Source organism: Myxocyprinus asiaticus, chromosome 6 (genome assembly GCF_019703515.2).
Source record: "Myxocyprinus asiaticus isolate MX2 ecotype Aquarium Trade chromosome 6, UBuf_Myxa_2, whole genome shotgun sequence".
Taxonomy (NCBI): Eukaryota; Metazoa; Chordata; class Actinopteri; order Cypriniformes; family Catostomidae; genus Myxocyprinus; species Myxocyprinus asiaticus.
The window spans coordinates 19,499,503-19,623,930 of NC_059349.1; the positions used below are offsets into that span (position 1 = coordinate 19,499,503).

A 124,428-nucleotide genomic window follows, 5' to 3' on the forward strand; every position below is an offset into this window, starting at 1 on the left:
AGAAATGGTGATGTTTATTATGCAATTTCCCTGTATAGCAATGAATAGGTCTTTCATTCAAGCTGTCAATCAACAAAAGACATACTGTACTTGTAACTGAAAATACATTGTGTAGGCTCTATGAAAGATACTTAAACAATATATCATCCAGTAATGACTAGGGTAATAATCTATGTCCTTTGATAAGGATTTGGTTTGAAATTAATGGGAAACTATGTGAATTGTGCTCTGTTTTATTTAATTTTTAACAGCCTCCTGAGATGGTGAGCCTGCAGTGTGTGCCTACGTATCATCATAGAAAATAATTGTTTTGAATTTTAGAACATTCCATTTCATTCGCCAGATGCGTCCGTTGCGTGACCCACTTTAATTAACCCTGCCGCTCACTCCTTAGTTGTGTTGAGAAATATGTTTGAAAAGACAAAGACTATTGTGCAACTAGCAGCCATATTTATATCTGAAAAAAATCCGATATATATCAATAATCATCTGTAAAATCTTCCGATAATCGATACGTGAAATTCAACCATTTAGGTTGAAATGTCATAAGAAAAGGCTGTCAATCAATTAGGAATATTTAGTATTTTTGTTGTCGTTTTTATGACTTTACATGACAATCGAAAGGGTGAAATATTAAAGTGCACTTATTCAGCTCCTCCACAATATTTTAAGTTACATTCATTATGAGCATTGTACATGAAAACAATCCCTAAAAATTATCCAAACCAGTGATCCAAGAGAAGCTGAACTGGTCTGCCTACATCCACCATTACACAAAAAACATACTGGGAGTGCATGAGCATCTCCTCCATGCGGACATGGTCACCCTGTGTGGCAGGTTGTCTGGGCACTGTGACGAGCCAGTAAATATGAGCTTAGAGAAAGTGTGATATGACACTAATCAGCTTGTGTGCTGCATTTCTCCAGCAAACGCTTCCAACTGAGGCCACGCTTTCCCAGGAGCGGCAGTAAACGGGGCCATGACAAACTTTATTTAGCTGAGCAGGTACCATGACCAATGGAGCGACGCAACTGACAGAAGGTGGCCATAATGCAACAAGTGCACACAGAGAAACAGGAATGCAAGATTTCTGTGACCTAAAGCCACATGGGAGGCCAGTCTCTTGGTCACAATAATGGTCACAATAATGGCAAACATCTTTGGAACTAGGGATCTGTCATTGCCGACGGAGAACATTTTTAATCACGGTTTCATTGTGGCTTGTTACATAGGGGTTTGTTTTTGTTGGAATGATTGACCTTTTGACCAAAGTGAACACTGAGGCTGAAATATCTTCTGTACTCAAGGAACATAAGGAGGAACTCTAAATAGTGGTATACAAAAGTGTCCACTGGTTGCACAATTCAGAATCTTAGCAGTTGCAGTATGACATCCAGGTAATGTCGACTACTCTGTAATACATACTGATTTTTCAGACATCGTACTCATTTGACATGCTGCTTTTTGCATACTGTATGGCAGGGATGTAAACCTACTGTATTCGTAGGTTTGGTGTAGCTCAGAAAACCAACCGTCTGTTTGGTTTTAGTTGTCCAGTGGCTGAAGTCTTGCTCTTTCTATTAATGCTTATCTGTCATGCCTTTAGCAGTTTCTACCTGTCTACATTTTTTTCCGCTGCTATAAGCTCAAAATCACTCAGCATCGATCGCAGGAGTCCCTCCTGTCTAACTCACTAATTCTCCCTTTTGCCCCTTTCATCCGGATTGAGCATGATGAGGTGGTGGAAAAAAAAAAAGAAATCAATAGCAGGTCCAAGTGGGAGAGGTCAGAGTTCAACTGGGTTCCTGGCTGATGTGTCAAGAAGGGCTGGACTTTGAAACAAGAAGCAGGGGGAGAGGCCACGGCTCATGCCCAGCAGCAGGTTAGATGGAGATCAAATTTACAGGATTCGATCGGACCGATGTGTGTTGGTGGAGGGATATCAGAGGAGGGTTTAGAAGTTATCAGATCAGCCCTATTAGAGTGCGTTAGGGAGGGCTTTACCTGGCTCAGGGCCAACGTGTCAGAGACAGGGGCAAATGACAGTATTGGAAAAAACACCTAACATGCACTGATGACCAAGTCACCGTAACACCCTCTGGAAAACGAACATTAGGTAATGACTCTACTAATGAGGCCTCCGTCTACAATATTGTTAACAGTGATGGGCTGGAAGACTATAGATGTATAGGTCAGAAAGGACAAATCCCTTGCTAGATTTTGATGGTTGCTATTAACATGTTTCTTTAACCCCAATGTTTTATTTCAACATTCGCACTGGTTTATGGATCATTAACAAATAAGGTTGCTTAGTGTAATAAAATGAGAAATCTAATTTAAAACACATATGTAAAGTTTGTAGAAATGTAATCTTTGTGTCCATGTTGTTTTTCATACATTTGTGAACATTTATAGCATTTTCTACAAACAAATTAATTTAGAGAAAAAAATGTCATGTGGTGTAAGCATTAAAACAAAGGTGTTAAAATACTTTCCTTGCACCTTGAATAGAAGTGAGTGTACACAACTTAATCCTTAATTTCAAAAAGGTTTTCAAACATTTTTTCAAGGTAATAACATTTTTTAATCATTTTCGAGTCACAAATATCAAGACAATTTCTTTTGGTTACTCTATTTGACCTGAACAAATAAAAATTGAAATGTATTTATGAATAAAAATTCTCTCTGTTTTCTGTTATTTTATTTTATTTTTTTATTTTTTGTCACATGACAACAAAATGGTTACCTGCTTGTTGGTTATACCACCTGACTTTGATCTGGTGGACAAAAAGATTTTCAAATATAATTGTGATTAATTGCATCATTTTTCATACTTAACTGCAGGTTTTGAACGTCTGAAATTTGACTCTATATATACTTCTTTTCCTGTCAAAATGCATTTATTTCCTTTTTATGTAATAATATGTAATAATATAATGCTTTATTAACATTTTACAAACAAAGCCTCACACAGTATAAAGATAGAAATGCACTAAAATAGCACCAATTCAAGTAACATCAAACGTTTCCCAAAGTGGGAGTTTGACTGATTGAAAGAACTAGTCTCCCCATAGGTTGCATATTCATTGCAATGGGCATTAAATCTCTTAAACTCTCATCCTCTACAATATTAATCTGCCGGTAGACTGTGGCTATCCGCTTTGTTACAGCAATCGTGAAGCCGCGTTCATGATTCGCGTCAGGGTGTCAGCGTCAAGCGGCGCTTTAAACTCCACATGAAAAGCGCTTGCAGACAAAAACGTCTCATTCTGCATTTTTGTGATAGTCAAGACTTGACCTACTTCTGTGGTAATTAAACTGCACCCTACAAAGGGTGCAGAGTACTTGCTTTCTGTCACAAGTCTTGCTTTGTACATACAAATAGCATTAAGAGGTCTTATCCCGTCACTGTTGTGTGTGTGTGTTTGTGGTGTGACCATCAGTGTAATGACTCCAGGTGGACACATCGCAAAGGTTCCTCCCTTGTCCCACAAGTGTTTATGCTGGGTTTATGCTTTATTAAATGTAAATGCGTTAATTGTGATTATGAAAAATGTATGCGTTAAATGTTTTAAATTAATCACGTGTTAACGCGTTAATTTTGACAGCTCTAATATTAATATTTTACAACAAAATTGTTTCAATGCTTTTTTTCAAGAATTTCAGCTTTTAATGAGACCATTTTTTTTTTTTTTTTTTTTTTTTTTTTTACTGTATCTGAGCAGTTACACCACTTGTTTGACTTTATACCCCAGAACAAATATCACAATGACTTTGAACTCAGAAATTGAAAACATGTGCATTACTGTATTCTTGGCAAAAAATACCCAATAAATATTTTGGATAGGCTAAAATGGACAGCATATGTCATTTAGAATATTTTTATCCCTGTATGTAAAACATACTGTAAGAAACATAGATTGTTATATGGATTCTTACAAAACAAAATGGAATTAATTATAATAAAAAAAAGATGTAAATAATTGTACTTAACCTTGCCCCCACTTAAAAAAATAAAATAAAATCAGACACTCAAATTCACCATCCATTCTGCTCAAATTAGAGATTAATTTTATTCAGCCCATGCCCCCGTTGGAAAAGGGGGCTCTTCAGTGCTCAAATATAAAGCTGTAATCATTCATTGTAATCTCTGTAGTGCTGTTTAATCGCAGGGCTTTTAAATAGAGGAATTAACAAATTTTCCTCTCAACGCATAGAGGAGTGAGGGTGCATGTGTGTGTGTGTATGTGTGAGGGTGTCACCATGAAAGGCAAATTAACTGCTGGTTAAATGACTGACATCTTCATGATACGGGTAATTATCACCGCTGATGTTTTCAAATGAGTTGAACAGATCTATTCACTGCCCCTATTCCTGAGGGATGTTTTGTTAAATGAAGACAAAGAGATGACAATACATTCCGCCGATGCAATCACACACACACACACACACACACACACACACACACACACACACACACACACACACACACTTGTTTTATCTATCATGATGGGGACTTTCCATTGGCTTCTTTGGTTTTAACACATAACTAATTATATTGTTTGTCTCCTAACCTTATCCCTAAACCTAACTTTTACAGAAAGCTTTATGCATTTGTACATTTTCATCAATCAAGACATTGTTAAACATGTTTATTAAGCTGTTTAGCCTACATTGGCTGATCCCCACAATGTAGGTGATTTTTGGTTTACTATCCTTGTCTGGGTATTTGGTCCTCACACCATATGCAAACTTGATTCACACACACACACAAACTAGGTGTCTGTAACATCAGAGGTTTGTTCTGTCTGATATGACATCGTTCTCAGCATTGTGGAGAACACCCTTCATCCTCTCTATTTACTGTCATGTATCAGAAGCAGCAAACGCAAATCAGACAGCCCAATAATTTGACCACATTCTGTAAGCTATCATGAAGCGGCATTTAACGGCAACAGAGGCAGTAACAGAAGTGTGTGTATATGAGTACATAAATAGAGGTGGTGGTCTAGTGAGGTTGGGGAGAAATCCATTTGCAATTTAAATGGAAATTTAATGATCCCATGGAGGCAGTGAATTAGCCTCCTGATCAATTGATCATGTCAAGGACAAATAGGTAAACAAACATGTCCATTAATTCTGGCCCTCCCTCTGTCCTTACGTCTCCTCCCTGCTGGGGAGGAGTGTTGTAGGATTACCAGGGAAGGGGGGGCCTTAGAGGAGCTAACAAGGCCCTGACAAGCTCCCAGCAACTGAAGGGGACTGCAACTTCATTCCTATCCCACTGGGATGGACCGGCCCACCTCTTTACATGGGCAGTTGGGCCCAGCAAGACTGTGTTCACTATCATGGGGAGATGAATAAAAAGTGGGCCACAGGGATGGAGATGGAGAGAGGGTGAGAGACAGGTTCCTTGGACATGGTGGGCGATGTGGAATGTGAGCCACTGCAATGTCTCCACCAATCAGGCTTTGGATCAGTGCCGAATGTGGACAGGGCTGGAGGCACAGCTGTCTCTGTGCCAACTCTCCAATGACTGATCACCAGCGTTCAATGACTATTGGTTACAGTGACACAAGCACATGCCACTCAGCATCTGTTCGAGACTGAATGACTGCCAGATTTCCTTCATGAGACTATAAGGGCCCGTTCAGGCCAAATGCGCTATTGCACTAAAGTGAGTTAGACACAGTGCAACAAACAGAACAGCACGTGGGTGACTTGAGATGAGTTTTAAAAGTTGACATTCTTTTTAACCTGCTACAACATCTAAGAAATGCGGTGCTCCTGTACGAGACTCTGAAAACACAACGAGATGCGGCACAGCGGTCAAAAACACCTGTCTAGTGCATGTTTCTGCCGGATCTCATTTAAATGAACATTTTTACAAATATGATATTCTGCGTTTCCTTACACGTATAAAGGCGGTTTCGAGGTGAAACGTCCACTGTGTGGCACTAAAAGTGAGTAACATTTTCTCCCAAAATGATGTGGTTTTTAAGGTTAATGCTCTATTGCGTTATAAATGAACAAAACCTACATCCCTACCCTAAACCTTAAACCTAAACCGATAGTGTCATAAAAAGCAAATGTGAGATGAAAAACGCAATTGCTGAAGCAACCACGTCATTTTGTCGTGTTTCTATGACACATTCGGCTCACGTTGACTTGCGTGTTCTTCAGGACCACAGCCCTTTGCATCGCAAGTGCAATGCTCTGTCAGTTGAGGTACTGCGCAGTTTGATCATACTTGAATAAGCTTATAAATGGAGTTGATAATGTAATGTAAGGTGACACATTTTAACGTTTGCAAGTCATGCACTATAGTAAGTGTTTAGATGTAATAAAATAGAATTATATAGTAAAGCCCAAAGTATACTTTTGTTTTGATGAGTGTGTCTGTGCACAGTCAAATGCTAGCCTTTCAAAGTATACTTCATTTGACTGTACTCATACACAGGCGGTTGGTGCATGCGAGCAACGACTGCAATAAGAGACTAGACTATTTCTCTATAAGAGTTTAGACCCATAAAGATGTCTTTATATTCCTTCAGACTCGAGTTATACAAATGGACACGCACATCCACTGTTGTTGGTTCTACATTTGTCTCCTGTTGTTTAGAGATGATTACATCTTCTTCTAGCGCTTCTTCATGAAAGCAAAAGCTCCCACCTTGTGGACCCACTAATTAGCGCAAATAACTCCAGGCGCATGGCGTTCAGTGTACGCGCGGTTAGAAAAATTGGGCCGCACGTGTTCAGTGCTCGAGCATTCTGTTGATGACAAAACATGTCCCTCCTTTTCTTAAAAAAAAAAAAAAGCAAAAATCTGGGTTACAGTGAGACACTTATAATGGAAGTGAATGGGGCCAATCTATAAACGTTCCAATCTGTCAAAAGTATAGCCATAAGACATAAACAATATGTGTGTTAACATGATTTTAGTGTGATAAAATCGCTTAACCTTTTCTGTGTAAAGTTATAGACAATTTTACAACTTTGTTGCTATGATGATTTAATGTCAACAAACCCTAAAACGACTGAAAAATGACAATTTAAACAACTTTACAGCTCAAATAAAACACAGGTTTTAACAGAAGAATGAATGTAAATGTTTTATAAAATTCTAAGAATCATATTTCTGCCTTTAAACCCTCCAAAAATTGGCCCCATTCACTTCCATTGTAAGTACCTCACTATAACCCAGATTTCAGCTTTTTTTAAAGAAAAGGAGGGATGAGTTGAAATAAATTTTTGCGGTAATCAACATATGCCACAAATGCTGTCAGTTGAGCATAACTTGTAATGAACCCGGAATATTCCTTTAAAGGCTAGAAAAATAGATATCTAGACTAATCAAACTCACCAGAACCAATTTCCCGCTCACAAAAACAGCAATCAACTTTTAAATTACAGAAGGTCAGGGTTGAAATCAACAATTAGCATAGAAATAAATGCTTTAATTCCCTTAAATTGATCGTTCCTCTTTAGGCTGTTTAACCCCTCTAATGTGGAGTCTTTCAGCCAAACATTATCTTTTCAATTTGTGTCTGATAATTCGCTTAAAAAGAGGTTTCTATAGCATGGCTCTTTTTGAAAGTCTATTTAAACATCTTGATTACTACTAAATAGCTCTGGTCCGAGTCAATGGGTCTCAAAGGAAAAGATGCTTACTATTTTATTAGTTCTTTGGGGAAAAGGCCAATACAATTTCACTTTAAAATGAGCTAATGATTTGTTCTCAGTGATCTCACACAGTGCTGGAGATCAGTTATTGTAGAGATTGCACTGATTACCAGCATGCCATTATCAATAAGGGGATATTGTCTACTGAAAGAATGATGTAAGCATATTTGTACCACAGTGCATGATTGCAGATTTCAGCCATGAAGGTTCATGTCCCCACACTACTAGAGGACTCTTAAACATTTATTGTTTGTAAGACAGTGGTTAAAAAAGAACCTCCACCAAAGAATTTTACAACCAGATCTATTCCTTTAACACTTGTCCATAGTTTACAGTGTCACTCAGTACGTTTATATGCACTTTAGAATTTTACATTTCAGTCAGACTAAAACAATAATTAGTCTTTTTAAAATGCTTTAGAAAAATCAAAATCAAATATTTGATTACACTTTGTGTCATATATATTTGGACAAACAGATGAAGACTATAGCTCTATTATAAGTGCACATGTAAACTAACTTACTGCGGTATGTTTATTATTGGTGAATAGTGCTGCATCCTATGAGACCTCTTAGAACGTTGCATTCTATGAATATTTCACATTTTAATTAATACACAAAAGCACTCTCCTTGAACTTCTCAGGGTAATATAGCAAAGTGCAGGAATCCAGGTTTAAAACAGCAGGCATTTATAATATGTCACATAATGCTCTGAAGCAAGATGTAAAGAAAATGCAGACCAGGAGCTTTAACAATGCCAAAAGCAGTGGAAAAGCTTTTTAAAAGGGCCATTTGTAAAACAAGGAGTTAAAACCAGATTATGGGTCAACAATAACACAATCCCTTATGCTCATTCCCGTAATACCCACAGAAGAAGAGGATTTATACTTATTGTGGGAGGCTAAGCATCAGGCAGCCATATTGCAAAAAAACATGTTACAGTGGGGCCAGGTAATCCTGTATGGAGGTGATTCAGACTGTGCATTGAGAGTGAATGGAGAAGAGGAAGTATTACTGTTATCAGCAAGCTCAAATCTGGGCTTTCCAGGTGCTGTTAATGCTGGATACACCCTCTCCAGCATTCTCAATAGATTGCGACGGATTTGCCTAGTTGGCTCACTAATGAGTCAATTGTTCTCTCTGTTTACGCTATTAAAAAGAGTATTAGCTCCGTTAAGGTGTGGGTGCCAAAGGAAGATGCTGCAATGAGGCCTAAATGGGGACCCCTGTGAAGAGCTCATCAAACAGGACTGCATTGTTAAAGCATTTAGTTGAGGTCCAACAGTTAGCTAGCAATTTTATTGAGGGTTAAATTGGTGCACCATGTAATGTAATGTGTTGTTGACTTAAACTCCTCCTAGTCACTGTCTACTCACTCGACCGGAGGCATGTTAAAGGCGATCGTGAGGACTGGAAGTATCTGAGATAGTCATCAACCCCCCTGCCAGCCAAGATAACTGTTCATCTTCCATCTACAACAGCACAAATACGCTCATGAAACAGGTTATGAGGCTATTTCATTTTTTACAGTACAAGCAGCAATGTAATATGGGCACTTATGGCTGAGGTGCCAACAGTTCTATCTTCTCAGGTATCCTCTTAAAGCTACTCAGTGAGAGGATGATGAAAATTTCAGGAGCAGGGAGCCCGCTTATTCGAATCCTGGGTCATGTTTTAAACCTCTTCGCCAAAGTGCCTCAATATGCAAAGAATGGTGAGAGCCAGATTACTGACTGATAGTACAAAGCCCAGAGCTGATACAGAAGGATTTGCCAAAGTAAAGACAGATGTTGTAGTAGTGCAACAGAGAGCAATCCATACTCAGGGGCAAGGAGTTAATGGGGAAGCGTATTGTTTTCAAGGGCAGATTTGCAACTTCTGAACCCATCTTTTTATCAGAAAGAGGACTTTGGATGTATTACAGCGTGCATCAATCCCTTTTAGCAGTAGGGGCCGATCAACTAATCTTGCATATCTAAGGTGATCTGTGAATGCAGCTGATCTAAGACACACACACAAACCACATCTGTGTTTCGCTGAAATATCTGAATATCAGGTCATCTATATAATCAAACTGACTGAGTTTATATTCAACTGCAACCGAAAAGTGCTCATATGCCTCTATTTGGATAATGCTCTCATTTCAGTAACAGGCTCTTCATATTCCAAATCCTCTGTGGTATACATAGAAGGTAAACATTATAAATGAGCTGCCAATAATCCATGCAGTGCCGGTGTTCATTGTGTTTTATTAGAGGCTGCTTCTATCACTCAATAGTCTTCAAAGCACTAAGGAGGAAGAGCAGCCACTTTATCCCTTAATTACCCAATTACAGGCAACAGCAACTATACGGATGGTAATTATCTTCGTGCAGTCTATTGAAATAATAATAGTACCTTATTAATTATGAAAGACACTATTAATATTATCATTACAATTTATGAAAAATAAAATAAAAATCTGATTACAAGTGAAAAAATCTAGTTAATAAAAATCATCTATTTTACTGTATTTACAGTTGTTTGTTGTGAAGAATAAAAGTAGATACTGTTAAACATTTATTGATTAATTTACACTGACTGGGCACTTTATTAGGAACACTATGGTACTAATAAAATGCCCAACATGGTCTTCTGCTGTTGTTGCCCATCCGCCTCAAGGTTTGATGTGTGATACTATTCTGCTCACTAAAATTGTACAGATTTGTTATCCGAGTTACCGTAGCCTTTCTGTCAGCTCGAACCAGTCACAAACCAGGTCATTCTCCGTTGACCTCTCTCATCAACAAGGCATTTCTGTCCGCAGAACTGCTGCTCACTGAATGTTTTTTGTTTTTGGCACATTTCTGAGTAAACTCCAGACACTGTTGTGTGTGAAAATCCCAAGAGATCAGCAGTTACAGAAATACTCAAACCAGCCCATCTGGCACCAATCAACAATCATGCCACGGTCAAAATCACAGAGATTATATTTTTCCCCATTCTGATGGCTGATGTGAACATTAGCTGAAGCTCCTGACCAGTATATGCATGATTTTATGCATTGCACTGCTGCCACATGATTGGCTGATTAGATAATCACATGAATAAGTAGGTGCACAGGTGTTCCTAATAAAGTGCACAGTGAGTGTATATCATAGCCATAATATAAAATAGCCTCTTTAACTTGAGTTATTCATCTGTCTATCTGATCATGTCCATGGGCTTCATTTTTACTTATATCAGTAGCAAAAGCTTGTCAGATGCAGTTAGTTTCTTGTTTTTTTCCTTTTCTTTTTCTTTTTGCAGTGAAGGTGGATTAGGGGAGAGGGGCTTTTGTTTAGATAAAGCGAGGGATTAGGTGGAGATTTGCCCCCATAAAGTTGTGGGCTTGATGGGCCTTTTATCCCTCCATGTCGCTAAAGCTGTGTTGCTTCTGGATTAGGACTGTACAATGGGGCCCCTTGTGCTGGGGATCCGGGCCAAAGTGAGTGAGTAAGATGGAGAGAGAGAGAGAGAGAGAGAGAGAGAGAGAGAGAGAGAGAGAGAGAGAGTAGAGGGGCTTTTGGCAGAACTGACAGGTCAAAAACTTTCAGCATGTAGATTTGTTAAGAAGATCCTGGGATCTTGTCATGAATGATGCGATTTCCAAAAGGTATCAGAGGCGCTATGTGGAGAAATTAAAATAAATTAAAAAGTAGCACTGCCCCTTTAATACAGGTATCTGAATTTAGCGAAGGAAAAAAAAAATTAAGATGAGAGTGCTGCTAATAACGTGTCTTGGAGATGACTCTTGGCAAATTGCTTTGTTATTCTTGTCAAAAAAGGTCTCCTGGAAGCAGTCGATTTTAAACCATACATCAAAATGATTAATTGCTCTGGGAAGAACAGATGCTGAAATACCCTTGGATTGAGCCTGAGAGGCAACAGCTTTGTGGATTGCAAACTTAATGTATTCATGAAGTTGCGGAAACATCATTAGGTCTATTAATTAGCTGATAACAACCATATCTCGCTGTGACAACGTATACTTTTATTTCATTATTTCCTGCGAAAGCAATACGACAGAACTGTGAAATTAAGTGTAAATAAAACACAGGATTATAGAGTGGAGGTATGATATAACTGACTCAACTGTATATTTCACTCCTACTTAATAAATAAATGGATTTTGAGAGAAATCCTCGCCAATTTATCCTTCCTTGATTGATTCTCTATGAACAAAGTGGCATCGAGGTGACAGTGTAATTGTTATACACAGACTAATTTCTTGCTATTGTAAGTGTCATATCTGGCGACATAAACATGAGAGGGCAGCAACTACAATCCCAATGACTTCAGCTCTAAAGGTGGGTTACTCTCTGTGCCACTTTAAATTTAAGGCATTTAAAGCCCTCAGATGTGCTGGACATAGTCGTCGTTTAAGCAGATTTAAGGAAGAGGCGCTGAGAGGAATTCTTTCTCACTTTAATTGCTTTAGAAACGCTTCTCACAAAGAGACATTGCCCAGATTTACCTCCCGTTAAAGTTCTTCTTTCCATCGGTTCACAAGTTAATCCTATTTCTTTCTTAGACCATAAAACCCAAGTGGGGAGAAAGGATGGGAAAGGACACAGGATCGGTTCCAAAAGGTAAAAGTTAAAACGAAAATAATAAGATTAATAGCCTAATAATAATTAGCCAATGTAAAGCGTCTTTGACCACTACAAAAAAAAAAAAAAAAGACGTTTTGAACAGAATTAAACTAATAAACTATAGGCTACTTATATACCTATATATATATATATATATATATAATAGTGATGATTTTCGCCTTCAATCGTCCAAAATTATTCCATCAAATTTTGCTTTAAAATAATAATAATAATAATAATAATAATAATTTTTATTACATTATTACAATTTGTGACTATTAAATTTGTTTATTTTCTTGTGGTCACAATAGTTAGCTGTATCTATTGTTGTGTGCTTGAAATACTTTGGAATTCAAATATTAAGTAGAACAGAACGGAAAAAACAGTGTTTCATGTTTTATACATGCCTGAACGAAGAACAGACTCATGTGAATGCTGTAATATCGAGTGAACGTCAAATAATTTATTGAGCTTATTATTTAAAAAAACTAATGAAATTAAACTGTAACACAAAGTTTACGATGATAAACCATGTAGCGTACTTTGCGTGAAACAAGACCAGCCCATCATCAAACCCAAGCACACATAAACACTCACAGACACCTCTATTACATTGTAAAAGGGCTTTGGACAACACCCATTATTTTAAAAATGCGACCGCATTTTAATGAAAATAAATAAATAAATAAATAAATACAAAAATACAAAAAAAAGGCCAACATCCATAGTTTCATTCAATTTCCACTCGTTTGAAATTCCTCTAGATGATATGTCTGGTCAGAGATAAAATTCAGTTCTGGAGTTTCACTCTGGCCCGCTTTCTGCGAGCATCTTTAACAAATTATGCAAGCTTTACATTAAAAAGGCTACTTTGCGCTGCCCTTAATTCCAACCTAAACGGTTTTGCTCTGGGAGAAGAAATCTTTTCTAAAAACCCTTCAAGAATAGAAGGGCATTATTGTTTTAATCCTCTTACCGGCAGTCATTTCAAGACAGGTTTTTTGGAGGCTGAAATAGCGTCTTGTCTCCACTTATCCTCACCCAAATCCTTCAAGGCCGGGAGAGATTGTGAAGGCAGTAGCCTGGCATCTATTAGAGATCTCTAAAGTCCCTTCAGACTCTCCTGCAGTGGCATGACAAAGACCAAAAGCAAACAAAACCAACACATGAGATTTTCGATTGTCTAAAAAAACTAAACAAAAAAGTCCTCTATAGCAATATCGCTGTTCAAGTATACCCAAAAGAAGTCATTGCGTGAGAACAGTACGAGGATGCAAAAATATTATCATACTTGCCATTTAAAACGGTCACTAACTTTTGCAAAATGTAGTTAAATGCATTCACTTGCTTTCTGGGATTAAAATCGATCCTTGCATGATTTGATGAAATGAGTGCAGTGGGAAGAACAAACTACCATATTCATAAAAACAAGAAAAAAGACTACAACTGGTCTACTCCATTGTGCTATTAAATGCAATAGCTTTGTTTGCTATTTTCCCCCAAATTCTTCATCTAAAAGCGTGGGAATCTGAAATAAATAGAAAGGCTAATATGTCAGAACTCTACTGAGAATTTTACTGGAATATAAAGATAACTGTTATTAATGTACGCTAATGGAATATGTCAAACTCTGAGAAAACGTGATTCTCTTCTGTTGGTGCTATAAAGCGTTAATCCCATCGATGTCAATATTTTCTGTTTATTCTTACATTACTACACATGGATGTTGTTTGTAAGCAGTAGTGTTTAATGGGTTGGCATTAGTGCTCTCCAGTGCGTGATTTAGGACTTTAAAGAACAGGGTCAATTGGCTACCACAAGCAGACAGAAAAATACCATTGAGCTTTGATTGACAGCTTCATGGACCAGTAGCAAGCCTCCTTGACGTTACGCGGAGCTCTTTAAAATCCCTCCTCAAAGCGCGTGTCAATAGATGGAAGCACTGTGCTGAGAAGAGCGCGCGGGGAACTTAGAGGATATAATGGACTCGTAGACTTTGAGAAACGCGTTCAGGACATCTGGGAAATAAAGTATCAAGTAAGACGCTGGATAAATTCTGGTAAGAAACTATAATTCTTTGTACTCATCTGAATATGGAAAAAGTTACGCCATAAACGAAACAAACAGCAAGATTTCAGTTTGGCATTTTAGCAATAGGCTATCTGAAATATTACATAGACAGTTTGCTGACAGTGTTTGAAACAGAACTCTTCATACTCTTCATATATTCAGACTATTAAACTGCGCGTGATATCAACATTAACTAAATTGACGGAACAACATTCATTTCGGTTCAGTTGACTGTTTTAGATCATGTAAAAGACAATAGGAAATTCTTAGCTAATCGAGAGGCCATTAAATATGTATATAAAGTTATCTTAGATGTAGCCTATAATAGTAGTCTACACATTTTATTTAAAAAAAAAAAAAAAAAAAAACACTTCAATATCTGTCTAGACTTCTTTCAGTTTAAAACTTACTAAAGTTCACATTAGCGTTAACGTTTCATAGCACCATAAATTGGATTAGGCTATATCTTAATACAGGGTAGCCTACTGTGTAATTCCTCTATTCAGAATTATTTATAAAAGTTAAAAAAAAAATTTAAAAAAAATAAATAAAAAACATTTCAAGTGGAGACACATCTTCGTAAAACATGCACTTGTCATAAAAAAAGAAGAAGATTAAATCATATGAGTATAAACCCCTCTGTTCTGACCACATGTGGGGGCCTTTGACACCGAGGGATCCAAAAATATGACTGACATTATAAATGTATGTCACATGCGAGACACGATAAATAGTACCCCCGGTCAAATGGGTTTTTAACGCTAACATTTTTCCTAATTTAGTCGGATCAAAAAGTTGCAATGTACATGGCAATTTGCATAATGAGGTTTTAATAATCGAAGCATGGAGTGTCACACTGCCCGCAGCAGTAACAGGCGGATGAACAGACTACAATAGCTGCGACACACAGTATTAAAATAATCTGCCCTTTATGCTAAATATCAGTTGGCCTGTGGCAAAATTTTGACGTTTAGCAAGTTTAGTCAGAAATAAACGAATACTCCCAAAACGAAAAACTATCTTAAACAACAATCGTGGTGCCTGAACATTAAATGACATCTTGATCTCACTATCATTTTTATTTTTACGATTATTGCATGCGATCTCATTGCCCTAAATCACAAGAGCACAGTTTGTCAAGTGTTTTTTGTCACTTACCATGTTTTCTGTAGGCCTGTTTATGTATGTTTTACAGTGTATTGTATCCTATATATAGACCTGGAGAATAAGTATTCGCTCCGTTGTATAGCCTACTTGTATTTGTATATGGCTGGAATGACAAATGTAACTAAAATAAAAGTAAACTTAACATGTATAAAATGAATACAGAACGCATCTCTTCAGAGCTCTTTCTTGGTAAGTACACGCGAGCATTTCTTGAACCCGCGCGCGCGCGCACACACACACACACATATCTAACACACACATAAGCTCACTGTACGTCCGTCCGTGTCAGCGGTGATGATAAATGGAGGCCTCCATAGTCGAAACCTATTTGCACTTCCATTAGACGAGGACCCAAATGGGGATCAACATGCATATTTTACCCGCAGAGAAGCCATACATCTCAGCCAAAACGTGGCCCGGGGGCGATGGGATAAGGGGCCGCGAGAGAAGGGAGGGAGAGAAACGGACCCCATTCAATTCAAATACTTGGGGGAGAAAAGTAAATGTTTAGCAAAGCACCTTCTGTCCAAGCGAATTAAACTATTCCCTCTTGTCCTCTGACCACATTCATCAGACGTTGCACTGACTTAATAGCCTGGGAATGGGCACTGCGGGTGTCATCCAGAGGATGCAAGCGTTTCAGTGGCCTAAAAATGAAAAAAGATTGTAAGAAAAACTCCAGCAAATGAACTTACAGTAAATTCTATATTTGAAAGCACATAGTCGGTTATAAAGCCTGTCGGAACACTGCAGTGGATGATATTCATGAATGCAAAACAATCGTCAAGGAATACAAATAAAAGGGCATGAAACTATTAATTTATACAGCAACAAAACAATGTCACAAATGCTGAAATAATAATCACTACAATAATAATAGTAATAAAAAGTGCCGATTAACAACCGGGGCATAGGTAAAGTTAACTTTTTCATATAAAACCTAAATCTTTTCTTGAAATGCCTAAAATTAACTGAGCATCAAACTATGGAAATTAGTTTTGCTTTATTTTTCCTATGAGTTCTCTGTCTATTGATGTTGATGAATAGTAGCCTATATTAAATTATAGTGTCGCAAAAGTACACAATTGGCTATTATTATCATCTTTCGTTTGCCCATGGGAGCCAGTAAATCTATTGTAATGCACAGTTATCGAAAGATCACATAACACAAACTAATTTGTGATAACAAATGTCTAGATCGCTTTATGTGATTTATTAGTCTTCCACTTCATCGTTTTCAGTTTACTTGCGAAAGCATTGATCACTTCAGATCTCGGTTTAAATTTATAGTCTAACTTAATTCAGGTAATTTATTTATTTAGTTGCATGAATTTCATGTACAAAATAGGCTTTAATCGACCCAAATAACAAGCAATTTTAGTGCTGGTGGATAAAAAATAAAATACAACTATTCTAGTTTAAAACTCGAGGCTGTTGTAAGTCCCTCGACACCTGCCATGTGTGTGAAGATTTACTTGCTCTCTTAATAATGCGCACTGCATGGGCCTCGGAGATATTCATGCCTGTCAACCACCTCCATACTAATACATATCTAATCATGTCCTCGAGCCTTTTATTTTATCTAGAAATTCTTAAACCGGTTGTGAAAAATGACAGGAGAAACGCATGTAACGAACATGAAGCTTTTTAAATGAATCGCGACCCGTGCAAAATCACCGGTAAAATAAAATGCACTTTCCCCAAATATGTTGTCAGTTAAATTTCGATCACAGAGCAGTTACAGTGAAGTCTATAAACGTATTGGTCATTGTGCTTAGATCGCGCCAAAATCAATGATTCATCACAAAAACTGTTTTTAGAGGATTTGGTGCGGTAATTTGGCAGGGAAGTGATTAGTCTAATATAGTAGCCTAAGCATAACTCGCACCCCATTAGGTAAACAATTGATAATTACACCAATTAATTCCTTTTGCATGACCAATGAATTGGACGACACAATAATTAGATATTAATGATCAGAGTTCCGCTCCTAAAAGCGTTGACTGACATATAGGCCTCCATATCCTAGACCGATATAGGTGATTGATTGATTATGAATCGTTAGATATGTAGTAGGCCTACATTAAAAAAAAAAAAAAAAAAAAATCACATATGAATGCATTGCATATAATTTAAACATTTACTAAAAATTGTCTTTTTGATTTGCTTGAGACAAATGTCTAACTAAAATGATGTAAAGTTTACAGTAAACTGTAATTATCTCATAATCTCAAATAAAAATGAGAAGAGAAAAATCATACAAACACACTGTTATAATATACTCACACTCTATGTCTTTTACAGATATTTTTGAATCATGCAACACTACGGAGTGAACGGATACTCTCTGCACGCTATGAACTCACTGAGCGCCATGTACAACCTGCATCAACAGGCGGCGCAACAAGCTCAGCACGCGCCTGATTATCGTCCGTCGGTTCACGCGCTCACCCTCGCCGAGAGACTGGCTGGTAAGTGCGTTCTCTCTCGCTCTTTAACACAAATATTAATTGTGATTGTACAATTAATTAAATATGCCGTGTCTTTTCTCTTCCAACGGCTGCACATTTCAAGATATCATACTCGAGGCTCGCTACGGTTCTCAACATCGCAAACAGCGTCGCAGTCGCACCGCTTTCACGGCCCAGCAACTGGAGGCTTTAGAGAAGACTTTTCAGAAAACTCACTATCCTGACGTCGTGATGCGGGAGCGCCTGGCCATGTGCACCAACTTACCTGAGGCACGCGTGCAGGTAAGAAATGATCAGTTTCACATTCTCAAAGTCAAAACAATCAGATACATTACTTATCATGTTTCTCTGGTTTACGAAACTGGAGAGCCCTATACATACAATGATCTTAATTGGCGTTTTGGTCATTTAACATAAGGTGTGGTTCAAGAACCGCCGTGCAAAGTTTCGCAAGAAGCAGCGAAGCCTCCAAAAAGAACAACTGCAGAAGCAGAAAGATCCATCAACCGATGGAGCCGTGGCAGCAAGCGATAAGGACAAACCCCCTTCCGCCATTAATCTCGAGAACCAGCCACCGTCGTCCTCATCCTCTTCCTCCTCCATGGAAGCCGAGGCGGCTCCCCACGCACTGGGATCTGAACTTTCTGTTGAGCTAAATGTGACATCGGCAGAGCAGTCAGGCAGCGAGTCTGCCACAGAAGACAACGCAACGGACAAGGAAGAAGAGATAAAGCAGCACAGGGAGGATCTGAAGGTTGAGAAAGAACCAACACCTGGAAACCTCTCACCTCTTTGCAAACGTCTCAGCCCTAAACCAGGTACAATTTTTCTGTACGACCAGGTTAAAAGAAAACTATCCTGTTGTACATTTTATTCTTGACTCAGTCTAAATGTTTTTAATCTGCAACCCTCTTTATGTCTTTAGACTCTCCTCTTGGTTCCCCAGCCATCACTTCCTCCTCTGGTGGCGTCACCGGCGGGATCTCACAGAGTCATTCCTACTCCTCGTCTCCGCTCAGCCTCTTCCGGTTACAGGAGCAGTTCCGCCAGCATATGGCCGCCACCAACAACATGGTTCACTATCCCTCTTTTGACATGGCGACTCCCTCGTCTATACCATACCTGGGCATGAATGTCAACATGCCAGCACCCCTGGGTTCCCTGCCCTGCCAGTCCTATTATCAGTCTCTTTCTCACCACGCGCAACAGGTTTGGAACAGCCCCCTCCTGCAGGCCTCTGGAGGCCTCCCCAGTCACAACAGCAAGACCACAAGCATTGAGAATCTACGCCTGCGGGCAAAGCAGCATGCAGCATCGCTGGGCCTGGACACAATGCCCAACTGAGCAGAAGACTAAAAACTACCTGAGCAAGGGAACATCACTCGACCACTTCTAACACGCCATCTGGACTTGTCAATTTAGGGGCAATCGTCTAAAATGTACAGGAAACTTTGTTTTAAAAAAAAAAAGTAAAAAGGTGAGGTGCCCAAAGCATTGTCTTGAGGTTCTCCAGTCTACTAAATTTGTCTTGTTGTAGGACAAACTAATCAAATCTTTTGACTTGGAATCTTGGTTTTGAGGCTAATGGCTTAAAAGGGCAGTGAAATTATGAAAACCTCCCAGTCTCTCAAAACTGTTGCTGCGGTATTAAGTCCTCACGACAATATCACATGTATCCGCTTTGCTTAAAAACAAACAGGCCCTGATTTAGATGTTGTGTTATTTATATATTTTGGATGGGCATAGATGTTTGATATAAGCACTTTTTGGAGAGGATCTCAGCCCACTGCGTGCACTGAGACAGGCTGTACACCAGAATCTGTTAAGAAATGTCTTAATTTAATTACTGTGGTTCGCAAATTACACATTACACAATTTACCTTGTACATGTAAATCTTGCTCAGCTAAATAGATTAATTAAACCTAACCTGTTTAATGGTCAGGATTAAACCAAGGTAAATTGAGAATGGTTGGGTAATGAGATTTCATTGGCTACATATGCAAAGCTTTTAATTACATGTAGCCTTGGGCAGAGGAAGAAATGCAATTATAGATCATGCATATCATTTGAGATTGCCATATTAATGCTCTGAGGGAAAATACTTTCAACCGACAGAAAACTACCTGCTTAAGTGCATCTGAATGTTGCAACAAGAAAATGTCTTTGTTGCTACCAATACAAACAGGAAGTTCTCCTGTGGAAATCAAAGCACTTTTATATACAGCAGCTTTTTTCCTCTCTGCTCATTCTTTCCTTCTCATTGTGTTTGTAAACTATTTTAATATGTAAAATACACAAAGTCTTTATCTATAAATGTTTACTGGTAAGGCAAATGTAAAAGTTCTGTTTTAGAGTGAGAAGAATTTAACCCTGTGATGATTCTGGTAGCTGTCCTTTGTAAGATCGTACTGGGTGGGCCGTAGCCTGCCGGCGTCCTCCCCAGATTATTTAACCTATACAGTCTGGTTGTCTATGTAACTCTTTCATTGTCACTGTGGACATAAATTTACAGTCACGACATCAAACAAAATGGTGAATTTGTAGCCTATATCGGTGGAGAGTGTTCCAGAAGTATGCACATCTTTCCCTTTGTCAACTGTAAATTTAAAAGCTTGTAAAATAAAACTTAAATAAAACATTGCTTGAACATCTTTATTATTATTCACTCAATGAGCACTTTATTAGGAACATTATGGTCCTAATAAAGTGCCTGATGTGGTCTTCTGCTGTTGTAGCCCATCTGCCTCAAGGTTCGATGTGTTGTGCATTCTGAGATACTATTCTACTATTCCACTACAATTGTACAGAGTGGTTATCTGAGTTACCATAGCCTTGCTGTCAGCTCGAACCAGTCTGGCCATTCTCTGTTGACCTCTCTCATCAACAAGGCGTTTCTGTCCGCAGAACTGATGCTCACTGGATGTTTTTTTGTTTTGTTTTTGGCACCATTCTGAGTAAACTCTAGAGACTGTTGTGCATGAAAATCCCAGCAGATCAGCAGTTTCAGAAATACTCAAACCAGCCCATCTGGCACCAACAATCATGCCACGATCGAAATCACAGGACTTTTTCCCGCATTCTGATGGTTGATGTGAACATTAACTGAAGCTCCTGACCTGTATATGCATGATTTTATGCACTGCACTGCTGCCACATGATTGGCTGATTAGATAATTGCATGAATAAGTAGTTTTACAGGTTTTCCTAATAAAGTTCAAAGTGAGTGTATACTGTACATTTAGTATTTTCTAATTTATCCCCTAAATATCACATAAATCTCAATTTGAAAGCGAACATTCTAAATTGCTAAAATTGTTTCAGAACAACTTTAAGATACAAATTGAAATTATGATTATTTTTTTTGTTTTTTTTTTTTTGCTTTTTTACCTCCATGGACAGAAAATAGAAAAGTTAAGTAATTTAGCATAAGGGTCTAAGGAAGAAGCGGATTAAGACAGTTGATATAAAAATCAGGGCAAAATCATGAAATGAGTGTGAAAAGGAGCGATAGTGTGTGTGGAGAATGCCAAAAAAAAAAAAAAATCCAAGGTAATCTTGGGAAATAAAATCATTGTGGGGACATAAGCCATCCCAGATGAATAAGCAGGCCATTATGCTGAAGAATGACAGCCTGGGGCCGTGATTATGCCTCTATTATATCTTAAACAGTGTAGTTTGTCAAAATGCATAACCTCTTTGCTCACATAAAGAGAGTCTCCCCTCTGTATACATTTTACTAGAGGCTTGATGCCACTACCACCATGTTCTCAGTGCTCTTGACAGGGCTGGTAACTGCATTTTAAAATTGCTTTATGCCATATTTAAATACAGCTGATTTGTAATGCTTTCAACCTTTTTGTCTTGATCAAAACACACATGGGAAGAATGTTTCACAGCATGATAAATAAAATGCTAAAATAAAAGAACTTATGTTAAAAGCAACTGCAAAGAGCAAATGACATTTCACATACAATATCCAAGCAACCCAATAACAATGCTATTACACAGCAATCCCCAACCAGAATCACTTGCAAACACACACACTGCCTCTAGGGCATTGTTACAGATTATATGACAAGGTCAAGTTCGACGCAGTCTCTTTACTAACTCTGGATCCCAGTAATGAGACATGCAAGGTAAGAGCATTTTCTGTTAATCAAGTATGATTTAGGTTATGACTTAACTGCCTTCACTGGCATTAAATAGTTCTGAAAAAAGCCACAAAATAAATAGCTATAATTATTGCTAAGTAGGCCTACATTATATAATCCTTGGCAGCATCCATTGAGAGGAGGTAAATTCAGTTAATAAGCAGTTTCGAAATTCACCTTAGTGTTTAATAAGGTCACAGTCATGTAGTTGATCAGGCAGCTCCTTACAGACACACACACAAATACAAAATAGACCTTGAGCATGCCTAGCACAAAAATCACAGTGTACCATTCAATTGGAACTTTTTTCCTTTTGCTCTCCTTTCTGGTTCAGCAAAAGGTTTTAGCTGCATGGAGAATGAAAGCTGCCACCATAAGGAGCCCCAGCCCATTGAGGAAGTGACAGGCACTGCCAGAATATGATCCTAATCCTGTTCCCAGCATTCTTTTAGCCCGCTGGCACTGCAATTTTGCCACATACTCTCCAAGCTGTCAGCTGGGGTAAATCTCTCTAATAGCACATTGCTCAGATACACATCAAAGAACTCTTGGAAACCAACACAGGCTTCATTTCAACAACTCACTCAGACATTATAATAACCCCCCCCTCCCCCCCCCCCCCCCCCACACACACACACACATAAAAAAACTGTTTATGTGTTACAAATCAGAGGTTTGCAATGAATGAAAATGTGTTCTGTTATATTCAATTAAAGTATATAAGGAAGAGTGAAAGACTGAAATGATGGAACAGGGCTGAGAAAGTGCTGCGATGGGATGATGACAACAGGTGTTTGAACTCCATTGCAAGAGGTCCCAGCTCTCTTTTCTGATTCAATTCTCTCCTTTTTATCCCTCTGTTATCACAACCCCACTTAATCCTCTTAAGGGCAAAGAAAACCCCTCTTTTCTGTGGAGAGCTAACCCAAGCCAACTGCAGCACTCCAGAGCCTGTCACCAAGGCGCTGTTTCAGTCACACGTAATTACACATCAATGCCATACTACACATACATTTCAGAAGAGGAAAGTGGCATTGTTGGCATGTGGAGGGAAGCTCAACTCTCTTTGAATGCAGGACACAGTCTTATGGATTAGGTCTCCACCGGACACTTGAGAGTAAGGCGAGACACTTCGCTTCTGTGCAAGTCTTCAGGAAAGCAGACAATCCTGGGCCAAAATGTATTGAAGCAACCGTGTGAGGATTTATTTTCTTAAATGGTAGATTAAAGGAATATTCCAGGTTCAATACAAGTTAAGCTTAATCAACAGAATTTGTTGCATAATGTTAAGTACCACAAAATTAAGTTTGATGTGTCCCATCTTTTCTTTAAAAAAAGTACAAATCTGGGTTCCAGTGAGGCACTTACTGTACAATGGAAGCGAATGGGGGCCAATTCATAAAAGTTAAAATACTCACTGTTTTAAAAGTATAGCCACAAGATGTAAACAGTATGTGTGTTAACATGATTTCAGTGTGATAAAATCGCTTGCTTACCTTTTCTGTGTAAAGTTATATACAATTTTAAAACTTCGTTGCCATGACAACGTAACATCGTAAAACCTCAAACAACCATTTGAAAAACAGGGACTAAAATAGAAATGTTTTGGATTTCGATTCATTCTGAGCAGAAAATGTATTTTTCGTTCTGGTTCCGGCATTCCGCAGCCTGCTTTCCAATTGGTAACCAGTTAAAACGAAATAAACAATCGGTTAATAACGTACTATTTAAAATGACAGTATTCTGTGCTAAGGGTGGGTGATATACCAGTTGCAGTTACCAGATCTGGCAAGAGAAAAAAGCTCAAAATAAGGGACTTGCCCCACTCAAGCAATTTTTTTTCCCATTGTGGGGAATGTATCAGCATAGAAATCATAACAAGCAAAGTATACAATAGCCTATTAAAATAATGTTTTTTCAATTAATGTATTCTTATTATTAACAATATAAAAATATTTTTAAATATACTGTACATCTGGCCATTTAAAATCAATTCATAGCCAAAATCTCTATTTCCTGCAAACACTGCGTGGACATGTTTGGACTAAACATCCTCTTATGCATCCAAAAGTATTTAATAATTATTATTTACTAATTGTTGTATTATTTTATTTTAATTATAGATCTGCTTCTTAGTCAAAACACGGCAGCAACAAATCTGTATCTATCTGTTTGCATCGTATCTATGAATAATTCAGTGAAGACTTGGAACAACTGGGAATTGTACTATTTACCTCAATATTTTTCCTTGTATCTGGATTAATCATGCATATACACTATATTGCCAAAAGTATTCGCTCATCTGCCTTTAGACGCATATGAACTTAAGTGACATCCCATTCTTAATCCATAGGGTTTAACATGACGTCGGCCCACCCTTTGCAGCTATAACAGCTTCAACTCTTCTGGGAAGGCTTTCCACAAGGTTTAGGAGTGTGTTTATGGGAATTTTTGACCATTCTTCCAGAAGCGCATTTGTGAGGTCAGACACTGATGTTGGACGAGAAGGCCTGGCTCGCAGTCTTCGCTCTAATTTATCCCAAAGGTGCTCTATCGGGTTGAGGTCAGGACTCTGTGCAGGCCAGTCAAGTTCTTCCACACCAAACTCGCTCATCCATGTCTTTATGGACCTTGCTTTGTGCACTGGTGCGCAGTCATGTTGGAACAGGAAGGGGCCATCCCCAAACTGTTCCCACAAAGTTGGGAGCATGGAATTGTCCAAAATCTCTTGGTATGCTGAAGCATTCAGAGTTCCTTTCACTGGAACTAAGGGGCCAAGCCCAGCTCCTGAAAAACAACCCCACACCATAATTCCCCCTCCACCAAACATCACAGTTGGCACAATGCAGTCAGACAAGTACCGTTCTCCTGGCAACCGCCAAACCCAGACTCGTCCATCAGATTGCCAGATGGAGAAGCCTGATTCGTCACTCCAGAGAACGCATCTCCACTGCACTAGAGAACAGTCATGGAAGGCTACATCCACAACATGCAAATAGGCACAGAAATGTGTGATGCAGCTTCCTTCAGAATCAAAGCACATGCTAATCATGTTCTACTTAAAAGAGTGAAGCCTAATTTTTTGGGCAACAGGAAGTGATGTAATTCCAAAAACACGGACGGATTAAGCCATTGCACGCCGTCTCCTGGACGCGAGCGGGTTTCGAGTTGGGGTGGCAAGTTGGGTGGCAAAGCTAATTTTTAGGGTGACAGCTGCCACCCCATGCCACCCTTTTGGCCCTGCCCCTGATACCATTGACATCTGAGCAGTAGGATATGCCCTAGGTTACACTGTAAAACATTTCTGTAATTTTAACAGTAAAAGACTGTAAAAATGCTATAGAAATAAAACGTTAATTGAATAACGAATATTAACTTTTTTAATTTTTAGATGTAAAAAGTATGATTTTCCTGTATAATTAATGGTGAAAATTTACATTATGTTTAACAAGAGAGTACATGTACTTTTTACGGTAAATTATTGTTAAAATTACAGTAAAAAAACAATAATCGCGCGTTCCCAGAATTCCCTGCATGACCCATCATATTTCATTATATTTTTATGGGAATAGTTATGTTTCTTCTTATTTGTAGTATCACTTATCTACATTGGGGTGTTCTGTTTTATATTTGATATAGTTCAGTTAATGTTTATTGCATTATTTAAATTTCACATGTGTTACCCTGATGGTGTTTAGTGTTTGTGTGAGTGACACTGAGTGCTGTCTCTAGGTTTATTCATCACTGCTCTTGGAAGGGCCACTATTGATGAACTTCATGTCATCATGTGCTCTTCTGAAATTTCTACAGTGATTAACAATACCTTATAAAGTAAAAAGAAGATTTTTACAGTTTCTGAAGGTTAAAATCAAGTTTGACCTTTTTTTTTTTTTTTTTTTTACAGTGCCATCATGGTCATGTAAATTACAACAGTTTTAAACTGTAAAAATTGACAGATTGTATTGTAAAGTTTACATTTGTACTGTATTTTTTACATAATTATTCTGGCAACCACAGAAGCCAGTTTATTTTTTGTAAAAACAACTGGACTTTTTTTTTTTTTTTTTTACAGTGTAGATCCTAAGACAATCAAATATCTTATCACTGAAGTGCCTGAGGTTTAGACTTAACTCTATGTACACAGTGTTAAGGGTATTGTGGCTCATGGACAATAGATAGAACAAGCATGAAGTCTAGTACTGATATCCTGGCCTAGAGGCAGTTGAAATGTACACATTACATCACCCATTTACCAACTGCAAATGTACATCATGAGCACAGAGATCAAATAGCGAGCAAAACGTGATATCTATGGATTTGTTTGTTTTGCTATTGTTGGTGGACACTTTTTGACCAAGAGACGATACAGTGTGGCTACTAACTAGGTGGTTAAGTGAAAAACAAAGTTCATTTAACTGTTGTCCATCAGTGATAAATCAACACCTAAATCTCACATACAAGCACATTTGAGGCGAAGTTGGCTGTGGAATCAAGGGGGTATGCATAACCATTCTGCAGTTTTGAAGCAAACTTTGCAAAAGTTCTAGCAAGAACATTAAACTGGCTACTCATGTTTGCCTTTTCCAGGAGAAGCCGTTATAACATTCACCCACCTACGGACATCTGAGATTCTGTCATTATAAGGCCTATGTGTCCAGATGATATTCTCCATGTTTCTGTCATTACAAAGATCTACATCAGATTTACATCATTGGCGAGGTGCTCTCCAAATGATCGGATGCCAGCATCCTCAGCAGTGTCAAAGTCAATAATGAATACAACGTATAGATGAAAATAACTTGTCCCTAATGGCCCCTCTTTGTCCTGAGTGTTAAAAAATGTAAATTTATGTAAAAGCCCATAGGAAACACATATTTACAATACGTTTAGGTAATCACAAGATGCAGGCATGGAGAAATATCCTGGCCGAGAGAAGCAGTCAATGCAAAAATAGTTTTTATGTGTCATTAATTCTCTTTGCATTCCCAAATAACCCTATATTACCGCGGTAATACAGTAATCACTCACAATCGCACAGAAAATTATCTGCACTCATCTGTGGAATAAAAGGCGAAGGGGAAAACGAGGGGAAAGCATCCCATTTGAGTATCCTCTTGCGTCCTTAATGTTCACCGAGAAGCCGGCAACTAAACGAGCGCTCGGCCAATCTCGACTCCGGCACCGATGGAACACTTTCCGAGCAGCTTAATGATAGCGGGGAGTCGATGACTCTTCCGAAAATGCGCACACCTTTTCATGCTACATTGCCCGGAATAGACGCAAGGTTCATGGACAACCGGCTGACAATTGAACCTTTTAGACGTTACCAGAAAACAAAACAATCCACTGATGCCAAGTCTAAACGACCCACTGAAAGGCGACGCGCTGACATTAGGTGTGGAAGTGTCGCAGACAGACACCTCATCCCGTGCAGCACTATTCAGAGCAATGCTTGCCTCTTTTGTTGTTTAGTTGCTCATTAGACACCTCTTTATCGTCATAATTAATGCACTAAATATACTAGGCTACTAAATCCATCAAAATCCCTACGATATCGGTCGCCTATATTAGAACTTTAGTCTTGGGTTGTTTGTGCATAGGGCACATACATAAATATCATGTCATTAATGAACCTTAAGCCCTTCTGAAGACTAGGCTATATTAAAAGTTTTAATGAAGCAAAAACAGATTGAAAAGAGAAATCAAGAAAAATGTGTGGCGTTAAATGCAAATCATTTTATTGCAAATGCAACTCAGTTAATAGCCTTTAAATAAATAATATGGAATATTTACAATATCTAAAAGATGAATACCAGCATATTCAAGTAAAAACAACACTGTTTTCGCTGTTGATTAGCGTCAACTGTGTCCAGAGTCCAGCTGTATAACAGTCCGTTGTCGCCCTCTACTGAAAAACACGTGAGTCACAAACTCTTTGATTTACATTCAATGATCAATGAACGATTTCCTCACAAGCAAAAGTTATGGTTTAACAAGGACACACCTTTTTCAAAATTCATTGCAACTTTAAATTAAACACAGCAAGAAATAATGTTCTGAGCTTTTCAGTATTCTGTGCTATTAGGGATGCTTCTTTAACTTAGACTATTTTGCTGTTATTAAAAAAACAATTATATTGAATTTGATAAACATTACACTTTCTCTACATCTTGACCCTAAAAGATTTCATAATGTAAAAAGGGGAATACAAAACTAAATCACATTACAGGAGAGACATTTGTCTCCTATGTCCTTTAATCCTTCAGTCTATTGTATAGTCAAAGGACTATAGCATAAATACTACAGTTCACTACATGTATAAGAATGTGTATTTGACAGACTTTAAACATTTAGACCTTTTCATCTCAGCACTCGTCAGATTTAATTATTAAAGGATTAGTTCACCCAAGAATGAAAATTCTCTCATCATTCACTCACCCTCATGCCATCTAAGATAAATGTAAATTTCTTTCTTAAATCTACATTTCTTTTCTCTCAAACAAAGATTTTTAGAAAGCTATCTCAGCTCTGTAGGTCCATACAATGCAAGGGAATTTGAACCAGAATTTAAATTTGTGACCAGAACTTTGAAGCTCCAAAAAGAGGATAAAGTCAGCATAAAAGTAATCCATATGACTCTTGACGGTTTAATCAATGTCTTCTGAAGCGATCCAGTTGGTTTTGGGTGAGAACAAACCAAAATGTAATGCTTAGTCTCTAGGTGCACTTGAAATCATGATCTTCAAGGAGACTTCTGTCAAGATGGACAGTGGAAAAGCAGTTGTATTTTGGTCTGTTCTCACCCAAAACCAAATGGATCACTTTAGAATAGGGCTGAAACAATTAGTCGACGTTATCGACAACGTAGACAATACAAAATTTTCGACAAAAATTTCCGTTGTCGAATAGTGTTTTGATCTAATTTAACGTAACATGAGATCAGATATGAAACTAATGATGGTGCGAGAGGAGCACTGCATCTCATGCCTGATTGAGGACAGAAAACACAGCTTACAGTCCAGGCGCACTCCAGACTTTCCAAACAGCTTCAGGTGATGTAGATCGCAAAAGTGCTAATGATTAATCGTTGCAATAATCGTCCGAATAGTCGAATAATCTTTCTAATAATCATTAGATTAGTCGATTATCAAAATAATCGTTAGTTGCAGCCCTACTTTAGAAGACATTGATTAAACCACCAGAGTCGTATGGATTACTTTTATGCTGACTTATCTGCTTTTTGGACCTTCAAAGTTCTGGTCACCATTCACTTGCATTGTATGGACCTATAGTGCTGAGATTTTCTACCAGAAATCTTCTTTGTGCAGATGAAAAGTATTTTCATTTTTGGGTGAACTAACCCTTTAACAGCTATTTTCTGAGAAACTTCTGAGCAGCCCTGATTATACTGAGAAAGTTAAACTCACATTATTGAAGACAACAGAGCAAAACAGACAGATTTTTAAGTTCCATGTTTGGTCGCTAGGGGGCATTCTTGCCGTAACTTTTGTGAAATTCAAGATGTGATAACTGGTGTAAACAGTGTTTGAAAGTCCAGCTAGTTCATTCGTTGTAACTTACACAAATAAAGTGGTCCAAAATTGGCACGTAAATGTGGTAAAACCAGTTTCCTGACATTTAATTTTGGAGCAAAGTGGAAAGTATCAGAAAAGCGTTGAGTGAACCATCTGAGGTCCTGAACCTGCACTGTGATTCCCAACTCCTCTTGAGCGAGACTTATGGCCTGCTGCACCACACACTCATTCTGCAGCTGGGACATGGAACATGTCAAGTACAATATCTCTCCCCACTTCTGCAAAGCCTGGATCCCAGCCCTGGACAGAGTAAAAAAGCCTCAGATTAAGACATGCCAATTATCAATAAGTCTTTATGGATGTAATCTCCACAAAATGTTTCTCATAAATAAAAAAAATTATGATACTTTCAGACTTGCTGTCTGTTTTGACTTGTAAAATGTAACACACAAGAAGCTGTGTTTGCAGGAGGGGAAGCTGCTGTCTCTCTTTGGTCCTGGGTCTCTTAAATAAATTGTTGTCCTCCACCATTACAGAGTGCCTGTCTGTAGTACAGGGAACATCTACAAGGACCTGTGGAAAGATGGAAGGGTTGAGTTGAAAGGTAATGGCACAATGCCCAGATATGTGTAAAACAGAGTTGATATGAGTAGCATTTGCGCCTGTTGACATGTGCATGCACATATTACATCATGCACAAGGATAAGGAAGCAGATGTTAGATCTTCTTGGAATACTGGTTTCATAAAATCACATCATTCTAAATTAAAGCGTTATGGCATAAGAGTATTATAATGCAGCAACCAAAAGCACTGCACCACATGGTGTGACAGATGTTAGTCACAGTCAAATTAAAATACTGCAGGTAAAGAACAGCTGTGTTCATTGTTATCGAAAAGCATACCACTAGCTACATCAATACTGCATGCTATTTTTAAGATTTGCGATAAATTAAGCTATGCCTTGCATTTTTGGTAATTACTGTGTTATGAAGGTTATAGGCCTGCTGCAAACTGTTACTTTTTTTTTTTTTTTTTTTGTCAAATAGTATTTCATTCAGTTATCAAACACAGAGAAAATGTTATTTTCTCAATGCTTCATGTATTTTAAAGGGACAGTTGAAAATTCTCTCATTTACTCATCCTCATGCCATACCAGATTTGTATGACTTACTTTCTTCTGAAGAACAAAGATTTGAAGAAAAATACTTCAGCTCTGTTGATCAATACAGTGCAAGTGAATGGTGATCAGACCTTTGAAGCTCCAAAAAGCACATAAAGGCAACATAAAAGTAATCCATAGGACTCCAGTGATTAAATCCATTTTTTCAGAAGTGATATGTTAAGTGTGGGTGAGAAACAGATCAAAATGTAAGTACATTTCTACTATAAATCTCCAAATTAACTTTCACATTCAGCCACCAATTGGTTGGGGCTGGTCAAAGGTTGATATTTATAGTAAAAAAGGACTTAAATATTGATCTGTTTCCTCACTCACACTTATCATATCACTTCTGAAGACAGATTTAACCACTGGAGTCATACGTGTTACTTTCAAGCTGCCTTTATGTGCTTTTTGGACCTTCAAAGTTCTGGCCACCATTCACGTGCATTGTATGGACCTACAGAGATTACAAATTCTTCTAAAAATATTTGATTGTGTTCTGCAGAAGAATGTTGTACACATCTGGGATGGCATGAGGGTGAGTAAATGATGAGAGCATTTAAATTATTTGGTCAATTATCCCTTTAACGTGCCTTGCTTGCACAACATACTCTTTTACTTCAAATGAGCAGGTCTTACATTTCCAGACTACCAATACTAACTCTGTCAAAACTTTTTTCCTCTGTCCGGCCTATTTTCCAACCGTCAATGGAAGTCATGTGGATTTTGTCTTCCTCCAGAAATTCTTTGGGCAGGTAGCTCTGCAGAGTCCTGCGTAGCCGTGCAGTGCGAGAACCTGATAAATTGTTTGCCCACAAAAAACTTGAAAAAAAGAAAATGCTCACAGTTTGAAAACATTGCACAGGACCCACACATGACAAAATCATACCCAGATATGCATTTCTTCCATTAGAAAGCCATGAGTGGAATTGCCATGGAACACACTGAACATTAAGAGCCTAATATCTTCCCTCTAGGTGCAGCACACAGGTCCAGCATTGTACGTCCTGGCTGGACATCCAAAACTAGTACAGGTAGCACTGAGGAAGCATCCAGAAGATAATACCCCAGTAAGCCACTGCTGTCTGGTCTGAGTGAATAGGACAGATATATTAATTATAAACAGTTTGAGATAGCAGATGAAATTCTCAAGAGTAATTCTCACCTTGCAGGTTTTATTCTAGATATGTCACCTTGAGGAAAAACAAGACATATGATATCGGGCTTATACTAGGTTGAAGAGCAGCAGGTTTCAACATGTTCAGCTCTGTAGAATCTCTTTGCAGGGGTTTGAAATCCTGTGAATGTTGATGTGCCTCTTTTCTGGAACATTCAACATTGATGAAGTCTCTGCGTCCTTAGGCTTCCAAGTCTGAGATTACATTAGACATGAAGAGAAGTTGTTAATAAGTGCTCCATACTTTTGTTCCCCTAACTGCATGCTGTAGGTTGTATCAAAGTTTTGCAGTGCAAGATCAGTGGCAGGAAACTTGGGCCTTGTTGCTGCCTAGTGGAATATATAGAAAATATTAAGTTATCAATTTCTGACACTTGATGTCTTACTTTTGAAAGTGCTAACAGAGTACTTACCCATTTTGTTTTAACTCGGTACCTTCGCTGAATAAGTCTAATAGTCTCTGAATTTATTTATACAAAATCTCGTGCTTATGTGAGACGCCATGTTTGTGTACTAGCGAAACGTGTCCGTCGTTTCTGTAGACATCGGTTCCATTATAGCAGAGGTGCCCAAACTTTTTCCTATGAAGGGCCAAAAGTAAACATTGCATAAATCAAACTATATTATTTTAAAATTAAATATTAATACTGCAAAACACACAGAACTCTGAAATTAAAATCATCAAGTATCCTATACTTGCACAGTGCACATAATTGATTTCAATATAATCTGTACGCATGTTGTGTCTCTTTCTCATTTGTGAGTCACTTTGGATAAAATGTCTGCTAAACTAAATGTGACAATGTAAGTGTCTTTTAAAACATGGTTACTGTCTCTTTAAGAACAGTGTCCTCACATTGAACACAAGGTAGTTCTGTGCAGCTTTGCAGAGTTTTGCAGAGATGAAGATACAATGGCTTGACGTAATACTATCAAGTAGGACATTGTTTTGTTTTGTGACAAAGAAGATATTAAAGATATTTCTTGTCATAGACTTAGGCTACATGTTGTCCTGGATTTCACTCTGTATTACCATTTATTGGGACTGCCAAATGTAATAGGATTACTGAATTAAACAATGCTGTAAAATGTTTTTGCATAGATAATGCATTAACTACTTACTTTTATTTGACATAAGAAAAGTTTTCCTGTTGTAATATCAAAAAGTTGAATTGTACTTTTGCTTCTTTTCTGAAGAGGCGTTGGATTAAGGCTGAATGCATTACATTATGAAAGGAAATAAAAGCTACAAAGCACATTTCTGCAAATGAAAAAATTGAGAGGCCTATTAATTTAGTTGACTCCAAAATATGATTAAGAACCTGCCGAAATATGGCATTGTATCTTATGGTTCTTAAAAATTTGCAGCTATCTGTTTTTAGGCAGATAGTTGCAAGTAAACGAGATATCCTCATGTTTGACAAACGAATTACATTATGATGCACACAGATGTTATAAACACCCCAAAACGGGTTTTAGTCAGAATAAAATATGAAGAATTAGTTTACTGCTTTACCGTTTTTGTTAGGACAGAAAAGAGATTTTTGGGAGTGCTGGTCTGTTCACTTATAGTGCTTGTCGTGATGTTGTGTGTTGTTTGGAGTGATTGGAACTGTGTTTATATTGAAATGTTCCCTCACCTGACTTTATCAAGCCCGCTTCACAGGTGTGCTTCAGTGGTCACACTCACGTGGATATGAAATACGTTCAAGCCATATTTCATTTCGGATGACTGTACGCACTGTTCAGCGAGTCCACCTAATTACTTGTCATTTCTTGACGCTTGCTTCAGTTCAGTTCAGTTTTTTTTTTCAAACTAACTAGGTTGTCTGGCTGTATTGAAGGCCCACCTCCGACTTTGGAGCTGGCCAATCATAGTGAAAAGTTTGGGGTGGCACCTGGGATGGCCAGTGGAGCAAACTTTCAGGCAGCACTTATTTAAAGGTCATTGAAGTACGCATATACATTTTTTAAAATACACTTATACTCTCTACTTTTCAAATAAGCTGCAGTTTTTGTAATGCAAAAATAAAACAAAAAATGTTAAAACAAAAAGATTAATTAAAAACGAAGAGCTACATCAATGCCATATTTTTTCTTCTATTTTTTCCCCTTGTCATCTATGGCAAGTCGGGCCAAATCAAAGGTCATCACGGGCCAATTTTGTCCCGCGGGCCCTACATGGGCACCTCTGCACTATAGCATTCGCACAGCGGTAGCTTCGTTTAGTAGTGTAAACAACTTCCGCTGAAGGCTGTTTCATTGAGTAGCATGTTGCTGCAATACTGGAGGCTGCATTTTCAGGGCCGCAGTCCTAGGACCGCATTTCTAGGATCCTAGGTTTTAAGTGACAACGCCACCTACCGAAGTAGATGACCAGCGACCGAATTTTTTTCTGGCAACAAAGAAGATGGACAACAGAGTGTATGAAAGCTTGTTTAATACTGATTGTTTTACCATTTTAATTAAGTTAAAATAATCGTAATATTTAAACTGTGCTGACTGCCTGTCTACCCCACAATACATGTTATCAGCACGTCTCTTCATTTTGACATTTGAGGTTGTCTTTTTACAATCTGTTAATTTCTGCCTTTTTTCCATCTCAGGCAGTTGGACTGTGATTATGTGCCCGTGCGGCATTGTATACAGTATAAAGTGTACCATTAGAGCAGAAAGCCTATGTGACTTCACAGACATACTGCTTTCTTGGAAACACATGCCAAATATTGTTATATATGACAGAGAACCAGAAAGGTTGCCCTTCAAACCATTTGAAGGACGGTTAAAGGCCACAACTCCAGACAACATAGCACAAGCCAAAGATGGAAAACTAAAGGTGTCACTTCCTTGGTTGAACTGCAAGAAACTGGTCCCAGACTGTGCTGGCCATCCAATAACTGGATTCACAGAGCATTACGCTCTGTATGACTGATTCCATGAGGATAATACAAAGGATGCCCGTGATGCCCTGCGGAAGCTTGGCCTGGTCCCGCAACTTACCAGAAAAGTCAACAGTCAAGTAGTCAAGTTTAAGGGTCAGGAAAAATCATGTCAATAACATGATATTTCTATTCGGATTTCTTGCATCTCTCTCTATTCAATTTTTTTCTCAATTCAGAGGGGCTTTATTGACATGAAAGTTTCAAGAAACAGTGTTCCCAAAGCATCAAAATACAATTTTTCCAAATCTTTGAACAGTACACAATAACAGTAATAAGAACATTAATTGGCATGAAGATTGATATATATTAATTATATATGTATAGTATATAATGTGTGTGTGTATGTATACGTGTGCTCTGTGGTCACTAAGCTCTTAAATATGAAATGTAAAATTACAGAGTTGAACATGTTCAAGTAAATGTTCCTTATTTCATTCACTTCTCTCTCACACTCGTCTTTCTCTCTCTCAGGAGTCTCTCAGGAGTCAGTGAAGACAGAAGTTTTGTCCATGTGGCAGATGATGAACAAATGGGTTTTTGTGTGTGTGTGTTCAATTGTTATAAAATAAACACAATCTTGAATCTGCCCCCAGAATCATCCTTGTGTTTTGCCTCTGTACTTTAAAATATGTGGTTGAGATCTAGTGACTGAAAAGGCCATAGCATATGATTCCTTCTTTATTTTACTACTAAAGAAAGTAGTATTTGGGTGTAATAAACCTTTAAAACTACAAATAGTTAGTATTTGGCCTTGGTTGCACTTTTTTGGTCCTCCAAAACTTGGGTCCTAGAAATGCGGATCTATGATTGCGGTTCTCCAATTCGGTAGGTGGCGCTGTCACAAAGAACTACGGTCCTAGAAATGCGGTCCTGAAAATGCAGCCTCCGGTATTGCAGGAACATACTGTTGGGCAGTGCCCATAGTGAATAATTATTGTCTATTTTATGTACAGTTAACTCAAATTCTTCATCTAAACAGACCTACCTCATCTTTCAATCATTACTCATGGATGGTGATGCAAAGAAAATGGTGTCATGTTGTTTTATGATTTTAAACAAGAGCTATGTAAGTTGGCAGCACTTCACAAGTAATGCAAGAATATAGTACTAGCAAGAGTACATTTACACATTAAAGAGCATTAGAACAAGACAGGGGTATACAATATGCCAAAAAAAATAAATAAAATAAAATTATATTCCCAGTAAAGATTGCACATAGTATGAGCAATGATAATTGATAAATGCACGTTGCTTTCTAGTACTTACTTTTTATAATCTCCATATATGTTATAAGATCCATTTTAACATCCCAGAGTCAAGTAATGTTTACCACAGACCTTATTTTACTTTTGTGCATTACCCTAATGCCATCAGTATAGAGCTGTTCAGCTTGTAGTCCACAAACCCGGAAGAGAATTCAGCCTGGGTTCCCTCTGGATTTTCCTATGGGATCTTATAATGGGGTTTTTGAACTTATGAGTTAATAAGGTCTGTGGTAAAAATTACTTGATGATATGTAAATGATGAGAGAATTATTTTTTGTGGGTGAACCATCCCTTTAATGCTTGTCGCATCATTGTGTGAACTACAGACTTGTCCTTACGAACATGTTAGCAATTCCTGACCAGACCTGACTTTCTAAACATCAGTGAAATCTCATTGCTGCCCTGTTATTTAGAGGATTTGTTTTGCAAATTTGTTTTACACGCCATGCAGTTTGATGGGAAAGCGATGTTTAAATTTATGTAGTGAATCACTGACGTGACAAGAACAGGGGATACAGGGGCCTGCCCCTTTCCTTCACAAATTTAAAGGTGCCCTTTTAAGCGGAGGTGTCTTTACTACAGCTCAGCAACTATTGATGGCAGATTTCTCTTCACACTCTGTCCATGTCCTTTCACTCCTGCCCCTGCTAAGGTCTGTGCACGTCACTGTGGTGAATTAACCTAGTTTAACCTTGTAAAGTTGCTTGAGATTTTGTTAGAGAGTATTGATAACTATCGAGATTTTACCACCTTATTTTTTACGTCCATATAGGCAGGGTTGGGAGGGTTACTTCTGAAATGTATTCCACTACAGATTACATGCTGTAAAATATAATTTGTAATGTATTCCGTTAGATTACTCAAGGTCAGTAAAGTATTCTAAATACTTTGGATTACTTCTTCAGCACTGGTAGATTTTTTCACTTGTTTTGACTATAAAAACTCTGCCAGTACAGTAAGACAAAATACACGTGTTAAAAATACATTCTCTGAAAAACCTAAAATGTTGTTTCTAAAACAAGACAAATCAAATTTAAGGATTTTTAGATATTTTTACAGGAAAACAATACAAAAAATATTATCAAGAATAAAATGTTTGCCCTAATATCAAAGGTCTTATTAGAAAAAAGAAATTATGATCCAACGTGAATTTTCTTGATAAAAAATCGTGATATGATCGTGCCTGGTAACATGTGCTTGTAAAATGGCTAGAAATAACATTTTAGCTTAGCGTAAAGCTGACAATTTACACAAGGTTTATGTCTATTTCTTCTGCTCCAAATGTACTTCTCTATCTGCTCCTATGAATGTAACACATCATAAGAAAGTGTTTCACCGCTGTTCAAATGCACTTTGGATCGCATCATTTATATGGATAAATGTTTTCCATCTGAAAGGACTAAATATGAAATGAAACAAATGATAATAAAATGCAAATCGTAACACTCATTCAGTAATCAAAATAATTTTTGAATGTAACTGTAATCTAATTACTAATGATTTCAATTGTATCTGTAGTGGAATACAGTTACTTATAGTTTGTATTTTAAATACGTAATCCCGTTACATGTATTCCGTTACTCCCCAACCCTGCATATAGGCTACTTAAAATGTATGACTGCAATGGAAGTAATTCTCTATCAAATCACTTTGTCACATCACCATGCACACAGGTTTGCATGCTTCACTGGAATGCACTGACAGATATCAGACTACAGTACACAACTGCATAAGTACTTCCAATATCAGCCTAAATAAACAGATACATTTAAAAACACTAATAGCCTATATATTGTTGTATTAATATCGGCCAATTTCAGTTTGGTTACTAACATATTGTGCATCATTAAAAAGTTATGTAGTATCATGGTAATAAAATTGTATATCTTTTGTCCCTCATTTATTTGTAAAGAAGCAGGCACCAGCAGAGGAAAATGCTGATGAGAAGGAAGAAATGGTGGTATGTTACTACTGTTTTAATAAAATCTATTTAAGTAAATCAAATCCCTCTCCACACTTCACACTTGAATATACTTGGTCATCTTTATTTTTTAACTTTCAAGGAACATAAAAAGAGAGATAAAAATGCAAGCTGTATTGTTGAAATAAAGGTGATTATGATATATATTGAACACTATTTGTCCCCTGCTGGACGCCCATGAAACAATAAGAAATGTGAGCAGACAGCACATTGTGTGCATGCACGAGAAAGACTAGAAACTTGTGAAGCTCATGGTCGCACACTGATCAGGACTGCACAGAGGAGCTGTTAGACTTTCTACATGCATGGGACCACTGTGTATGTCGTTTTTTGTTTGAAAATATTGCTAAAAATTATTAATTTCGTTAAATTATTGCTGAAATATTTTCACTCTTTTTAGGTTGCACATACGGTCTTCAGTTCAATTAAATGAAGCCCCCTCTATGACACCATTCATTCAGTTCCAGTGGAATACCTTAGCTGCAGATTTTTTATTTAATAGTAAATCCTATACATTCAATGTGAATAAATGTGCGTACACTTTCTGTGCACGCTTTTGTTGTGTCATTTCATTTGGCAGTTTTTTCAGCAAATATTACACATCACATATTGTAATATGTAAATTCTTCCCAAGAGTCAAGTACAGAACAGTGATTTAGAATTAAATGCACATCATCTTTACAGCAGAGCTCAGGCAGCTTCGTCAGGCCAAAGAGGATGCTTACAGGGGTGGGGATAAAGTCTTGTACAATCAGGCCAGGAACACACTGAACAGGGAAATCAGAGTGGCTAAAAGGAGACACTCTGAGAAGCTGAAAAACAATTTTTTAGCTAACGACCCTGCATCAGTGTGGAGTGGCATGAAACAACTCACAAATTACAGGACTCCTACCCCCAACACTGTAGGGAACCAACAACTGGCTGATGACCTGAATGTGTTCTTCTACAGATTTGAAAGGCCCAATCTCACACCCCACACACACTCTGACCTTCACTTCACACAAACACCTCCTGCAACCCCCCCTCCCCCCTCCTGCTACTCAACCTGCACTTAAGATCTGTGAAGATGATGTGAGCCACGTCTTTCGGAAACAAAAGACGAGGAAGGCTTCAGGCCCAGATGGCATCTCACCAGCGTGTCTTCGATCTTGTGCTAACCAGCTGGCCCCCATCTTCACACAGATCTTCAATAGATTACTGGAGCAGTGTGAAGTCCCATGCTGCTTCAAACGCTCAATCATTATTCCTGTCCCAAAGAAACCAAAAATCACAGGACTTAATGACTACAGACCTGTCTCCCTGACATCTGTGGTCATGAAATCATTTGAGAGACTGGTGTTGGCCCACCTGAAGGACATCACTGGACCCTTTCTAGATCCCCTTCAATTTGCTTATCGAGCAAACAGGTCTGTGGATGATGCAGTCAACATAGGATTGCATCATATCCTGCAACATCTGGACAGACCAGGGACATATGCAAGGATCCTTTTTGTGGACTTCAGTTCGGCTTTCAACACCATCATCCTAGCTATACTCCAGAATAAATTACACCAACTCTCTGTTCCCATGTCTATCTGTCAGTAGATTACCAGCTTTCTGACGGACAGGCAGCAGCTTGTGAGACAGGGGAAACTCACTTCGAGCACCTGTACAATCAGCACTGGTGCCCCCCAGGGATGTGTGCTCTCCCCACTACTTTTCTCCCTCTACACCAATGACTGCATCGCCAAGGACCCCTCTGTCAAGCTCCTGAAGTTTGCAGATGACACCACTGTCATCGGCCTCATCCGAGATGACGATGAGTCTGCATACAGAAGGGAGGTTGAACAGCTGGCTGTCTGGTGCAGTCAAAACAACCTTGAGCTGAACACGCTCAAAACGGTGGAAATGATTGTGGACTTTAGGAGGAACACCCCAACACTGTCCCCCCTCACCATTCTAAACAGCACTGTGGCAGCAGTTGAGTCATTCAGGTTCCTGGGCACTACCGTCTCACAGGACCTGAAGTGGGAGACCCACATTGACTCCATTGTGAAAAAGGCCCAGCAGAGGATGTACTTCCTTCACCAGCTGAGGAAATTCAACCTGCCACAGGTGCTGCTGATACAGTTTTACTCAGCAGTCACTGAGTCTGTCCTCTGCACTTCAATAATTGTCTGGTTTGGTTCAGCTATGAAATCAGACATCAGAAGACTACAGAGGACAGTTCAGACTGCTGAGAGCATTATTTGTTGCCCCTTGCCCCCCTTCAAGAACTATACACTTCCAGAGTGAGGAAAAAGGCTGGAAAAATCACTCTGGACCCTACTCACCCTGCCCACTACCTTTTTGAACTGTTGCCTTCTGGCGGACGCTTCAGAGCTCTGAGCACCAGAACCATCAGGCACAGGAACAGTTTTTTCCCTCAGGCTATCCATCTCATGAACAGTTAACTTGCCCCATTGAGCAATAACTATGTGCAATACACAGTTTAGTCTTTTTTATATTTATCCAACACATCCAACCTCTTCTGCCATTTCAATCCTCTGGAAAAAAAAACAAAAAACATTTGCACTGTACATAACAGATCTGTATTTGTACTGTACATAACAGATTGTATTAGATTTGCACAACCCATGTGTATGTGTGTATGTATGTATGTGTGTGTCTGTACGTATGTGTATAATTAGTTTTATTTTTTATTATTATCTATGTCTTGCTGCTGTTTTTGTATTGTTTTTGTATTGTTGTACACTGGAAGCTCCTGTCACCAAGACACATTCCTTGTATGTGTAAGCATACTTGGCAATAAAGCTGATTCTGATTCTGATTCTATTTAGAGCTTAGTGCAATTACACATAAGACCCATAGGATGGCAGTAGACGTACATTTTTTTTTTTTTTTTTTACAGTGCTGAGAGTAGGGACAATCCATTGAAATGTGTCTAGTTTGACATTTGATCTTACCCCAATAAGCAATGGGTGTGCCTGTATGGGTGCATGATTTAAAAGCATTAAATGGGTTACACTCTACAACAAGTTCTATTTGTTAACATTAATGCATTAGGTACCATGAACTAACAATTAATATTATTTAACAGCATTTATTAATCTTGGTTAAAGATGCACTCAGTAATTTTTTCCTCATTAAAATGAACTGTAATTTTGAAACATATGTATGAAATCATGAGCACTCACATTAAAATGAAGACTCCTTTCATATCAGTAACCTTATAAAAGCTGTTTTTTTAAAAGAGGTGCAAGTCAAAATACATTTTTGTGGTAATCAATATTATGCCAGAAATGCTGTCAATTGAGCTTAACTTGGATTTAACACAGGGTATTCCTTTAACTTATAAAAACACAATTGTTAATAGGTAGTTCATAATGCATTCATGTGAACATTAATTAAAAAAATGTATCTGTATATGTTGGTTAACATTAATTATGATTAATACTGTAAAAGTATTGTTCAATGTTAGTTCATGTTAACTGATTTATTTAAAGGTGCTATATGTAATATTTTTACTGTACTAAATCATAAAATGACCATAATATTAGAGAATTAGGAAACATTGAAATATTGGCTTAAGTTAACAGCAAAGTTGAAATACTGGCTTCTCCAGTAACAACGCTACAGGCAGTATATTCTACTTTGAAGTTTCTATTCTGGGCCGGAATTTCTGTTTATGTTTTGGCCTGTGTGATCCCGCCCACTGCCCACTCACCAATAGTATTTCGACACCCCGAGTTGCCAGATTTGAACAAGTTTGCCATGAAGCCAGCAAACGAACTGGATCAGAGATAACAGATTCCACCCAACCTAAAAAGCCTCACCATCCGTCTAAAAACCACCATGACCAGAGGCGAAGTAAAACAAGGATAAATATTGGAGATGCCTTTGGAAGATGGAGACAGCTGAAAGCACAGAAATCCTTTAAAACGGATGCCGAGTTGGCTAATTCTGGCAACCGGCATGAGCTTCAAGTCTGGAGCGGGGCAGACAACTCTCCAATATTTTGAATTTGGACTGCAGTACCCATTTCAAACACTTGTTGTCAATCTTACATATAGCACCTTTATAGTAAAGTGTTGCCAAAAGGCAGAGGTCTAATATTTTAACAATTGTCACTCATTTATTCAAGAAAAAACAAAACTACAAATGCTTGCTTAAAGAAAACACTTAACTAATGTTGCCCATTCTGCCTGAAAAAAATTAAAAATTTATATATATATACACACACACACACACACACACACACACACACACACACATTAGGGGTGTGACATACACTTAGCTCACGAGACTATACAAGATACTGGGTTCACGAGGAGACGATATTTTAACACTATATACCGGTCAAAAGTTTTGAAACACTTATTCTTTATTTTTTTTCTTCAAATTTTAGAATAATAGTAAAGTCATCAAAACTAAACAAAATCCAAAATAAATCAAAACTGTGTTAAATTTTAGCATCTGCAAAGTACTCACTCTTTGTCTAGAATTTGCAGTCATGTACTCTTGACATTTTCTCAAACAACTTCTTGAGGTATCACCCTGGGATGCTTTTTAAACAGTATTGAAGGAGTTCCCATCTATATGCTGGGCACTTTTTGGCTGCTTTTCTTTATTATTTGGTCCAAGTCATCAATTTCAAAAACTTTTTTTTAATTATTATTATTAAACTGTAGTTTTATAATTAAATAAATTAATATGATGGCACAATTATATTTTTGTCTACAAAATTAATTTCAAACATTTAAGCATACGCCTTCAGATCAAAAGATTTTTAAGATCATGAGAAACATTTCAGTCGTGTTTCAAAACTTTTGACCGGTAGTGTATATGACTGGAAAAATAGTATTTTACTCGACTGAAAATCACAAAATGCAAAACTATGCAGGTGCATTTTGAAATGTTTTAACTAATCATCTTGTAATGAATGTCACTTCAGTTCTACTTTCTGAGTGTGAATTATAATATGCAATAAAAGACAGAACTGTAAAAGGTTTTGCCACAAACTCAACTGACTGGCTTCTCTCCTGTATGATTTCACATGAGTCTCTTCAGACCTGGTTGATTTTAGTTGAGAGCTGCGGTGGTTCTGTAGGTGTCTTTGCATAGTGCTTGTGTTAGCCGCGGTGTACGGCACTATTTTCTTACAGTGCTTACATATTGGCTGTGTCTCGTTTGGAAGGGTGCGTCCTCCGGAGGTCGCGTTTTTTACGAGACAGCCTCGATGACGTATGCGGCCGATAAATGCGACCTCCTGAGGACGCACCCTTCCAAACGAGACACAACCTTTGTTCGTGTCTTGTCTATCACTCTATCGCCGTTTTTTGTTTCCACACAAACGATTTAAAAGTGGTGGGGGCATCTTCTACGCTAATTTCACCCTCACACTCTGTCATGCGGATATCTTGAGACAGCTTTTCACGAGAAGAACAATTCAGTTCGTGGCACGAGATCTCGTCACACCCCTTATATATATATATAGAAAGTTATTTATTGCAATTTTCTGTCAGTCTCCTAAATTATCTTGAAATATTTGACCATTATTTTGTTCCAATAGTCGATCATTTAAGTGCTATTTGGCAAACTTCTCACACTCACAGACCCCAGTTAAGAGTTACAAACAGTGAAAAACTAATCTTAACCTCTGGCCTAAATGCTTTTGGATTCTCCAGGAGTTCAAAGCTTCTTTTTTATTTATGATATCCCAATCGCTAGAAATGTGTTGGGGCCTTTCAATGGAAGTCGAAGAGATTTTTCACTCATTTTTTGTCTGCCAGGTGGACATCCATATTCTGAAGTAAAAATCTTTAAAAAAAAAATAAATAAATCAACACAATGTGTAAGTATTCTAATTACCAGCTTTTTTTCCCACTCAAAATGAAGGCTGTATATCTTCTGCACTCTACCGGGTCTTTTTCAACTGATCATAATGGTTGTCAAGTATTTCTCTTCAAAAAAAAGAAGAGTTAAGCCTCATTTTTCAATTTGTGCACATTTTGATGGAAGAATGATAGGAAACTTAACATATGCAGTTACAGGAAGTTAGGAACCATCAACTAAACAAAAAAAAAAAAAAAAACCCAATCTCAAACTAATAAAAAAGTATTAAAATATCAAAATTTTAATGAAAAAACAAAAACAAAAAGAAATTGCCACAAAACAGTTCAAACAGCCATTATAAAAATAAATATTAATTTGCTCAACTGAAAGAAAAGCTTGTAAACATGAGATCATAATTTACCACATCAGAAAACATGACTGAAAAAAACAAACAAAAAAAAAAAAAAAACTTAAAATATCCATGCACACAGTGCATATGAAAACTGGAGCCTCAAGTCTCATCCTCACCAACGGTCATTCTCCTTATTGCTTTGTCCTACAAAGTCTTCCATTGAGGACTGGGAAAGAAAAAGACCAATAAAATAAACCAAAAATAATGTCCCACACTGTTGAAATTGTTCCACTTAAATTCTAAAATGTTTCAGACTGTCACATACATATATCAAAAATCCTCCATTTATTTGAGCTTTCTGGGGTATTGTAAGTGTCAATCTGAAATAATTTTGATTCATCTTTAAAACCGAGCCAGTCTGCTCTAAAATGGTAACAGGCATTCATCTCAGAAACAGAATGATTATCCAAGGTGGCACTGACCTGCATGAGGAGCCTCTCCTTCCTCAGTTTCTTATAGAAGAGTAGCACGTTCTGGTTGGCCTGCACCACTCGTGGATCAAAGTCCATCACACGCAGGCCTTCCAGACTCCGAGCCCGGGACAGAGCAACATAAGCCTGGCCGCTCTCAAACACACGTGCCAGGGAGATCTCCACACAATCCAGAGTCATGCCCTAAACACACATGAAACATGCAAATACTGGAAATGAAAAACGATTTGGCTTGGTTAAAACCAAATCAACAAGTGTTTTTAGGATATTGCACTGCAGAGATTTAGGAACACTCATGTTGATAAGTTGATTTAATAAGCTGTGTTCGTCAGTTCCTCGACAAAACACAGAAATAGAGCTTTGGAACAGACATTGCAACACGCAATTAGGCCCAAACCTTCACAAAAAAACTGATGAGCTTAATTACAGACACTTATACTGATAACTTTGACAGCCCATCAATGTAGAAGGCACACAGTCTGAATACTAATGGGTAAACATGGGGACTAGTTAATGAGTCAAAACACAGAGCAAACCGAAGCACTGAGCATCTGTTCCTCGATACAAAGCCAAGTCATTTCACTCTAATAGCTCCTGTGGTGGCTGACAGGAATTGTATGATCATGTCCTCTGAGAACCAAAATGGGAGAAGACAGTAGGAGGCCAAATGGAATAAGCCTGCGTTATTATACAGGCAGTCTATGCATTTAGCTGATGCAGGTCTGAATCAGTGGCGTACTAACGGTGCATAATGACTCATGATGGGATGGCACTGCAGATCTCTCACCTGACTCTTGTGGATTGAAATGGCCCAGGCCAGTTTGAGTGGCAGCTGCTGTCGGCTCAGGTATAGCCCCCCTGATGCTTTAAACATCCAGCGCTCTCTCTTCATTACCTCAACAGCCCCGCAGAGGAATCGCACACGAGGGAGACCTGGGGAGAGGTGGTCACGAATGTCTCACTTCATACTACCAGCATACCTTTCTCCTCTGTTATGCATTTTTTCCTACCATAACCAACCTGGTACAGAAATTAATGATCGCATATTTAGAATATTTAGATTAGGCAAATCTCACGAAACCTGTGAAGCAAATGTCCAGATTCTATTTTACCACCACAAAAACAAAAAATTAAATTTAGGAACATTAAGTCTTTCAACTGTGACATTTAACATAAGCGCAAATTGCCATATACTGTATATATACACATATACATTTTTACAAAGGTATAGCCTAGACATTCTTGATAATTTTTGAGTAGGGCTGTCACAATAACTCAATTTAATTTGATAAAAAAATTACAAAATTGCTGAATCGAAAAATCGTAACGGCAAAAGTGATGCAGTCTACGGAGGGTTCGAGGTGTCAGCTGTGTCAGAGCACTTGAAAACAATGTAGCTGTCTGGTGACCTGAAACACCACAACATCAATTCAACAATGAAACAGCACTTGAAAAGACGACATCCAGTTTTCACAGACCCGCCAGACACAGCACGGTTAGTTCACCAAGTAGACTGCATGCGATTTGCAGTGCTGCGTCCGGATGCGGGAGAGAAGTTGAGCCCTTTGTTGCTGCGCAGGTCATGCTAAACTCAGAAAAATACATCAGAATGCAATCTAAATCTATTTATCTACACAATCGTTTGCAATATAGGCTTTTATTAACAAAATGTAATGAAAAAGACATCTGTCAGATTTGACTGAAAGACAACACTTTACAACAAGGTTCCAGTTGTTAACATTAATGAACATTACTTTGACAGCATTTATTAAACTTGGTTAATGTTAATTTCACCATATATCTACACAGTTTTAAAATCAAAAGTAGTATGTTAACATTAATCCACTATGAACTAACAAACTAAATATGAACAATAGTTTTGTTAATAACTAACACTAACAAAGATTAATACTGTAAAAAAATAAATTATTCATTGTTTGTTCATGATACCTGATGCATTAATGAATGTTAACAATTGGAACATTACTGTAAAGTGTTACCAATTAAAGTTACACATGCAGTGACAGATGCAACACATTTTTCAATACATTTTTCTGAATCCAGATGATCTAAGGTAGGGGGTTTTTTCAGCTAATTGTGGTTCGAGTTCCGTTCTGTGTAAATTACAATTTGAATGTAAATGCAATCTTCTTCTATGTAAATTAGATTTTGATTAAGTTTGTAATAGTTCACATTGCCTGATTTCCCATAAATATTTTATAGATTACTCGATTAATCGTCAGAATAAGTTACTCCATTACAAAAATAAGACAGCCCTATTTTTGAAGAGATTTATCATATTTATCTTATATTCTTTGATATTTATTTATCCATCCTTAACAGTGAAAGAGAAAGTAAAACAGGAAGTGCTTATTGTTTCAGAAATAGTCTTACCTTGACTGCCTGGCTGGAAGTCAATCACTACTCCTCTTGCCCCATTCACTAGACCCCTTTGGACATCCAGGTTTTTAGTGAGCATGACCTGAACAAATAGAAGAGCTCTTCCAACATTTGATGTTAAGAATAAGAGTAAATCTTTGCCAGGAAGAAGAAAAAAAAAAAAAAAGCTCCTACCTGAGCACCAACTTTCAGCTGCAACAGTCGACTAACTGGACTTTGTGAATCAATGGTCTGAACCAGCATAGGATCACTATCTGAAGCTTCAAATACTCGAACAGGCCCTGTTAAGTAAAGAGACACTTAAAGGAATTGTTAACCCAAAAATGAAAATTCTCTCATCATTTACTCACCCTCATGCCATCCCAGATAAGTATGACTTTCTTCTGCAGAACACAAATTAAGATTTTATAAGAATATTTCAGCTCTGTAGGTCTGAATGGGTGTCAAAATGTTATTGCTCCAAAAAGCACATAAAAGGCTGCATAAAAGTAATCCATATGACTCCAGTGGTTACATTTATATCTTCAGAAGTCATATGATAGGTATGGGTGAGAAACAAATCAATATTTAAGTCAATTTTTTTGCTAAAAATTCCTCTCCCTGCCCAGTAGGGGGCGTATGCATGAAGAATGTGAATCACGAAAAACACAAGAAGAATGTAAAAAGTGAAAGTTAAAATGGAGATAGACTTAGCAGGGAGGAGAATTTATAGTAAAAATGAACTTAAATATTAATCTCACCAACACCTATCATATCGCTTCTGAAAACATTGATTTAACCACTGGAGTCATATGGATTATGTGATTTTTGGAGCTACAAAATTTTGGCACCCATTCACTTGCATGGTATGGACTAAAAGAGCGGAGATATTCTTCTAAAAGTCTTAATTTTTATTCTGCTGAAGAAAGAAAGTCATACACATCTGGGATGGAATGAGGGTGAGTAAATGATAAGAGAATTTTAATTTTTGGGTGAACTATCCCTATAAAGAACAACACATGAAAATATTCATTATTTAAAAAGTAGACCATATGGGTTATTCACTGTATTAAAAGACATCTGAAGCCATATTTTTTGTTTGTTTGTGATTTAACAGCCATCTTCCATAGCTATTTTCATGGCGATAAACAAGTTAAAATAAAAATGTCTTTAGGTTTTTAAGATCCATTTTCACTAAACACTAAAACTGATTCAGTTTGTAAAACAATCTTCAAAAGTGTCAGCTGAATCTGAAGCCATAGCTTTGTGTGATGAACAGACTAAAATTTACATCATTATTCACTGATAATCTCCTTAGTTTCATCTCTGTAGTCCTCAAATCAAATATGGTGCAAGTAGGATGTCTATGACATCAAATGTCATGATTCTCGCATCTCATTACCAAACATCAAACTCAAACCTGTTGAACTACAGCAAAGGGGGAAAATTCAGTGAACTATTTAAATTTCAGTCATATAGACATGTTGCTTGGAAAGAAGCCATGCAAGATTCTTAAATTCTCCTTTTGTGTTCCACACACAAAAAAAAATAAAAAAAATAAAACTACATACAGGTTTGGAACAACATGAGGGTGAATAACTGAATTTTCCAATTTGGGTGAACCATTACTTGTGCATGTGGGTGTGTTAATGTGTGGACCGTCTGTGCAAAACATCTAACTAAAAATACCAATTTACAGTTTGTGGAGGTAAATATGATGTTTTTAAAATACTTAGCAACCATCCTTGTGCAAAGGTCAAATAATTCAATGCTAATGTTCTATACACAAATAATGGTTGCTTTGGTGCTTCAGGGTGTTACAAATTATTTTAGTTTCTAGGAGATCTCACACAATACCATTCACAGGATGACATGTTAACAGTGGTTCGAGAACAATCACCACCTGAAACACCCCCCCCCCCCCCACCTCCAAAAAACAAGTCCCTCTGCAGTTTGAAAGGATTTTTTTGTATGACTTACCAGGTAACTGTTTGAGTTTATTCTCATTTGTGAGCTCCACGTCATCCTTGTGTGTGCACAGCCTGGTTGCTAGGATACCATCCCTCTCAATGCGGTGATTGGCACTTTTCAGTAGCTGTGTGGTTACTTCCTCTGTGACTCTACAGCATGGAAAGCCACCAATACAATAGGTTCAGTAATTTGTCCAGCAGCATGTTTGGAGTCCATTCACAACTTCACTGGAAGTTGTTAGGCTGATTATAAGCTTGAAGTGCAGAGGATGTGACAACGTGAAATGTGATGTAAAAATAACCTGAAATGTGAATGAAATCTTTCTGAACTGTATTCAGAGCCACTGACATTAGAACATAGGAAAAAAAATATATAAATGTAATTACACCTACAAGCAAAACCTAGGTCAAAAAAGGAAAAACTGATACACTCTTCCTCATTTATGCCCTAAACCATAGGTACAGTCTCCCAATAAGACACAGAGCCAGTGAATCACTGCACTGAACAGTGGATGTGGCCCTGGTGAATGTTCAGTACCTGCCCACTCTCACGGCCTGAAGGAGAGAGATGAAGGCCTTGTCTGTTTGTCTGCGCACCTCCATCAGCTCCATGTTCATATGGATACACTTCCGCCAGCTTCTTGACTGTGGGTAGAATGAACCGTTTGACCTTCAAGCCTTTTAAAGCTTAAAGGAATAGTTCACCCAAAAATGAAAATTCTCATTATTTACTCACCCTCACGCCATTCCAGAGGTGTATGACTTTCTTTCTGCTGTTGAACACAAACGATGATTTTTAGAAGAATATCTCAGCTCTGTAGGTCCTCACAATGCAAGTGAATGTTTACCAGAACTCTGAAGGTCCAAAAAAAATTATATATATATATATATATTTTTTTTTTTTTTTTTTTTTTTTTACAAAAGGGCATAAAAGTAATCCATAAGTAGTCCTGTCGCAATTATTAAATAAGGGACTTTTAAGCGAATATATCCAGTTTTCCTGAAAACCACTGAGCAGCGCCATTATGATGATTCTAATTGCCCGTTTCGCATTTCTGGTCTCAAGACGCCAAATAAAAACTGGCAAAACGAAAAGTAACTGAAGTATCGGCATGTTTTTTGACAATTTTTTTACAAATGTCATACCTTAAACATTACATTACCCGCTAAGAATATACGCCGATACGAGTGAAAACACTGGAGACCGGAAATTGAAAACAGTCGACTCGTGGAACACCTACGCGTTCAGGAAAAAGTTGGATAAATGCCATTAACGGCATGTTTGTGTCATTCATTTGAACTCCGAGCGACACTGAGCCACAGCGCTGAAGTCAACCAGTGAAACTCCTGTCCAGAAGAGCTTGTGAAGCGCTCTATTGTGCGTGCAGTCAGCATATGCTTGCGCAAAACTCCCGCGAAAACATAAACGAACAATATACTGAACGCCAAGCGCTCCGTTTTCACTTTATACGATTTTAACGGCATGTTGCTGGTCAAAGCAGGTTCGTACACGCAGCGAGACAGAAGAGATGCTTACTACATTTCTGTGAAGGTTTAAATTGATGAAACAAAATCTCAAAGGTTTCCCTTAATGAGAAATAAGGGCTCATAGGTTTAATCAAAGAGCATTAAAATAATGCGTGAAAGTGAAGAAACTGGGACAGAAATATTTTACTATTGCATAATATAATATAATAAATTATATAAAAACATAAAAAAATCATATTTTTATTAAAAAATTATAATACAGGAGTTCCAAAAACAGTGTAAATTTAAAATTGACCAAAAAGAGAGACATATTTTAAGTATTTAGAAATATTTTGATATTTACTACATTTTTAATGTCATTCATAAGTTTAAGCTTTAAGGAAATGTATCTCTATTTTATTATTTTATTTATATAATTGTAGTTAAATATGTAAAAATTATGTCTAAAAGGTGTATGAATGACAATTTATATGACAATCGTAAAAGCCCTAAAAGTAACAATTAATCGCCATTACCGTAAAACAGACAATTAATCATCATAAATTGCAATTATTTGTCTGAAAAGTAATCGTCAGCAAAATGTCATAATCATGACTATCCATAAGGCTCCAGTGGTTAAATCTATGTCTTCATACTGACATGATAGGTGTGGGTGAGAAACAGATCAATATTTAAGTCCTTTTTTACCATAAATCTCCACTTTCACATTTGTCTTTTGTTTTTGGCGGTTCGAATTCTTTGGGCACATTGCCCCTACTTGGCAGGAAGGAGAATTAATAGTAAAAAAGGACTTAAATATTGATCTGTTTCTCACCCACGCTTATATCGCTTCTGAAGACATGGATTTAACCACTTAAGTCTGGATTACTTTTATGCTGCCTTTGTATGCTTTATAAGTTTTGGTCACCATGCACTTGCATTGTGAGAACCTACAGAGCTGAGATTTTCTAAAAATCTTCATTTGTGTCCAGCAAAAAAAAAAACAAAAAAAAAATCAAAAAAAAAAAAAAAATCATACACATCAGGGATGGCATGAGGGTGAGTAAAAGAAAAAATAATTTTCATTTGTTGGGTGAACTATCCCTTTAAACCCACACTGTGGATACACAGCTGTTAACCATTAAGTAATTACACCCAAAGATAAAAATAAAAACTTTATTTGTAATGTCATTGTAATAATGGTTGAAGAGGACAAGTATGAGCTATGAAAGTTACGGTCATACCTGGAAGCAAAAGTTAGGCTTGTCTTTTCCTTTTGTGACTGGTGGAAGTTGAAGAAAGTCCCCACATACTATCAGCTGAATCCCTCCAAACGGTTCATTGGATCTTCTGATGGATCTAGAGACAATAGGTTACAGATCACACTTTTCTAATGCGATGCTGATCTTAAAGAAATGGTTCACCCAAAAATAAAAAAATTCTGTCATCATTTTGTCCTCCTTATGTCATTCCAAACCTGTATAACCTTCTTCCATGGAACACAAAATGAGATGCAAGGCCTCAGTCACCATTCACTCTCATTGCATCTTTTTTCCAAACAATGAAAGTGATTGGTGACTGAGGCTGTCATTCTGTCTTTTGTTTTCCATGGAAGACTGGAAGGTAAATTGGTTTGGAGTAACATAAGTGTGAGTAAATGATAACAGATTTTTAATTTTTAGGTGAACTATGCCTTTAACATTTCAGCGTTTTTCTTTCATTGAACAGGCGAGCATTTGCCACACTGTTTTGACAGGCACCACACTGGGATTTTTTGTGATGCAATTATTTTCTGTTTAATGAGAATCAATTGGATGGTTTCATTTGGTGATGTGGTTTTGATCCAAACCACATTCAAACACAATCATTTGCCATCTGGTGACCATAAGGAGACCAATGTAGATGCAACTAATCAGGTTTAAACTAAATTACTGAAAGTGTAAAAAAAAAAAAATAATTTCATGGCCCTTATCACCATAGTAGGTGATAATTGTCTTATAATTGAATTTTATCCATGTGGAAAATTGAGTGCACTGAAATAATGCAATGGTGTGGACTGAATTCTATTATACTTTTTGTCTGTCACATTAAATTTTACAATTCTGTGCTCTTTACCTGGCTATGGCTTCCAGTTTGTCAAATAACTCTGCCTCCACCATTGAGATCTCATCAATAATGAGGTGTTTACAGGAAGTCCAGTGCTGCAGCACCCCGGGACGTTGAGCAAGCTCAAGACACTGTTCAAGAGGAGCAGAGCCAGACCCAATACCTGATAACAAGAGACAGTCAAAAATGACTCGTTCACACACAAAAGCAAAAAGATTTTTATAGATAGAGACATGAAGATCATACTATACTTCAGACAAAGTGACCTTGAGATAATGTAGTGTAGGGCTGCTCAATTAATCAAAATTACAATTACAGCTGCCACAAATAACTAATCGTGAAGTGCCATTTATAGCAGTCCATGAAAGTCTACTCATGTTGCATCAAATTTTTCCATTTAAGGTATATTTTTGCAGTGGTTGATCATTTTAACCAATCCAAGACATGTCCATTGCTCACTTCTGTGTATGTTTTATTCAAAATTTGAATAGTCAGGATTAACTGATGGATAAAACAGCAATAAAGTCATTCAGGAACACAGTTCTCAGCTTGTTTTGGATGTGTAGCCAACATAATGAATATGGCATGCAGTTGATCCACCCCAAATAAGTATTTTAATGTAAATTCTACTCATGGAAATTTGAATGCATTATCAAGGAAAATAATCAACAATTATATAATATATATATATATATATATATATACACACACCCCTATCATAAATTCATTATCAATTATCTATGATTGGCTTTCCTGTGGCATCTATGCATTCACTGGCAATTTACTTCAAACAGTATAAAAATTAAAGCATTTTACCTTTACGGACACATTTCATTCTGAATGAAAGATCAGGAAAATAAATCCAGGAACTGGGGAAAGCATTGCATTAGAGCAAATGGTCAAATGGGCAAAATGCAAATGTTTCCTAACCTGCAAAATTGTGCAGCGTGGTCCCTCCTATGTGACACGCTGCTACACCAGTACTTGCGGTTGCATATGTGCTTTTGGGAGGCAGAGAGCCTACAATCCTCTTGAGCAAAAAGGACTTCCCTGTACCTAAAATAAAGAGGTAGAGTAGTGTTTGGAATGTCACAAAGTATAAAATAAATGACCCAACAGGGGTATAATGAAACCAAATGCTAAAAAAGGACAAAAAAAAACAAAAAAAACAAAAAAAGACTAACAATAAGAATTCATTTTAAATACCTGCACTGCCTGTGAAAAACACATTCTTGCCACTCAAGACTGCATTGAGAACTGCAGTCTGTTCTTTGCTCAGCTTTTGTGTCAATGGCAGAACCAAGACTGGCTTTTTATTGGGGTGAAGCGCTTTAACCTAAAAAAAAAATAAAAATAAAAATCAGCCCATAATAGTTCTGTTCTGACAGCATGGATAGATATTAAAGGGATAGTCCCCCCCCCCAAAAAAAATCTCTCATTTACTCACCCTCATGCCATCACAGATGTATATGACTTTCTTTAGCAGAACACAAAGATTTTTAGAAGAATATTTCAGCTCTGTAGATCCATACAATGCAAGTTAATGGTGACCAGAAATTTGAAGGTCTAAAAATCACATAAAGGCAGCATAAAAGTAATCCATAAGACTCGTGGTAAAATCCATAGGTGTGGGTGAGAAACAGATCAATATTCAAGTCCTTTTTTACTATAAATCTCCACTTTTTAAAAGTAAAAAAAAAAAAAAAAATCACCCACACCCATCATATCGCTTATAAAGGTATAGATTTAACCACTGAAGTCATATGGATTACTTTTATGCTGATTTTATGTGCTTTTTGGAGCTTCAAATTTCTGGCCACCATTCACTTGCATTGTAAGGACCAACAGAGCTGAGATGTTCTTAAAAAAATCTTTGTGTTCTGCTGAAGACAGTCAGTCATACACATCTGGGATGGAGTAAATGATGAGAGAATTCTCATTTTTAGTTGAACTATCCCTTTAAACATTTACATTGTCATACATAAAAGAATAACAGTCTAAAGGGGAAGGTTACACCAAGGATATACCGTATGCATAGATAAACATACCGGACTAGTGTCACAATCAGGTCTGAGTCTTTTCACTTGTTTTCTTTCACCCAAGGTCTTATTGACAGAACGCTCAGAGGGACCTTTGAGTTGGAATGAGGCATTCACTTTACTTCTCAGCTCGTTTGCCTTATGCACATCTTTCAGCTGGAGAGGACTAATGGTCTCAAAGCTTCGAGGAAGGCCAGCTCGTAGTTTGGCTCCATCACTCATGGGTTTGATGCTCTGGGACGCCTGGTGTTTGATGTTGAGCGTCTTCAGGAACATTTTTAAATGATCCGGCGGACAGTCAGAGATCAGAACCTGCGTGTTCTGTGGTACGAATTTAACTGAACACTTGCCATCCTTTGCGAAGCGAGTAAAAAGCTGGAAATCACGCAGCATGAAGTTTTGAGGAGCTTTCCCATCGTGGACGCGCAGGATGATCTCCTGAAACTCGTTGCGGCCTAATGTGACGGCGGCTTTGCGGATGTGCTGGCGTTTGATGGCTTGGCCGGCTGGATTCAAACGCTCCACGGCCACGGTGCACCGAAGCTCGGCTGGCTCCATGTCTGTCAACGTTTTGCCTTAGGAAAACACAGAAGGGAAGTTTAAAGCGTATGATCCGGGACTTGATTCGTTTCTAACACAAAACTAATCTCGGTGTGTGTTCAGCTGTACATTATTAAAATAAATAAGAATACACATTTGCACCGTGCAAACATTCTCAACTGAAATTTAAAATACAACTGAGACCTGTTCATTTCTTGGTTGTTAATTCAGAAACTTTGATTGACTCACCTTTCTTTTGGACTTATGGAGCGAGTCACAGCATCATGTGTTCGTTCATTCATTATGATCCACACGCTACGATTTTCAAAAGTTCTGCTCGACAAAGATTGGCCAATATCGACATAATGCTGGCCAATCAGACCGAGGTCCTTTAAACGAATATCCAATCAGCGATTGGGTTTACGAAAAGCAGTTCTTCTGGCTCCGCCTATGAGCGTGTGTTCCACCAATGAGACGAAGTTGTTTTCACTACGTCATCTTTATGTCGCGTACGACCGTTAGAGTTTGAGTGAAACGGGAGAGGTTCTGTCAAAGGAGTATCATACAAAAAATTGCAATGGATTTATCCTGCCAAACATGTCTTGGAAAGATTTAAACTGAACATTTCATATACTTGTGAATTCTGTGGGTTGGAGGAAAAAATTATAAAAATAATTCATTTGTTTTACCACTGTATTTATGCAAGATTATTTTTGGAAACTTGTGTGATTATAATGTTTTATTTTATTTTAAAGATGATATTTTGAAATGTAAAGAAGTATATATTGTATATTTATTACATGAATATTTCGGGTTTAATACAAGTTAAGCTCAATTTACAGCATTTGTGGCATACAATTATTTCGACTCATCCCAAAAAGCAGAAATCGAGGTTACAGTGAGGCACTTACAATAGAAGTGAATGGGGCCAGTTTTTTGAGGGTTTAAAAGCAGAAATGTGAATCACCATTTTTAAGGTCATTTTAGGATTCACAGCATTACGGTGTCATGGCAATGAAATTTTAAAATTGGATATAACTTTTCACAGAAAAGGTCAAATCATGTTAACATGCATTTACGGATTGTCCCCATTCACTTCCATTGTAAGTGCCTCACTGTGACCCAGATTTATGCTTTTTTATTTCTTTTTTTTAAGGAGGAACAAAATAAAATTTTAAGGTTATCATCATTATGCGGGGGAAACATGTAACATCATGTAAAATTATTTTCTCTGGCAATGTTAAAGATGTTATTATTTTGACTATGTGCAAATAACTATTTTCTATGTTCTAATGACATTGGAAAAAAAATGGGGGTCTTTCTTTCTCTCTTTCAGCCATTCACAAAGCCATTGCCAATTTCCCTATACAGAATTGTTTTACTCAATAAACCAGTTATTTACAATCAGCACAGCATGACACAGCTATGTCATTCTTTTTTCTTTTTTTTTTTTCTAAAATATTATCCCCTTTTCTCCCCAATATGGAATGCCCAATTCCCACTACTTAGTAGGTCCTCGTGGTGGCACGGTTACTCACCTCAAGGTGGTGGAGGACAAGTCTCAGTTGCCTCTGCTTCTGAGACCATCAATCTGCGCATCTTGTCATGTGGCTCATTGTGCATGACACCGCGGAGACTCCCAGCATGTGGAGGCTCATGCTGTGCTCTGCGATCCACGCACAATTTATCACACACCCCATTGAGAGCAAGAACCACTAATCGTGACCATGAGGAGGTTACCCCATATTACTCTACCCTCCCTAGCAACCGGGTCAATTTGGTTGCTTAGGAGACCTGGCTGGAGTCACTCAGCACGCCTTGGATTCGAACTCGTGACTCCAGGGGTGGTAGTCAGCGTCAGTACTCACTGAGCTACCCAGGCCCCCAATCTACGTCATTCTTAAACACACAAGCGTTTACTGTTAGCCAGTAAAACATCTTTTGATGTAAGTTGGTTAAGCATACTTTCCAGTATAAAATATCAATCATGTCTAGTATTTCCATAAAAGCACACGTTTATATAGACTGAGAAAATACGTAATTCCAGGAATGGGTCACTTTCTCACATCATTAAGCCCTGTTCAGTACATGCAAGCTTTTGTTTTTTATTTACACTCATTGGCAAAACGACAGCTGGGTGAGTTACGACTGCACTCAGGAGAGGTGAGCGGTACAGGAATCGAGGCTTAAGACTTCTAGACTCACAGCCCATTGAAGGTGTAGTGAGGTAGAAGGGCAATTAACGAGACATGAGAGACAGAACTAGACTGAAAGATAATGATATCGCATAAAAACGTTAAGTGGGTCTGCATCTATCATTTTATTTAATTACATATTATTTGTGATATGCAAATAGGGTAACACTTCAGAGCCTCTTGATTGCAAATGCATAATTAGGAAGTGCATTAGAAATTCATATCTAATTTTGCCGGCCATTTTTCTCCCAAACAAACAGACCTGCTTCAATAAACCCTCACATTTGATAAGAGGCTTTTGTCGAGCACAAATTTTACCCTCATAAATGACACTTTGACAAAAGGGAACTGCCATGACAGGGTTTTATTTATAACACAGCATTATCATAGTCGATAAAGGCTAGACTCACTCCATGCAGTGTTGCCTTGAAAAGAAAAATCATTCAAATGTCCTAATGGCCTTCTTTAGAAAACAGTGTATTGGGAATGGAAATCTAGTAGCTGTATGATGATAATAAGACATTTTGTAAAAAATCGTAGAAAACACACAACTCCAAAAGATGTATTGATACATGTGCAAAAACCACAACAATGTCTGCACACTGTTGCTCCCCAAATCAATTTAATGAGCTCACCAAGAGACAAAGACCTGATGTTTCGAGCTACATGCTCTTTATCAGACTTCAGTTTCACATAAGACACAGCCATATATACCTGTGAGCACCAATCAAGTAATCACATTGCGACATCACATGACAACATCATTTTGAATAGGACACAAGTCAAAAGCACATTTCATATACTTCTAAAAAAACAAAACAACTGCCACATAATCGTAACCAGAAAAATCGTAATTTAAAAACAAACAATTCTATGCAGAAAAAATATATGTGTCAACTATACAATGACTAAACCAACAGGTGCAAACACCATCATCCTGCCATGTAATAGACAGTGTTGGGGAGTAACGGAATACATGTAACGGGATTACGTATTTAAAATACAAAATATAAGTAACTGTATTCCACTACAGTTACAATTTAAATCATTAATAATCAGAATACAGTTACATTCAAAAAGTATTTTGATTACTGAAGAGATTACTTTGCATTTTATTGTCATTTGTTTCATTTAATGTTTAGACTATTCAGTTGGAAAACATTTATCCATATAAACGATGCAATCTGAGGAGCTTTCAAACAACGGTGAAACACTTTCTTATGATGTGTTACATTCATACAAGTTCATACTATTGTGGGGGTTGGGTTGGGATGTCACGAGGCACCCGCACAGACACCCCCCCATCCCCCGTGTCAACAACTTTGGGGGGCGTGTTGAAGTGGGTTTCGTCCAAGGCGCCATACAAGCTAGAACCACTACTGCGTTTGTGGCATTTTTTTCTGCGTTAACATAATAATGAGAAAGAATAAAAATGAAATAATATATGTTCTTAGGAGTGTCAACTCTTCTACATATTGTGTATTATTATTTCTGGATTGTGCATTTAAATTCAAAGAGTTTTTACAAAGTGTGTTACTAATTAATTATAAATCAACCATTGGTTTTCATATCTGCGTTTTCATGCTTATAACCAATATGCCGATGGTTTTAATTTGCCCGATAAATATTGGCAGCCAATACATCGGTGCATCCCCACTTGACACAAATCTTAAAGTACCCACAGTTAAGCAAAAAACACACATCCTAAGAAAAACAAAAAAAATAATAATAAAAAAATTTACTGCGAGAAGTCAGTCAGAGAAAAGGGCGTATATATCCAAATCCTTACTGAGGCCTTTATGTGATACAGTTTTAAGAGTGTATTATTCAAAATACTTCTCTTTTGAGTAGATGGACAGTGATATCACCTCCTCACCGATGTTGTTGAATATCTTTAATGCCAGTATAATTCAGAGAAGAAACTGGATGATGTGCTCTTAGATTTCTGATAGCACCTCTATGTAATAAGACATTTTGCACATTAAGTGCATGAAAAATAATTTTTAATGCTATCTCCACTGGAACAGTTTTGTGTGTGTGTGTGTGTGTGTGTGTGTGTGTGTGTGTGCATGCAGGCTATAAATGAATAATAGAGTATATACAAAAGAAAAGATCTTTAACTGTTCTTAAATAGCTCGGAAATTCCCTCCTAATGACTGTGTGTGTGTACCAGCCAAACAGTCATTACATAAATCATTATTTCTCAATGACTACGGTTTGATTATTCACTGACATCTATAATAAAATCCTTCCGGTCTTTGGCTTTGCCACATCTATCACATGTAGCCTAATGATAACATATAACACGCTTTTTTCCCCCCAGATTCCCATATGCTGGTACACAGCTTGGGGTCTTACATTTACAACATAGAGCTCAAGACTAGATACATGACCAAAAAACAACAGACCAGTCTCTTATTACTGTTTTTCTTAATTTGAAAGATAAACCCTCTTGTATGCTGTCACAGAAAAGGCCAATTGTAAACAGCCACAGCATAAAAAATATATTTTTTAAGAGTCCCAGTGATTTACATTTACATTTACATTTATTCATTTGGCAGACGCTTTTATCCAAAGCGACTTACAAAAGAGGAAAACAAAAGCAAATCATCTTAAGGAGACAGTGGTATGAGAAGTGCCATACTACAAAGTTTCACTAGCATCAGAATAGTATTCAAAACAGATTTCAAACAAGATTTTTTAAATTTTGTAATTTTTTTAACTGGTTAAGTGTTCATGGAAAAGATGTGTTTTTAGTCGTTTTTTGAAGATAGAGAGTGAGTCAGCTTCACAGATGGAGTTGAGAAGGTCATTCCACCATCGTGGTGTGATGAACCTGAAAGTCCGGGAAAGTGTTTTGGTGCCTCTTTGTGTTGGTACAACAAGGCGATGTTCCTTAGCCGACCGCAGGCTTCTAGTGGGCGTGTAGCTCTGCATAAATTATTTTAGGAAATGCTGGAGCAGACCCAGTGACTGTTCTATATGCCAGCATCAGAGCCTTGAATTTGAAACGTGCATCAACTGGCAGCCAGTGGAGAGAGACAAGGAGTGGTGGAACATGCGCTCTCTTTGGTTCATTAAAGACCAGACGTGCTGCTGCATTCTGGATCATTTGCAGGGGTCTAATTGCACATGCAGGGAGGCCTGCAATGAGAGTGTTACAGTAGTCCAGTCTAGTTATGACAAGTGACTGGATTGTTGTGTGGCATGTTCAGAGAGGAAGGGTCTTTTCTTCCTGATATTGTACAGTGTAAATCTACATGATCTTGCGGTCTTTGAGATGTGGTCTGTGAAATTGAGTCTGTTGTCGATGGTTACCCCTAGATATCTGACCGTTTTGGAAGGTGTTACTGTAGTTGCACCCAGCTGCACAGTGATGTTGTGTTCAACAGCAGGGTTGGCTGGAAAGACAAGGAGTTCAGTCTTGGCTGGGTTGAGTTGCAGGTGGTGGTCCTTCATCCAGGCCGAGATGTCTGCCAGGAAGGCTGAAATTCGATCAGTCACTGTGCTGTTGTTGGGCTGGAAAGACAAGTAGATTTGCATGTCATCAGTGTAGCAGTGATAAGAGAAACCATGTGTCTGAATGATGGGTCCCAGTGATGTTGTGTATATAGAGAAGAGAAGTGGCCCAAGCACTGATCCCTGAGGTACCCCAGTAAGTAGCTGATGTGGCTTGGATACCTTACCTCTCCAGGCTACCTTGAAGGACCTACCTGAGAGATAGGAATTAAACCAGTCAAGCACAGTTCCTGTGATGCCCAGCGAGGAGAGGGTAGAGAGTAAGATCTGATGGTTGACTGTGTCAAAGGCTGCAGAAAGGTCCAGCAGAATCAAGACGGATGATTTCGATTCAGCTTTCGCCTGTCTCAGCGACTCAGTGACAGGTAGCAGGGCAGTCTCGGTGGAGTGTCCACTTTTGAAGCCTGACTGTTTGTCATCCAGCAGCTTGTTTTGTGAAAGATAGGCAGAGATTTGATTGAAAACTGCCCTTTCAAGTGTTTTTGCCATGAATGGGTTGAGAGAGACTGGTCTGTAGTATTCTATTTGTGTGGGGTTAAGTGCGGGTTTCTTCAGCAACGGAGTTACTCGAGCCTGCTTAAATGTAGTGGGAAAAGTGCCTGTAAGTAGAGATGTGTTAATTATGTGTGTGAGTGCAGGAAGGATGGATGGAGAGATGGCCTGGAGAAGGTGAGAAGGAATGGGGTCAAGGGAACAGGTGGTGGGGTGGTTGGAGAGGAGGAGTTTAGAGACCTCAATGTCAGTCAGAGGAGAGAACAAAGAGACAGAAGAGTTGCATACAGGGGACAGGTGTTTGACAGGGTGTGGTGTTGAGAATGTATTGCTGAGGATTGTAACCTTATTAGTTGTTATCAGTGATCATTATCGTTCCTGTTTGGATAAAATCTAAAGGGTATGACTTTAACTTTTGCTAAAGTAAATGAACTGATGACTCACTTCACACCACATTTTTTACTCTCCTCACATGCAGCTGTGCAAAAATAAGAAAAAGAACAAAGGGTCTCAAACACAAGGCCAAATTATCATTGGAGTGGCAATGTGGAAAGGTGAAATGTCCTATAATTGTCTAGTCGAAATCCTGATTATCTTAATCCAATAGAGAATTCGTGTCACTATTTGAAAAGCAGCATTTTTTAGGTTTCTCACTATCCTGGTGGAAACATCTGTAGACAGTTTTTTGAATGTCATCCCAAGAAAAGTTTAAAAATATATTCTGTCATGTAACTTCTCCTTTTGACTGCTCTTTTTTTTTTTTAATCTGGCCTGCATTACTCTTTTCATCTGCACCTCTAACAATCTTATATAGATTATATAACTCACATGCTCTGGTAAATCCTTTAACTTTGGAGGACACCCATTCCCTCAATAGTGCTCAAAATGTCAAGCTGCTATGTCTCAGAGCACAAAAGCAATAAAGCCAAATTATTGGACTTGATAAATGAGCTGTAACATGGGTGAGATTTGACCAAGAGCTGAGAAAAATGGACTGGACCTTAAATATTGTGCCATGTGTCAGGATCCCGTCACCTTGGTCAGTCATGTTTATTGGTTGGTGACGGGATCCTGACATCCATGATTTGTGTTCATGTTGAACACATGGCTCAGTGCTTATTTCTTTGCCAAGTGCTCTGTCTGTCCTTGTTTGTGTCTGTGTGAGTGCACGGCTTCGGGTTTGGTTTCCTTGCCGTGCGCTCTTCTGTCTATTTTGTGTTTCATGTTCGGAGCATGGTGTCTGGATCCTGACTTCTGTCTAGTTTGGTCTTGGTTCTGGTGTCGGGATCCGGATACTCATGCTCCATGTCTTGTCTTTGTGAGCGCATGGCTTCAGATTAGATTATTTTGCCATGCGCTCTTCTGTCAGTCTTTTGTGCTATGTTTTTTGTTTGAGCACATGGCTTACGATCGTGTTCGTTCACCATGTGCTCATCTGTCTTGTCTATTGTGTTTGGTGTGAACACATGGCTTCTGTCAGGTTTGTTTGCCATGTGCTCTCCTTTCTCACGTCCTGGCCCCACCCCTTTGTTACCTTGTTATTAGTTCATTTGCTTCACCTGCCTTCCCTCATTACCCTCCTCATTTCCTTCCTTATTTAATCTCCCTGTGTGCTCTGTCCTGTGCCAGTTCGTTGTTTAAATGTACGTTCACCTGGTGTTGGTGTTCGGTCCTGTCTGTCTGTGCTCCTGCAGATCACTTGAGATTCCTGTTATGAGACCAGACCTTGAGGCTCCTCTTCTCCAGCCCTGCCACCAAGTTCCCGTCTGTTCCTGGAACTTCATTTCTCCCGTACGGGGTGTTTTTTGTTATGTTTTTGTTTATTTTTCGATTTCTATAAAATCCCATCATTTCATTCATCAATTGAGTCCTCACCTCTATAACCCCTTCCGTGACACCATGAGAAGAAATACAGCCACTGATGTACTTTCCCAGACTGCAGGAACACCCAAAAGCCCTCCATTACATAATAGCCAATTGACAATACAAGAAAACCTATAGGGGATAGTTGTCAAACAGGGAAGCTGTGTTTTCTCTATCAGTGGTTTTGGATGCTGGTTTCAAACACCTAGTTCAAAACCCTCTTAGAGTAAAAATATTTTTGTGAATTCTATTTTCCTAACTAAAATTCCAATATAATCATATTTTTTGTTATAACCATTTGGTAAACTGAAAAAGAAAAATACAATATTTTGAAACAGTCCAGTAAATCAATGGGTTCGGGGAAAATGTTCACTCACAGCGACTCAAAAGCTTCTGACCATGTGCTCTGTGCAGACAACCAGACTGCAGAAGTTCTTGAAAATGATCATTTTAATTTGTTGCAGCATGAAATTCACCCTAAAAATAATTGCACCTCAAATGTTTGGAAGAGAGGATAAGTGTGAACATGGGGACAAGGGGGTATTATTATTGTTCTGAACAGTTATTCACCTAGATTTTACATTCATACTTAATTATACCCACAAGGAAATGTCTTCATTACAGTAGCAATATATTTGAAGTGCAAGTGTTATATCAGACATGTGCAGATCTGCACTTTCATTCAGACTACTCACTTGACTCTGGCCACAAATAGAGTATAACCTCCTGTATTATCTTTCTTACTGTTTTGGTTTGGTTTGATGTATTTATGTCTACTTGAAAAATGCTATGTAAATTAGACATTATTATTATTAGGCCTGTCAATTCAGTGCGCTAATTTAGCATGATTAATTATATTAAAAATAATGCGTTAAAAATTAAAGCAATTAATCTTGCCCCCTAACCCGTATGTTAATTCCGTTATAAATATGCCAAATACTGGGCAGGGAGGAGAATTTATGGTAAAAAAAAAAAAAAAGGACTTAAATATTGATCTGTTTCTCAGCAACACTTATCATATCGCTTTGGAAGATATGGATTAAACCACTGGAGTTGAATGGAATACATTTATGCTGCCTTTATGTGATTTTGGAACGTACAATTTTTGGTATCCATTCACTTGCGTTGTAAGGACCTACAGAGAGATATTATTCTAAAAATCTTCATTTGTGTTCAGCTGAAGGAAGAAAGTCATGCACATCTGGGATATCATGAGGGTGAGTAAATGAGGAGAGAATTTTCATTTTTGGGTGAACTATCCCTTTAACAAATCTCACATGCAACACAGCCACAGAATAAGAGCCGTTAGACAGGGTGCGTTCTTGACAACTGGGCGAAGCATAAACAGAATGCATCTTGAGAAGCGAATTTACACATTTTTAAACTACTTTTAACTTGACACAGCATACTGCAAATGTCTGTCTGACGCACATGTATAGATGGCAATTAAAAATAGATGGAATGCAAGAACGTGACCTGTGAGAGCACGACATATTTTCCAACTCAATTGGAAAATGGATTGCTGTCGACTGGCTTGTTCAAAATGGGAATAAAACTAAATACTGACTTCTAAAGCCACTTTTCATGCTAATCAATGCTTTACCCGTATGCCACAATAATGCAATACTGTATTTTTATATGAAGATCAGAATTATATTTATTATAGGTCCTATATATTATATTTATATTTATAATTATTATTTATCATTTATATTGATTTATCTTTATTTATTTAGGGGCCTTTCTCTGCAAATATAGATGTATGGGATTAATTTGATTAATTGATCGGCATGTCACGTAATTAATTTGGTTAAACATTTTTATCGATGGACAGCCCTAATTTTTTTATATATAATTAGTCTAGACCTAAAAATGGCATCTTGTAACCAAGGTGATGTAGTGGATGAGAGGGTTTATCCATGATTTTTAAAGGTTTGTATCTCTTTTACATAATTTATAATAACTGTAATCAATCATGTTTGAGTATGTTGTTGTGATTTCCTCTTTATTTAATTGGTTTATAGTAATTATTTAACTGTGTCTCTGATGACTCTTTAAACATCTGTTCAAGATGCTTGACTCTAATCATGGTAATAGTTTAAGCCTGAGGGTGTCAAATGCTAACCACACACTATGATTCCCTCAAGTGCTGGTGCTCAGACAGCTCTCAGAGTATTCTGCATAATATTTAATATGGTAATTTAGCTTTAAAGAATAAACAAGTCACTCACTGCAGTGACTGTAGTAATATAGCCTTTTCTAAACTGAAAATAGAAATATGTGACAAAAGTGTAACACTAATGATAAAAGACAAACCCATTACCAACCAATACTCTATAGCATTATATTTACTCCATTTTAACAGCTCCATTTCAGTTGTATAAGCTCCATAAGGATTTTTTTTGTTGTTGTTGTTTTTGCTCTGGAAACTTTATGGCATGAGTGTGTATGGCACTATAAAGCCTTCATATTTGCAGTATATTTGCAGTGTAATTGAAAACAACTGACACAGCTTGTGTTTCAGTCTCCTAGTTAGAATTTGTATTGCCTGTCTTCATCCCAGCAATGTTTAATGTTCTTCAGAGAGGAAGTACTGTTTGACAGCAGAACAAGATATCAGCCATGTCATGTCATTTTTTTTTTCCTCTTTAAATGAGGCAGAGTTTAAGGTGTCTGTTTTAAATAAATGATGTACTGACAGCATTGTGTTTTTGTGCCTGAAGCAGTCAGGTTGTTTGAATCAAGGCCATCTCATCTCAGCTCTTCTACATTTTGGTAATTGCCCTGCTTGCTAATGCTCTGTTGTCTGTGTTCCAGTGGAAACAACATATCTCTTATTAGACAATGTCAATCTGCAGTGCATTAGGTTAGTCTGTGAATCCCAAAGAGCCACAGTGAAAGAGGGGGAAAATTGCTTAATGTCCTGAGAGGAAATTAATTCTGGCTGCATCCATGTTCTGCTGCCAATAGCAGATGAATAAAACAGTACGGCTTGATAAAAGACCTGGCCTGTGCTGGTCGCCTTATTTTGGATGTTGCGTCGCTTAATGTTGTTCAGTTAGTCAGTTCAGTTAGTCAGATTGCCATCTTCTTTCATTCAGTCTCTAACCCACTCATTGTTTTCGTCTCCATATTTTTATCCTTTGGCTGGTTTCTTTAAGAGTGTTAGTAGCTAGCAATGAACATTACGGCACTAATGTCAGACAGAAAGAAATAAGGGAATGCATCTGATATTGGGTTAGCTTGACAACATTGATATGTGAGATTTAAACTTCAGTGTGCTAAGATTCACAGACTCATTTTGTAACTCAATAGGAGTAAAACAATCTGTAGAGGTAATGTAATATTCTCTTCATTAAAGCCTAATACAATTTAATTCACTGCCAGTAACATGCACACACAGCTACTTCTAGAGTCAGCCAGACACCTGAGAGACAAAGAGATATGCCATTTAGATTGAGTCTTCATTACTCAATTCAAAGCCCATGGATCTATCAACCAATCCCTTGCAACAGTTTTGCGTTCCCTGACAAAACTTTTTGTGTTCCCTAGTAATACATTTTGCCAAACCTCACAATACCTTTGTTTATCCCTTACGAAAATTTGCCTAACCATGCTTTTTCTACAGTAACCATAGTTGAACTATGGTATTTATAGTAAAACCATAGTAACCACAAAATGTACTATGGCTTTACTACAGTATCTATACATCAACTAAAATATTTGTAGTAAAACTGTAACCACAAAATGTACGATGTTTTTTAAGCTAAACTTTTTGTAAGGAAACACAAACTATTGCAAGGAAAAGCAAAAATCTTTTAGTGGAAATGCAAAGAATTCTGAGGGAACGTAAAACTAATTGCAAGGAATGCAGTGTACTCTGAGGGAACACAAAATGTATTGCATGGGAATGCAAAACTTATTACGGGGACTGCAAACTACTGCGAAAGAACGCAAAACTTATTGCAAGGAGCGCAAACTATTGTGAGGGAACCCGAAATGTATTGCGATGGTATAAACACAACTTAAGGCCTTTGCATACCATAGGCGAAAAAAGTCAATTTTTCCTATAGACTTTACATAAAATCCTTCATAAAAGAGTTGTAAGCCATGAACCAAACCAACCAGCTCCGAGGAGAATCACGACACCACAAACTTTGTTTTGAGGCAAAAAATTATTTGAAAATCGGACAAAAAGACAAAGGTCCAAGACTGTGTACTTACTGTCTTTCATGAGGGCACGAACTACAATGCCATGAAGCATTGCAAATGATGTCATTGAATAAAAAATGATGGGAATATATAAAACTATTGATTTTAGGTTGTTGATTATAATTATAGAAACAATATATTTTAGGTTTATTGCAAAATACTGCGATTTGTACAAATAGATTAATAGTTTAAGGGTGAAGAGATACAGGCTCGATTATGTCATCCACTGTGCATCATGGGAGTGGGCGGTCACTCGGAGGTACGTTTCACGGGCTTTGTTGGCTGCGGTTCTCTGATTGGTGACGCTTTCTCTGCTGGATCATGAGTACTGTTTACCATGAATTTAGCTATCAAATAAAATTTTTAAACAATGAAGTTGAAGTAAAGCAGATGGATGGCTTCAACAGAAGCATATGGTAGGTCTGTCTTTAAAGGTTTATAAATTATTGTTGAAAACCAATTAGTCCATGGAAAAAAATTAATGGGATTTTTACTTTCGGAACCAGACTGTTGTGCTCTGTTGACTGGACACTTTTCGATCCCATAATCCCTTTGGGAGCTGAGAAGACAGCACATTCAAAACACTGTATTTTAAAGAAAATGTCGGTGAAACGCAAGTCAGGCAGCTGTTTTAAACTGTAAGTGCTATATATACCAAGAAAGATGTTCCCTGTGCTTAAATGGTGTTTGTTTAACAAAACCAGAGTAGATTATTTTTGCAGATGTTGTTATGTCATATATTCGGGTCACGGGTTAATACCCACGACTACAGATGAAGTATGTCCAGAATCTATTCATACTACTAACCTGCATATTTAAAGAAGGTAATGTTCCCTATCTGTCACTCACTTGACATTGTGTCGATGTTGTGACACTAGGGGTCACTCTTGGGAGCCTAAAACACCTCTGGTCTTTGATAAAAGGCCAATGAAAATTGGCGAGTGGTATTTGCATGCCACTCCCTAGGACATATGGGTATAAAAGGAGCTGGTATGCAACCACTCATTCAGATTTTCTCTTCTGAGCCGAACGGTCATGCTCATTGAGCTGAATTCTCACGACTGTTCATTCACCTCTGCTGGATCTGACGGCGCATTTCAGAGGCTTCTCCCTCCTCTGCACTGGTGCACTGCAGAGAACGCCCCTGGGCGCTTCGGCAGAAAAAAGACAGTATATTTTTCTGAAAGAGTATATTTCTCTAAAAGAGCGGCACACACAGAACATCTTTTTAAAGATGCCTTTCCGATTGTGTGTTATTCCTGGTTGCGGTCATTACCTCTCAACTTCAGACGGTCACGATCGTTGTCTTTCGTGTCTGGGCGCGACCCACACGGAGGCAGCGTTTCATGGATGGTTCTCACTGTGAGAACATGACCATGGCAACGTTGCGGTTGCGGCTTGCCACCCCAGCGACTCCCCGCCTCGGTCCTTCTACCTACGGGTTTGAGGCCAGCGTGGCTAGCACTGGGGACGATTTGGGGACTCCAATGGGATCACCTCCGCCGGGTATCCCCCCACGGACCTCCCATTCCCCAGCACGCTCGTCTGCCCCGATTGGGCTTCCGGATGAGTCCGCTGGCTCGTCTCACGGCGAGTTCGACCTCTTGTTCGGAGCCCGCGAAGCTGATGAGCTCTCGAGCGCAGCATCGGAGAGCAGGCTTGTCCAGTCGGACGCAGAAGCCTCAGCTGGGCTCCCCCCTTCGGGGTCGATTGCCCAGTCACAGGCTGATGCAGAGATGATGGACATGCTTTCCTGGGTGGCCGTGAGCGTCGGGCTAGATGGGAACCCTCCGCTCTCCCCTGAACCCTCGCGGCTCAATGATTGGTTCCTGGGCTCGCAGCGCTGCTCAAAGCAGCCACGCCCCGCTCCAGTGCCTTTCTTCCCTGAAGTGCACGAGGAGCTGACGAAATCGTGGGAGGCACCATTTACTGCATGGTCCCGATTTCTCAGTTCCCCCACCCTCACAACCCTCGATGGCGGGGCGGCCAGGGGCTATACGGCGATTCCCCCGGTGAATAAGGCGCTCGAGGTGCACCTATGCCCATAGAGAGCTGCCACCTGGCAAGGATGCCCAAAGCTCCCATCCAAGCCCTGTAGGTTCATGTCATCCCTGACGGCCAAAGCCTACAGCGCTGCTGGACAAGCCGCCTCTGCCCTGCATGCCATGGCTCTCCTGCAGGTCCAGCAAGCCAAGGCGCTAAAAGAACTGCACAAGGGTAGTTCTGCCCCAGATCTGATGCAGAAGTTCCACCCATGCGATGTATATCTTCCGCTAATTTGTTTCCCTGTTTGCAAACTGCATCTTCCTTGGGCAGAGCCCCCTCTGCCACAGTCTCCATGTTTGTAGCAACTCCTCCCCCGTTGGGTAGGACCTACCATGAGATTTCTCCACATGATCGGCAAGACCATGTGACGTATTTTCCACTTAAATATCCCCCCCTCTCTTTGGGTGAGGTGTGGTCTCCGTGGTGTCCTCCTCTTGGGAGGGACACCCCCCGACTAGACCTGGCGGCCCAGTCGGATAATCCCCCTTCTTTTTTAGGGAGTGGAAAAAAAGAAGGGGAAAAGAGACCACGACTGGGTTAGCCTGTCTTTATCTTTTTGTAGTCGACTTGTCCCCAAAGGGCCGTTCGACACTCATAACTATGTTGGGGGAGGTTACGTGTCGGCCTGGTGCGCTGGCTACGAGGCACACAGTGGTCTGCCCGTCACACACCACCAGTTCACGTAACACAGTTCAGCCAGTTGCGCCGTTTTGTATAGGGACCCCTAGTGTCACTACATCGACACAACGTTGAGCGAGTGACAGATAGGGAATGTCCTGGTTACTTGCGTAATCTCCGTTCCCTGATGAAGGGAACGAGACGTTGTGTCCCTCCTGCCACAACGCAGAACTACCCGCTGAAATGGCCGGACTTTGTCTCGGCTCCACAGCATAAAACCTGAATGAGTGGTTGCATACCAGCTCCTTTTATACCCGTATGTCCGGGGGAGTGGCATGCAAATACCACTCGTCAATTTTCATTGGCCTTTTATCAAAGACCAGAGGTGTTTCGGGCTCCCAAGAGTGACCCCTAGTGTCACTACATCGACACAATGTCTCGTTCCCTCCATCAGGGAACAGAGGTTACGCAAGTAACCAGGACGTTTTACTGGCCGAGAAGTGCGTCCTTCATCAAATAGAGTAGACTAAATACTCTGACAGTATGCGATTCCAGTCTCATGGAGTCTGTTTCAGAAAATAAATTCTCTCCCTGTCCTCTAGGGGCTCTGTAAAATGGTAATCCTTTTGGGTACCTGTTATTATTCCTTAATCTAGCCAGCTGAGGCAGAAGATGAACAATTCTAATATCTCCTGACCAGATGCTAACATAACCACACATTTCTTAGAGGAGCAATATTGCTACAAGCATGTTGTTAGTCACCCAAACCCACCATTCACAACACATCTTCAAATGATTTATGCTATCTCTAAATTATATTGCACCAAATTTGAGAGCAAAAATGTGTTAAATCGCCTATAAGACAATTGAAAGATAGACAATAGAGATATATGGTTTAAAGCGTAGTCTAAACCCAATATAAATGAATAAAACTGAATGGCTTTGTGTTCTGGTGCTCAGATTAGATACAGTCCTATTCCTTGAGCTTAGGGGGAAGGTTAGCATATTTTACACTTGACGGTTTGAGTGTGTGGGTGACTCCAAAGTTCGCTTTGCCATCATATAAAGAAAGTACAGATACTGTGTGCGTGAATGCAGGTGAGCTGACATAAATCAAGCTCATGGACACCTGTGCCTTTGTTTCTGCCTCTTTCAATTAACACTTTTCTGTCGAGCTCCTGATAAGAGCACAGAATCATGTTCAGACCTTAGATAATACAAGAAACTGCGTCAAAGCTCAAAAAACAAGATCCAAATTCTGCACTCTGCTGGAAAACATTACTCTCTTGTGCGCTAATGTCATCTCTGAGAAAAAGATGGTTACTTTACCGTGATTGTTGCATCTCAACAGCAACAGTATGATGGGGAGGAAAGAATAGACAGAAAGATAGAGCATGAGAAAGCGTGTTAGGGTGAAAGAAAGAAAGAGGCTTAATTTGCTGTGGAGAGGCAAATGACAGGAGAGAGAGAGATAGAGAGAGAGAGAGAGAGAGAGAGAGAGAGAGAGAGAGAGAGAGAGAGAGAGAGAGAGAGAGAAAATCTCTTCTGCCCTCCAGTATAAACCAAATGCTCTGGCAGGTCATTAGATCATTACAATAATATTTAAGGCATGATGCACCACTCCTCCCACACTGCATAGCACAGACTGCGTCATGCTCCCACCGAAAGCACATCATCAGAGATAGCTGTGAATGAAGCTGTACGTTTCAATTAAGTACACTACTAGCAAATGTTTAGACACACCTTTTCATTCTTTATTATGACTATTTCCACATTTAAGAGTCATCATTAATTTTGTGAAACTATAAAATGACATAAATTGAAGTATAGGAATTATGTAGAGACCAAAATGTTTTAAACAAATCAAAATCATATTCAACAGACTGGATGACAGGAGGTCAAAGGTTTGCTGCTGAAATTTGTCTGATTAATGAAATGTAAATACACTGCTCCCAGTGGCCAAAGCTGGAAGTGTTGTTGAGGTGAAATGTCCATAGAATGGCACCGAAAGATAATTGTATTTTTAGTTATAAAATGATATAAATAATAGGGTATCCACAGAATCACTATTTGATTATTCTACAAATGCAGTAGAGGTCTTCAAACTAACACAAGCACGATGAGACCTGACAAACCGTTGGGTTTAGGGCCAGGTTTTGGTCAGTTTTTCAAGTATAGGGCTGGTTAGGGGCTGTTCACACATGTTTTTGCGTGTGTCTCAGCATTTTTTAGACACTGTGTCAAGTTAAATAGAACTTCAGTTTTTATAAATGCATCTCAGGACACCTGCGTTTGATTCTTTTCTTGCTTTAATAGTGCAGGTGTCACAAAGATTTAACGTTCTGAACAAAATTAATGTGACTGTTATACATGGTGCCAGATTCCGAGTTTCAGCACTTAATAAACGCTAAGCCAATGTTTATTCCCATTTGCTCTGGTGTGCAGACAATAATTCCACAAGTTAAATGTTAAACCATTTAAAAATCAAAGCATCATGAAGAGGCTAATAAACCGCAGCAGTGTAAGTTCACATGCATGACAATATTAAGGTTCGCTGCCTCACGGAAATTTGAACCTGCCCAGGCTGAGCACATATCAGGTTTGGCACAAATTACATATTTTTTGTTGGTTAAGAATACTTTTTGCAGGCAGAGACAGTTTGATTATTTTTGTTTGACATTAATGTGTGATTTTATAATTTGAAGATTTACACTCACTGAGCATTCTGTTAGGAACACCTCTACACCTACATATTCATGCAATTGTCTAATCAGCCAATCATATGGCACCAATGCAAAGCATAAAATCATGCAGATACGGGTCAGGAGCTTCAGTTAATGTTCACATCAACCATCAGAATGTGGAAAAAGTTTGACCATGGCATGATTGTTGGTGCCAGATGGGCTGGTTTGAGTATTTCTGTAACTGCTGATCTCCTGGGACAACAGTCTCTAGAGTTTACTCTAGAATGTTGCCAAAAACAAAAATCATCCAGCGAGCGGCATTTCTGCGGACAAAAATCCCTTGTTGATGAGAGAGGTCAACAGAGAATGGCCAGACTGGTTCGAGCTGACAGAAAGGTCCGGTAACTCAGATAACCACTCTGTATAATTGTAGTGAGCAGAATAGTATCTCAGAATGCACAACACGTCGAACTTTGTGGCAGATGAGCTACAACAGCAGAAGACCAAGTCGGGCTCTTTCTTAGGACCATAGTGTTCCTAATAAAGTGTTAAGTGAGTGTATGTATTGTGCTATTTAGGCTCATAGCTCACTGTGGAATGTATTCCCTGCTATTTTGAGTAGTGTTTGATGCATATCCATTGCGTTCTTAATCCCCAAGTCCCGACTCCCGATGAATAACCGAACAACTGTTTGTGAACCCTCGCTTTATCCAAATAATACAAACAGTTACCATGCACATACCTAGTAAATAACATAATTCAGTCAACAGGAATGCATATTTTATTAAACCTGTACCCTAACAGCCTACAGAGAGGAGGTGCACACTCTGACACATTGGTGTCAGGAGCACAACCTCTCCCTCAACATCAGTAAGACAAAGGAGCTTGTGGTGGACTTCAGAAGAAAAGACAGAGAACACAGTCCCATCACCATCAATAGAGCACCAGTGGAGAGAGTCAGCAGCTTCAAGTTCCTGGGTGTCCACATCACTGAGGAACTCACATGGTCCGTCCACACTGAAGTCGTTGTGAAGAAGGCTCATCAGCGCCTCTTCTTCCTGAGACGGCTGAGGAAGTTTGGATGTTCTACACCTGCACTGTAGAGAGCATCCTGACTGACTGCATCTCTGCCTGGTATGGAAATAGCACCGCCCACAACCGCAAAGCACTGCAAAGGGTGGTGCGAACTGCCAGACACATCATCGGAGGTGAGCTTCCCTCCTTCCAGGAAATATATACAAGGCGGTGTGTAAAAAAAGCTCGGAGGATCATCAGAGACTCCAGCCACCCAAGCCATGGGCTGTTCTCACTGCTACCATCAGGTAGGCGGTATCGCAGCATCAGGACCCGCACCAGCCGACTCCATGACAGCTTCTTCCCCCAAGCAATCAGACTTCTGAACTCTTGATCTCCCACGATCAAATACATCAGCACTGCACTTTATTACCCTTACTCTTATATCTCACACCGGACTGTCATAAATTATATTATTATTATATTATGTTCTCTCTTAACAACTGACTATCAACCGACAGCCTGAATGTCAATACAGTACAATACTGTACATTCTACATATATATATATATATATATATATATATATATATATATATATATATATATATATTTTTTTTATTGAATAATGTGTATCTATATAGTGCGTATTGTATACTGTACAGTGTATGTTATTATTTGTATATTGTTGAGTGTAATTATGTGTATAACAGATGTTTAATTGTGCTGTGTTAATTTGATGTTATTGTAAATTGGTATATGTCTCATCACTGTCACGACTGCTATGTTGATCGGAACTGCACCCAAGAATTTCACACACCATTGCACTTGTGTATATGGCTGTGTGACAATAAATGTGATTTGATTTGATTTGATTTGAACCCAAACCCCAACCCTAAACCTAACCGTCAGTGGAGTAAAATGTTTATTTTAGTTCGAAAATGAAACCTCTAAATCACACTCATGCTTACGAGAATGTAATTACTTCCTTGTTTCCATGGGACAAGAAGCCATGTGTTGGAGACTGTAGCACCACAGGGAAAGGTGATCACGATTCATTTCTAAGTATTTCGGTGGTATGGGGTTGATTTCTGGATACATGAACTTTTGGAAGCAGCATGACGATCTTCTGTGTGATCATGTTGTCAAAGCAGTTTATATTTGTTTTCTAAATGTATATTTGTCTAAAAAACTAATTTCAAGTATTTATGCATAAATGCATAAATGCATAAATCTGCCTCTAGAACAAAGGGTTTTTTAAATCATGAAGAGAAACATAAATTCAGTTAAGTGTGTTAAAAATTTTGACCAGTAGTGTATATCATTATCTCTAAATCCAGATGAACTAAACCACCATAATGAGAACAATACAACAGCTAAAGTTTTTAAACTATAGTAAATATCTAAAGCAACTGTGCGTACATGTTTTAATTAGGCTAGAAATTGACTCCCAGCTGTTAATCACTAAAACACCATTTCAGTGGTACAAAAAATCAAGCCATTGTTTGTTTGAAAAAATGTCTGTCGCAGACTAAGGAACAGAAATAGATGGCACAATTAATGAGCCGAAGGTTCAGGATATTGAAGGTCCATCGTGAGGCAAATACATCAAGATCATTGGCCACTAGAGACATCACTCAAAAATGTGATGTGGAGTGGTGCACTACAACACACAGATGTGCTGTGTTCAATATGTTTCTCTTATAATCCAATTTAAAAAATCTAAGTGCATGAGACCATTTAATTAGGTAATATGGTTAGCAGCCCACAGGGGTGGTAGTATCTCCAACCCACACACTGGAGTCATGATACATTCAATTTGTGAGTACATAGAAAAGAACGTTCCCAGACACATCTGAGCCTTAAGCACAAAATGTAAATCAGCAGTGGTAAAGTATGCACAGATATATTTAAAGGTGCACTCAGTAATTTTTTCCTCATTAAAAAAAGTTTTCTACTAAAGAAATTAATAGTAATTTTGACACATATGTCTTAAATCATGAGCGCTCACATGAGATGAAGACTCCAGTCATATCAGTAACCTTATAAAAGCTTTTCGAATCTATATGGAGAGGGTCTGGGGGCTGCCAATTTAGGATCACATGACAAGCCAAATGCTACTTGCTTAATCTCAGTAACCGCCCTGTTAATGGAGACTTTCAATAATGGATTAAATGAATCATGGCTGACTATGAAAAGTGAATTTCTGAAATGGCATCGGTAACTGAAAACTACTGTGTTTGAATAATGCTGCATCCAGGCCACCAGGTGTCAGTGTAAGTCCAAGACGACATATTCAAAAAATTACTGAGCGCACCTTTAATAAAATGCAGTTCAATTTACACTGTAGTGGTACATCATAATGTTTGCTGGTTTTGTTAGGTTTCAGTGCGCATGGAAACATACTGTATTAGGAGGACCATTTTTAGCGGAAAGAAATGAGCGGTTTAAGCGATTGCTAGGGTAGGAATAGCTATACAGAAATATGTATCATAACTCAGTGTTAGAGGTCATCTTAATTTCAACCATGTTACTTTGGGTATCATAGCAACAATATCGAGGAAAAGGAAAATGCAGCCAGGCTCAGCTGTTTGCGTGTATATAGCAATAGCTAATCTTGTAAATTCTTTAAACGTGCTTTCATTAATGTAACTGATTTCCTATTGATTTTCCATTGATTGTGTGTAAACACCCCTTTGTTTTTTTCTCTCTCAAGGGAGTGTCATTACAAACAGGGCAGTTTAGATGTATTTAGAGCAATAATAATTCACCAGACATGGACCATTTTTAAGATTAAAGATTTCATTTTATTTTCCCACATAAAAAAATCCATCCAGTGCCATCAGCTGCACAAATCCAGTCCATGATTCCATTTTTCGATATGTAAATATCATATATATATAGTAACTGGGTTATGAGAAGAGTGAAAGATTTATTTGACACTGTTTGCGCTGAGACATTTATGTGTTTGCTCATAAAATAGGTATATATGCTTAACACACTCACACACACACAAGCACAGAAAAGTAGGGTAGAAAAAGCTTCCCCTCTGTGTGTGACGTGAGCGTGTGAGTGTTGGCGTCTGTGGCCAGAAGGTTACTGTGTAAAGATATGAACACTGAATGAAATGGTTGCCTGGTGTGCTGGCCACTCACCACAGAATCCAGCCTGCATTACAGCCGAATCTATTTACAAAGACAGAGACTGAGAAGATCCGCCGCTACACACTGTAGCATCACTCCTTAACACCCTAGGGATGATGAATTCTTTCATTTTCACAAATTAGATCTCAACTCCCGGGTTTATTCTCTCAGAAACCTGTGGAGGAGAGAGTAAGAGCTTTAACGAGATCCTGCTGAGAAATCATGATGTCAAGGCTCCACGTCATCTTACATACTCCCATCTGTACAACTTCATATAGATTTCTGTAGAATTATAACCCTTCGTGTGCATTAATACTCCCATATGGATTAAGAGACAGATGCCAAGATTTTCCCTGTCCAAACACAGAAGAGATCAATACCTCTCCAGTCACTACTACTTATCAGCTCGGGATGAGCAGTGTTTTTGTTGGTCTAAAATTTGCAATCACCATTGATTAGAGAACATTTTCTTGTCAGCTTCTAAAATAAGTGAGAAGTCAAACAATGAAGTCTGCTTTAATACTAAATAAACATGTGTAGGTGCAGTGATGGATGACATATTAAAACAATGGCCTTGTCTTTCTCCAACATTTCCCAACAATCATGGAGCTATAAAAGAAAATCACAATGCATTTAAGGGATTCAAAGATGGGGAAAAACAAAAGAGACAATAGATCTGTTTGACAAAAGACTTTGGTCCTGAGAAGATTAGAATCCGAACATTTCTCTTCCTGATCATCTGAGACTGGTTTTATATTTTGTATTGTTAATAATCGTAACACAAATAAAAATAAAAAACTGTTAAATCTCACAAAGCCAAATCACCAGATATCATTGGTGAAGGGAATAATTTGTCTTTTCACCTAATTGTTCAGCCATTGAGGTATTGGTGATGCAATCAAGTCATTGCATAAACTATACAATTAAATTAGAAGTAATTACAACATTTGTTTTCCTTTTATATTGTACATTAGAAAGCAGGGCAGGCTCATAAGCAAGGTATCACCATTGCAAACTTTTGCCTGTGCCATGAAAACGTCAAAGTCATTAAATTCGAACCTCTTTTCGGACGATTCTGTCACATGCCTTCAGGCTGGGAAGTCTTCGAATATTATTGTAAGTTGCTTTGGATAAAAGCATCTGTTAAATGACTAATTGTAAATGTAAATAAAATAGATGACACTATCTATAAAAATTCCTAATGAGAAAATACATATACTACCGGTCAAAAGTTTTGAAACACTTACTCATTCTTTATTATAATTTGTTTCATATTTTAGAATAATAGTAAAGTCATTAAAACTATGGAATAACATAAATGGAACTATGGGAATTATGTTGTGACTAAACAAAATCCAAAATAAATCATAACTGTGTTATATTTTAGCATCTTCAAAGTAGTCACACTTTGTCTAGAATTTGCAGTCATGTACTCTTGACATTTTCTCAAACAACTTCTTGAGGTATCACCCTGGGATGCTTTTTAAACAGTATTGAAGGAGTTCCCATCTATATGTTGGGCACTTATTGGCTGCTTTTCTTTATTATTTGGTCCAAGTCATCAATTTCAAAAAAAAATTATTTTATTTTTTTATTAATTTTTTTTTTTTTTATAATGAAATAAATTCATATGTTGACAGTTATATTTTTGTCTACAAAAGTAATTTCAAACATTTAAGCATACGCCTTCAGATCAAAAGATTTTTAAGATCATGAGAAACATTTCAGTCAAGTGTTTCAAAACTTTTGACCGGTAGTGTATGTATGTGTGTGTGTGCAATTACATTGTAGTACAGTGTTGTCATATTGAAGCATAGCAATTTTTCTATTGTGGAACTGTGTTGCCATATTGCAAGCAGCATTCACATTTTTTTAATTTAAATGTGTTTTACCCTTAAATGCATGGGAATTTCACCAAACATCTTACATATTCGGGTCTTTAGAGACCTGGCACATCTATCACACATCAATCTACAAAAAGCCCAGATAGTGTCAAATGTTCAAAATATTTGAAAGACAATTAGATATTAATAGAATAAAATATATTTTTATGTTTTATTTTTCATATATAAAAGAGATAATGCAAAAAATCAGGACAAATTCAGAACAGGATTCATTACTGTCACACTGAAATTTCAAGAGACAACTGGCTGTCAAAAACATATTGAGCTACAGACAACACATAATCTACACATAAGATACACATACATTTAACAGTATTTTCTCAGGCACTTAATGAGTCTAAATAGATCACAATTTATATAATTTCAATAGTATACCCAAATGACAATAGTCATATCATACTGTTCATGTGTTACACTTGCTAAAGTTTACTTCCATGTTGTTTGTTCATCAAATAGCAATGTCAAATGTAAATCAAGTCAGTCACTGAAACAACAGCGCCAGGTTGAGTAAGAAATAACATGCATAATTTGTATGTGTACATGCATACAGAATAGTGATAATTCACCATTGTTGATAATTCATTGTTGCACATACGTAAATCAACGTGATATAGTATTTATTTGTAAGAAAGGTAAGCGCAGCGTAGTTCTAGCGGGAAGACTAGCAGCTGTACATCATCGCACCATTAGTAACTCCTAGCCAATCACATGTAAGCCATTGCTTTATAAGTCTGCTCACAATCTATCACATTGCTGTTTCAGTGTGCTAACACGACAACCTCCACCACCCCACCACCACCAGTTGAGTCCCGTCCTCGCCCCTGCCACCTATCTCCGGCAGGATATGACGGTTCCGTGTACAACTTCTTCAGACCGCCAGACGGGGCTTACGCCAAAGAGAGACATTACATTTCTGTTTTATATTCATCAAATAAATGTCATCTTAAATTTCACTCAAGTATTTATTTGCATTTATAAAACATGTAACATAGGCAGATAAATTTACAGTATATTACACTATTATATATTTTTTGACAATAAATCACAATAAAAGTGAGCAACTGTGAAAGACAGAGAAAGATAATAGCTCTGAAAATGAAAGCAGGTAATGAGAATGAGTTGAGGTTGCTGTAAAGCTTAACACTATTGCATTCCACTGCAAATTAGACTGCGTTTAAAATGATATTTGGATGCATGTGTGTCATCTCACGTTAAGGGGATCGCCTGTGGCGTCACTACTACTCACTGCTGACATCACAACGCTGGAAGAGAAGCTGTGGGTTCCTATAAAAGCAGTAACACCGACGAGTCCAATCGAGGCCACAAGACAGAGAGATGCAGGTAAACGCTTTATTCTCTCTCCCGTTTGTTAACTTAACTCACACTCACTCAGTGTCAAGTGGATGCAAACAAACAGCACCTATTGCGTTCCTATGGAAAACCTGAGCATAGACTTTCAGTTTTTGACCTCACTTAAAACGTTCAGCCTGTCAGATATGAATGATTCGTTTTTGAACGTGGGCTTCAATATGTCAGAAGTTAATGTGCCTTTCACCAACAGCTCTTCGCGTGCCTTGAGCCTCGACTATCGCTCTCTCATCACTTCAGCCACAATGTTCGGCGTTGGAGTCCTCGGAAACCTCGTGGCCATCGTGGTGCTTTGCATCTCAAAGAAGGAGCAGAAAGAGACCACCTTCTACTCTCTAGTGTGCGGAATGGCCATCACGGACTTGCTCGGCACCTGTTTCACCAGTCCAGTGGTCATCGCCACATACATTGCGGGCAGGTGGCCGGGCGGAGCGCTCTTATGCCATTTCTTCTCCTTCTCCATGCTCTTCTTCGGCTCGGCTGGGATGTCTATTCTGTGCGCCATGTCAGTGGAGAGATATCTGGCCATAAACCACGCATACTTTTACTCTCAACATGTGGACAGGACCATGGCACGGTTTGCGCTGATGGCGACATATCTGGCGAATATCGTGCTGTGCATCATGCCTAGTTTTGGTTTTGGAAAGCACAAGAGACACTTTCCGGGAACTTGGTGCTTTTTAGACTGGCGCTCCATGGACTCTGTCGGTGCCTCGTATACGTTTCTATACGGAGGGTATATGTTGGTTTTAATCGCCGTTACGGTGCTGTGCAATTTTGCCGTGTGTCGTTCGCTGGTTGGGATGAGTAAGATGACTCGCATGGTCAGGGCACAAGTGTCCGGACACACAGGGTCCAGACGCAGGTTCCCGACTTTAACATCTGTCACATCTGCGGCAGAGATTCAGATGTTCTGGCTGTTAATTTTCATGACTATCGTGTTCCTGACATGCTCCATCCCTTTGGTGGTAAGTTTTACAGTCAAACTTTAGATTACAGTGTTTATATAAGGTTTTTTTTTTGTTTTTGTTTTTGTTTTACCTTTACGGATTAGCCCCATTCACTTCCATTGTAAGTATTATTCGATTTTTGATTCTCCTCCCTGGCCAGTAGGTGGCGATATGCATGAAGAATGTATATATACATATATATATATATATATATATATATATATATATATATATATATATATATATATATATATATATATAAATGTGAAAGTGAAAGTGGAGATTTATAGTAAAAAAGGACATAAATATTGATCTGACCTTCAAAGTGTCACATTACTGACATATGTTAATTACTATTGTTATTTGTTCTATTTTGATTATTCTTCTTTTTTTTCTTAACAGGTGCGCATCTTTGTAAACCAGCTCTATGATCCTGCTTACATATCATTAGGTGGAAATCCAGATTATCGCAGTGATCTCTTGGCCATTCGATTCGCCTCCTTCAACCCCATCTTGGATCCATGGGTTTATATTTTGTGTAGGAAAAACCTATTGATTAAGGGTTGTGCGAGACTCAAATGCATGATCGGATTGAGGAAAGGTAATCATAGTCGTGTTTTTGGTTGTATGGATAGTCAGCAATCCCCTCCATCATTTGCACGAAGTAATTGCACAAGTTACGCATCGTTGCGCATGGCCACCTGTAGAAACGAGGCTGGGAAACAAACCTGCAGGAACGCTAAATCCTTTGTGGACTTGAACCTTCGTCAGGCATGGGACTTTGATACAGCCCTGGCTAACTTTCATCCTTTCAGCATCGAGCAGAACGGTATAATGGGTTTTGATGAAGATGGAGCATCAGTCTCCAAACTGGACCTCACCAGGACAGTTGGATGCGTAGAAGGGCTACCAGCCATTCAAATATTAGAGAATAAAGCTGAAATAGTGACCTGCACCTTTAGTACACCAAGTTCATGTGTATCAGAAAAGGACATGAAACAATGACCTAAAATGTTTAGATTTAATGTGTTTACATTTTATTGCACAACCTTTAAAGTTTGTGGTTTTATGTGATCCCACACTAGGTTTATTCAGAGCTATGTAGCCTAACTTTGTACTGTGAGAAAAAGAAATGGACTTTTTCTCTTATGACGATATATTTTCACAAATAATTCTGTGAATTTGCCTAATTTTGACCTGGAATGATCCATTTTAGGATTAAGATATGTGCCATGTTGTGCCATTTTGAATGCTGGGTTGTACTTGTCTGTGACTTGTAAAACTGTGAATAATTTATTAAAGGTCCAATTTTCATTATAGTTTTAATTATAGTATTTTAATTATACATACCCTTTTTCTTGTTGTAATCTCATTATTTAAGATAAAACTATAAAATCCTGTCAAAAAAAAAAAAAAAAAAAAATATATATATATATATATATATATATATATATATATATATATATATATAATTTTTTTTTGTTGTTGTTGTTTTTTTTTTTTTTTGACAAAGATATTATTGCTAATGATGTTAGCTTTTTGGTTTAAATCCTACTAATTCTCAACATATATCATGGTCTATCTGATTTACCTGACCATTTATCAAGTGGTTTAAAATGATTGTCCACAATACTGCAAACTCAATGGTTTGTGAGTGTGTACATACTACAAGACAATATAACTGAAACTAGTTATGTAGATCTTGACAATTTCACACTGAGGTTGTCACAAGCCAGCAGATGTCAGTGTAAAACTGTACACTGTACAATGCTCATACATATTCAAACATTTATGGACGTTAGAAATAAAATAAAAAGTGCTTGATAAATACCAACAAGGTGTGAAATGACCCCTTGACACTACAGAATTTCCATTATTGTGTCATCTTATCTCCAGATATTCAACAGGGACATTCACACAAAATCCTCACAGCACTCAGACCACTGAAATACAGTATACATCTTCAAGCCACAGTGTCTCGCACCCACTGTGAAATTTGGTGGAGGATCGGTGATGATCTGGGGATGCTTCAGCAAGGCTGGAATCGGGCAGATTGGTCTTTGTGAAGGATGCATGAATCATGCCACTTACAAGGTTATCCTGGAAGAAAACTTGCTTCCTTCTGCTCTGACAATGTTCCCCAACTTTAAGGATTGTTCTTTTCCAGCAGGACAATGCTCCATGCCACACAGCCAGGTCAATCAAGGATGGAGGACCACTGGATCAAGACCCTGTCATGGCCAGCCCAATCTCCAGACCTGAACCCCAATGAAAACCTCTGGAATGTGATCAAGAGGAAGATGGATGGCCACAAGCCATCAAACAAAGCCGAGCTGCTTGTATTTTTGTGCCAGGATTGGCATAAAGTCACCCAACAGAATTGTGAAAGACTGGTGGAGAGCTTGCCAAGACGCATGAAAGCTGTGATTGAAAATCAGGGTTATTCCACCAAATATTGATTTCTGAACTCTTCCTAAGTTAAAACATTAGTATCGTGTTGTTTAAAAATGAATGTGAACTTGTTTTCTTTGCATCATTCAAGGTCTGAAAACACTGCATCTTTTTTGTTGTTTTAACCAGTTGTAATTTTCTGTAAATAAATGCTCTAAATAACAATATTTTTATTTGGAATTTGGGAGAAATGTTGTCAGTAGTTTATAGAATAAAACAAAATGTTCATTTTACTCAAATGCATGCTTTTAAATAATAAATCCAGAGAAACTGATAATTTTGCAGTGGTCTCTTAATTTCTCCAGAGCTGTATATATAGAACTGGATTGCTGATGCAACTTTAAACTGCCAGCAGGAGGTGAAGCCACCGGAAGTGTTCGAGCGGCCATCTTGGTACGCCCAAACTGTCATAGAGCATCAAAGACTGACAGACGAAAACACCCCTTTCACCATCTCTGACCTGCGGATACAACAGTCACATTTCACCCTCTAGTGACAATCATGTTTAATTTTTAATTTGCTTGTTATAGATAATATTCGTTATGAGGAAGAAGATTTACGCAGATCGCGATGTCAGGGCATTCATTTGCCCTGGTGTTCAGCCTATCAGTACAGCACAACGATTGCCAAAGGAAGCGGGAAAACTGTCCACAAGTATGAAAAGCTGTCATATTTGCTTGTTTTGGGGTGACAGCATGTCCGTTTGCCTTGGAGAATCCTTAAAAAAGTCAAATTGGGATTTTTAATTAGTCTAAAATGCCCAGGATTTGCCTGTTGTCATACTGAAGTGCTCGCTGTTGTCATAAATGTATACATGTCATAAATTATGTGTTCGTTTGCCATTTAAACTTAGCATATCAGTTTAATTTTAACCACCTTTGCTTTGCGTGTCTCCCTCAGGCACTGTGCGTGAGGGAGAGAGAGAGCACGCTTGTTCAAGTGAAAACATAAAACAAGTAACTCTGAACAAACACTTCGATGTTCACAATAAATAAGTCTGAAAATGTCTGTTTGTATCGTACCTCAGTTTCAGTGAACTTGTTTACATTCAGCTGATCTGTTCGCTGATGAAGTTTGTTAGAGGTGGATACTGTTTGATATAGATACACAACTTGCTCGGGCTTTCAAGAAAGAGGAAAAATTCCCGACTTTAAATAAATAATTACATGTGTAGGACGTTTGTGTTGTAGGGATGCACATGCAGATATCAGATAAAAAATCGGTGACTGAATGACTAATGTTTACTCGCTGAAATTAGATGATTTCCTGTTAAGCCAGTAGGGACATTGGAACGTTTGGGCATAGCAATATGGTGGCGCAGTGGCTTCACTGATATGATGTCATGAGCAATCCAGTTCTATATTATATATCAGTGACTCAGACTGATCTCACAATGAAATCGGAACGGTAGGTTAACTTTTCTTTAGCTGAAATCGGTCTGTGATTACCGAAATTCGAAACTCTGCCCCTAGTGGCCAAAGCGGTAAGTGTTGTTGAGCATTTGGGCACTTATGAGCTCCGTTTTCTGTGTGTAATGTCCATGGAGTGGCACCAAAAGTGAGTTGTTTTCAGCTGTACAGGTTGTAATGCAGTAAAGAATGCTTATTTTGTAAACTGTTATTTATAAATATTATTTATAACTAGTTATCTACAAAAAACGTGTTCAAAGACTTTGGAGTCAATATCTGCTGGTGTCCAGAGCATGGAATGCACAGACCTTCATTCACATACTGTACAAGGGGAGGCCTTGGAACCATTATGTCTATTGATTTCAGTGCTACCGTGTAATCAAACACATATCTCATGGTAACTCTATCTGCCACATCTAATTAACTGAGACACAGAGACTAGTAAAAGCTGAATGTCATATGGGCCATTGAAATTTCTTGTCCTCTTGAGAGAAACCATGGCTTTGTTGTCTGATATGTAGAGTATTACAGTCACCTGGATTTTGTGATTCTAACACAGAAAATAGAGCAGGATTACAGTAATAGCAGTTAATATTGTAAAGTTAAAATCATTGAAAGGGCTGGATGACAGTTCATCAGGTAAATGTTGAATTGTCTTGAAAGCCTTATGATGTTTATGAAATAATTTAGCAGCCCAGTTCAAATGCAATATTTAGCTTAGTGTCAATATTAAAGTAAAACATATAGAATATACCAAACAATCTACTATCAAAGCACAGAAATAATTTTTTTAAGGTGCCATCGGTGAATAATATAATTATGAATAATTTGGGGGGGGGGGGGGGGGAGGGGGAGCAGCATAACCATATATATGTATTGTTGATCTACCACAAAAATATACTGTGTATGCACATAGCTTTAACTCTCTTGACCATTAAGCATTGCATTAGCTTAAATTGACCAGCAGATGTCAATATTGCACAGTTTGTAATTCAACACGAATTTATTTTTTTTAAAGTTTACTTTCACTACCTAGTTTAAATCCAATTTTCCAATATTGGTTTAGCAAAAGAAATCTGCCCATACGTTATTTCCATACAGAAATGTTTGTCTTTGTAAAATGAAGTCTTTGTGAAATTGGGAGTATTGAGACAATTCATTGAAATTAACCAGCTGACTGACATTTTAATTTCACAAATAAAAGCAATCAGAAGACGAGGAATTGCAATCAAAAGGGAGCAGTTGCCCTTCTGATAGGACTGTAATATCGGTCCTGATGTTGCGCCTATATCGCAGGTTGTCACCGGTTCCGACCCGAAAGCGAACCTGTTCAAGCTGGCAATCTGCACCAAGTAGTGGAGGACATTTTCGGTCTTAGTATAAGGACCATCCATCCATGTGTATGCTCTGTGCACAGCTATTAAAGAAACACTGATGCACTGTAATATCAGGGTTTACATATGATACATTCCTGATATTCAATAGGCTATTTTGAACAATCATCTAATCTAAGGCATTGCCATCTCAAATGCATTATGTCTCGTATATTTGTCCTACAACTTTTAACGACCATCTGAACTTGATTATCATCTAAAATTAATTTTAGCGTCATAATGAAATTTACATTTTCTGAAGAAGCTCAGCAAATGCGATCCGAGGTAAAGAGGGTTATATTTAAAATATTTAAATGTTTTAAAATGTTCAAAATCTAATTTTCTGAAAGTGAATTCGGCATTGGACAAATAGTTTTGATAGTTTATAGTCTTGAAGTGTAGAAAATGTCATTCAGCCAACTTTATTCGTCTACAGAACAGGGTACGGCTAATTTAAGTTTGTGTAAAGAAAAGGCATATATAGGTCTAAAAATATTTTTAAAAAATTGTTTGGTAATTATTTTTTTTAATTTACTGCATTTGTCGTTTGGTAATTAATTTAATTTAATACAGGGAATTATGCCGGCATTTTTTCAAAAGTAAGCTAAACAATAATTTTATAGTATTGGGCTGATAGTGTTCTGAAAAAGCACACTGATGTTTTTCTCCTAGTATTGTGTATTTTTTTTGTTGTGTATTACTTTGTGCACAGAAATTAAATGTTTTTTGTATTATGGGCTAATTCCGTGACTGCCGTCTATTATTTTGAAAGGTGTGTAAAAACAACTTTAATAAATAAACGGATGTCTACCACGATTAAATTAATCACAAACAGTGGCCATTCATTTGTTCTCCGTGCACTTGTGGATGTGCATGATACGAGATATTTGTGTTGGCACTCCTGGAAGTGTCATGATGCAGATGTGTTTGCCTCATAGGATCTGTGCAGGTATGCCATCAAGACCAATCCGTAACAGTGCGAGTAATGCTTCACGTACAATAAATTGGCTTGTCATGATTAACACAGGCTAATGATTGTGGTAAATTCTGTCATGTGACACTACATTTTTGCTAATGCCAATTTTATAGACAAAAAGTGTTTCCAAACCAGTTTTCTGCAACATTTTAAGTATGGACATAGAGTTTATGCGCTATAGTTAAACGGAAAAATATTATGTCGACACTTGTGAAATTTGAGCGATAATTTGAGTTTCCATCAGCTATATCGGTAAACTGTTTGATGCGCTACACCTTTTGCCACAAAAAAACCCTTGGATGGAAACGACTGTTGAGCTAGCTGAAAGTCAATAAAAGTAACTTCATTAAACTGTTGAATTTAGTGACAGTTAGGGTATGAAAAGCCATGTGTAAACACTTCTAGGCCTACAGAAATGTTATAACACAAAGGCAGCTGATCTGACTTTTATTGCTTTAATCACATTGCTTATGAGAAATTTTCAAGAATGTAAATAAATCAGAAAAGTATCATATCACGTCCATTCAATTCAGGACTTGTAAGTCTTATGCGGTAACACTGTGTGATGCAGGGGCGCCTACAGGATTTAATCTGAGGGTATGCACCAAGGGCGTAGAATTGGCTTGAACATCAGGGGGATTACCCTGTGAAGAATTTACATGTTTCCATTGACCACTGTATAAATATTGGGGGGGTTGTACTTGCTTGTTTTGATTATTGGGGGGGGGGGGGGTTTACCTCCCCCATCCCCCCTGGAATCTACACCCCTGGTGCACAGAAATCTGCCTAATAAACTTATATCTAGGGGGTCTGGGGGTATTCTCTCGCCCCAGAGAATTTTTTGTTGTTGCAAAAAAACAACACCAAAGTGTTCAGTTCTGGTGACTATGAGAGAACCTTTTTTTTTTATTATTATTTTCTCGAGTATAAGTAGCGATCATGTAACTATTGGCTTTAGCATTTCTTCCAGTAACAGTTCAGACAGACGTGTTCTCGTGCTAAAAAAGCAAAACGCACCACAACGAATAGAGCAGAACACTGGTGTCTCGAGACGCATTTTTATCAGTTGAAGAAGTTATTTTAAACTTGACACAGCATCTAAAAATGCAGCGCTCCCGTGAGAGATGCTAAAAACACAGTGAAACGTGACGCAGTTGTCGAAAGACATCCATCTAGCGAATGTTTATATGGAAAACGATTGAAAAACAGCACGAGCGGATGCAAAAACACGTTCAGTTTGAACAGTCCCTTGTTCACATGACACACCTCTAGCTGAAGTTACCACTCGAAGTTACCTCTCAAGAAGACACTGTATTCAGCGCTGTTTGTTCTCTGTATTCGTAAATATCCTGATGCTATTTTTCTGTGTGAGAAACCGCTCCAAATGACTCCGTGAGAGAGCGCTCTGAATGAACTGTACTGAATCATAAATCGATTCAGACCGTTTTACAAGCCCGTTTGGCCTATTCACTGAAAAGAACTGACTCAAAATAATTATTCATTTGCAAATTGGTCATGCTAGTTCTTTTAAACAGCCAACAGAAATACGGGACACATTTCACGATTGATTAAATATTTCTCAGGTCAGTCGGAGCTCTCATGGTACGCACAGTGCATATGGCTGTACAGCTGCAGGTGCCACTGGTGTAATGAACAGATCAAAATGTGTCATTGTTTTGCTAAAATTAGCTAAAAAATAACATGTATCACTCACCTTGAAGCAACTATGACAAAACAATGTCCGATTCGTGAGCGAACAATTGTTTTGAGCAGGTTCATCTTCAATGAATCGGTTGATTCTCTTCACAAAAATAAGCTTTGTGCCAAATGATGCACTATACTCTTCGTACTTAAAATTTTACACTATACATAATTATACACTCAGCTATTTAGTGTATGAATTTTTAAAGTGTAATACTGTCCCAAATAAATGCTAAAATTTTTTTACTAGACGGAAGCATTTGCTGTTTTCTGACTGAAAGAATTAATGTTTCAAACGTACGCAATGCATTCCCACAAGCTTTAGCACGTTAAGCCAGCGTGTCACACTTGCTGATTTTTCCAGTGATTTTCAGGTGCAAGCTTAACGTACATAATTGCTGGCTAGTAGGTGAGAGACAGAGTGCGCATTAGCGCCTGCTAGCGGCAGGTCATTTAATCCCTTGACCGTTGGGGCTCCCTGCTGAGTTAATGGTTCCAGCACCTGGAAAAGCACATCAAAACTGTTTGAAAAAATCATTCTATCGCCAGGGTGGGCTCTTGTGTTCTCATCAAATAACCAATGAGCTTCTTCTTTTACTGAAGATCTGACATGTGATTCTAATCTAAACATTTTGATCAGCGATTGCACTCAGCCGCATGTCATCACAAATGTAAATTGTAATCATTGTGATTCTGTCACCAAGCGTTTGTCCTGTGGTTCTCTTACACTAAAATGACTAATGAAATCAGAAAGCAGAGGCACAACAGCCTTCACTGAAAGCTGCATTTGGACATACGTGTTCTATAACAAGCCTTGAGGGGATAAATATGCAATCACACAATTTCATAAGGTATGTTACTCCATGAATCACATCCTTAATCACTCTTTTACAATTGTTTATGCTCACACGGTACTCCTGTTGTTATTTCGGCGAGCTCCACGTGATAAGAGAGAGAGAGTTGTGGTCAGCAGGTATGTTGGTCACCCCTCCACCATTTTTAATCGGCAAGTGTGTCATACTTCCGACTGAAGAGAGCGAGATCTCAGCAAAACAGTAAGCAAGTGTGACACCCTTGGCTAAAATTTAGTTGTTTGGAGTCTGTTAGTGTGACCCGGCATTAGCCAAACCCATTTAAACACTTATATCTCAAACAATCTTATAATCATAATAATCACACAGCGTGGGATGATGGTAAAGCATTCAACTCACATTTGTAAGGTCTTCACAGAAGTTTCGCTTGTTGTCACTTAGGCCATGTCCACACTAATACGTTTTCGTTTGAAAACATAGCAGTTTTCGAATTTATCCAGATAAATGTGGATGTCACCTTAGTAGCTGCAATTGATTTTAAGGCCAGCACTGTGGCCAGGTAATTCCGCCCCATCCACTATGTAGGGCAATCCATGACCTTTGAGGGCATAAAGTGTCCAACTTTCCACATTCAGTTTTTTTGGTTGGAGAAGTACATCATCTGGCTACTCGTAGTACACTTCTTTTTGTGGCATTTTCAGTGTAAACATACTATTTACACTACTCACACAACGAACTGCCATAGAATAGTGCAGAAGCGTGCAATTTGGGACAAACCACTAGTCTGAATGATTCATTAATAAATCAAACTATCAGAATTGTACTATCAGTGAATTTAACAACTTAAATTTCGGTCTGTACCACATACAAAAATGTTGTATAACTTCAAAATTTTTATGATCAGTCCCAGTCCTCATTCAATTTCAATGGCCAGGACATTCTTTAAAAATTCACATTTTGTGCTCCACAGAAGAAAGAAAATCACATTGGACTGGAATTATATGAGGGTAAGTAAATAAACAAATTTCAAAAATTTTTTTTGTTAACAAACCATTTAACTAGACCGCTGAAGAGTACTAACCGTTGTAATCATGTCCTTGCAGGCATTTGGTCCTAGCAATGCAGTTATCCCTTTAAAATGTAGAAGAGGCTCCAATCTCCAATTAAGTTCACACACGGTGTGGGAGGAGCAAACTCACTGCACAGAGGCCCCTGAGCCACAGCCGGGCTGGTCTGTGAGGGGTGTGCTAATTAGGAGCCCAACAACAGATGGAAACGTTCTTTGCACTTTAGCAGATGAGAGGTTCACCTAGGCCTAGGGCCCAATAGTGCTATAATATACATACATGTCTCCAAGCAATCTACCTGACTACCTGATGATAGCTGAACTGACACGAGAGGTCATTGGAGGAAAAAATGCTCTTGAGTTACTGATGAAATGTTTTACAATTTAAAAGTGTTTAATGTACAAACTTTTTATCCTTTTAATTTGTGTTTAGAAGGTAGGCTTTTCTTCAAACCTAAAATACGAGGCATGGAACTGTACAAACAAAATTGTGCTTGTAACTTGTTTAAACAGACAACTTTTCTCTAGAAAAGATTTGTTGCCAGAGAAAGATGTTACATGTGATGCAATCTATTTGTTGCTTCCTCTAGATTCAAATTAAAGGACAAGAATCTTATTCACATTATGTATAAACAGCTTTATAACTATACAGAAAATATGAAATACAAAAATAAAGAGTAACTTTGTCAATGACAACAACAATAATAATAGATAAATAAAACATGTAAAATACTGAAGCAAAGAAATTGTCATTAAGAAGTTTATATTTGTAAAAGTATTTTCAGAGCAGCTTTAAATGTTGAAACAGAATACAACATCAAAGTTGGGAAGACAAATAGCCTATGTCAGAAGACAATTCGGAAGAAACTATTTTAATGTCCTTTTTATAAATTGAAGCTGAGACTTCCCTTTTTTTCTGAGAGTTTTATAACTCTTGGAGGACTCAAATAAGGACCCAATAAAGCATTTGTCATGATCTGACAGGAGATGTCTACAAGTCCTTCTCATCCAATCTAAATATTTGGAATAATTATCTCAGTTTTTTCTCCCAACTGGGATATCTTGCAGCTGACCTTGTTCAAAGCCTTGCTGTTATTCATGCTGGTTTATCGTGAGATGACAGGGATTGCAGAACAGAGGCCAAGGTATAAACAATAATAAATATAAACATCCAAAAGACACATCTGTAGACATAGCAATAAATAAATAACTTATATGAAAAAATAAATATGATATCTGTACAGTAAGTGTTAAGCGATGCATGGCATCCATTTGGTAACAATATGATAAAAAATGACAAATGCATTGTGGTCATCATCTGTGTTGGGAAAAAAAGAAAACACTAATGGGTCTGGATAAGCACTGTCACTTGGATCCGATTAAATTATGCTATATTTATATAAATATAATGGGGGAAACCCTGTCAAGAATTTACAGGGAAGAATTATTTTTATTTTTATTTAGACATATATCATTCTTACCTCATGTATTTAATGCAAATATTTTTTTAACATCATATGTACTTTGTACATTAACATTTGATGCACTAGCATAAATAAATTCAAAGATATTGCATTGTCCTTTTACAGTAAAGCATCAAATATTAGTTTTTTGTTATATATTTACCTATATTCACTTATATATCTGTCATCAACTCATGGAACATGACCATTTTTATAAGCATTAAAAATGTAACAGAAAAACACCCTTTATATTAGTCCGGTAAAATCCTGAGAACTTAAAGACCTACTGCAAATACAATCAACCTTCAGCGCTTCTGGCTAAAAGGGTAATACTAACTGGCCTATGTGTTTTCTAAGGACTTAATTTTTAATAATACTCCACATATGATTGTGCAATTACATTGTAATTACAACAATAATGTGCCATTAATAATGAGTAATCCAAATTTAGCTATTCTGGCTGAAATATTACATGCCAGATGGAAGGCCAGGAAAATGGGCACTGACATCCAGGATCAACAAATGAGTCTGACAAATAAATCAGGGTTTCGTGCTATATCCAAGTCTGATGAAAACTCCTGGTAAGCAAACGCTCATCAAGTTATAACATGTTTTATGTTTATAGAGCAACTCAACTGGATAATCCAAAGTTGCTGTTCTTGCATCCTCAGTGATGTTGCTGAGTTTCTCCTCTTCTCTGTCTTGTTCTAATCCCATCCAATCCTTTCTGATGAGGTTTGGTGTGACAAAATGTTGTATACTGTACATAGGCTGTTGTTGTGAATCACTCACAGCCCCTAGAGACCAACCAAATTCCCCTCATAGCTTTTCAGAGGGCCAACACTGCCTGACCTCGTTTTGTAGCTATGGCCCAGGAGGCTTCCCGATTCCTCCTCCTTTCTTTGACTGTTGCACCATTTTTTTCAGGTCATGCTCCCCCTCCCCTCTTCCAGCTTGCCTCATCCTACACACTCACAATCTGCGGCCGAGAGTGATTTGATGGTTCTCCAGGTTGTGGAAGCATCCATGAAGGAGACCGGTTCATAACCCATGGGGCGGCAACAAGGTTGTGCGCTAATCTTCCTGGCAGTGCGCTTTGGCAGGCTGCCATTGGCAAGCAGAGCATGCAGAGCTAAGTCATAGTTCCCACGGGACCTTTGGCAGGAACCGACACAGAACTTGAAGAGTACGATCTCGTCCGAGTCGAAGCCCATACCCAGGTCTCGAACGCGCATCTCCCGTTTTTCCACACGGCAGTCTCGGTTGCTGTGTCGTCGGCCACTATTCTTGTCTTTCTTTTTCTTTTCTTCCTTCTCTTTTTTCTTCTTTTTCTTGCGCGCACCTTTGGTCTGTATGTCAGAGGTGTCTGGCGAGCGGGGTGAACGTTCCCATCGCACTGACTGCTTGTCTTCCTCGACAAACACAGATGGCTCTGCAGGAGGGATGGAAACGGAGAGAAACAGAGAGAGTAAGATTTACCACCTTTCTTCTTTTCAGGGTTGAATAATTAATGGCTGATTCATTCATTGAGAAATCATTTCCAGACACCCTACTTACCAAACAGATCATGCCATGGAGAGTCACTGCCCTCTTCTATCTTCTCCTCAATGTCTGGAAGAGCCTCTAAAGGTGGCTCCTCCGCTCCACCGCTAAGTAATCCCACTGCAGCTTCAGATTCTGCCCTGAAACCTGACCTGCCTCTTGCCACTAGGGGCAGCAGAGACATCACAACCCATACAAACACCTGAGCAAACAAAACAGAGGTTGATGGGTAAATCAAGGTAAGGACAGTTTTTCACATTTATTAGAGCATCCCCAAACTGCTAGTAACTTGAATATTCAGATGTGCGAGCAAAGAATTTGACCATTTCTACACACCTGCCAGCTTTTTCTTTGACATGGTGCATTGGTGACTGATGGCATGGCAGACATTGCTCTGATCCGATACCTTGGCCACCAACTCCCACCTGCATGGAAAGAACAAGGGATGGCTCTATTATACACCGACCTACAGTCTTACAAGTACATACCAAGGTAGGTAATGTAAATTCAAGGGTGCAACATGCGGGTGACACATACACATATATACACACTTATACTGTAATCAAAGGTGTCCCATTCATCACGGCCATAATGCCTTTTGAAACCGTGCTTATTGAGACTCGTGTAATCTCTGAGCACGGCCGGTGCTAACTTGCCTGTGGACAAAGCTACAGTGTTACAAAGAGCCGTTGTCCATCAAATAAACAACCTTGAAATAAACATTGTCAAAAGCATTCTTGATGTGGTTTGATTAAAGCGTGTAGAAGAAGCTGCGTTGCTCTCAGGGGGTCTACAAGCCACAGAGATACAGCAAGTGTGATAAGGCTCTGAGCAATGCAGATGTTTTTTGACTCATTGCTATGTGTGACTGTGTAACCTGTGCTGGGGGTGTCTCAGTTAACACCATTCAAACAGCAGGACTCAGTCAAACATGGCAACGCAAAAATGATTGATGAGGACAGGCCAATTATTTGCAAGGGGAAAAGGAAAAGCAGGCAACACTGCAGATTGTGCCGTGCCTGTATTTAGACATCGTTTTATTATGTTCCAGTTGTGTGGAACTGACTAAGGATGGATTCCTTTCTCTTGCTCACCTCTTGAGAAGTCAGTTTCAAAAGAAACTGAACTCGATGGCACACCCAATCCATATATTTCACAAGAATTAACTCAAAATTAAGGCCTAAGCTACAAGAGGCTGTGCATTACTAGTATTAAGATGCATTTTGGGACATCTGATGAGACAAATCACCATTTACACCTGGTTGTAACATACATCTAAATGCGTCTCTTTTAACCACTTGTGTTCAGATGTTGAGGGAGGACATACAGCAATCACTATGTCAGTGTGTTACCGCATGAAAAAGTTAAAGCACAAAAAGTGAAAGAAGAAAAAGATGGTACGAAAAAAAATCAGTGCTCCTAATTATACTTGCATTTGATCTAAGCACAAACCTGACATTTCCAGAGGAATTCTGTGTTAAGTGGAATATCTGTATTGACTGAACTTCAGATGTGTGTCAAGTTCCATTAATTTCTTGTGCATGTACTGTATTTGTACTGTATTCAAATTTTCAGATCGTGTGGTTATTTCCTTTCAAAACCACATGTAACCAGCAAGTTTAAAATTCTTGTTTTAGTGCAGCGACTGAATGACAAGTGAGTAGGTGGTGCTTTGCTCCTGTTTGAACACATTCGAACGGATGAGCGTTTACACTACGAGCACTACACTACGATGTCGTAGCAAAGGACAAATCTCAAAATGTTTTGGACCCCGTTTATAGCTTTCTTTAGCGTTGTTGCATTTCAAACGGATCACCCAAAATACACCTTATTCACAGTTCGCGGCATCTTTATTTTCTGACAGGAATGACGATGGCTATGTACACCATGTACACCAATTCTCTGATTATTGCAATAATCTGAGTATAAGGAATAATTAGATTAAGATGTTTACATGATTTGGGCCAATCACTTCAATCCCGTTTACATGCTACTTGCCATTAGAAATGTGAAATTTTATGTTTTCATGCTTTTTTATGAATTAATATTTATTTAAAAAAAAATCTTGTTGCAAATATGTGTCTTTAAATACAGCTTAGCATAAGGAAAATTAGTTAGTTTCTTTTTGAATGATTTATTTAAAAGAACCAATTCATAAGAGTAATTTTTGACTACACTGGATGTGCTGTCTGTTTTGATTCACTAAAAAGAACCGGTTCATAAGAGTCATTTGTGTGTTAATCGGAATACACATGATTGATGCTATTGTGTTTCACCCACAAGCACAAACTCATTTCAAAGACGTGTTTCCTTCCCATTATTTTGTGACATATGGTCTTTTTATCTCCCCAACATTCAATTTAGGCTGTAAACGGACATTCACAACTCGGGAAATATGTTTACTTTTGCCATGGTGCTGTAGATGGGGGTGGGTGTACCACTGCAGGAAAACGTTGCATGAAACTGCCATTTTACATGAAGTCGAAAAGTAAGTGCAGCTTCTTTTTTGCAATGTTTTCGAACCTGTGCTTGAGTGGAACATGATCCATCTGCAGCACTGGCGCAGACACACTTTGGTCAGAGTAGAAGAAATGCAATTAAAGTGTTTACATACCAGTATAAAGCGATTAAAATAAGAGTACTCCATATATCTTACTGCAATTATCATTACTCTGATTATTAGCATAATCGCAATATTCTGTTTACATGAGCTACAGTTTAATCGCAGTATTGCCTTAACTGCATTATTATCGCATTATGAGGGTGCCTTTTAAATGTGGCCAACGAGGCTGTTAGGGATAGACTTACAGTCTCTTCAATGGGTTGTACTATTTTTTTTTTATTTTTTTTTTTTTAAGTGTTCTGGATCGTTCCGCTGATGAAACGTTGAAAATCTTTCCAAGAAATTTCAAAATTGGCAAAGTTGACAAAAAATATTCAGACAACATGAGTTGTGCATAATAAGAGGTGATCTACAGTAGGAGCATTATACAGCTTTATACAGTGCATGTCATTGAAGAGACTAAGTCTATTCCTCACAGCCTTGTTTTATTCCCATCAAAAATCAAATATGGCGCTACAGTGAATAAGGTCTACTAGGGCTGCACAATTTCGACAAAAAGTATAATATTTAGATTGGTGGCCTGGGTAGCTCAGTGGTAAAGACGCTGTCTACCACCCCTGGAGTTCGCTAGTTCGAATCCCAGGGCTTGCTGAGTGACTCCTAAGCAACCAAATTGGCCCAGGTTGCTAGGGAGGGTAGAGTCACATGGGTAACCTCCTCGTGATCGCTATAATGTGGTTCGTTCTCGGTGGGGTGCGTGGTGAGTTGAGCATGATTGCCACGGTGGATGGCGTGAAGCCTCCACACGCACTATGTCTCCGTGGCAACTCGCTCAACAAGCCATGTGATAAGATGCACAGATTGACGGTCTCAGACGCGGAGGCAGCTGGGATTCGTCCTCCGCCACCCAGACTGAGGTGAATCACTACACGACCACGAGGACTTAAAAGCACATTGGGAATCCACTTAAAAAGAACCAAACTGAGTCCTTTTTTTCCAATTAACCCACAAACAAATAAATATATTGTAAAAGAGGAGGCGAGAAGCAGCTTTCCTTCTTAGGGTGAGGCTTTATTACTCCCTCTTCACAACACCGATACACAGTCTTTCCTAAAACACTAAGCTAAACACTATCACACACTGTTTCACAAGTAAACTTTCATATTCCAAAATCTTGGTTCTGGCTCGGCTTTTTTGTGTCCAGTCTCTCTCTCTCGTCTGAGTGCTGCGTGGCCCTATTTATGCCGCTCTCCCCGTACTCACTGAAATTAGAGACAGGTGTTAGACATAATTTAGCTCAGGTGTAAGCGCCCTTACCGCTTTCTCTCTCTCCGGAGAGATGCTTGACCACGCCCCCGCTGCCACATATATAAACAGTGAAACAAAGAAAAAACACTGTCTTCTTCATATCCAAATTGTTCACATTCCATTTTACTCTTTACTCTTGGCCTTAAAAACAAGTAGGCTCATACAAACTATTCTCTACTGTATATAAGATAGTCCTAAAGAACGAGGCTTAATGTCAAACTGAAGTTGAACTGAACCCATTGGTGCAATTAAACTTTAAATTGAAAGTTTTGGTTAGTTTGTCACCATTTCATTTAATTATTTGTATTCATTATTTTATTATATTTCATTTAACAATATATATATTACAGTATCTAAATATTTTTAAAAGGTTTATTACATATACGTTCCCCCTCCTTTTCATTCTTTTGGATGTTGGTAATATTAGTTCCGCTTTCACTTGTTGGGAGTGTAATAAGTGCGACACGCTCTCTCATGAGGTAAACAAAGGACAGGAGAATGGAGGAAGAGTGCATGTTTCACTCTACATGAGCTATGTTAATGCTGTCTTCTCAGCAATCATTTAATGAAGATGTTTGAATTATACCCCATCTTTTATTCTGTGTTATTGTTATGATACCTGTGCCTGGCGGAGACTGAGATGCTGCTACCGCAGATGATAATAAAAACTGCTACATGCAGGACACGCCTGTTTAGTGTAAATAAAGTGCTTAGCGCACGTAAACAAACAGAACCGAACACTGAGCACTTCTGTTACTCTAAGCATAAGATGGAGTTGTGGAGCCGAGAACCGCTCTGAAAACACTTTAATAATGCTCTAACTTAATATAGCCTGGACAGAGCAGCGCAAATAAACTTTGAAGTGAGCAGACTATTTATTTAATTAAATCACAGCCCTTTGCAATTTAATAATCGCACAAGGTCATATCACGATTTAGATTTTATTTTGATTAATTGTGCAGCCCTAGTCTATACCAGGTGTAAACGGGGCCTAAGAAAAAGGAAGTTTGAATTATTAGAGTTAATAATACTCACAAAGTGCCTCACTTCAATTTAGAAAACTTCATGATTATCTAATCAAAATATGCAATAAAATGAGGATAAAAATACGGATTTATTGTCAATAATGATTTAAGGCCTTTGCACACCATAGGTGATTATGTGAAATGAATCGCCAAAGAATGGCCCTTTAACATTAAAAACGCAAATGATCGGCGTTAGCACATTCAAGCAGGGGCGGACTGGCCATAGGGAGAACCGGAACGTTTCCTGGTGGGCTGGCTGCAAAACGGGGCTGAAAATGGCAAAACGGTGCTGCGATATGCCGAAGGGGGCCGCGATATGCAGAAAAGGATAGTGACAACCCCCCAATAACCCCCCCCCCCCGCCAATAGGTGGCGATAATCGACAAGCAAGTAGGTTTACGCCAGTACAGTAGGTGGCTTAAAGCATTTTTCAGCTGGTCTGCCCTCCACCCATCACAGATATGAAGAACTACTTGACAAGTTCAATAGTAAATAACCAGGGAATCACAATACGAAAGACAAGCGAGTTCTCTAGCGAGCCGATCAAAAAAATAAAACTATCTCGAAAATCTCTACAAGCTGCAGCAGTGATGACGAGTGTGTCCTTGATTTGCTCAATGAGGAAGTTAATGTTCGACTATCGCAATTCACAAACTATTGCAATTTACCTGCTGGACATGTTGACCTACAGCAGGGTTCCTCAATAGGCGACAAATGTTTGGCCCATGCTAAAGGCCTGTTCACACCAAATCCATGACGATTTTGCAAGATAAACTTCCGATGAAAGGTCTATACACAGTGTGTAAAAAATAAAATTGAAAAACAATTTCACCCCTGTACAGTAGGCGGAGCTGTTGCTGTTCTATAAACATTCACACCAGTCTCATGCCCACACCTTCAACTGTTAGAGATTAATATATTGAACACTGTTAAAGCATTTATTTACCTAATTTCGTTATGTTCTTTCCATGGTGTTAATCCATTCTGAGGAGTATATAATCTGCGTTTTATTCGAGTGAGATGAGTAAAGAGCGCTGCTGCATAAATATACATCCTGTTCATATGTGCACATGTTTTTTCCTACAAGTATATTCCAAACGGACTCCCGAAGCCAGCTACTCTTTTTATAATGTCTGGATTAATGCCTGGATAATATAACACTAAGTACTGTGATACAAATAAATGTGGAATAGTGCACATTAAGAATAACATGTATTGTACAATATAAAATATGTTGCATATCCTAATATTAAAAACAATATACAATATATGGTTCACTGTCTTTTCTTTACTGAAATGATTGCAATAATTTGTTATATTATCCTTAAGAACAATAACAATATTAATGCTAATAGGTCTAATGATTGAATCTGCAATTAGGGAAAGTGCAGGGAGTAGATCCCATTTGGAGTTGAGCAGGAACAGCTGACTTGCATGGAGGACATGGAGATCCAGATTCTTCATTAAAGTTTGTTTGTTTGTTTGTTTGTTTTTGTTTCAGCAGGCAAAGTTGTGTAGTTTTGTCTATCTGTATAAACAAAATGTTCATAATTGTTTGAATAAACAGAACAGGCTACTAATACTGAGAAAAAAAATAATAAAAAATCAGAATATTTATGCATGACTCTTTTAATAATAAAAACAACAACAATAATAATAATAATAATAATAATAATAATAGCAGCAGCACAAAAACATTTGTCATTACATCGATGGCCGTGGCCCTTGACTTTGTATTGTTGACAGAATTTGGCCCTTGGTGAAAAGTTGGGGAACCCTGACCTACAGTATTATCATGCATACACAGTCTGAGGTTTTAAAATCACTGCATAATGCACACACATAACGACAGTTAAAACAAATATTGTCAATTGGAACAATACTGATTGTATCTTATTTACATATATATCTACACGTTATACATTTGCTTAAAACACTGCATGTTACGAATTAAACGTAACGACATCTAAATGCTCCAAGAGCCTGTATAATGCAAGCAATAAAACACAAATCGCAACCAACAAAACCCATCTTCAGTCTGACCCATTATTAGATACTTTACTGCTATAAGCTTTTAACAAATGTTAACGAAAGCACTGCAATAACGATTACATAATTTTGTGGAGAAACCACCACGTTTTAGTACATAAAGGCAAAAAATGCACTGCAAGTCACTGTATTAATATTATTAATATTTGGAGAAAAAAACAATTAAGATCCATGGAGTTGTTTATATACATTACCGGTTATATAAACACATTTCACTTATTAGAATAATAGTAAAGTCATCAAAACTATGGAATAACATAAATGGAACTATGGGAATTATGTTGTGACTAAACAAAATCCAAAATAAATCAAAACTGTGTTATATTTTAGCATCTTCAAAGCAGTCACCCTTTGCCTAGATTTTGCAGAAATGTACTCTTGACATTTTCTCAACCAACTTCTTGAGGTATCACCCTGGGATGCATTTTAAACAGTACTGAAGGAGTTCCCATCTATGTTGGACACTTATTGGCTGCTTTTCTTTATTATTTGGTCCAAGCTATCAATTTCAAAAACTTTTTTTTATTTTTTTATAAAAATTATATAATGAAATAAATTAATATGGTGGCACAATTATATTTTTGTCTACAAAACTAATTTCAAACATTTAAGCATACGCCTTCAGATCAAAAGATTTTTAAGATCATGAGAAACATTTCAGTCAAGTGTTTCAAAACTTTTGACCAGCAGTGTATATAAAAAAAGATGGTACAAAGGCAAAGCTGTTGTCAAAACAGCTTTCTGTGCTTTAGCGCCACCAGTTGTGCTAGTTTTGTAACTGCAGTGGCTCCAGACATCTGATATAAAGCTCATATTTTATTGGTCAAGGCATTTCATCACTGGCAAAGAAAAAAATGCTTGCGCGAATTAAGTGCCGATTAAGCAAAATAATCATTTATAATTCATAACCCACTGTTCTTGATCTATTCATTCTGGATCAATTCTTGTAATCATGGTAAAGTTTTAAGGGTCAAGGATCTTTTGCTATGCTTTGCTCATGCAGTAGGAGATGCCGGACCATGAATCCAACACCACTGGACCATGACTCCCTCTGATCTTTTTTTAAATTCACCTTTGGACTCCAGCACTCTTGAACGATATGCTGAAGAAATATTTACGGCTGAATACAAATTATCTCATGTGCTCCTCAGGAGCATTAAAGCTGTCTAATTCTGTATCTTAAGATCTTCAGTCATCTTAGTTTATTGGATGCTATTTATTGGTTAAGGCATATTTAGATTTTATGTCTGCTAAATCCAGCCAAATAAATATGAACCCGGTTTCAACAGCTTCAAGACATATTTATGGCATCCCTGGAGGATAGGTTCAACTGAGAGAGACCACATATGACCAGAGGTGAATGTGGACGTACTGTCAAGAGGGTTTACAGCATGGAGTCCTATTTAAATGCGACTTCAACCCTAAAACTCCTGCATGTGTTGCATTAAAATTGAAATGTTTATCTGCAAGGATTTATTGTATTCTGATGAATTTCTATTTCTAATTGTATACATTTCTGAATCTCCTTAAATATGTGGCACTTTAACTAAACTGCCATAATTGCTTCATGAGCGACATAAAAGCATACGCCCTGGGCTGCATATGTGTGATTGTTTGTTTATAAGTGGTGCGTGTGTATGCGTGTTATGGCTGGGACTCTGTGAGCAAATGTACACATCTGTGTTCCTGACCACAACAATCATTCTTACAGTCTGGCCGGGTGCCCTCTTTCACTCTTCAGCTCCTATCCAGGAGAATGTATAAACCTATTGCAGAAAAACCAGACTGACCATACGAAACAAATCAATATCAGACACCAACGGAGAAACAAGACAAGCACTGCCACAAGAATGTGGAAAACTATTATAGGCTAAGTGCAGTCTAGCTAATAGTTTGGCCAGCACTTGGGCTCTGTGAGGCTCATTTCGTGCTGTCAGTTTCTAAATTAGCCCTTTGCCCTTTTGTTCCCTGACGACCCCCCACCTCACTGCTTCCTGTAAGCTGAGCTGGCACACTGGGGGCACAGGCCAGAGGTTATGATAAGAGCATTACCTGCCTCTCAAACACACAGCAGGCTATTAAAATGTGATCAGCAATCAAAATTGTTTATGATACAGCAATTTCACACTTATTAATGAATTAATAGTTACGGATGCTTTTAAGGCCACTATTACTACTACTATTACTTGGGGTTAGGGGTTTGTTCTAAACTTATACAGCTTCAGCTAGAGACATGAATGATACCTAAAATCATGCAGCTTATAGAGCGCAACAGAGCCGACCCACTTATTTTGGTCATTTTGGTTCCGGAAGAATTTTTTTCCATAGGGATTTGATAAAATCCTTCATAAAAGAGGTCATGCGTCATGGGAGTGGGCTGTTGCCGCAGAGCTCTTTTGCTGCACTTTGTTTGCCACAATTCTCTGATTTTTGGATCTTTCTTTTAAACACATTTTTTTTTTAATTAAGTTGAAATGGGGGCCTGGGTAGCTCAGCAAGTAAAGACGCTGACTACCACACCTGGAGTCGCAAGTTGGAATCCAGGGCGTGCTGAGTGACTCCAGTCAGGCTTCCTAAGCAACCAGTTGGCCCAGTTGCTAGGGTGGGTAGAGTCACGTTGGGTTAACCTCCTCGTGGTCACTATAATGTGGTTCTTGCGCTCTGTGGGGCGCGTGGCGAGTTGTGCATGGATGCCGTGGAGGATAGCGTGAAGCCTCCACATGCGCCATGTCTCCACGGTAACGCACTCAACAAGCCATGTGATAAGATGTGCAGATTGACGCTTTCAGACGCGGAGGCAACTGAGATTTGGTCCTCCGCCACCTGGATTAAGGCGAGTCACTATGCCACCACGAGGACTTAGAGTGCATTGGGAACTGGATATGCCAAAATGGGGAGAAAAGGGGAGAAAATCCTTTTTTTTTTTTTTTTAAATAACAGACTGATGGCTTCAAAAGTAGCATTTACCATCGATAAAGAACCTTGGAGCTCACAGTAGGTCGATCTTTAAAGATATAGGCTATAAGCTATTGTTAAAAATCTATTTGTCTATGGAGAAAATGAATGGGATTTTTACTTGCGGAACCGGATTGATGCACTCTATTGAGGAGAGCTGTGCTATTTCTGTTCTAAGTGATCAGATTTACACCTGGCCAACAATAAAATGGCAAAAAAAACAAATAAAAATATTGAATTGGGCCTGGAAGCAACCATCTAGCAACCACCCAGAACACCCTAGCAACCACATAGCAACTCGTTAACAGACACTCAGAACACATTAGCAACCACCCAGAACTTCCTAGCATAGTGGCGGTGAGTTCTGCATGGGCAAGAATTAATCAAATGTTCTTCAGAAAATGTAAAAATCTTTCTTGTAAATGTTCTTTATCCAAGATCAGCAAACAGTCTTAAGACTAGCTCTGCATAGCTAAACTCTAAAAACAATCTATGGAAAAAAGTTCTTCCATGAATATTAAATCAGTGAATGTAATTATCAGCTCTAATTTCTTAATAAATTGAGCTCAACCAAGGAATCAGATTTGCTTAAAGGCTTGCTTAAATTTACCTAAATGCAACATAAGAACGCTCTTAATTTGGTTTCAGATTTGGGTAAGGAAACCACATGAACTCTGGCCACAAAGTCGAGCAAGTCCAGTGAGGAAGCACACACGGGGAAGCCACAGTGATGTTAAAATGCAAGCTGAGGGTGCCTGAGGGACAGGACCATGCAGCTGCACTCTTGAGGAACTGCAGAACAAGAGGCAGAGCGGTGCTGACGGCCTCCATGCTGGGACTTATTGATTAAAGGCATGCTTCAAAAGCAGAGCAACCTGCCCTTGGGCGCATACACGCCACCGTTGAAGAATAGGAGTGTATCACAGTGGCGTCATTACGACTAACATGGACGCAAACTACTCAGTCATGACAGCAAATGCAAATGAGGGACCGGCTGTTATTGTGCATTGTCACGGGTGTGTGAGTGTTGATTTGCTTGCGAAGTGTGGTGGAAAATCTGGCATAAAAATACATAATACAAAAGTAGATGGTGTGTTTATTCCAATGCTCAGTTTCATGGTGAGACATCCCTGCTAAAAACTAAAGACAGCTTGATCTCATGAAAATTACGTGACTGTGGCAACATTGGTATTATATGGTTCCCTAAACATATTGTGCAGTTCCAAGGTAAAATGTCCACTGAGTGGCACTAAAAGGGAGTAAAATGTTCTTCCAAACAAGGTTATTTCTATCAAGTTTTAAATCAACAAAACTTTCCTCCCTACACTAAACCTTAAAATTAGACTAACTGATAGTGGCATAAAAAGCAAATCTGAGATGAAAAACGCAATTACTGAAGCAACCACATAATTTTTTGGTGCCTCTATGACACCTTCGGCGCTCTATTAGTTAAGCTACGTGCAATTTGAACAAGCTTGTAAATTTAATTCAAACATAAAAATGTATTGCCTGACAAGTCATGCACCACAGTCTAAATGTTTTGAAGTCATAAGATAGTAGTGTTGGGTTTAAGTGCACCTTAGTCAAGTCCGAGTCTTTAACTAATCGAGTTCGATTTGAGCAGGCTGAGTCAGAGTCCTAATGAACTGGAATTCAAATTATAACTGTAAACTCAACACTGAGCCATTACATCATTATTGTAAGCTTATTTTAACCTTCACAGTAAGAAACAATGTGTCAATATAAATGCAACAAAAACTCTTTAAAAAACAAATCTTTATTTCATTTTATATTAATATCTTATAAACAAAGTGGTTTCAGAACCAAGTATATGGTATAAATGTATGAAGAAAAAACTCAATGAAATTATTTTTTTATAGTTATTTTCTCCAACACACTTCTTATTGCATTCTGTTGACATTTCAATAATTTGTTGCTTTTCCTCCTCCACTCAAACATAGGGTAAAGAAAGTGAAAGTATATTGAAAAGAGAACAGCTGCGTTAAAGGCCTAAAGTCATTACAATCATGGCTATTATAGTTTTGATTATTCCGAAATTTTAATTTAGTTTTTATTTTATTCTCAATTTGTCCTTTCAATTTAGTTTAGTCTGATATAAAATCATCCCTATCTAAAATTTGGGAAAATACATACAAATGATTCAACATAGTAGTAATTAGCACTCACTGAGAAGTTACATTTCACAATTTGAATGCAAATGCTACATCCAAAACACTGGTAAAGCACAGTGCTAACATTATTAGGGCCATTTGAGAGTCAAGTCATTTTTATTTGTATAGTGCTTTTCACAACACACATCGTTTCAAAGCAGCTTTACAGAAAATCATGCATTAACAAAAAATGTAACTGTAATATCTATAAAGTCTTAGAGTGATCATTGTGTAGTTTGATTAAATATTATGGTAAACTGTGTATAAAAATTTAATAATTAAATAATAATTGTATTTAGGACCCCTGTGAGCAAGCTGAAGGCGACTGTGGCAAGGAACACAAAACTCCATAAGATGTTGGTTAATGGAGAAAAATAACCTTGAGAGAAACCAGGCTCACTGTGGGGGCCAGTTCCCCTCTGGCTAACATCATGAATATAATGCCAATATTAGTTATTTGTGTGCAGTGCAAGTCATGGGTTAATATTAGTAAACTAAGTAAGTGTAAAGGTCCAGTGTTTAAACAAAGATTTTGTTTGAACTGTAAGATTAATGATTAATGTCTTTGAAGTCCATCCTGGATTAACTGCAGAAGTTCACATAGATGCATTGTCCTTTGTTAGTTAGCTGATGAAGGCTTTTGTTGGCAATTAAATGATAGTCTATGTATTCCATTTCAAGAGTGTAGTTGTAGGGCTTTACTAGTTGTTTAGATCAGTGTTACTATCAGAAATAATTAATAATTATTTCTGTAGATATTAATTAATATTTAAATTAATTAATTGAATCTAACTCATTAAAACCTCATATGGGGCTCTAGTAAATGTAGTGTGCTATGTTTAGGAGCAAGTTTAAAGATAATTATTAATTATTAAAATCAATAGAACATTGATGAGAATCAATGTTAGCTTTTTTAAATCCTTTAAATCAACAATTATCAAAGATAATCATTAATTGATAACACCGATGAAACATTAATTAAAATTAACACTAGCTTATTGATCATTCAAATTCAATCATCAAAGATAATTATCAATTATCAAAAATCAATAGAATATTAATAAGGATTAACATTGACGGGGCACCACCCTGGAATTAGGGACTAATAACCAGATAGTAAAACAGTCTCAGTATTAGATTGTTTTCTCAGGAAAATCGACATCCGAAGAATATCGATTTTCGGGAAAAAACAATGAATGAAGGTTTGAATCCGAGCACTGACATCCCGTCAGCATGACACAGGCGTATGCAAAACAAACCAAAACACTTCTCTTTGTAATATAAACAAAGTTTATTTATGCAGTAATATCAATTAATAATTAATACAATGCAGTCAATAAACTTCCGACTTACAACTACAAACTAAACAGTGATATGATTAGATATGGAAATAAAATAATCCTATAACACATAAGGTGTGTGTGTGTGTGTGTGTGTGTGTGTGTGGTTAGTACGAGAGAGAGAGAGATGACGGCCCTAAAGCCGATTTCGCGATAGTGGGAGAGAAAGCAGCTGTGTTTATCACTCAGAGACGCGGTGGACGGCTTGTAAAAGTCCCGCGTTATTTGACTCTTTAATGGATGAACTCAGTTGCTGTCTCACCCGCGAAATTGCACAACAATCCAATTTGGTTGGACCACAATACAGCAAAACAAATTTGTGATAATTAATACCCTGAGTATTAATAATGAGCAGGCATGGCGGTCCGTAAACTGTACAAGCAATAACCTGGAAACACAAGAATAACACACTATAATATTCTATCTCTGCCCAGACGTAAACCTCTTACTTGAATCGCATGAGGACACAGGTAGAATGTGTTTTCCTCCATCCTTTAACTATGACCCGGTTCCTTGAGGCTCGGGTGATGACGGGAGGCCATTTCCTCGCTCTGTCGGCGGGCGGTACGGCTGTTGATTCTCGGCGGGCTGGCGGAGAACTCAGAAATGTCGACTTGATTGAAGATGGAAGAGAAATCTTTAATCTCTTCACTTCTGTAGGCAAACGGATAAAGATGCGAATTGCTCGGTGGTCTCCTTCGGATCCGTTAGAGTGTTCGGTTGAACACAGAGTAATCTCAACTCGTCCAGCGAGATGGAGATTGTATGGCCACAGTTTCAAGTCGGACGTTACTTTCTTGTGCCACAAGGTTGCACCGGAGAGCAGCGAAGAGCTGCGTCCACACACTGCAAACAAAGTCGCTGGAAGCAAATCTCGAAAAATTTCAGAGGTATTTCAACTCTTGATGATGTCATGTTTGAGGAACATTCTGTTGTGTGCCTCATCCAATAGGAGTTGAGAGTTCGATCCTTTATTGAGCAAGGCTTCATGGATTTGTAGTCTGTTTTGGACTCCCTTTGCCTGCCTTTGTCTTCTATCTGAATACATGAGGCTCAACATAGTCCATCAGTAGACAAAGATGATGCAGACAGAGATCAATGAGGTGCATCGCAGTTCAACCGGCAGGTCATTTTGGTGAGGTTCGGTGGGGTCCATCCTAAATCCAAGGTTCAGGCAGTGGCATATGAAGTATCCGATGACTTACAGTTGGAGTTGGCATCAGTTCATCCTCAGAAGTACATCGTAAAAGACTGAAGTGATGTCTGGCTAGCACCAGCTGCATTTAGTCGTCATCACTCAGAGACACGTAGCAGTGAAGTCCGACACCAAGCAGGAATGGAGCTGGATCTGGCCAGCTATGAATCCAGAGGTTGAGACATGGAAACAAATAGAATAATATTAGTGTAGATGTAATTCAATTTTATGCAGAGTTATAGATCATGACAGAGTTTCTGGTTCCGGCAGACCTAACTAAAGCAGCCTAATTGTGAGTTGATGGATAAATTAAGTGTATGCCTGGCTAAATAGATGAGTCTTTAGTCTAGGCTTACATTGAGTGAGTGTGTCTCGTCCCAACAGGGTTAGTGAGACTATTCCATAGTTTAGGAGCCAAATAGGAAAAGGATCTACCTCCTTTTGTGGATTTTGATATTCTAGGGACTATTAACGGGCCAGTATTTTGTGATCGTAATGAACGTGATGGAATATAGCGTGTCAGAAGGTCACTTAAGTACTGTGGAGCTAGACCATTCAAATCTTTGTATGTAGTTAACAGGATTTTAAAATGAATACGAAATTTAACAGGTAACCAATGTAACGACGATAAAATGGGGCTAATATGATCATATTTCTTGGTTCCAGTCAGCACTCTGGCAGCTGCATTTTGAACCAATTGAAGTTTACTTAACTTGCTGGACATCCTCCTAGTAATGCATTACATTAATCTAGTCTTGAGGTCCTAAACTCATGAATTAGTTTTTCGGCATCAGCAACAGAGAGCATGAGGTGGAAGAATGCTGTTCTATAAACATTGGAAATTTGATTTTTAAAGGACAGATTGGTATCAAATACAACACCCAAGTTCTTCGCTGTAGAAGACGACGTAACAGTACATATCATTAGGAGTCAAATGATATTTTAGTGGCTTATTTTTCTTTTTTTTTTTTAAGAGGTTTTTGGTCCAATAATTAGTACCTCTGTTTTGTTGGAATTGAGTAGAAGGAAATTTCTGGCCATCCGATCTTTGATTTCATTGATACACTCTGCTAATTTGGAGAATTGTGAATTTTCATTGGGTTTAGAAGAAATATAAAGTGGGGTATCGTCGGCATAACAGTGGAAACTTATTCCATGATTCCTGATAATATCTCCCAGGGGAAGCATGTATAAGGAGAAAAGCAGAGACCCTAAAACTGATCCCTGTGGCACTCCATACTTAACTTTTGTTTGATTTGACAATTCCTCGTTTACACATACAAAGTGGTAGTGGTCTGATAAATAGGACCTAAACCATGCTAATGCAAGTCCACTAATGCCAAAATAACTCTCCAGCCTATTCAAGAGAATGTTGTGATCTATCGTGTCGAAGGCAGCACTAAGATCTGAAAGCACTAGAAGAGAAATGCAGCCTCGATCAGATGATAAGAACAAGTCATTTGTAACTCTGATAAGTGCAGTCTCTGTACTGTGATGGGGCCTAAATCCTGACTGAAATTGTTCATATATACCATTTCTCTGTAGAAATGAACATAGTTGGGAGGACACTACCTTTTCTTGTATTTTTGACATAAATGGTAGATTTTAAATTGGTCTGTAATTAGCCAATTCTCCAGGATCAAGCTGTGGCTTCTTAATAAGCGGTTTGATAACTGCCATTTTAAAGTTACTTGGGACATGTCCTAAGGATAGCTAGGAGTTAATAATATTAAGAAGAGGTTCTGAGATTACAGGGAATACCTCTTTAAAGAGCTTAGTTGGTATTGGATCTAACATGCATGTTGTGGCTTTTGATTTTTTGATACGTTTTGTTAGCTCTTCATGACCTATGACAGCGAAGGATTGAAGCTGCTCGTGAGGAAATTTATGAGACACTGTTTTCTGAGGTACTGTGACAGATGATTGCATAATTCCAATTTTATTTCTGATCATTTCAATTTTATCAGTAAAGAAATTCATGAAGTCATATTGTGCTGTGAGGGAATATCTGGTTCAGTCGATGCTTTATTTCTAACCAATTTAGCCACAGTACTGAATAAACACCTAATATATTGTGGTTATTTTCTATGAGTTTGCTAAAATATGCTAACCTGGTAGCTTTTAGTGCCTGTCTGTAGCTACAGACACTATCCTTCCATGCACTGCAAAATACCTCTAATTTTGTATTCTCCCACTTGCGCTCCATTTTCCGAGCTGCTCTCTTGAGAGCATGAGTGTGATCATTGTACCATGGTGTGGGGCTTTTTTCTTGAATTTTCTTTAATCGAAGGGGGGCGACACTATCAAGAGTGCTTGAGAAGACTGTATTCATATTTTCTGTTATTACATCAAGTTTTTCTTGAGTATGTGAGACAATTCTGGAAGATTATTAGTGAAGCTATCTTTAGTGGTCGAAAGAATAGTTCTACCTTAACAAAAGCGTGGTGTAGATTGAGTGACATTAGTTGATCGCAGCAAACAAGAGACGAGGTAATGATCTGAGATGTCATCGCTCTGCGGCAGAAATTCTATACTATCAACATCAACTCCATATGACAGAATTAAATCTAGCGTATCATTATGGCGAAGAGATGCTCCTGTCACATTTTGTCTGACTCCAAGAGAGTTGAGAATATTGATAAATGCTAATCCCAATGTGCCATTTTCATTATCTATGTGAATGTTGAAGTCACAAACAATTAAAGCTCTATCTACAGTAACTACTAAATCTGATAGAAAATTAGCAAATTCACCAAGAAAATCTGAGTATTTGCCGGGTGATCTATATACTGTAGCAAGGGCAAAAGACGACAGAGATTATTTATTTATATCTGACGGTGTCACATTAAGCATTATTAGTTCAAAAAACTTAAATTTATATCCTGTCCTCTGAGTAACATCAAAAACTTCACTGTAAATTGTTGCAATACCTCTTCCTCGATCCTTCAGACGAGTCTCATGTTTATGACAATAACCTGGGGAAGTAGATTCATTTAAACTAATATATTCATCCGGTTTAAGCCAGGTTTCAGTCAAAAAGAGCAAATCCAAACTATGATCTGTAGTAATTTCATTTTGGTAGAAAGAGATCTAATGTTTAATAGCCCTACCTTTATATGAAGTTTATCTTCAATGGTTTTTGTTTTTTCAAGTTTGACCTTATTCACATTTTTTCTAAATGATTTAGTGAGGGGTCTGTGTTTGGTAGTTCGGGGAACAGACTCAGCCTCTATATGATATCTAGTTGATACAATCTCTATGTGTTGTAGTTTATGTGACCTGTGTGACATCTCAAGGCAGCTAGCAGATGTTCGGATTAACCAGTTTGTCTGCTTCCTGACCTGGACCCCAATTAGTCAAATACTATCACTATTAAGACTATGAGCCAAATTACTAGAGAGGAGAGTGGCACCTTCCCTGGAGGGATGGAGTCCGTCACTCTTTAGCAGGTCAGGTCTACCCCAAAAACTCTTCCAATTGTCTATAATTCCTATGCTATTTTCCGGACACCATTCAGACATCCAGCCATTCAGTGACACTAATCTACTATAAACCTTGTCACCACGATGAACAGGGAAGTGGCCTGAGCATATTTCACTGTCTGACATCATTTTTGCAAGTTTACACACCTCTTTAACATTATCTCTAGTGACCTCCGACTGGCGAAGCCAGACATCGTTAGTGCCGACATGAATAACAATTTCAGAAAATCTACTTTTAGCATTAGCCAGCACTTGTAAATTTAATCTGATGTCAGATGCTCGAGCCCCGGAAATGCATTTAACAATGGTGAAACAAAGCTGAAGTCTCTATTTCCATGTTCCTTACAATAGAATCACCAGTTATTAAGGCTCTTTCAACATGATTCTCAGTAAGTGCATCACTGAATGGGGAGAATCGATTGGAAACCCTAACAGGAACGGGAAAGTGGTGTCGCTTTGCTGAGCGAGTATGCTGCCGAGACGTCACCCAAACGCCCTACTGAGGGGGCTCTACAGCCGGAACCAAAGTGTGTGTGTTGCTTGCTGTACTACCCACATCCGAAACATTATCTACCGGCTTCTCTCTCTCACTGACCTCCACTAGTATTCGGATGCATGTCTCTAACTCATTAAACTTCTCTGTCAGCCTGACTAATTCCTTACATTTATCACATGTGTATCCCTCACTGCTAACGGAAGGAGCTACGGTAAACATGTGGCATACAATGCTGGAAGAGATAACATGAGCGGATGCCATGACTTACCGCAATTGTTTTTTGTTGTTGTTATGGTTGTTCTTGAGTGGCGAGGGTTTGAGATCGATGTGGTTTGATGTGGTTCCTGATCAGCAGATGTTTCAGATTGATGCAATAATCCGTGTAAAACACAGAGGAGAAAATGAATGCACGCAGTCGAGACGCGAGATGTAGACAAGCGGGAAAAGAAAAAAGAGAGAAAATGGGTGCACGCGGTAAAATACAAGCAGCTGAACAGTAGAAAAGCAGAAAAACTAGAAGCACGCGGTAAAATGGCAAAGGATAAAAAGATGAATGTATCATATTTAGAATAAGCACTCGTGCAGCGTGCCAGTAGCAACCAGAATAGGAAGTCAACCAGAACTGTGTATCAGTCACAGCTGAGCGATTCCCATCAAAAGTCGGTGTCAGAAAAGTTGCAAGTGTCTAGTTCATGCACGGAATGTGGCACATTGTGGGCAGTTTTGCTCATGGGTGCTTGTGTACCCAAAATTGTACTACTACTACCACCTAAACCCTACCGCGTCTGTGAGAGTTTGTGTTGTTTTATTTGATCAGTTTAGAGCTGCTGTCTGCTTTAGCATTAACGATTTACAGACCATTTAAAAAGTTAAACAGCTAATTAAGCAAGCTATTATGGACCTCCAAGATGGGGCTTCAAGTTTAAGCTGACAACACTAAATAGACTGAAAGAGACTACAGAAACTACAGAAATAAAAGCCTACATTTGTGTATAAATTATGCCTAAAAGACTTAATAGCTTAATATTAATAATATTTTTCGCTATTTTTATTTCATGAAATATTTTTAGTAATTATTGAGACACATGGGTGGCTTGGCTCAGTGACGTTTTTGATTGTTACCACGGCACCGTCCGCTTGAGCATGAAGCCAGCACTGGCCTGACTACACAAATGCTCACTCTAAAGAGGAAAGCAGTAGCCACATGCAAATGCTTCTTTTAGCACTTCTAGTCTTCATTCCATTAGGAAACTGAGAAGGATATAGCTGCAGGCAGTGATCCAAAAAAGTGTGGGAGATCCAAACCGCCATTAAAGATATGAGGCCCCTTACATAAACCTTTCCCTAACCTTAACCATGAGTGGAAGTGATGCACCCTTTTGGAGTTGGCGCAACCCCCTTTTGGAGTAAACACAGCCCCTTCCAGAGAAACCCCGCCTTCTTTTGGAAATTTCGCCCCCATTTGAATGTCTCCGGCCTGAAGCTATACCTACTTGAGGAAACTGCTGTGATACATAAGAGCCATGTAAAAAACATTTTGCAAACATTTAGGTATAGTAAAGTGATTTTTTGAGACCTGGTAATAAAAAGACCAGCTTGCACCAGCACTAATTTCCATGCTTCTTGACCAAATCGTTCTGGTTAAGCTAGTTACACAGCCTGGTAGGGACATCAGAGTGTGAGTGTCCCTAGAGTGTTTGAATGTACTCCAGCATCCAAAACGTAAGCTTGTTTTTTTCAACAGGGTTGATAACCCCTGTGTTATTTCACTGCTCATTCCTCCCAGGATGTTTTCCCCCTCACATCTTAGACATAACCATTAGAGGTGTTTGATGTACCAGGTCTACCTGTCATTAATGATGAGATCCAGTGGTGTGGGATAGGCCATATTAAATCAGCCAGCCAATAAAAGACACCTGGTGAAAGCAGAGATGCAAAGTACACTCCACCAGGCTGGTCTGCTTGATCATTGCCAGACATGCTTTTATCTGGGGGTGTGAACTTCAGCCGTGAGGTGCATGTAATATATCTATCAGTGTTCCCCCTGGCTTTCTAAACTTTACCCTCAACCTCATCACCCTCAATCCCCTATCCACAACTGGCACATGCAAACAAGGCTTGCCCCTTCAAGTAGTGTGCATGCCCTTTAAGTTCATAGGTATTTCTGTCAAACAGTACTTATTGTATAGCCTTGGTATATACTGTAATTTATTGAAACTGTTACAACATGTATTTTGGCTATTTGCAGACATCTGAGACACTGGTTTGATGATCGTTTAATGTTCTTATGCTCCAGAACTTGAGTTCAATCGCAGCATGTCCAAGTACGAGACATCCAAGCGTATAATTCATTAATCCTTCTCTGGCAAAAGGTAAGTTCTCATTACTGTCAGAGTCCAGCCACTGGAGAGGTGAAGATAAAGTGAATGCTGCCAAGAAAACCAGCATTAACATTAGTCTTTTGCTATAGTTTCCAAGAAAAAAACGTGATGATAATTGGATTGTGAACATATGTTGTGGTTTTCAGAACACCATTCATGTCAATGAGTGGACATGATAGCAAAAACAACTTCTCGTTGATTACAAATTCAGGTTACTGATGGTTTCAGTCCCTCTTTAAGAATAAAATTCATGTCAATAACACTTCCTTATGATGTTCCTAGAAATAATTAATAGTTATAAATTGTTGCATGCTCTACACAAAGGCCCAATATGGGTGCCTCCAAATACGGATTGTCTTCAACGTATTCAATCAGACAGTCAGAACATCCTGATACTGTTTGTTGCTTCTCATGTAATCAAATTCATCTGAAATGAGAGGATTTGTCAACACTCTAATGACGCATTCACATCAAAATCACTGATGTGCCCACGTACCAGATCATTCCATTTTGACTTCTTATGGGAGTAAATGCCTGAGTTCACGGTACATCAGCAATGAAATCAGCCATGTTCAGGTTAGAGGCTGTAAGCCTTGACAAAACAGGCACGTTGGCTGGCAGGCTTTATTTTTGCTACGCAAATGCAGTGGCCACTGTTTGCATTCCACACCACTCACTAGCCTGTCTGACAGAGCACGAGAGAACTTCCTTTCCCCATCATACCCTCAACAGAGTCACAGACATGGACCACACAAACAGCTCACGCAGGCACCTAAAAGTGTGTGCACTACTACATGCACATTCACATGCACTCATATCACACATCACAATATATGAGGATGAGATTAATCCTATTTTAATTCCTTTTTTAACCTTTCCTCTCTAAATACAACTTCAAAAAATGCCTTTGATAAAATCATTCAGACTATTATTACCAACACTCTCATGTAGTTTGATGGGGACTCCCATCTCTTCACAATAATTCCTGCACTCAAATACTTTAATAAATTAAGGATTGATTCTTTGAAGCCTACTTTGCTCTATCTAATGAACAAAAGAAATGAGAGGAATGTGTGTGATAGTAAACATTAATAAGACTGACTAAGAGTGCGTAACCACTTTGGGGTGATAATCAATAATAATATCTGTCTTCCTCATTAATAATCAGTAATAATAAATAATCTATCTTCATAATGTTTGGTTGTATTGATTGGTAAATTTCCTCATAGAAGATTAGTACTATATACTGTCGATTTTCCTCACTCATGATGTCTGTCCTCCTCATTGATGATCAGAAATAAAAAATGTCTTTCTCGATGATGATCAGTGTGTTTTCATCATTGATGATCAGTTTTAAATAATTAGTGTCTTCCTCATTCACTCTCACTCCATTCCCCTTACATATTCCCTAAAAATGTTATTCATGTTTCTCTTTATCTAAAGAAAAATCACTACAATTTGCCAGGCAAATATTGCCAAAAGCCTGATTTTTGTGAAAATACAAGGGACAAGTTTAAAAAGGGTCAACATTAGGCAACTTTAAAGAAGGTAAAAGCAGACAGCTAACAGTGGCACTAATTTATCCATGTACAATTATTAGACTATATACTTTATAGCGGATTGTCTTTATTCAGGAGTCATGTGCCAGCTAAACTCTTTGTTGAGCAATTCAGATTCTGTAGCTAATGTCCTTTCCTTTCTGAATTCCATTATTGGACAAACAGCTTTACCTTCTCTCCTCTTCATTAAAGTGTCTTGCCTTTTGCTTTGATAACTGAAAACAGCCAGATTAAATACATTTTAAAAGGGAACGACAGAGAAAAAACACTTGGATGAACATGTCCTTAAATGGGAATAAATTAGGGAAGAGAGGGTTAAGATAGTATTTCACTCTAGAGACTTAGTCTGAACAGTCACAGCGACCTCTAAAGAGAGAAAGAGAAAGACGGAGATGCACTAAGCAACCAAATACTCTATAAAAGGAAGCCAGAAAAGTTATCCTTGAGATAAGAGTTGGTGGCTGAAAACAGAAAAGCTTTATCATTGAAATCGTATTTATACCAAAACCAAGTAGTCTTCGGCTACCTCATGCACTCAGTACTTAAGAAGTCTAGTATTAACCTTTCACAGGGGCAAAGCATCAAGTAAATCTCACTTTCAACAGACTGATCAAACTGTGAATTAGAAAGTTTTGCTGCTGAATCAGTCCGAATCACTGCCCTCCAGTGGACGAAGCTGGAAGTGTTGCATCACTTCCACTCACAGTTAAGTTTGGGGAAAGGGTTAGGAATGCATATTTAATTAACTGTACCCCCTAACCCAAACCCCAACCTTAAACCTAATCACCAGTGGAGTACAAATTTAGTTTAAAAGTGAAAATGTAACTGCTAAATCACACTCACCATTATCTATGTGAATGTGATTATTTCATGGTTTCCATGACACCAGAACCTGTTTCTAAGTAGCACAAGTGTGAAAGGTGTTCACGCTTGAATTTATGCAAAAATGTCTAAAGGGAGATTCAGCTGAATGGGGGTCGATTTCAGTGTACATGAACTTTCGGTAGCAACATGTCAATTTTTAGTGTGATCAGGTTGTTTTTATATCTTCCCAATTTCTAAATGAATCCTCAGGTAATTATTTCAACCGGGGAAGGACTCTGGCATAGAGACCAGCCCATCCTCACAGGCCTTTATACTGTAGCTCACGTCTCATTTGTTCAAATTAAGCTCAGGGAGGGGGGAAAACCAGCCATTAGTGTGTCTGGATGAACTAACAACTTTCAAAGCGTTTCCATGTCGCCCAGTTCAGCCCCAGACAGGCTTCAAGTAATGACCTGGCCCGCTCTTTCAAAGGCACCGACGCCACCATGATTAATGTATCTGACCTGGCAATTTCGGGAGAATACAGCTTATTGTATTAAAGACTGCTTCCAGCAACAAACATGGGTGTACAATAAGTCCACTTAACATTCTTTGCTATCAAAATTTGGTAAGAGATGTTCTGATAAAGAGAAAAAGGTAATATCCTTCATCAGTGTCATGAACCTCTTGCAAATTAGGAATGCTCTTGAGTGTACATGGATTTAATCTGCAAAACAACTAACACCAACAATTAAGTGAACGCCAAGTACATGCAACCATGGGTCAGTCTTGGTAAAAAAGAAAAACAAATTTTTTTTTTTTGAATGCATTATAAATTCCGTTTTATTGAATAAGCAATAGTCTGATGATCAGAGACTTTGGGTCAAGATTTAAACAATCACAAGATCTGCTGTTTTCACTGCCACAATCAAGGCCAATTAACAAGCTCTTAAGGACAATCAAAGGGGACAATGCCCCCCTAGCCCCCCCTTAGACCTGGCCATGAGGCAGCATTAAAAAATCAGTTGTGTTGATATTTTGCAACAGCAATTATCAGATCGATAACAGTCCAGTGCAGTGTAGTACAGCAGACCTGTTGGCACCATGCATTTTTAAGAAACTGACACAGAGGTCCTTTCAGATGGAATACAGATAGTTGCACTGACCCTTAGAGAGAATGGAGCTTAGGCCAAGGGAAGTGGACCCTTTGATGAAGTTGTAGGACACTGTGAGATATCTCAGCTCTTTTCTTCACAAATGGGCCAATGCCTTTACTGTCCTTTTCCCTTTTGATTGGTTTGATCATGTTCAGGAGACCAGTAGTATCTTCATCATTTAAGCCCTGTCCTTCACTCTGTGTTGCTCTGTGACCTGAGAATGTGCACGTGATAACAGAAGGCTGAAAGAGCCACATCTACATCCACGTCGGAGGTTTGAGAGATCATAGTATGACATGTAGAAGTAAAGCCCTGCGAGGTAAAAAGCCAGGTCATCTAACACAAGAGTGACCTGTTCGCATAAAAAGATAAATTCTTAAAAAAAGAGTCACCCTTAGTATTGTCCATGAGAATAGAAAAAGTATGTTGCTCTTTTGCCTGCCTATGTTATAGTAAAGCAAACTGAAGGAAAAATAACAACAAAAAAAAAAACATGTGAGCATGTAAAAACACACATGGACGCGTAATTGAGGTAGGTGATGATAGCTGTGATAGTCCAATAAGACTCTAGGGGCTTATATGAAAGCAAAGCGTCCAGAATGCAAATCCTTATAAAACAACATGGAAATCAGGGCAAATAGAACTGAAATCGAAGCCCTCAGTGGAATCTGAAATTTGTAATAATTTGAATAAAGTTTGTGAGTTCATCCCTCAACTCACATGTGGAACAAGTGTTTTTCTGGACTTCAATTTTTTCTGACATGTTAACCAAGAAATAACATACATTATAAACAACAGTTAAACAATGTGTCTATGTGCTAAAATCAACAGCAACATCAACACGGAAATGTTTACATTTGTAAGGTCTTTTTTAGACAAATTATATTCTCATTAATTTTAGGAAAAACTAAAATATTAACCCAATTTGAGTGTCTGTGCTCAGGCAACTGTGTGTTTTTCTTGAAGAAAAAAAATACATTTAAATAAACAAAGTTAATACTCAAAACAGCTTTAAAGTGGAGACAACTTTCACTTCAACCAGAACCATTTTATACAACTTATACATACTCATTATTCAAGGTATAATGGGGTTGGTAAGAACATCCCATTTCGCCATGTCCATTTAACAATAATTGATCCCTCTTTCCACTCTTAACAACGAATAGATAAACTAAACTATTTATTTTGGAGAATAATCTTTGTTGTGAGAACAGAATGACAGGTATGTTACACTGTCTCCACAGACCACACATGAAGGCACCAGCCTTGTAAAATTTCAATTACACACCAACTGTCTAATGTGTATTGCCTGAGGGGGGACATTATAGAGCTCTGAAACAAAAGCCTTTGATATTCCAGAACTCTAAAAATTCGAACTCAGCTGACGATATTTTAATATGTTCATGACATGAAGTTGAAGTTATAAGCCTTACCGTGCGTTCCCAGGTAGGTGCCAAATCCTCACCGCCTCGCGCTTCTCGTAGGCAGCTGAGCGTGTCTTGGCGGGTAAAATCCACACGCGCTTCTTTAAGACAGCATAATTCTCGAGCAATTGACTTTCTCACGCGTATGTCCTCTTCTGAAAGTGAGAAAACACTCTTCAAAGGCGAGGAAGAAAGAGAGGCGCCTCCCTCTGTGGCCAAGCCTCTCTCTCTCTTCTTGCGCGCACCTCGTTAGATTATCCTGAGGAATGAAAATCAAAGTCAAAAACCATGACCGGTTTCGCATCTGAGGTAGTAATAATAATGATAATTATGAAAATAATAATAGTAATAATAGCAGCGATAATTATGAATATTAGGCTACACGGATCATTACAGTTTTAAAACCACACACACACACATACAGCATTTAAAACGTAAAGAGATACTGGTTTCGTTAAGCCAAACAGTTTAAATATCGATTCACAGCAATACTGTAATAACAGAAAAAATTGAAATACTTGATTCAACACTAACTTTCCATTTGCCCAGCCAATGTAAGGACTTTCCAAACAAGTTGCCCTCCAAAATTACTCTCCGACTTTGTTGACTTACCGTAAAGAGGAAAAGTGGACAAATTAAACGACCGTTTCCCATTGAAGAATTATAATAATGACAATAAAAACCACTCCAAACGGTGCTTTTGTTCCGTCTGAAAATATAGCCTCAGTGGGATTTTTAATCACAATTGTTAAATATTTGGTGTTGTACTCATGCTCCCGTTTAGAGAAACTCGGAGTGGATGTGTGATGCGAGTAGACTTCTCTTCTTCTGGACAGATCCATTCTGCTTTCATAGGCTACATCTGCACTTCGACATTTTCACTTGTTCCGCGTCTGTGACCAGTGTGTCAGAAATTATCCGAAAAGCTTTCTTTTTTTAAACCCATGTTTTTTTTTATCTCACCCCAATTATGCCATTTATGAACGTGACTTTTAACAGTTTACCGTAAAACAAAGAATAATCGCTGGAAAGTCATTCTCGACAAATATGAGATTAGATTAACAACCAAAACGTAGTCACAATAATAACGCAAACACGCCATGACAAACAAAATATACTGACTCAGGTTAAAAAAAAAAAAAAAAAAAAAAAGCATATGGTAAAACTAAATCAAAATAAGTCCAATGCCTAATTTGATCCGCTTTCTGTAAACACAGGTTTTTATTTTAAATGTTTAATTTAAATTGAAATGTTTTATTGTATTTTCTCATTTTTATAATTATTATTATTCTTTGAAACATTTAAAATAAACTGCTACATTTGAAGGTTTGATAAAGGCTCGGTTAAATCTAAATTTCGCGGGCGAGGGAATCCCCGATCAGGAATTTCGCCTGATGGAATTTTTGAGTGAGGTTCAAGTTTGGTTAACTTTGATGCTATTCCTTAGTAGTGATGGGAAGTCCGATTCATTTCCGTGAACCGCTTCTTTCGGACAGTTCGTTTCCAAGAACCGGTTCAAAACCCGATTCAGAGTTGTTGTTTTTTTTTGTTTGTTTTTTTTTTTTACATCATTGTGCAATGATGTCTCTAGCACCTAATTTTAACATCCCTGAGTTTTCACTCTCAAACATTTAAATAAAGCGATATGTCTGTAGGTAGCCAGCTGGTAAGTAGCTATGCAGTGTGTAAACCTCACTCCCCTGGCCTCAAGTGGCACACTAGCGACTGACACTAGAGGCGTCTAAGGAGTCTAAGCCTTTAGCCTCCTTGTTAGCGCGCCCGCCTCCCATGCCTCCCATGCTGGTTCGAATCCCGCTCGGAGTGGGTCAAGCAGGACCGGGTACAGTGGTACCATGACCTGGAGGGGAGTGAGGTTTAGAGGGGTGAGTGTAATGGTAGCCAGCTGGTAAGTAGCTGTGCAGCGTGTAAACCTCACTCCCCTTTCCTCAAGTGGCACACTAGCGACTGACGCTAGAGGCGTCTAAGGAGTCTAAGCCTTTAGACTCCTTGTTAGCGCGCCCGCCTCCCATGCCGGAGATGCTGGTTCGAATCCCGCTCGAAGTGGGCTGAGCAGGAACGGGTACAGTGGTGCCATGACCTGGAGGGGAGTGAGGTTTAGGGGGGTGAGTGTAATGGTAGCCAGCTGGTAAGTAGCTGTGCAGTGTGTAAACCTCACACCCCTGGCCTCAAGAGGTGCGCTAGAGGCTGCAGCCTTTAGCCTCCTTGTTAGCGCTTGCTTCCCATGCTGGAGACGCCGGTTTGAATCCCGCTCGAAGCGGGTCAAGCAGAACCAGTTACAAATGCACATTGATGATTATTACCTTTTATTCAATTAAGTTATAATAATAATGGCGTTCATTGTCATCGTTTCATTCTGTGATCCTGCATGTCGAATACAACTGATATTGATAACATCTTGGATAAATTTCCTATATTAAAGTTTTGCACCTAAACCACCCAATACAGACACTGTGCACAAATGTGGATATGTTCTACATGTCTCAAATGTTATTTAATAAAACTAGTCATATGAATATTTCCAGTACCTTTTGGTTGCCATTAATTACAGTTTGCCCCAGGCTCGTTCATGTCCTCGGCACACACATGCTCATAGGATCAGTAGCTCACTCATCAGACTCCTCCGTAATCCTCAGCAAACTTTGACAGTTCGCGGACCGGCTACTGCCATTAACATCTCAACACACAGCAAGTCCTCTGTAATCCTCAGCAAACTTCGACAGTCAGTGGGACCGGCTCATTCAGTTCTTTTTCAGTCGGACAGTTCGAAGTGCTGCATAGCCTGTACATTTACTTCAGCTGTGTGTCTTGCTTCATCAACCCGGTCGATTCATTTCTATGTTGTGAACCGGCTCAACCGGTTAACTGCTGAGAAGCGGCTCAAAAGAATGATTCATTCAAGAATCGGACATCACTAATTCACATTATTGACTAATAAGAAGTTGCTTGGTTTGGCAGTAAGACTTTTAAGTCATGTCTGAAATCTCATCGGTTTACACTGGCCTTTGAGTCTGACAAATGGAATGTTGGACACAGTTTTGGAGTGTTTGTATTTTGTGTTTTAGATTACTGGTGTTTGTGTATTTGGTCATTTTTAAATGTTATGTATTAAATTATTTTACTGTGAAGCACTTTGGTCAACTCCGTTGTTCTAAATGCTATATATATTACGTTTGAGTTGAGATTAAAGTGATTTACTTATATAAATATGTAGTTTACACGTGCCGTGTGGTTCCCAGTGGATTAGTGCTCTGCTATGTCATCTGATACAAGGTGTAGTGAATGATTTTCAGTGTCTGTGGAGTTTCCAGAATACGACTGGTCAGATTTACAGGTGCATCTCAATAAATTAGAATGTCGTGGAAAAGTTCATTTATTTCAGTAATTCAACTCAAATTGTGAAACTTGTGTATTAAATAAATTCAATGCACACAGACTGAAGTAGTTTAAGTCTTTGGTTCTTTTAATTGTGATGATTTTGGCTCACATTTAACAAAAACCCACCAATTCACTATCTCAAAAAATTAGAATACATCATAAGACCAATAAAAAAAACATTTTTAGTGAATTGTTGGCCTTCTGGAAAGTATGTTAATTTACCGTATATGTACTCAATACTTGGTAGGGGCTCATTTTGCTTTAATTACTGCCTCAATTCGGCGTGGCATGGAGGTGATCAGTTTGTGGCACTGCTGAGGTGGTATGGAAGCCCAGGTTTCTTTGACAGTGGCCTTCAGCTCATCTGCATTTTTTGGTCTCTTGTCTCTCATTTTCCTCTTGACAATACCCCATAGATTCTCTATGGGGTTCTGGTCTGGTGAGTTTGCTGGCCAGTCAAGCACACCAACACCATGGTCATTTAACCAACTTTTGGTGCTTTTGGCAGTGTGGGCAGGTGCCAAATCCTGCTGGAAAATGAAATCAGCATCTTTAAAAAGCTGGTCAGTAGAAGGAAGCATGAAGTGCTCCAAAATTTCTTGGTAAACGGGTGCAGTGACTTTGGTTTTCAAAAAACACAATGGACCAACACCAGCAGATGACATTGCACCCCAAATCATCACAGACTGTGGAAACTTAACACTGGACTTCAAGCAACTTGGGCTATGAGCTTCTCCACCCTTCCTCCAGACTCTAGGACCTTGGTTTCCAAATGAAATACAAAACTTGCTCTCATCTGAAAAGAGGACTTTGGAACACTGGGCAACAGTCCAGTTCTTCTCCTTAGCCCAGGTAAGACGCCTCTGACGTTGCCTTTGGTTCAGGAGTGGCTTAACAAGAGGAATACGACAACTGTGTGTGGTGGCTCTTGATGCCTTGACC

The 124,428-nt window shown here is 38.4% G+C and overlaps 4 protein-coding genes and 1 pseudogene across 4 annotated transcripts; 2 read left to right on the plus strand and 3 right to left on the minus strand.

The window, feature by feature from the left end:
• The first annotated feature begins 14,244 nt into the window (after positions 1-14,244).
• Positions 14,245-21,227, plus strand: LOC127442444 (diencephalon/mesencephalon homeobox protein 1-A). Its single transcript, XM_051700496.1, has 5 exons — positions 14,245-14,359; positions 17,842-18,008; positions 18,112-18,290; positions 18,427-18,826; positions 18,934-21,227. The coding sequence occupies exons 2-5, from the start codon at positions 17,855-17,857 to the stop codon at positions 19,350-19,352; spliced, it is 1,152 nt and encodes a 383-aa protein (XP_051556456.1). The 5' UTR covers positions 14,245-14,359; positions 17,842-17,854; the 3' UTR covers positions 19,353-21,227.
• An 8,491-nt stretch (positions 21,228-29,718) lies between these two features.
• Positions 29,719-32,539, minus strand: LOC127442445 (5-methylcytosine rRNA methyltransferase NSUN4-like; annotated as a pseudogene).
• Positions 32,540-43,551: 11,012 nt separating this feature from the next.
• On the minus strand, positions 43,552-55,809 carry LOC127442434 (ATP-dependent DNA helicase PIF1). The gene is made up of 13 exons (XM_051700469.1): positions 55,631-55,809; positions 54,851-55,416; positions 54,009-54,138; positions 53,733-53,858; positions 52,812-52,965; positions 51,941-52,055; positions 49,768-49,874; positions 49,240-49,379; positions 47,455-47,561; positions 47,275-47,362; positions 45,668-45,813; positions 44,872-45,063; positions 43,552-44,615 (listed from the first exon to the last, which is right to left on the minus strand). Exons 2-13 carry the CDS (start codon positions 55,397-55,399, stop codon positions 44,562-44,564), a joined length of 1,908 nt encoding a protein of 635 aa, XP_051556429.1. The 5' UTR covers positions 55,400-55,416; positions 55,631-55,809; the 3' UTR covers positions 43,552-44,561.
• Positions 55,810-80,503: 24,694 nt separating this feature from the next.
• LOC127442696 (prostaglandin E2 receptor EP4 subtype-like) lies at positions 80,504-82,393 on the plus strand. Its single transcript, XM_051700894.1, has 2 exons — positions 80,504-81,406; positions 81,791-82,393. Exons 1-2 carry the CDS (start codon positions 80,504-80,506, stop codon positions 82,391-82,393), a joined length of 1,506 nt encoding a protein of 501 aa, XP_051556854.1.
• Positions 82,394-91,617: 9,224 nt separating this feature from the next.
• LOC127442447 (artemin-like) lies at positions 91,618-121,165 on the minus strand. The gene is made up of 4 exons (XM_051700499.1): positions 120,100-121,165; positions 94,518-94,606; positions 94,197-94,383; positions 91,618-94,071 (listed from the first exon to the last, which is right to left on the minus strand). Exons 2-4 carry the CDS (start codon positions 94,569-94,571, stop codon positions 93,599-93,601), a joined length of 714 nt encoding a protein of 237 aa, XP_051556459.1. The 5' UTR covers positions 94,572-94,606; positions 120,100-121,165; the 3' UTR covers positions 91,618-93,598.
• Positions 121,166-124,428: the final 3,263 nt, after the last annotated feature.

Excerpts from the sequence above, each read along its gene's own strand:
- LOC127442696 (XM_051700894.1), top strand. The coding sequence starts at position 80,504 with ATGGAAAACCTGAGCATAGACTTTCAGTTTTTGACCTCACTTAAAACG. Across the intron at positions 81,407-81,790 it reads CATGCTCCATCCCTTTGGTG|GTGCGCATCTTTGTAAACCA; the intron begins GTAAGTTTTACA and ends TTTTCTTAACAG.
- LOC127442434 (XM_051700469.1), bottom strand. The coding sequence starts at position 55,399 with ATGGAGCCAGCCGAGCTTCGGTGCACCGTGGCCGTGGAGCGTTTGAAT. Across the intron at positions 52,966-53,732 it reads CACGCTGCACAATTTTGCAG|GTATTGGGTCTGGCTCTGCT; the intron begins GTTAGGAAACAT and ends TCTTGTTATCAG. Across the intron at positions 52,056-52,811 it reads AAACTGGAAGCCATAGCCAG|ATCCATCAGAAGATCCAATG; the intron begins GTAAAGAGCACA and ends TATTGTCTCTAG.
- LOC127442444 (XM_051700496.1), top strand. The coding sequence starts at position 17,855 with ATGCAACACTACGGAGTGAACGGATACTCTCTGCACGCTATGAACTCA. Across the intron at positions 18,009-18,111 it reads CCTCGCCGAGAGACTGGCTG|ATATCATACTCGAGGCTCGC; the intron begins GTAAGTGCGTTC and ends GCACATTTCAAG. Across the intron at positions 18,827-18,933 it reads ACGTCTCAGCCCTAAACCAG|ACTCTCCTCTTGGTTCCCCA; the intron begins GTACAATTTTTC and ends TTATGTCTTTAG.
- LOC127442447 (XM_051700499.1), bottom strand. The coding sequence starts at position 94,571 with ATGTCTGCCATGCCATCAGTCACCAATGCACCATGTCAAAGAAAAAGC. Across the intron at positions 94,384-94,517 it reads GTCAAAGAAAAAGCTGGCAG|GTGTTTGTATGGGTTGTGAT; the intron begins GTGTGTAGAAAT and ends TTGTTTGCTCAG. Across the intron at positions 94,072-94,196 it reads TCCATGGCATGATCTGTTTG|AGCCATCTGTGTTTGTCGAG; the intron begins GTAAGTAGGGTG and ends TCCCTCCTGCAG.